The sequence below is a fragment of the Xiphophorus hellerii genome, chromosome 4, assembly GCF_003331165.1.
Source record: "Xiphophorus hellerii strain 12219 chromosome 4, Xiphophorus_hellerii-4.1, whole genome shotgun sequence".
NCBI classification, from domain to species: domain Eukaryota; kingdom Metazoa; phylum Chordata; class Actinopteri; order Cyprinodontiformes; family Poeciliidae; genus Xiphophorus; species Xiphophorus hellerii.
In genome coordinates this window covers 31,250,045-31,371,940 of record NC_045675.1, presented here as the reverse complement: position 1 = coordinate 31,371,940, position 121,896 = coordinate 31,250,045, and the positions used below count along the sequence as shown (strand labels likewise).

The following is a 121,896-nucleotide window of genomic DNA, read 5'->3' as shown; positions in this document are numbered from 1 at the left end:
CGCCTGAAACGTTCGCTGGAGGTAGGGACCATCACCCCACTAGGGACCAGGGTGTTAGAAAATGGATGGATGGAATAAATAAATAGGAATAAAGAAGCTAATTACTTATTTATTTCCCTATTTATTTGTTTAATTTTGGCTGAAATGGCTCTCCATAGAAATGTGTCTCCACAGTGTTGTACAGACAAGAATAAAACCATTTGCACATGGAATTAAAAAGCAAAGAGAAGCAGAGGATTTCCACAGAAAGAACTGTTCTTGGATCTGTACTTAATATATCTGGGACATAATGTCATATTTTGGTTTCCTCTTTGTCACCCATTCAAATGTTTCTGGGGGTTTCTGTGTTTTTCCCTCAAACAACTTCCTACAGAAGTGTTAATTCCGCCTACCTTCTGCTCTGCTCTGCTTCCTGCCGTCACATTGGTTGCTCTCTGGTATCATTTCACATAAAACTGTAACAATATCTCAGCGACATGCAGAGGTAAGGCTATGATGTTTCTTAATGTTCAGCTATAAGGACGCTTTTGGGTGTATTGATGCAGAAATCTGACCTTATCTGTGCTTGTTGTTCATTAATCTGCACAGGAAATGTCTGTGGTGATGCAGAGGCTTTAATTTGAAGTGTGACAACTCGCAGTTATTTCTGTTGGAAGGCCGTGAAACTATTTTGAGATGATTCTCTTACTTTTAGCAGAGAAACTCAAAAGCATTTTGAATTGTAAGTTTAGGAGATCTAGCTGGTGGTGTTTAGTAAATTGATGGAGCTTATTGAAAACAGAGAAATCAATCAGGTTTACACTTGGCTGAGAGGGGTGTGTGTGTGTGTGTGTGTGTTTTGTTTGTTAAATTAAACCTCGACTTGCTGATATTTAATCAGAAATCATTTCCAAAATCTCTATTTTTACCACCTTGGTCATTGATTCTGCTACGTATTTTAATGCAAACAGTGACATCATAACACTGAAAAGGTTTTTTCAATAAGTACAACAAACCACCACAGCAGCGTGGTGTTACATTTCATCTCTCTGTAAATCTGTAACATGTTTGGTCATTTGAATGAACTCTTGGCGTCAATATCACAGCAGGTGTATCTCCTGATTGGTTGAGGTGTCTTGTTTTAGCAGCAGCAGATGAACAGATCTCACAGCAGGAAAAAAAACAGATTTCTTGTGAACAACGCCTTTCCAGTACGGTCAATTCCCAGCAATCAACAGCTGATCACACACTGTTTGTTTTTCTCAGGGCCGGAAACTAAATTGCACTCTTGTTTTTCTGTGATTTTAAAGTTTTGACTAATACTTTGGCATATAACAGAAATTCTGTGGCACAAAAATTTAATTCACAAACCAGAAATTAAATATGATTTTACAGTGATAAAACATGAGCTTTGTTCAGTGGAATAGTCCTTTACTACCCTGACAATCCAGAAGTTGACTTTAGCGTTGAGGAATAGTGGCACATACTCATAAAACCCAACTTGAGGTTTGTACTAAAACACCCAGAATGTTATTTAAAAAACAAAAAAGAAACAGACAAATCTAAGAATTTGAACTTCTGAAAGCACAGAATCCTAAAATTGGAAACATGTAGGAATCCTGACTGCTACTTACCAACAGGACAGATAAAGTCTGCATGTCTTCTTTGTTGGTTTACGTTTCTTTTTTGATCTTTTGGATTCAGTTTTTAGTTCAATCTCTAAGGAGAAATTTAAGGAGGAATTTTGGGAGTGAAACTCAACACATATGGAATTTTTGTTCAAGGTTTTCTGTTTCTCTGTATTTCGGACAGAACCTGCTCAGTGTCCAGCACACACACCTCTTGATTTGTCAATGTCAGATTTATTCATGTAGCACTTTAAAAACAAATGTAAAACTGCACCAAAGTCCTGTACAAAAACACCAATAAAAACTGAGTATCAAAATAAATGCCAAAGAATAAAAATGAGTTTTGAGAAGCAATTTAAAATGATCCAGGCTGTGGGCAGATCTAATTTGGAAAGGAAGATTGTTCCATAGAAGAGGAGCAACAACAGAAAAAGCCCGATCTCCTTTCCTCCTAAGTCAGGTCAGAGGAACTGTCAGTAAAAGCTGATTATTTGATCGTAGGGTTCTGGACACAGACTGAAATTTTAAAAGGTCCCAAAGAGAAGGGGGAGCTAATCCATTTAAAACTTTCTAAGTTAATAAAAGAATCTTAAAATCTATTCGATAAAAGACGGGCAGCCAGTGTAAAGAGGCCAGTATGGGCCTTATATGGTCACGCTTCCTGGTTCCTGTAAGAAGTCGTGCTGCTGCGTTCTGGATGATTTGAAGTCGCTGCATCTGTGATTTATCCAGGCCTCTATCTAATGAATTGCAATAATCCAAACGAGATGTAATGAAGGCAAAGATAAGTCCTTCAAAGTCCTTAAAACAAAAACAAGATTTAACTTTTGCTAAAATCCGCAGGTGATAAAAACTTGATCTAACCACAGAGCTAACTTGTTTATCTAGCTTTAAACAGCTATCAAAAGTAAAACCAAGATTCCTAGCAGAGGGCTGACCAAACCGAGCTAAAGAACAAAGAATCACATCTGGATTTGTAGTGTGAAGACTCTGACCAAATAATATAACTTGAGTTTTACTTTGATTGAGGTGAAGAAAGTTTTGTTCCATCCGAGATTTGACTTCAGCTAAACTATCAATAGCTGAAGAGATTCATTTTATAGTTTAAGGGGCATATAAAACTGGACGTCATCCGCAAAGCAATGAAGGGAAACGTTAAATTTATGGCCACTCTAACCACAGCATGTTTAAGAATTGATGGGACACAACCTGACTGCAATGAGGCATTTATCACCATTAAGATAAATGTCTTTTTTCAGACAAGTAGGAAGACAAGCCACAGGACAATCTGATGGCCGCAGATGCTTAATAACTGAGGTCAGTTCATCTAAAGAAACTGGCTGAAAATGCTCCAGAATAGCTGTGCATTGTGGCATTTCTTGGGAATCTAAATCTACCAGGGTATTCGAGCCTCTAAGAGCTACAATGTTTTCTGTGAAAAACTTAGAGAAAGCCTGCTACGAAACGAAGACACCATCCAAGTCGAGGAGAGCCGGCGAAGAAATGCCAAATACGTAGGCTTTAATCCTCACCGCCAGTCCTCCACGTTTACCACGTCTTCCACGGAAACGCCTTTCTGGGATCAGATGTGGACTCAGCAGCTCAGTAGGGATGTCAGTGAGGGACTGGAAGCCTCGGTTTCTCGGACCCAGACCATATACAACATGTAGACCTACCAGAGTTTTAATGTCCAGAAGTGCTTGACGGTCGTAAACAATTAAGGCACTAGAGCCTAAATGTACAAATAGAGCAAAAAGAGCAAAAATAAAGTAGAGAGAGTGAGTCGGACAGCGTGCCGAATACACTGGCGCCATCTTCAACTTGAATCTTTTTTCTTTATTTATTTTTTTAAACCAGATTTAAACCAGAACATCTGTGTTTTTGACAGAAGGACTTTCTGGCTCGTCCTGCTGGTGGGATTTTATACCATGGATAGTGAGACTCAAGTAAACTGTAATCACACTGATTGTTGGGGTTACTGCGCCAACTTTACACATCGATCAGGTAAAGTTGCTTCATTTGCAACATCGAATTGTTCCAAATGATTACTTTGACTGGGCCACTTGTTATCTGTGGCTATTTATGTCCACACTTTATTTCATGCATCTTACAATTATCAACTTTACAGTTGCGAAAACTGAATGCTGCATGAGAAGGTACAGCCAAGGGATAACGAACTGGAACATTTTCAAGTAAGTATTTTCATTCTTTATCATGAACAGAGTCAGTGGGTGTGTGTGGATCAGACAGTGTATTTCTGTGCTGTCTATCTTTATATCCTCTCTTCCTTTTCAACCAGGGCAACTCAAACACTCGAAAGTATTCTGGAGGAAACGGAGGTGAACCAGATCACAAATATTTCTGTTCCGTATTTAGTGGCCCTCTTACAGAAGCCGCCTAACGACTCCAGGAGTATTGAGATATACGCCAACAGCACTCAGGTGAACATGTCTGTGTGTCTGTTCTTAACGGACAGATTCACGGACAGCGGCATGGACGCGGACTGCTGGCGTACTGAGCCTTCAGTGTTTCTCTTGTTGTTGTTTCTGCTTCTGGTTGCAGGCGACATCAGACGTAGACGTGTCCAACAGAGCGGTGAGAGTTCAGCTGCCGGCAGAGCTGCATGCTGGACTGAACAGTAACATTGTGTTCTGCATGATCCAGATGCCAGACAATGTGAGACTTTTATGTCACTGACAAAGCATGCATAAATGCATTTTTGCATTTATGGTGTTTTTGCCAAAAAATTGGATGTTGCTAAAATTGCAACATTTGCAACATCTGCATGTTATAGATGTTCCCCTGCTTCAACACGCTCCATTCAGATGATTGCAATTCAGCAAAACCCTGTAAATCAGCCATCAGTTGAAATCATGTGTGCTGAGGCAGGGGATTGCCTAAAACATGCAGGGCAGTGTGCCTCGAGGACCACGGTTGAAAAAACATTGAACTAACCAAACCCTTTAAAAAATTGTTCCCCCCTTCACCTGTGGGGGCGCTGCACCAAAAACCACTGAAGGAAACGACACAAAAACCTCTAAAGACGCTGAGCGCAACTTCCTTCTTCCAAAAATGTAAACGAAAACAGAACAGCACGAGATTTTAGCGGTTGTAGGATTTCTCTTTTGTTTTTGGTAAAACACCACGAGCCATTTCTCCTGCTAGCCTAGCATGTTTGCTTTGGCTGAATTTACCCAGAATGCCATGCGCTGTAGTCCACTTACTGCTTATTTAGCACTCTTCGGTTTGCTTGGCTTTCACATAATGCATCACCAGAGTTCACTTCAACTAAAGCAGGACCTAGGTTTGCAGCATTTAACATCATACATTAGCGCAAATATTGTAAAAATGTCTTTCATTTCTAAATTGGCACCAAAAGAATCTTAGATTCTGCTTGCGAAAAACCACTAAAGCAATCACACAGTCCTGGAAGAACAGCTATTTATTGATGTTTTAACAGTTTAATTAGTTTTATCAATATATTTTGGCACAACCGGCTCTTTAGGAACATTCATGTTTTTGATACGTCCCCAAAATGAAAACTGTGAAAATGAATGTGACACCCCTGCTCTACATGATCCATCTTTCTAAAAATGTTATTCAAGAAAACTTGTTTTATTAAACCGGACAAGAACCTGCAGCAAAGCTGGTGACCAGCTGATGCATGTATGTCGGGCACTGAGTGATTTTGTATAAAGCAAACAAATATGGAGAACAAAAAACAACAATTGTTTCTTAATGTGAGATTTTTTTCAACTTCAAATTGTTGCTTCTCAAGATGGCGAATGTATCTTTACTGCATTTTTAATAGTGGTTAAAGATTTGGTGAAACTGAGGAATATTTCTGTTCATGCACCCTCTCAAGAAAAAAAAACTGAGCTCAGGCTGAATTTTCTTTCTTTCTTTTTTTAGCTTAGATAAATATAAAGTAGGACTGCACACAGTGGTGTAGGGCTCTGGTTTGACGTTCAGGAAGTCGGTGTGCATTTGCTTGGGGGAAGGGAGACGTGTCAGTTTCCTTCGAATTATATCCTCCACTAAGTTTTCACATCATAATAATCTGTTGCTACAGACAGAATCTATCTCTGGTAACCAGAATTCTGACCAAAACCCAACAATTACAAATTTCACCTGCAAATGATGCAAAATGACACACTGTAAATGACCATTTAACGTACATCATTATTTTTGACGATAACAATTTAAAAACCAAAGTTTATTTTACTTTGCAGATTTCCCTGCCAGGCTTGCCGAACCTGTCCGACAACAGGCTCGTCGGAGTCAGCGTCGGCAGGACTGTCGCCGGACTCAAGCCACGCGTCAACATCACTATGAGCATTGCATCAAGCATAAACGTAACTGATTTTATTCCCCTGCCCTTATCATAAAGCTGCAGGTTATGTGGCAAGATGTTGCAGGAAGGAAGATAATGATGCCATCTAAAGCAGAAATAATGTTGTTTCAGGAAAGCCTGAAACCCCAGTGTGTGTTCTTAAACATGACATCTGGTGGTGAGTAGCCAGCAGTCATCGTCGGGTTCAGCTCTGATGTCGTCAGTGTGACAGGTTTCTCTCTCTCAGATGTTAGCACACGGGGCTGTGAAGTGGTGGAATATAACCAGACGTACGTCACCTGTTCCTGTGACCATCTCACATACTTTGGCGTGCTCCTGGTAGGAAATGCTTTTTGTGTTTTTAATTTCATGAACACAGGTTGTGCAGACCACAAAAGGTCCAGTTGAAACATCGCACCATCACCTCACCGCTTTGCCTTAACAAAGGCGTCGTTTGACAGAGGTTCAACAGAGAGGAGGCCGGAGCTGGACTCCTCTCACTGAGATAGTAACAATGACCTTATGACCCTTTGCCATGAAATCCTTAACAAGACTTGGCGCTATAAGTTGTACAGCTCCACAATCAGAGTTGAATTTTTCACTCATTTCAGACATATATTCTTAGATATTTTACATGTTGCTGGTTTCTGAACCTGGTGACTGTATGATGTTTTCTTATTCTTGTGTTTTCATGATGTAAAGCTCTTTGAGCTGCCTTGTTGCTGAAATGGGCAACACAAATAAAATAGATTGATTGATTGTATATCATTGAGAGTACAGATATTTACTTATTCATCTTCAACAAGCCATTCTGTCTGAAAGATATGAACTATTGAGTGGAGTTAAGATCTTTTATATAAATAAAGAATTGCACATACTCCAATATACCAGTAGGGAGAGCTATTTTGCATCAACCGAAGAGATGGTCTCAGTAAATGATCAACATAAAGATAACGGTACCCATGATTCCTTGCACAGACGTCTGATTCATGCTGCTGTTTGTTAAAAATGCATTTCAATTTAATTATGCAAACCCAGATGATTTTATCTGTATGAATGCAGAATGGCGGTTCATCATTATTTCTTATATAGTGTTTGTATGATGAAACAAAAAAAAAAAAAAAAATGCGAAGATGGGTTGAAATGATTCAGAACTAAAACCAGAGGAGTTTAGATTTTATCAATGTAAAGCTTATATTTTCGACTTTAATAGAGTATTTATGTTTTTTTTTTAAATTGTTTTTTGGTTTCTCCGTTGTAATGTTTTCATAAATACTATGTAATTTAAATGAAGACCTCCTTATACCAGACAAAGGTAGCAAAGCAAATTGTCACTGGGATGTTAGAAACTCAGACTATAAAAAATAATGAAATAAGATCCTGTATTTTAATGCCAATAATCGTTGTGACCAATTTGTAAAGTTTATGTCAGCTAAAAATGCTAAAGTGCACCTACCATACATAAAATGATCAACAGCAAAATGACAGAGTTTGTTTTTACCCACAGGTGTCTGCAGACCTCTCACAAAAAGACGCTGAGATCTTGTTCTACATCACCTACATCGGCTGTGGTATCTCTCTGTTTGCTCTGGTCGTCACTGTTGTTCTCTTCATCACAAAAAGGTAATGTGTTCTTTAAACAGCCTGCAGTCTTTTTGTCAGTTATTGTTTTATGAATACCTGCTGGGTGAGGTGTGGCATTATTAGTGTTGTCAGTCGATTCATTTGTTCTCTGTAGACGGCAAAGACCCTCAATTTAGCAATTATTTGTGTCCTGATTTTTGTACTACTCAGTATGGCGATGAAATCTGTTCAGCTGTTCTTGTCTTCTGTGTCTGACAGGAAACTCAGAGCAGACGATTCCAAGAAGATCCACATCAGCCTGGCAGTCGCTCTGATCCTCCTCAACGTTCACTTCCTCTCCAGCCAGGCGGCGGCAGCGTCGTCCTCCACTGAGCTTTGTCTCTATGTGGCTCTTCTTCTTCACTACTCCCTGCTGGCCTCTTTCACCTGGATGGCCTTGGAGGGCTTCCACCTCTACCTCCTCCTGGTCAAAGTCTTCAACGTCTATGTGAGGCGATACCTGCTGAAACTCAGCGTGGTGGGATGGGGTGAGTGGCGTCGGCTGAGTCTGGAAGTTAATGTCTGCAGCCTTAAGCTAAGGTACCAGTTGTTGTGTTTCAGGTCTTCCAGCGGTCATTGTGTCAGTGGTGGCGATCATAAACAAAGACATATATGGTCGTACATCTGTGGACTCGTCCAATAGGACTGAAATGTAAGAAAACACATGCTAACTGTTTTGCAGCTACTTTTTGTTGTGTTTGCACGTTTCAACACGATCAGTGAGTAAAACCACGGGGTAAACATGAGGCTACCCAAACTCTACTTGATATTTTCCTTAAACTGATGAACTTGGGTCGTCTTTTTGTTACACTTTCAGTCTCCTCAATAGATGTGATTACAGTCTGCATTTTTATTTTGTATATGAAATAACTTTAAAAAAAACTTTCTTTGCTCCCTTTGTGTGTAGCTGCTATATAACCGATGACAATGTGAAGATGGTGACCACGGTGGGAGTGTTTGTCTTGGTGTTCATCTTTAATGTGATCATGCTTGGAGTGGTAATCAAATGGTTCATGGGGGTGTACATTCGCAAACAGGTAATTGTCACGTAGCTACTTTGCATATACAACCAACAGATTGCTTTACAGGTGTTGCCAGTGAAAGTTGTCATCCAACTGTCATCAACATGTGACTTTGTCCGATGAAGTATGACGTAAATAATTATGTTCCCTGAGTATAAAGGTATGGTAAGCTCAAGGTTCTGCCAAAACTCTTATTTTGAAGTTGTTGAGTTGCCCTGTCCTGCTGACAGAGGCAACATTCAATAAGCCTACGGCCTAGATCATACACAGCCACATATCTGAGAAAGCAAATACATTTTTATGCGCGTTGGCCTTGGTAAAAACTGAATTTATAGATGGAGATGATCAAGGCGGTGAAATGTGATACAGGTTCGACCACACATCATGGATCCAAAGCATTTTCCATCCTCACTGCCAAGTCTGAACAATCACAGCATGTTGACATGTAAATGTGTTTTGAAGGGAAATCCAGAGAGTTGGGTAAATTTGGTTCGTATTCAGCGTTGTATTTGTGATAAACAGAAAACTGCTACCAAAAGACGTACGGCATTGTGGTGGAGCAGGCTGTCTGGTAAATAAACTTCTTGAACAGTTTTAGTCTTAAATCTTCTGTCTGTAGCTGCTGTTTTGTAATCAGAAAGGCGAATCTTAATAACAAATATCCAGAGGAGCTGTGAAATATAAATGTGACCAATCATCTAGGTGGATTTGGAACGGTGGCCTGTTATTGGTTCCTGATTTAAACCAGATTATCCGACTCAGAGACCCAAGATGATTCCCTCAGTACCAATCTAGCACAAAGTTACAGGTTGTTATGTTAAGGTCTCTTCTATTTTTTGCATTGTCTTTAAACTGCTGTGTTTTTTTTTCTCTCTCTCTCTCCCTGTTCCCGTTTGGTGAATCAGCGCAGTCAGAGTGAACGAAATGCAACCAAGAATAAAATTTGCACGTTGCTGGTTCTCATGGTTCTGCTTGGCCTGACCTGGGGTCTGATCTTCTTCTCACTGGGCCAAGTGAACACTCCTGTCCTCTACATCTTCTGCATTGTGAACTGTCTTCAAGGTCAGCATCTGTCTTCAAGCGATCAGGTGAAACCTGATCGCTTTACTGCTGGGACGCTCCAGCAAATACATCTCAGTTTGAATTAGGGGTGTACACATAAGTTAAGGTAACAGGTCATCTTTTTGGGGGGGTCAGAAGTCACAGTGGGCATAATGTAAAACCACATCCAAATACTTGGTTGCTTATTTCTACTTTTTTTTTCTTGAAATTGCCCTTCCAGAAGCAGGAAGTTAACACCAATGCTGGTTCTTGGGGTGATAAGTGTTCCAAAGTGAACAAACACGTTCTGTGACCTTCTACCGTTTATGGAAACATTCATGAGCTTTACTGTACTTCTACTGCTCCATAGTTCATTTTTACGTGTTAATTCTGACACAATTGGCTGGTTTCTTAGTGACCTTTGCATGAGCCTGACCTCCTGCTCACTGTGGACAATCTGAGCTTATTTTTTCTCTCCTTTGTGTTTTTCTAGGTTTCTTCATCTTCTTTTACTTTGTGTTGACTCTGAAAAACACCAAAGACTCAGCTACCATGCCAAGCACTGACATACAGAGTCACTGCCCCAAAACCTGAACCCAGAGGAGGAATTTATGTTTGGGGGATTTTCACCCTAATGCTACTTCAGATCTTGTTCTTAAAGCGACACTGTCATGTAAAATTGACTTGTTTTTTTTTTTTTTTTTTAGCTTTAGATCATGTTATAATGTTATTTTTTCATCAAAAACGTACATAGAGTGTTTCTTTCATGCATGTTTGAGAAATAATTTAATCTCCATGGCAACCATTCAGCTGTGCAAAACACTTGGAGGGACCTATCCTCAGAGCTGCAGTTTCCAAGCTTCCGCCTCAAAGAGCATCCCTCCTCTGCAACTCCTCCATCAGCTCCTTCAGACTAGCCAGCAGCAATTAGCCAACACCTGGTGGATCTGCACATCTGCTGAGATCATTATAATAACCCTGGTAAAAACGTTGTTAAACGGTTAATAGAGGACCAAGTGTTGTAATGACTTCTTGAAGATAGAATGTTGGAAAGAGCAGGACTTTGTTAAAGAGACAGGAGCCCAATTTCAAGGTGTCAAATTACAAAGTCAAATTTCTTTGAAGTCATATTAGACATGTACAGCATTTTCATAACAACTGAAGGTAACATACTTATTTAATTTTGCTATAAAATGGTTAAATGGCTAGAAAACACAAAATACTGCCCCTTTAATGTAACATATTGCACAATAGAAAGCAATCCTTCTCCTAACGGATATTACATTTTCTTTTTAGGCTTGTGGTAAGTCCTGCCATGGATTTCTCCCTTTGAAAAGAGAAACCTATTATTTCCAAAGGAAAACTTCATATGCCATTCCACCCAGTACAGGTTGTAGTGTTTATCTCATGCAAATCCCACATAAACACTCTTCATTGTAACAGAATAACAGACCAAGTGAAAAGCTGGAAGTTTTATGATCAATATGAGGAACAAACATCTACAGTATTGCAATACAGGTGTTATAATGTAATGTAATATGTTAAATATTTGTTGTAAAACTGCATCAAAAAAGATGATTGTGTGGTAAAGAAATATTTCTTTTTGGAAAAGGCAACGAGTTTAAAGTTTTACATAAAAGCCTGTCTATAGCTCATTTCATACTTGCATACTGTAGACAAATATCCCATTAGTTATTCTTTTTTTATGGTGGCATAGAATTATTAGTATTTTAGGTTTTTGTATATATCTGATGTAGTTGTAGTCTTTACAAGATTTATACATTATCTCTTAATAGGCTGTTACATTTTAGACTTTAGTGGTAGAAAACTGCTTTAAGCATAAAGACGTAACACAGACCACAGGTGTGTAAAAATATTGTTTACACTTTTAAATAAAGTATTACTAGTTCTGCAGCAGGTCTTTGGATTTTGGTGTGTGAAGTGGAACAAATCTGATAAACAGTTTAATACCTGTGAGAGAGGATGAGGGTTAATTACTGAACTAACTCACATTATGAGCTAAAAGCTTTCATGTGAAGATTTCTCAATTCCTCCACAGACAGAATCAGAGCAGCACTCTGAACCTCTGAACCAGTCAGAATATGTTTGCTGTCACCCCAAACAATATTTAGTTTTTTCTAATATATCACACAGAGAAAAGCAGTGGAGGTCCATTTTTCAGTCAGATTTTTTACCATACTTATTTACTTATTTACTTATACATACTTATTAACATTCAAAAATGTAATAGTTTTGAGCTAAATATTCAGTTTGCAAACTAAATATTTAGTACCCAACTAAACATAAGTCTGAGCTAAATATTTAGTTTATAAACTATTTAGTTCCAAATTAAACATTTCATTTCCAAACTAAACATTTCATTTTCAAACTAAATAATTATTTTCCAAATTAAATATTTTGCTCTGAGCCGATTAGTTAGCCTGCTAAGTGAGTATTCCACAAGCAAGTCAAATATTTAGCTTACTTGCGAACTAAACATTTAGGTTGCTCGCTAAATATTTAAAGCTAAAGATTATTACTATTAGTCAATCACACTATACATTTTGTTTTTTTGAATCCAGTGTAAAACCTGGGGTGTTTTCATTGTTGTTTAAGAATCTGAATCTTCCCCACGTCTACATTAACTCATCGTGTTTTCAGCGATGGCCTTGTTCTGCTAACTGGTGCACCTGCAGTCAGTGGGACCGAAAAAACCCTTCAGATTCAAACCTGGTCATTTTCACATCATGTCATCATGTTGGATCATGTTCCTGTTGATATTAGCACAGAGCTGCACTGCGAACGTTACTCATTCATGGAGCTGAGGTGGCGCCGTAAAGATTATTTGCATGAAACAGAGAAGCACAGCAGCATCTTCGAGCGCCTTGTCGGAACGTTTGGTCTTGCGTCGGCCTCCTCTTCCCTTCATTCTGTTAACTTTAGAGGACAAAGCAGTTCTGGCATCTGAAGGATGAGGTAAGTCTTTGTTTTTATTCTGTTGGATTTCTATAAATACATATAACATCGTAAAAGTAAAAAGATATTTGAACCTACATTGTGTCAAATAAAGCATTAAGTCATGTTGCCAGTTTCTAGCATTTTGCTCTGCAATGTTTGATCTACTTTATCTTACAACCAACTCAAAAATGTTTCAGACATTTATTCAATAAGATTTTCTTTTCTCGGAGCTGCAGCAATCAAACCTTTTAATTGTTAGCCAGTTTTTGTATGTTTTCACTAGTATTTACTATTTATTTTTGTCGATGACCTCCTTGACGTGACCCTAATCTTTTCAGATCAGAACTTTGGCTAGGCCACTTTGAGATGTTGGCTTTACTTCTAGTCCGAAAAAAGATGCAATAAAAAAAGCAAGTTTCAAATGTATGACAGTGTATGAAACGAAAACCCCTCATATCACACATGCATGTACCAACAGTGGAGAGGGAAAAAAAAACCTTTAACAGGAAGAAACCTCCAGCAGAACCAGAACCATGTGCCACGACAGACTGGAGGTTCATATGAAGACAAGAACACACACTGGTTTTTATTGGCCAGGCCTTGTATGTAGAGAGAGAGATCTACTGTATATAGTAAGAATTTTACATAAATGTGTTAAGTGAAGGAAAATGTTCCTTTACCTTTCTTGTGTGTATTTTTATTCCATACACACAGAGCAAAAACCATAATTCCAGTTCTGGTTTTACTGCTGCTCCACCAGTCGAGGGCTGATCAAGGTATGAGTGCCAGATTTTTATTTTTGTTTTCATTACTTGTTTAGAAAAAAAGGATCTGAGAACTCAGTTTCTCTAGAAGTGCAACATCAGTAACAGGGTAAAAATAGAGTAATTTTTATTGTTCTTTATACAATAAATGAGTTTTTTTTTGCCTTCTGTCCTCAGTGTGTGTCAACATCTCTGAGTATAATCTGAATGTCACGGTGCCTTATGGCCACATGACTGAGAAGAGGACTGGTGAAGGTGCTGAATGTGAGAACGATGAAGAAGAATGTTTCTTTCAATGCGTACCAACCAATGAGACGTGGTTCCATGGATCATCTGGCTGCTTAAACTGTTCAGTGACAAATGGAAGTTATAACATCACTGTGTATAACATCCATGGAAGTAAGCAGGAGAATCTTTCTTGGGAAATGTGTTATGTTTTTCCAGTTTAACCCGGAGTTAAGAGGTGGTTCATAATGTGTGCACAGCGCCTGTGTAAAAGACTCTGTTTACACCTGCATGCTAATTTGTATCAGTCTTGGTAAATAATTGATTTATATTGAAACTTTTACTTTTACCCTTCTATGCGATTTCACCAACCCACACTGTGTAAAATGCATATAATTTTTCATGGTGTTTTCTGTTTGATCTGTCTTTCCTGTCAGACATCTCGGACACCGTCTGCTACCACGCTCACTGCAGGGAAGACTCCATCCTGCCACTAATTCACAGATTGAAAGAAATTGACGACGCCCAGAAGGAACTGGGGGAACTCCTGTACATAAGGGATTCATGTCCGAGTCTCTTCAGAACCAGTTATAATATTAAGAAGGTGTATGTAATGTAAGTGCCAGTCTTTTGTTTTATTTTTCTTTTCTTTTTTTTTTTTGGTAAGCAGAGTAGCCACTATAACATTGCCATTAAGACACTGACTTTCTTGTAGGCTCTTAAATTGACTGTGTGTACTGAACAGTGCCTTGCAAATGCATTTTTCCCCTTTATGACATTTTATCACACGAGAGCCACTAACGTGAAGTATTTTATTGTGATTTTATGAAACTGAACGACACAAAGTCACACGTAATTGGCAAAGAGAAAATGATTTGTGGTTTCTTTTTATGACAGTTTAGGCCAAACTGATTCATATTTTGCTGATAGGTAGGGGTGTGGAGAATACATATAAATAAATGTACACGATCAAAAACATAAACAGAAAGAGTGCCTTCTGCTCTCTCATCTCACACCTGCAACCCGTTAGTGAATCAGCCCAGGTCCTCTGTTCCAGCATTCACTCTCCCATTACTTATACCCCTCTTCTCCTCTCACTCCTCTCTAGTTCCTCACGTTTGATCCCTTTACGTCCCTGTTTCTCTCTACTGGCAGTTTGTTCCTGGTTTCTGTTTTTTGTCCTACTCTGGCTCCCTGAGCTCCATGTCATTTTTCTATATTTTAGCTTGTCATTTTAATTAAAACTTCACATCTGCTCACCGTCTCTGCCTTGCTTCATGCCTCGTCATGTCAGTTCAATATTGTGATTAGTGAAAGAAATCCAAAAGTACTCCAATTGGCCATATACAATGTAAGAGACATCGAACATGTGGAGCAAGGTGATCTGGTCAGACGAGACAAAAGCTGAACTTTTTTTTTTATGTGTTAAAAAACTGACACTACACATTACCCTGAACACACCATTCCCTACTGTGAAACATGGTAGTGGCAGCATCATTTCATGGGGATTTAAATCAAGCTTTATTCCAGTGGTGAAATAGCCCAGCCAAAGCCCAGACCACATTCTAAAGTAAAATCTGTCCTAACACTTTAAAAATGTTCATAAAAATGTTCATAAAGATTTTTGACTTTGAGCTCTAATACAAAGAAGATCGGACATCTGTCTCTATGCACTACGCCATGTTATTCTGTCAGGTAAATCCCCAAAAACCTATACCTGACAGAGGGGTGCATGCAAGGCACTGTATTCAATCATTGCTTGTTTCTATAAAGCAGACACGTTTTGTTTTGTCCCTTCTATAGACTGGAGAAGCAAATAATTCATGAAATTATGAATATGACTGAGTTTGAGGGTGGCAGCTCCAAGACCTACAACCTGAAGTACTTGTCTGTGAATGTTTCCAAAATCAGTGACACAGTCCTCAACGTTTCAGAAGACATGATCCCAATGAAAGCTCCTCAGGTACAACATTTGTAAAGATGGTGAGGTATGAAAGGTGTAGTCATGGTGTAATCTGCAGAGGAAGTACATTATTGTACTTCTCCATACCTCCGAACACTTTGAGAAATACTGTAAGCATACAGTACCTCTCCAAGTATCAACAAGCCTGTTTTCTGTTTTTGTTTTTTTTGTAGCAAATTTACTCATGATTCTATTTAATGAAAGTCATAAGGAAAGTCACCCTGGCTGAATGAAATGCTTGAGAGTTTTGTATTAGTGATCCTGATCGATTTTCCCTGAGGCATCTCAAACAATATGAATAGATTAGACAAATATTCCTGGTCCATTCAACCGTGTTAAGTTACAAGTGTCATAGGCTAAGCCTTAGGGTTCAGACATAATGCTGAACCCTAAGGCTTAGGGTTAGCATTAGGGTGCATTTACACCAGCCCTGTTTAGTCCACTTTAATTGAACTCTTGTTCATTTGCTTAGAAGGTTCGCTTGGTTTGCTTGGGGAGATGTGAATGCGTAATCAAACTCTGATGCAGACCAAGAATCAAAGTCTAAAACCTTAGGTGTTAGTTCGGTTCAAGGGATTTCTGGTGCGATCCAAATCCTGAATGTGAATGCCAATAGGATTGGAGGCCCCTCCAAAAGCAGGAAGTGAACTATGGCGCATGGCAACATAAATGTGTGAGTCTAGCACTAGAGGGAGGAATGGCTTGTGGTCTTTTGCCAAAGACAAAAGATAAATCCTACAACTACTAAAATCTGAGGCCACTCCATTTTTGTTTACATTTTGTGAAGAAGGAAGTTGTGCTCAGTGTCTTCTTCACAAGGTTTCATATTGTTTCTTTCAGTGGTTCTTGGTGCAGCACCTCCACCAAGAACCACTGGTGCAGCGAGGGTTTGAACAGGTTCATCAAAGGGCTTCATGGTTTGACATGGTGCAGTGTGAAAGTGAACCACATCATCTGAAAATGTAACCTGTTGCACTTTTGATACCCCGATCTAACCACATCTACCAGACTGCAAGTTATGAAAACAGCCGTAGTTGTGGTATACAGAAGGTTCTCCGGTCGCCTGCTGGAGTTTTATTGCACAACAGATAACAAAGTAAACACAGCAAACTTACTTTATGGCTTGGAGTGTCTATGATTTGCATGTTTTCCATTGCTCTGTTGCTTATATCTGACATCATGGTTGCTATGTTGTAGTACAATGGCACCATAGTCCTAAGTTTATATCCTCAATTCTATTATCCTTCAGAAGACCGCTTATAGTTCAGTAAGTTAAATGCTGAGTGTTGAAGCAGGGAAATATAAAGATCCCTTCATGGGCCTGGAACACTGGAAACATGGATGACTCCCCTGGTTCTGTTTGCCTTCTTTCCGCTCAGTTCACCTTCCCACAATGCATTAGAGCTTCTGTGAGGTCCAAACTCTTTCCACATGACACAGCTAAGACATACATTTTTGTTTCTTTTTGATAGTCTCTGTGCTTAAAGACTTCAGACCTTCTGAGATGCAGTGACTTGAGAAGTGGGAGAAGCTCTGAGCCTACACTTCAATCCAACATTCACAATTTTGATCAGAAGTAGTTTTTCTTAAACTAGCCTATCGCCTGTGATACTTTCACCTTTTACCATCCTAAAAGTCTTCAGAAAAAAATCCAGGTAGTCAGCCTATCAACCTAATCACTGCCAGTATCTTCAGAGTAAAGACACATTCAGGGCTTTTTAGGTTTTCTGTGAAGAAACATTTTGTCGTGTTGGGTGGTTAGACAGCTGGGAGTAGGAGACAGAAAATAGTCACATCTTTTCCCAAGCAGATTACCAAGATAAAATCAAGGAGAAAGGAAAAGAAAATTATTTTTACTTAGAAAAACAATAGCTCAGAGAGCTTCAGCAAATACAGCAAAACCTACAAACCGGATGGCATATGGATGAAAAGAAAATACCACTTAATGAGAATGAGCAGGATGTGGCTGCAGTGGTTTAGATAGTTGTATCCATCTGGTGTTGCTACAAGCTTGATGTTTTCAAGTAGAGTCAGACAAACAATTTCTATTTATTGCTTTCATAGAGACAGAAGTACAAGTACGTTCAACACTTCTGCACAGCAACGAGGCATTCCTGGGGTGCCAGGAGCGCCTGGTATTTGTGGGTTATGTAGGAATATGAGTCCACTGCAAAATACCTTAAGATGGAGAGGAATATGCTGTTTCCTTCCCTGAGTCAAACGTTTAAGCCGGTTCTACTTCCAGCAAAACAGGTAGAACTCATTTGTCCGTGATGTCGACCAGGTTTAAGCCTCAGAGAAACTGTGTTCAGGATCTTTATTATTCAATATTCTTCCCATCCCAACCTGCATTTATCTCTGGTATTACAATCATTTTGGGTTCTGATGATTCTGATTTCCATTTATTTAATGTATTTCTTCCAAATACATATTTTAAACCTCCAACTTGTCTTTTGGATTGAATTGAATTTGTATTCAGAGGTTCCACTGTTCCACTACCATCAGATGTTTCCTCTACCCTTTATTTCCACAACATAGAAAAAGTACATGATAAATAAAAGTCACCTGCAGCTTATTGGGCTGAAATGAATCGCGCAACATTTATATCTTGAGGTGAGATCAAGTTTAGATGATCCTCTGTGTATGTTGCCTCTATGTGGCACGTCCTGCCAGCAACAAGGAGAGATGAAGGTGAGGAAGAGGAATGGAAGAAATGAAAGTTTATCTGCAGGTGTTGGATCTCTGAGGTCAGAAGAGGAAGAGGTTGAGAAACATTGACAATCCAATGTTTTCTTTTATACAGAGGTTAAACTAAGGTTATGTTTATTTATTTTTATACTATGAGGTGAATATTATGAAATATTATGGTGTAATGGAACAGGAAGTTGTACTTTTGCTACTTCCCTTTCGTTTCTGCCTGCTTGTCTACCATAAAAATACATTTTAATGAGAAAGGTTGTTTTTTTTTTAAATCAGCTGCTTTTAGTTTATAAAAAATGTTAAATATGTTTGGGTATCCACTTTAAAGTGACATTATTTTGTGGTTTTATTATTACCAGCTATGGCCCAACAACGACTTGTCTGTCCCTGAGGTTTGGATCCCAGTGAACGCACTGAAACACATCCCACAAGAGGAGCGAGTTATCGGCCTGGTCAGCTACATGGACCCCAGCCAGTTCCAGGTGCGACCCGAACCGTCTGATTTGTATTGAACACCTTCTTCGAACAGTTTCCCGCGATAAATAAACGGTGTGTGCAGAGTGTCACGTGTTCTCCTGTTTTGTCTCCCGACTCAGTTTGACAATGAGGATTTCCGCTCCATGGTTCTCAGGATAGAGATGTTAGGCGAGTCTCGCCTTCAGAATCTCAAGCCGCCAATCCAAATGATTTTCAGGGTTGTGAAACCAGAAGGGGTAAGACGCTTGGCTCACATTCACCGAGTCAAGAAAATGTGAGAGAAGGTGACTCTGAGTTGTTTGTGTTTTCACAGAATGTCTCCCAGTTACTGTGTCTCTACTTTGATGAAGACTACGGTAAGCGTGTAAAAGGTTTGACCAACTTTTGACAAGCTGGTGTTCCAGATACATTCTAACAGCCACAACAGCTACTGGTTAATTAACAAAAGAATAATCTTTAGTAATAACCACTTACAGTCGGTGGAAAACAGGAGTATCTAAAAAAAAAAAACTTAAGCTAAAACAGAGAGAAAACAATCTGTTTAGACCCTGAGCTTCTTTATTCAACTGCAAAAATGTTGAATCTTACCAAGTATTTCTGGTTTAGTTTCTAGTCAAAATATCTTAGCACACATTAACTAAGACAGAACTAACTTACAAGTAACTTTTCAGCAAGACATTTATGTCAATAATTCCTTAATAGTGGTGAAAAACTACTAATTTCATTGGCAGATTATTTCACTTATAAAATGGGAAAATGTCTTTTTATACGTAAAATAATCTATCAATGTTTTCATCACTATTAAGGAATTATTGACTTAAAACAAGCTCATATGTCTTACTGAAAAGTTACTTGGAAGTTAATTTGTCTAATTTCAAGTATTCTAAGAAATTTACACAGGAAAGAAGATATGAATTACTTGGTAAGATTTTATGTTGTTTTTTTTGTCAGTGTACTGAATGCCATTCTTGTTGGACAGCATATATATAATCCACACTGGCAGCCAACACCAGCTGGGTTCTGGTGCTGCTGCCACCAGAACAGCTAACATTTGATTCTAAGGTGGGGCTTGTTTCTGGAACGGTGGGGTCAGAGACTTTGATCCATTCATTTCATTTCATTAATCTCAGACATTTTAATGTATTAAAGCAATTTTTTTTTTAGAGTTGCTGAAGTTAAGTATACTAGAGCATGTCTTACTTTTCAAACACAACGTTTGAAAAGCAACTTAAAATATCTTGATTACAAATGTGCCGTGTTCTCCACCAGTAACTCTGGTTACTGGTGGAGAACCAGTAACCAGGTTCTCCACCAGTAACTCAAAAACACTGAATGTTGTTTCAAGGTTTTGCCTGGAAAGAAGATGGATGTGAAACTGAAATCGACCGAGATCAAGTTACCTGCAATTGCAGCCATGCAACACCCTTTGCCGTCCTTCTGGTAACAAGAAATAAAACTATAAGAAATTAGAATAAAAGAGTATATTGATTTCATTAATGAGATGAGAGAAATGATGGTGATTTGCACTTTTAACTTGTTTTCAAGAGTTTCTGAAAGTGAACCAGTAAGATTCAGAATCTCTGCTGGTATTTTCACCTTTTTTATTTATTTATTTATTTATTTTTTTACTATTTTGTAGATAAGAACACCAATAGATGGAGTCCATTGGAAAATACTGTCTTACATCAGTTACATAGGCTGTGGAATTTCTCTTTTCTTCGGCGCTTCGTCTCTCGTTGTATATGTGTTTAACAGGTAAGCATCCATCTTTCAAGAAACAGCAGAATCTTACAAAATACTGAACATGTTTTTAACATGTTATATATAGTTCAATAAAACTAATTAAGTTTTCCTTACTACAACACATGTGGTGATAAATTAAAAGTCTAAAGCAACCCATTGCTGCTAATTAGACCGAATAGTCTGGCTGCAGAAATATCCATTATCATCCAAAAGTGATGATGACATCCAACTACAGGGTAAAACAGCCAGTAATTAAAAAAGAAACCCATGTGAAACAAAAAATAACAAAAATACAAATTTAAAAGCACCAGACTACAGAGTTGGATTTCCAATCAGCTACTTCTAAATGTACATGAAGAAACATTTAAAGTTTAATGTTCCATGTTAGGCCAAAGTCATGGTGGCAGGATGCAGAACCAGGGCAGCTTGCAGTTATCACATCAAATATGAACTTTTCTGTACAACTATGAAGAGTTAAATGTTCCGAAGCACCAATGAAAACCTGGATAAAAATGAGATATTCAACATGACAAAGCAAAAAAAAAAAATACTAAAAAAAACAAGAGATCCAACAATCCATCCTATAGCCTGCAAGTGAAGGGCGTTCAGAGCAGCAAGACGCCCAGGTGAATTTACACCAGGACAGTTCACCCTGAGGACAGACCCAAGGATGTTTTAAGAAGTCCCCAAATGTCACCATGGCAACTACTGTGGGCTGCTTCTGATGGGAAAGTACGCAGCTGTGCAGTCAGAAAGACACGGTCGATGGAGTTGAGCAAAGAAATTAGTTGAACTAATGGAGGCAACACTTTCGATGATGAGGTCATGGGTTCATTTCCTCCTGCTAGAAACTCATTCTAAAGTGCTGCTAAGTGTCTTTATTTTCTGGAGAAAAAGGAAGTAGCTCTAATTGGACCTTGATATGTGAACATTTTGAAATACAGAACCAAATGTTTATTGGTTTTCTCGTCAGTCTCATCAAATTCTCGCCCTTTTTTTAGTTTTTCCATCTCCTCTGCCTTTGTTTTCCAGCTCAGAGTTACATTTAGCAGAAATCCACTTCAGTCTACTGACTGAAGAGCAGGATTTGTTTGTTTGTTTTTTTTCACTTGCACTGTAACTTCATTTTGACCAAGTAGTAAACTGGGACAGCCTGTGGAAATCATGAACCCAGAAGTGAAATCCTGGTTTTTGTTCACTGCTTGTGCAGCAGTTTCATTTGAAACCGTCTGTCCACATCTTGTTTAATTCATCCTTGCAACATCTAAACACTGTGAAAGTCACTCTGCTTTCAACATCTGGTATAAAACAGAAAGTGATCTGGCTTTCACAGAAACTCATTCAAATGTATAGAAACCAGTTTAGCAGAAAACTGTTGCAACCTAAAGAGACGTTTAAATCACTGACACTCATCTTTTTTGCTTTGCTTTTTATTTATGTGTTTTTTAGTCTGATGTATTGTGTTTTATTCTGATCATATTTATTGGGACATTGTAGTCAATGGCAAAGACTTAGTTAAACCAGTGAAGGGGTTTTTACTATGAATATTTCCTCAACATCTGGCCTTGTTAATCAGATCAGAGTTTTTTCAAAGAAACTGTAATCTGTTACAAGTTACAGGAACTTATTGAGGACAGAGAGAAAAGATAGAAATGGCCTTTTTGTCCCACAAACAGGAAATTCAAAAAATGATCTTCCTTCTCATCTGTCTAATTGTCGTCAAATCTATCAACCGTGATTGTTTGGCGACCGTGAAATGGAAAAGTTTCTGACAAGAAAAAGGACAAAAGGAGCCGTCCGTCAGCCCATAAGAACTGTGGAGATGAAATTAAATTTGACATATGATTGATAATAATATTTATAATGTTTTCTTTTAATCAAAAGAAGATATCCTTTTTCTGGTAGAAAATATTGTCAGGTATGATATAATGATCAGATTGATGAATTCATAATATATTATCTACATAACTCATTGGCAACTAAAATCAGAAGGTATGAGGCAGCACGACTGCTGAACAAATGTAATAATTAGTGAACAGTGAATAAAAGTGAGAAATAAAAGTCTGTTCATTATATTAACATTGTTTATGGATTTGCAAAGTGGATCAGAAGCTAATAGTTTTTGGGGCCGCGGCTCGGAAAAGCTTGTTAACTCTGGATCACGTTACAGATGTGATTTGGGTTTGTAGAAGTTTGACAAATCCCAGCTGTACTCCAAGTAAAGTTCAGTAAATTCTGTGTTTTATTAAAAAGCTGAAAAAAATCTCTCGTTTATAACCGCTCGTCGCATCCTCATGGATCTGGTCTTTCATCCTTCAGGAGCCACAAAATGGACACTTCCATGTCCATCCACGTGTCTCTGAGCGGCGCCTTGTTTCTCCTTAACTCCACCTTCCTGCTGACTGAGTGGGGGCCCACGGTGGAGCCGGACTGGGTCTGTGAGTTTATAGCTGCGCTCATGCATTACTCGCTGCTCTGCTGTCTCACCTGGATGGCCATCGAGGCCCTGCACCTCTACCTGCTGCTGATAAAGGTGTACAACACCTACTACAAATGCTACCTGCTCAAACTGTCTCTCGTCGGATGGGGTGAGTGTTATGACTGAGTTACGGTTTGATGCAGGGCGAGAAAAAAAAGCTTCAGGTTTTCAGGAAGGCAAATCAAAATTTGGTTTACTTGGAAGAATATCTTCCTTTTTTTGACACTGAAAAAAATCACAGACAACACCATTTTTTTTCTCCCTGTACTTTAGCTTGAGTATGAGCACCAAAACAATAGAGCTGAAAAAAAAAAGAAGTTTGGGATTAACTTTAGAACATCTCAAAAAGTGATATTATTCAAAGTTTAATACTGAGTTCATGTGAGCCCTGAGTTTATGTTAACGCCACTGAATGCCTAATTTTCTGTTTTCTAGGGATTCCTGCGATAATTGTGTCAATATCTTTGTCTGTGAAGAACGTTAAACAGTTTTACGGAGTTACAGAGTTGACCATGTCAGACACCAATCAAACCAACAGCATGTAAGTACAATATAACTTTACTTTCATTTTACGCTTTTTCTTTATTTTTCGCTCTCAAACTCGGAACATTTATGTTTAGCTGTGATTATTTGTGACTATGCAACATTTTGACGACACTTTAATTGGCTGTAGGTGAATAGGGATCCTAATTTAATGTATAAAGCAGCACTAAATGTAATATAACGGCTGACGTTTTTCCCATTAATATATCTGGCGTGGTAAAAAAACTCCATAAGATGTACATTTTTAACAGATTGATTGTCAGCCTGCCTGATGATAATGTCAACATTATCCCAGTGGCTTCCTTGATCTTTCTTATAACAACAAAGTAGTTTCTGGGAAGTGAATGTGCTTCTAAAAAATCCCAAATGGCAACGTATCACTTCAACATTTGGTGAAGTGATACAATGTGAGTGCAAAACGTTCCGTCTTCTTCCTGTTACATTCAGAGACCCGCTGCTGTTAACTGCCTGTTATTATCCGTCCGTCTCACAGCTGCTGGATCACGGATGACACCTACTTCTACTCGCTGAACCTTGTGTATTTCACCCTGATATTCATCTTTAACTCTGGCATTCTGATGGCAGTGGCCTCAAGCATCTGCAAGATGAAGAAAAAGTTAAAGACTAACTCAAAGCTTCAAGCTAGCGCCAGCAGAAAGTCAAAGGGAGTCCCACAGAGGTTCAGCGCGTCCTGCCAGAGCGGCCTGACTCTGCTGGGCCTCACCTGCCTGATGGGGACCACCTGGGGTCTGGCCTTCCTGGGTTCTGGTTATGTCAACTACGCAGTGCTCTATCTTTTTTGCATCCTCAATTCCCTACAAGGTAACAACTATCCGTTGCGTTTATCAGAGTGTTATTGTGCTGGTTAGCAGGGCTGGTTCTTGGTTTAGGCCTTTCGGCGGTCGCCTAGGTCACCAACAGTAAGCGTGGGGGATGGTAGAGGAGAAAAAGCTAATCAAACAATAAAGAAAATGGTGTAAAACATCAACTGCTTAGTGTCTAACAAAAAGTTCATGAAATATAAACATCAGTGACGCCTCTGTGCTCTTGTTTCACTCAATAGGTCTCCTTCTGCTCTCAAAGAAAATCTGCTGAAAACTAAATGTCCCTGCGGCTGTGTCACAGTCAGTTGACAAATAAAGAGATATTTAAATGAATCTACTTTTAGCTTTACCATTCAGAGTCTGTTAACTATATTTTACAGATTCTACCTGACGGTCTAACTCATCGGCATTAGCATGCCGGTTCTCTGAAGTTAATGTTAATGGTGGGAGTCCATTCCTTTTTTTAATCAAGTTAAGGAATTCATTTCTTTGCAATTAATTACATTTTATTCAAAAACTATATATTGAACAAATAAGCAGCAGTTTCAAGTTTTCTGCTAAATTGCTGAACAAATAGATTCATGAGCTCAACTACAAAGATATTTATTGTTTTTAATCTATTTGGGTTATTTAACCATCAGACTGGTGCAAAGTTCTATTCTACCCATTGAGATTTTAAGTGTTTCAGGATCAGAACTTCTTTAGAGATATGAACTGTGAACGCTAACGTTAGCATTGGGGGCGTGGGTGCTGCTGCTACATGTTTAGCATTGAGATGCTATCTCAGGCTAGACTAGCTTAGCTCTTAGGTTAGCTCCTTTTAGCACAACTTGAACACAACAATCATCTTTTCCAGCATCCAGTCAGATCGTTTAATGAAACAAAACGAATCCGCAGTTGGAAGCGGTTTAGTAAATTGTTTAGGAAATTGTCACATTCTGTTTTCTGACTGTTCAAAAGCGAAAGCTGGAATAGGATCATAGTTTATTCTGTTGTTGGGGGAAATCATAATCTTGCGTAGGGAAGAGAATTGGCTGAGATCATCTCTTCTTGTTTGAGAACAGTTCAAATTCAGACTTACCAATTTTCGCTTTCCTCTTTGTGAAGGTTTCTTTATTTTTGTGTGGATCTGTCTGTCGGCCAAGAAGCAGCGGAGGAAAGAAATGGAGCAGAAAGTGTCTTTGATCACTGCGGTGCATTCAGACACAAAAATGGACTAGATCTCTTCTGCCTCTGCATGGATCCCAGTAGATCCTCTTACAGAAATGCATCTGCATGTATGGGGAAAAAAAACTGCAAAAAGCCTTAAAACTAATTCCTTTTTTATCGCAATTGCATATTTTTTACACAGCCTCACAGTTAGAAGCACTTCTATAAGTTCCTACAAAATAAATGTTAGCCATTTAATACTTAATGTTTCCCTGAGGTATACAGAGGCCCAATTCTTTCAGTCACTGTTCATAAGTGGGAAACACAGGAAACGTCTAAAGCAAGAACTCGGGCGCCAGAAGTTGCCCATGTCTACAGAAGGAGAAATAATTCAAAAGTTTAAAACAACTCAGAGCGTCACAGACGTGGCTGGAAGTGAACGGCACCACACACAGACAGCAGGAAGGTAAGAAAAGTGGAAAAAGAAAATTAAAATCTCTCTATCAATGAAGTTCTTCCTGGTTTTCAGTGAGTTCAGCGATAAAAGGCACAATTATATTCACACATTTTTAACGTGTAATGCTGAGAAGTGTATAAGTATTTATATTACATTACATTTTGCCACAAACACCAGCGCATTCATCTTTCTTATTTTCAAATACACACAAACACACAACTCTTCAGTGCGGTGTGTGTACTCAGCTTTCAAGAATCAGGAAACCTTGTTAAACTGCTTTTCATTGCAATTTCTGCTGCAACTCTTTTCACACACTGTATATACCAGCTTTGCACATTTTTACCCACCGTTCCTTGCAAAGAGCTGTAGTTTAGTCCGACTGGGCGGAGTGTATCTGTGAATGTGCATCTGAAAATGCATGCCACATTTTCAGATTTTGAGTTGTAAAACATTTTCATAAAACTTGTAATATCTTTGTTCCTCTTTACATTACTTTGTGTTGGTCTGTTCCATAAAATCTCAATAAAATGTGTGGAAGTTTGTGTATTTTCTATGACACGATTATGGAAAAGTTTTTATGGGTAATAATACTTAGACAAGGCACTGCACATTTAGAATCCACACATCATATTAGATTGAAAAATGTAAAAAAAAAAAAAAATTTAAATTGGGATCCTGTTGATTAGTTATGTGTGTGGGGGTGTTCCTATACTATTTAACTAAGTCTTTCCCATTGACTACAATGTCCCAATAAATATGATCAGAAAAAAACGCAATACATCAGACTAAAAACCACACAAATAAAAAGCAAAGCAAAAAAGATGAGTGTCAGTGATTTAAACGTCTCTTTAGGTTGCAACAGTTTTCTGCTAAACTGTTTTCTATCAATTTTAATGAGTTTCTGTGAAAGCCAGATCACTTTCTGTTTTATACCAGATGTTGAAAGCAGAGTGACTTTCACAGTGTTTAGATGTTGCAAGGATGAATTAAACAAGATGTGGACAGACGGTTTCAAATGAAACTGCTGCACAAGCAGTGAACAAAAACCAGGATTTCACTTCTGGGTTCATGATTTCCACAGGCTGTCCCAGTTTACTGCTTGGTCAAAATGAAGTTACAATGCAAGTGAAAAAAAACAAACAAACAAATCCTGCTCTTCAGTCAGTAGACTGAAGTGGATTTCTGCTAAATGTAACTCTGAGCTGGAAAACAAAGGCAGAGGAGATGGAAAAACTAAAAAAAAGGCGAGAATCTGATGAGACTGACGAGAAAACCAATAAACATTTGGTTCTGTATTTCAACATGTTCACATATCAAGGTCCAATTAGAGCCACTTTCTTTTTCTCCAGAAAATAAAGACACTTAGCAGCACTTTAGAATGAGTTTCTAGGAGGAGGAAATGAACCCATGACCTCATTACTGAAAGTGTTGCCTCCATTAGTTCAACTAATTTCTTTGCTCAACTCCATCGACCGTGTCTTTCTGACTGCACAGCCGCGTACTTTCCCCATCAAAAGCAGCCCACAGTGCGTGTGTGTGTGTGTGTGTGTGTGGGTGATCCTGTAATGTGATTATTATTAATGAAGCTCCTGTCTTGTTTTGCATTTAGTTTCCATGTTGTGTTTAAAATAAAGGAAAGTTTTGTCTTGTGTGTCACAGACTAACAGACATTTGCATGTCGTTCTGCGTGTGTCTGGTTTTTCTCCAGAAACTTCCACTTCCTCCTTCAAACCAAAACCTATCCATGCACAGCTGACTGATGATTGTGAAACGCTGCATGGTTCGGTGTGAGTGTGACGGTAAATGATCATGGGTTTGTCTTGTGCCCTCTAGCCGTCCGTCATAAACAGTCTCCATAGAGACCAACCCTCATAGTCAGGGTGGTGAATCTTGCAAAGTTGCGTTTTAAAATGCAACTTTTAAAAAATGTGCTTCATTTTGCCTCACAGATGAAGAGCCCCGCCCCCCGAATGGCAGGAAAATTGTTCTTGAATGTCTTTTAAATCCAATAGTTTCTTTGTGGAAGCAAACGTCTGAGTTAAGGTTTTCATAATCTTGACTCTTACATCTGAAACGCTGTCTTGCTGTTTGTGACTGCCGGCTGAGACTTTGTGTAGGCTTGTGGTGCAATGCTCTGCAAAGTTATCTACTGATTCTTATCCAACTCACAGCGACTGACCACCTGTACTCTCTCCTGAGAAATATGATCAAACAGTAAATTGTTGAGCAGAAACAGTAAAGACAAAGTGAGTCTTTAACAATTCAGTTGTTTACCAGTTTTCTTTGAGTTGCAGCAAGCATGAAGTAATTCCTCATTTCCATGTAAAATTGTTAGACGTCCAAGCAGGCAACACAATAACAGACTATGACGATTACAGAATATGTTACGGGTGACGATGTTTTCTTAGAAACCACAGGATGCCTTACTGAAGAATTCCAAGTTACAGCCAACTTCAACAACGATAATGAAATCCCTTTTGAAATTTTATGTAGCAAAGAAACTGATATCTAACTTGTAAAGTTTGTGGTAAATATGTATTCATCTTTAAACAACTAGAGTCTTAAAACCCACAGAGCTTCACAAGAACATCTTTAAATAGTCATGATGTTTCTTTAGACAGAGTTCACTGTCTGGGCTCCAACCTTCATTTGTGAAGGGTTAAAAAAAAAAAGCGATCCGAAACAGCATATGTTAAAAATGAATCATTTTTACATTTTTTCATATTTTCTCTCTTCCAGACAAATTCCAAACTAAAGGTAGAATCATTTTTATCATCACTTGTTGTTTTGTTACATCACAAAAACCTGATAGTTCAGCAGCTGAGTGTAACCTTTGGTAACCTCAGTTACACTTTAATATTGGCTATTAAAGTGTATGACTCAATATATTTTTTAACTTCAAGTGTTTTCGCTCCCTGTTTACACAAGCAAAACCACTAAATTTAAACTCCGTTATCCGTCCCGCGTCTCAGTTTTGCTTCTTCTCTCAGCATTTCTTCACCAGCATGACTTGGTTCTTGCTTCTGGCAACATTTGCATAACCTTTGGCTTTTTTTCCCCTTTTTCTTTTCCTATAAATAAACTAAGCTTGGGGATTTCATGAGAATTAAAATTGTATCATTTCTCTGAAAATTAATTTGATCAATCTCAGAACTCCTTGGCAAAACTTTATGTTAATAAAAAGAATTACGAATAGTTCTCCTTCTTCTAACTACATTATTAGTTTACTCAAAGAACATGACTATTACGAATCACTTCCTCCTCTCCGCCACCTCTCTCTCTCTCAGCATGTGATCAAACCAGATGTGAAACTCTCTGTTTGCTGCAACAAGCAACCTTCAACCACCAGAGCAACGCGGCGCCTCGGTCTGTGATCAATATCTGTTTGAGAAAGTCCAACATGAAGTGGATTACTCTTTATCTCCTAACACTTTGCTTCCCTACAACCACAGCAGGTGAGTATTCTGGGGTTTTGTAGTTTGAACATCAATTCAGTTGTTAATGTATTCATCCAGGCTGTATTCAAATTGCTAGTCAGGTTTTTCTCGTACTTCTGGCTTATTCAGTTGTCATTTTTGTTTGCCATGAACAGTTCTGACTTCTTCATGTTCTGTGTCCATTTTACAGGCTGTAATCCTCTGGATGTTATTAAAAAGTGCCAAGACGAAGAACCTGAAAGGTGGACCAGGTAAATGATGCTGCTGATGCCTTGCTTATGGGGTTGATTTTAAGCTCCTGTTCTTGCTTCCTAACAGTTTCCTCCTTTTGTCTTTAGTAAATTAAATGGGGGATGTTACATATTTTCCATTTCATAGCCTAATCAAGTAACTATGTTACCTTTAGTTATAAAATGTTGTACACATCAAACATAACTTAAAAACAAAATTACTTGGCAATTTGATGCCTTGAAATTGGGCTCTGTCTCTTTAAAAAGTAGTATTATGTATTTTCCAGCCACATAGAATAATGTTATAGCACAGTCAAGTAACCATGCTACCTTCAGTTGTTATAAAATGCTTAATACATCAAATATGACTTAAAAGAAATTTTTATTTGTAATTTAGCGCCTTGAATCTGGGCTTCTGTCTCTTTAAGAAAATCCAGCTCTTTCCAACACTCCGCCTTCAGGAAGTCATCACATAGCTCCACTATTTTTTACCATTGTTTCACTGAGAAGTAGCTCTTATACTGAGCTCAGCAGATGTGCAGTTCCACCGGGTGTTTGCTAATTGTTGCTACGGCTAGTCTGATGGAGCTGTTTGGGGGAGGGGCTGAGTTTTAGGTAAAGAGGCTGTGTGTTGTATGAGCAGGTGTTCAGGCAACCCCAAATGGTTTGAACATGCATGAAATAATTAAGGTATATATTTTTGATTAGGGAAATAACATTATAACATGATGTAGAGCTCAAAAAAGTCACATTTGCAAAACATCCCCCGTATTCCTTCAATATTGTTGTAAATATGTGCCTTTTTTGAAACGTCTCCTGGTAGGTGCTATGACGATAATATTACGGAGTGCAGACCACTGCGTCGAGCCTCTGGGTTTGTAAATGTCGACCTGAACCCATCAGTCCAGGTGAGGTGATCTGAGGTGAAACTTTTTATCTGGGAAGCACCAACACAAGAACTGATTGGTGTTTTTTGTTTGTTTTGTTTTTTTTAAGAAAGTGACACATTGTAAGCATTTATTTCAGTTCATTTTGATGATTAGGGCTTACAACTAAAAAAAAAACCCCAGTGTTTCAGATAACTCAAACCAATAAAAAAGTTATTTTTATTGGCTTTTATTGGTTGGTTTGATTATTGGTTTTACTGGTGGCCAACCTCAGAGTATGTGATTGTACCATACAGTTTATACACCTACTATAGGTTGAGTTCCAAGCATCGCATGGAAGTAATCAACCTCTGGTTCTGCTGAGGTGTTAAGGAAGCCCATGTTGTTTTCAACTCATCTTCATTATTGGGTCCAGAGTCTCATCGTCCTCTTGACAGAACCCCTTACACCAGACATGTCCAAAGTCCGGCCCGGGGGCCAAATGCGGCCCGTGGTCAATTTTCATCTGGCCCGCAGCCTCCGTCATAGAATCAATAACGCCTGGCCCGCGTGTAATACATTGGGCAGCAGCGCTGTTACTTGCGTGTTCTAAGTGCTGACATCTAGAGGCTCAAATAGGAACAGCAAATTAGTATGTGAGGCCCCCCAATTTTCTAAAATGGCGGCAATTAGCAAAAGGAGGAAAGTTGACTGTGAGGGCCGACTGTTCAAGGATGGGTGGAAATTGGACTATTTCTTCATTGAAATACGTAACAACTGTGTCTGCCTCATTTGTAAAGAGACAGTGGCTGTTTTTAAAGAGTTCAATGTGAAGCGACATTATCAAACAAAACATGCTGAGGCATATGACAAGATCACAGGTAATGAACGCAGCGAGAAACTGAAACACCTTGAAGCTAGCTTAATCTCACAGCAGCAATATTTTACAAAAGCTCGAGAGTCAAACGAGAATGCTACAAAGGCTAGTTACGAGGTAGCAGCGCTGATCGCAAAGCATTGCAAACCTTTCACCGAGGGTGAATTTATCAAAGACTATGTGATGACAATGGTAAAAAATATCTGTCCTGAGAAGCAGCAAGAGTTTGCCAAAGTCTGCCTGGCACGTAACACTGTGGCGCGCAGGATTGAAGAAGTGTCATCGGATATCAAAAGACAATTGGGAATCAGAGGAAAGGAGTTTGACTTTTTTTCACTAGCTTGCGACGAAAGCACAGACGCCTCTGACACTGCTCAGTTACTTATTTTTTTGAGAGGAGTGGACAACGAAATGAATATTACTGAAGAACTACTTGACCTACAGAGCCTGAAAAACCAAACAAGAGGAACAGATTTATTCTCTTCTGTTTGCGCTGCCGTGGATAACATGAAACTCCCGTGGAATAAAATTTCTGGGATAATTACCGATGGCGCGCCATCGATGACTGGCAAACAAAGCGGATTAGCAACACTAATAAGTAACAAAGTAAGTGAAGAAGGAGGGAAAGCTGTAAAACTCCATTGCATCATTCATCAGCAAGTTCTGTGTGCTAAACATCTCCAATACGAACATGTTATGGGACCGGTGATAAAGTCAATTAATTATATCCGCTCCAGAGCGCTATGCCACCAGTTCCAACAGTTTCTCAGCGAGATTCATGCGGAATATGGAGATGTTGTCTATCACAATGACGTGAGATGGCTCAGTCGGGGTTCTGCACTGTCACGCTTCTACTCACTTAGGCAAGAAATCGGTGAGTTTTTGGCTGAAAAAGGACAACCTATGGGAGAACTAAGTGACCCTATTTGGCTGGCTGATTTGGGGTTTCCAGTTGACATTACAAAGCATCTTAATGTCCTCAACACCAGTCTCCAAGGACCAGATGCAGTCATAAGCCAACTATATTCACATGTCAAAGCCTTTGGAATCAAGCTGTAACTGTTTGAAAGACACCTGTCGTCGACCCAGCCCAGCACTGCGCACTTTCCAGCGCTGCAAGAAATCATGGCCAGATTCCCACAGAGCGATGTCGCAGTGCAAACAAGGAGGTACGCGTCAGATATTTCATCTCTGGCTGAAGAGTTTAAACAACGCTTTCGGGACTTTGCAGCAATCGAGAAGGAGATCACTCTTTTTTCCTCACCTTTCTCCGTGGACACAGATGATGTTCCAGACTATTTGCAGTTGGAGGTCATTGAGCTGCAGTGTGACGCAGAGATCCGCGGTCAGCACCAGCAGCTTACTCTCGCCAACTTTTACCGACAGCTGAATAAGGACAGGTTTCCAGAGATTCGAGCATTTGGTAAGAAAATGCTAAGCTTGTTTGGGTCGACGTATTTGTGTGAGAAGACATTCTCGGTTATGAAATTAAATAAGAGCCATGTGAGGACACGGCTATCGGACTCTCACTTACAAGACATCTTGCGCATCAATACTACTGCCATTGAGCCAGACCTGGCCTTTGTCCTGCAATCCAGATCTCAGTTTCACCCATCACACTAATGCGGACAAGTCATCATTTTTCATTGACCTAAGTCTGAAAAACCGAAGTCTGGGGGGTTATGTTTATTGTTTATTATTCTGGAGTGAAAGCATGTAGGGTTGGACTGTAAGGTACGCACTAGCTACACCGCTAGTGCGCACATCATCACCGCGCGTCCTGTCCCCGGGTCGCCAAGCGAGAGAGAGGTGTGCCAATCAACATTTATAGTTACTGTCATATTTTAAATGAGCCCTGCACTTGTTGATATGACAATTTCTCTGTTATTGTGTTTAAAAATTCTGTAAATATTAAACTCCCATTTTGAGATTTTTTTTTTTATGTTTCAAATGTAATTTGCACCCAAGAGTACAATTACTTCTCTTCAACTGTTACAAAAAAGTTAAAGTGTTAAAAAAGTGAAGTTAAATGAATATTTAATTTCAATTTTCAATGTCAATTGAATTTTGATATGTATGTTTCAAATGAACCAAAACATATGCTTAAGATGGCTGAAATTAAAATAAAAAAGCAAATGTGAAACACACAACAGCTCGCTGAAATGTATTTAAATTAATTGCTGTTATATGTAAAGAACGTCCGCCAAGGTTGGCCCCCCTATATTTTTAACACACCAAATCTGGCCCCCTTTGCAAAAAGTTTGGACACCCCTGTCTTACAGTCTCCATGGGGCTCTGGTAAGGCCAGCATTCTGGTCACCATAATGGTTCTTTGGTACAGTTGGTAGTCCTGCTGAAAAATGAAATCAGTATCTCCATTCACCTTGTCAGCACAGAGAAGCAAGGAATGCTCTAAAATTTCCTGGCAGACGACTTTGAACTTGATCAGAGTCAGCGGACCACCACCATCAGACGACGAAGACGCCACACCCCTATTTGTGACAGTCATCCCATATTTCCTCATAGAAAACTTTACTTTCACATGAAAAGAGGAGTTTGGACCACCGAGCAACAGTCCAGTTCTTTGTTCTTCTCATCAGTGTGTCAAGAAAACTGGCATAAGGGTATGAGATCTTTCCAGGCACACGCAGAAAAAGATGCATAATGGCTTGGAAGAAATAAAGTAATCCTGTAGTTTGATTAAAAGTTAATTAAGTTGAATAAGTCTGAATAACATGAATATAAGTAATCACTCAATAACTTTCTGCAAAGCATCTCTGATTAATGATCTGTAATGATTTAAATATGTAATGATTATGTTAATAATTAACAACAAGGAAAAGATGTGATGTAGTGTCAATGAATATGAAGTTATAATCATCTGAAATCAATTTAACAAGAGGTTGAATGTGTTTACTGAGTTTTAATAGATAAAGTGAGTTATAGAATATAGAAGAGACGAATGTGCAGTACAGCTCTGAGAACAGGAAATGTCGCAAGCAGTTCTGAACAGATGGCCAAGGAGCACAGGAAGAAAGGAGAAGTACGGGAAATTCCACTGTGGTCAGCAAGCAGGTTGAGAAATGGGGGGGACTTTTTCATGAGAGACAGCGGCCGTGAAGAAAGTCACGTAGGCCAAACCTCCCCATACACATACATGGTGGAGAGAGGCATAAAAAGGGGCTGAAAAGAGGAACCAGCTGTTCCCAGTCCGCGGCGCAGAAGAAGAGACAACACCTGCAATAACATGCAAAGGCAGATAGAAATACGGACCGCACTTCAGAACTACGGGGGAGCTCAGACTTCACACCGCTAAGAAAGGACTGGGTCCCGTCGCCCCATCTCTAGTTCTTTATTTGACGGACGGTCTCGTCTCAACTCAGCACTTTTAAACTCTGCAGCAGGACTTGGAGGAAGGACAAAGGTCCCACAAGGAGGAAGAACTGGGTCTTGCAAAAAGGATTCAGACCCGTTCTGCTTTGTTTCCTTTCTAAGGAGGATTTTTTCCACACAAGGCAAAGACCTCAACCAAGGATGCAAGAAATTCCTGTTGCCAAAAGATCCACCATCGTCTGGGTATGAGTTGAATCTGCTCATTGAAATTCCATTTCAGAACTTGCGACTTAACTCTTAGGGAAAGGAGACAGAGTGGTATGATTGTGCATGTAAATTGTATTACACTGTTTTTGATCTATATACGATTGATAATTGATTTGTATGTCGCATATCCCTGCTTAAGCTTGCTTAATAAATTTATACTACAAAATTCTAATGAGGTTGGTGGACGTTGGAATTAATAGAGTCATTTAATCTTTGTCCAGTTCTTTTAATCAAGGTAAAACTAATGTACATGATTCCAGTAAAAAGGAGGCTTCATAATTTCCTTTGGTGAGAGTAAATAATGACCCTGGGACTTACATCTAAGTCACTAAACATAATCTAGCCGATTCCAAGTGCAAGTTATGATTTAGAAAGTGGGCTACCGTTAACAGAAGTGGTTATTGGAATTATGCAGCTGCGAGGGCTACTCAGCTGATTGTTTCTTAACTGTAAAGGGTCATAACTTCTGGATTGGAGGTAGTTAGAGCTAGACGAATCACTTTCGCCACCAGTTTAAATAGATTATCTCTTATAGAGTACTCTTAGGCTCCTCCATGGGCTGCCACCTTATCGTGGTGGAGGGGTTTGAGTGTCCCAATGATCCTAGGAGCTATGCTGTCTGGGGCTTCATGCCCCTGGTAGGGTCACCCAAGGCAGACAGGTCCTAGGTGAGGGACCAGACAAAGAGCAGCCCAAAGACCCCAATGATGAAGGAAAACTTTGGACTTGGTGTTCCCTCGCCCGGACGCGGGTCACCGGGGCCCCACTCTGGAGCCAGGCCTGGAGGGGGGGCACGATGGCGAGCGTCTGGTGGCCGGGCTTTTACCCATGGAGCCCGGCCGGGCTCAGCCCGAAGAGGAAACATGGGCCCCCCCTCCCATGGGCCCACCACCCGTGGGAGGGGCCAAAGGGGTCGGGTGCAGTGTGGGATGGGTGGCAGCAGAGGGAGGGGACCCTGGCGGTCCGATCCTCGGTTGCAGAAACTGGCTCTTGGGACGTGGAATGTCACCTCTCTGGTGGGGAAGGAGCCGGAGCTAGTGCGTGAGGTCGAGAGGTTCCGGCTAGAAATAGTCGGTCTCACCTCGACGCACGGCTCTGGTTCTGGAACCAGTCTCCTTGAGAGGGGCTGGACATACTTCCACTCTGGAGTTGCCCAAGGTGAGAGGCGTCGGGCAGGAGTGGGCATACTTGTTGCTCCCCATCTCGGCGCCTGTACGTTGGGGTTTACCCCGGTGAACGAGAGGGTAGCATCCCTCCGCCTACGGGTGGGGGGACGGGTTCTGACTGTCGTTTGTGCTTACGGGCCGAACGACAGTTCAGATTACCCACCCTTTTTGGAGTCCTTAGAGGGGGTACTGGAGAGTGCTCCTCCTGGGGACTCCCTTGTTCTGCTGGGGGACTTCAACGCTCACGTGGGCAATGACAGTGAGACCTGGAGGGGCGTGGTTGGGAGGAACGGCCCGCCCGACCTGAACTCGAGCGGTGTTCTGTTGCTGGACTTCTGTGCTCGCCATGGATTGTCCATAACGAACACCATGTTCAAGCACAAGGGTGTCCATATGTGCACTTGGCACCAGGACACCCTAGGCCGCAGTTCGATGATCGACTTTGTCACCGTTTCATCGGATCTGCGGCCGTATGTCTTGGACACTCGGGTGAAGAGAGGTGCGGAGCTGTCCACTGACCACTACCTGGTGGTGAGTTGGCTCCGGTGGTGGGGGCGAAAGCCGGTCAGACCTGGCAGGCCCAAACGTGTTGTGAGGGTCTGCTGGGAACGTCTGGCGGAATCCCCTGTGAGACGGAGCTTTAACTCCCATCTCCGGCAAAACTTCGAACACGTCCCGGGGGAGGTGGGGGACATGGAGTCTGAGTGGACCGTGTTCCGTGCCTCCATTGTCGAGGCGGCCGATCGGAGCTGTGGCCGCAAGGTTGTCGGTGCCTGTCGCGGCGGCAACCCTCGAACCCGCTGGTGGACACCTTCGGTGAGGGATGCCGTCAGGCTGAAGAAGGAGTCCTATCGGGCCTTTTTGGCCTGTGGGACTCCGGAAGCAGCTGATGGGTACCGGCGGGCGAAGCGGCATGCGGCTCGGGCGGTTGCTGAGGCAAAAACCCGGGCGTGGGAGGAGTTTGGAGAGGCCATGGAGAAAGACTTCCGTACGGCTTCGAGGCGATTCTGGTCCACCATCCGGCGTCTCAGGGGGGGGAAGCGGTGCAGCACCAACACTGTTTATAGTGGGGATGGTGTGCTGCTGACCTCTACTCGGGACGTTGTGGGCCGGTGGGCAGAGTACTTCGAAGACCTCCTCAATCCCACCAACATGCCTTCCACTGAGGAAGCGGAGCCTGGGGACTCTGGGTTGGGCTCTCCAATCTCTGGGGACGAGGTCGCCGAGGTGGTTAAAAAGCTCCTCGGTGGCAGGGCCCCAGGGGTGGATGAGATCCGCCCGGAGTTCCTTAAGGCTCTGGATGTTGTAGGGTTGTGTTGGTTGACGCGACTCTGCAATGTCGCATGGACATCGGGGGCAGTTCCCCTGGATTGGCAGACTGGGGTGGTGGTCCCCCTGTTCAAAAAGGGGGACCGGAGGGTGTGCTCCAATTATAGAGGGGTCACACTCTTAAGCCTCCCTGGCAAGGTCTATTCAGGGGTCCTGGAGAGGAGGGTCCGTCGGATAGTCGAACCTCGGATTCAGGAAGAGCAGTGTGGTTTTCGTCCTGGTCGTGGAACGCTGGACCAGCTCTACACCCTCGGCAGGGTCCTGGAGGGTGCATGGGAGTTCGCCCAACCAGTCTACATGTGTTTTGTGGACCTGGAGAAGGCGTTCGACCGTGTCCCTCGGGGAGCCCTGTGGGGGGTTCTCCGGGAGTATGGGGTACCGGGCCCTTTGATACGGGCTGTCAGGTCCCTGTATGACCGGTGTCAGAGTCTGGTCCGCATTGCCGGCAGTAAGTCGGGCTCGTTTCCGGTGAGAGTTGGACTCCGCCAGGGCTGCCCTTTGTCACCGATTCTGTTCATCACTTTCATGGACAGAATTTCTAGGCGCAGCCAAGGTGTTGAGGGGATCCGATTTGGTGGCCTTAGGATCTCATCTCTGCTTTTTGCAGACGATGTGGTCCTTTTGGCTTCATCAGATCGTGATCTGCAGCTCTCGCTGGAGCGGTTCGCAGCCGAGTGTGACGCGGCCGGGATGAGGATCAGTGCCTCCAAATCCGAGGCCATGGTCTTGAGCCGGAAAAGGGTAGAGTGCCTTCTCCGGGTCAGGGGGGGTGTCCTGCCCCAAGTGGAGGAGTTTAAGTATCTCGGGATCTTGTTCACGAATGGGGGAAGAAGGGAGCGGGAGATCGACAGGCGGATTGGCGCAGCGTCTGCTGTCAAGCGGGCGCTGTACCGGTCCGTCGTGGTGAAGAGAGAGCTGAGCCAAAAAGCGAAGCTCTCGATTTACCGGTCGATCTACGTTCCCACCCTCATCTATGGTCATGAGCTTTGGGTCATGACCGAAAGAACGAGATCGCGGATACAAGCGGCCGAAATGGGTTTTCTCCGTAGGGTGGCTGGGCTCTCCCTTAGAGATAGGGTGAGAAGCTCAGTCATCCGGGAGGGACTCAGAGTAGAGCCGCTGCTCCTTCACATCGAGAGGAGCCAGTTGAGGTGGCTCGGGCATCTGGTCAGGATGCCTCCTAGACGCCTCCCTGGTGAGGTGTTCCGGGCACGTCCCACCGGGAGGAGGCCCCGGGGAAGACCCAGGACACGCTGGAGGGACTATGTCTCTCGGCTGGCCTGGGAACGCCTCGGGATTCCCCCGGAGGAGCTAGAAGAAGTGGCTGGGGAGAGGGAAGTCTGGGCCTCCCTTCTGAAGCTGCTACCCCCGCGACCCGACCTCGGATAAGCGGAAGAAGATGGATGGATGGATGGATGGATGAGTACTCTTAGGGTAATACCCAGGACTCAGAGATTTTCCGGACCTGTTAGACGGAGAACTGGTCAGTAGGCAGCCCTGGGGAGTAGTGAGGAGTGGGCGGGGCTGACTATTGCAGGATAACCTACATGGCGCCCCACGTTGGGCGCCACTTGTTGTTGCGCAACACCCCCCCCCCTCCTTTCTGTCTCTACTGTCTCACTCTCTACTTCCTCTTCTGAGAGGGGAGATGTGCTACCAGCTCTCCTTCTAACGGGTTAATTGAATTTCCTAAATCTGCCGGGATTTACCCTGTCCAGGACTGAAGTAAACTCTGTTTAAGCTGGTTTCGAGAAACGATTCGCCTGGTTTTCTGACGGCCTACATCCAGGTGTCCCACCCTTCTTCCCCCTGTGAATTAGCCAGACTGAGCAGCCTACAGCCAACTAGTTTCACAGAGCACACCTGTTAACGGTCGCTCGTTCTCTATTTTACAACTTGCATTTGTTATTGAACCAGGTAGGTTTTAGTGACTCGGGCGAGTCCCAAGGATGACGTTTTAAATTTGGGCTACCAGCAACCTAAAAACATTTTAAACTTTTTCCTCTCCAGAATCAAACATCATAGCTATTTTACAACCATCAAAGAACTTTAAGGTGACTCATTAACTGAATGTCCACAACATCTTTTAGATTTTCTTTATGCTAAATATTTTATTAATAAGGCATTTTTGCAAGGGTCAGTACAGCTTAATTCAGTAGCAGAAATAATCAAATAAGTAAAATCAATCATCTAGCCTGTCTTTCCCTACTGCTGATACTAAGAACTAAAAAAAAGGGAACCTTTGAGAGAGACGGACGGAGTTTGGCGTTTCGAACCCCAGACCTGGCTTGATGATGAAGAAGGTGCTGCAGCAGGAGGAAGATGTTGATCGGCGAAGGCAGGAATCTCTGTAGGTCTGATGAGCTTCTTCTCCGCATGGATGGTGAGGTCACACAGGACTTGGTGCTGGCAGGAAAAAAGGCACCAGTTCTTCTTCTTTGTCTTTGCCTTTGTCTTTATCTTCATCTTTGTCTTTGGGGTCTGAACCCAGCCGATGAGAGAAGTGCGATTTGAAGCCACAGGTTGTGGGCCTGACGGGTTGGTCTCCATGAGAAGGACAGTCTTCGGCTCTGTGGCCCCGGCTCTTCTTCAGCTGCAGAGTTCTTTGTCCATCTCTTGGCTCGAAGCTGCCCGGAGGATCCAACGAAAGGTTCCTCTTTTGCACCCACCTTATATAGGGTTTATCCACCCTTTTGGTGCGTTTTCATTGGCTGTCTGCTTAGACAGATGACCTCACATCCATCACTGTCCTTCAGACATTATGTCCTGAAGTCTGTGCTAATGTCTCAGAGTTGCTCAACCTCCTATGTCCATTGCCTGCACAACCTTTTACCTAAATAAGGCGGTGATCATCTCTGCTCTCCTGTTAGTTCCCCTTTTTCCCTTCCTTTCACCTTTCACCTACTATCTACCTACAACATATTAGTGATGTTTAATTGCAGTTACACCTTTTACACCATTTCAAGTTCAATGTCAAAATCACATTTATTTTCTTTAGCTTCTCTGATTTAGCATTCATTTATAATTTTATAACCATAACTTATATCACATTTATTTTCTTCAGCTTCTCTGATTTATCATTCATTTATGATTTTATAACCATAACTTATTAATTATACTTATTATAATCCTAATGTGAGTTATTACAGATGTTTTTCTGAAAAGAAACCAAGAATAATACATGATTCTAATTATTTAATACTAAAATTACAGTTACTTGTTTTTCTTGTAAGTGTTCCCACAAATGTTCGTGTAAATATTATTACAAGTAAACCAATATTAATATAAGTATTTTACTTTGAATCTTATCAAATTACTCAAAATGTTTTAGATTTCATTCTTTAAAACTTTCATGTTTTAAAATAAGTAATAGTCTCAGCTATTTTTATAAATCTGCAGGCTGGAAACTTTCTTCCTCTTTTTCCAGGAAACCTGCTTTTCCTGTTTAATGACTCTCTCTGACTGACTATGATTTCTTATGATTAGATAGAAAAAAGTAGAATTAAAGCAAAGTTTGCTTTCGACAAAAACAACACACACAACCAGATTTATTTTATTGACACTTAAGTCTACTGCTGGGCCTAGATGTCACTTGAGTGATTCCTTTTAAAGATAACTTTATTTATTATTACTGTTAAACTTAAATCTCCAGCATGGGGAAGTGGGATGAGCTCGGATTTTCTTGACAAGTGGTATAAATGTTGTCTCTAGCCCAGGTGTTTAACAAACTGAATGTTGTAGCAAATGTCTTGGATAAATCAGTGTGTGAGGTGACTTCTAAACTCCTGACTCCAGCATCACTCGATGTTTTGTGAGTCTTTGCCAAACTCCTGTTTCCTTCTTTCTTTGTGAACCTTTTTTTCTTTTCCATTAACATGGAAGGAGACAGAGCTTGTTCAGCTGTGGCCTTTTGTCTTTGTGGTTGGTGTCAGTGACCGTCTACTCAAAGTGTCCAGTCCGAGGTCTTCCTCATGATTATGAAGGCCACAACATTTCTGCAAATGTCTGACGTTCTGAGAAACTGAACGATGGGTTTCCATGAGATGTAAGTCATAATCATCAACATGAACAGAATATGCATGAAAAAAAAAACATACAGCTGAAACCAGAATTTTACATACACCAAATAAAAAGACACGTACTAGTATATCTAAATAAAATTAAAATGTTGTGTAAAAGTGCAATATTCCATGCCAGTTACCTCAAAAATTCAACTCACATATTATATAAAATAATCACACGCAGTGATGTATTCAATGTCTTTTTTACTTGTGATTTTGATAATTATTCAGATTAAGATTAACTTTATCTTGGTAAATAAACATTGCAAAAAAGAAAAAAACAAAACAAAATTCTGCTTTACAAACCACTAATTTACCAAAAAAGGAATACCTTTGGCTCACAACCCTAAAATCCAGACAGACAGACAGACAGACAGCCTTCACAAGGAAGGGAAGTCACAAAAGGTTATTGCTGAAGAAGTTGATTATTCAGAGTTTTTTAGCCAAAAATACTAACAGAAAATTGAGTGGAACAAAAAAGCATGGTATAAAAAAAACTACACCAACAACAGGGAGGGCCGCAGCCTTGAGAGAATTGTCAAGTGAAATTCAGAAGAGCCATCGCACAGACAAATACTAAACATGGACTGAAAATGTCCCATTCATTGCGTCAAGCCTCAATGAATGGGCTTGACACGTTCAGCTCCTTTCCTCTTCAACCTGGGCTGAGGAGAAAAGGAGCTGGACAGTTGAGCAACGGGTCAGAGTTCTGTTGTCAGATGAAAGTAAATTCTGCATTTCATTTGGTCTCAGAGACTGGAGGAAACCTGAAGAGGCAGAGAATCCATGTTACCATGTCATTTCTGGTTTTGAGTCCACAGTCAGTGCAGTCATGTACCAGGAAGTGTTCGAGCTTTTCATGCTTCCTTCTGCTGATAATCCGGATGGAGATGCTGATTTTATCTTCCGGCAGGACTTGGCTCCTGCCCACACTGCCAAATGTACCTAAAGTTGGTTCAGTAACCATGGTGTTTCTGTTCTTCATTGGTCAGCAAACTCCCCTGACCTTTGACCCTATAGAAAATCTATTGGCAGAAGGGGAATAGGAGACACTAAACCCAACAAGGCAGATGACCTGAAAGCCTCATACCAACCTGCAGAAAGCCACAGGCTGATCGCCTCTATGCCAAGGCACATTGATGCAGTAATTCATGCAACCAAGTAATGAGAGCATAGAAACACATTTTTTATTTTAAATAAATAAAAGCTTGAAATATGTTACTCTGTGTACACGATTTCTATAAAATGACCTTTTCACTGCAGTAGAGACCAGACATTTACATACACTAAAAAAAAGCCATGTAGACATTTTCGTCTCTCTGTCTGAAGTTAACTCAAGTCACTCCTTGATTCTTTTGTTTTAGGTCAGTTAGAAAGCAAAATTATTTCCATGTCCTAAAAACCCCTATGAGAATTATGTCAGGGAATTATTTTTTAACTTCTTTTAAAAAAAAAAACTATTCATTCATTTCCTCAGTATTTGTTAACATTGCCTTTAAGCTGTTTGCAGTGGCGGTTTCTGATATGGACGACATTGGGCAACCGCCCAGGGCGGCATTTTGCGGGAAGCGGCATGAGCGTTAAGGCCCAAAGTGATAAGGAGAAGTATTTTTGCAAAGCATGCTCACTTGTTTAACGTTAATTGTTCAAGTTAAGGTTTGCAGATCAATTTGTTTTTTCTCTGAGTGAAAATAAAACCAAGATATAAGTGCTGAAGTCCTTAAACATTACAATTTAGTAAATTGTTAATATTGAATATAGTCTTGCCCTGCGACAGACTGGCGACCTGTCCAGGGTGTACCCCGCCTCCCGCCTGGAACGTAGCTGGAGATGGGCACCAGCAACCCTCCCGACCCCATTAGGGACAAAGGGTGAACAGAAAATGGATGGATGGATGGATGGATGGATGAATATAGTCTGAGTCTACTGTAATTTACACTGTCTACAGAGTAGTCTAATCTCTTATATAGTCAATGTTTGATATTAAAGCTCTTTTGGAGAGAATGTAGTAAAAGATACGACAGATTTGGATGTTATGAATATGTTTATTTGAAGACACTGGAATGCATGAACATTTTAAAGAATTCATTTTTCAGTTATTAGAGGCTGAAGTATAGGAAATGGAGCTCAAGGAAATGTGTGTATAAAATAACCTTAAAATAAAGAGACGCAAGTTGGACACAGACACAGATCACCATCACACCAACACCCCCAACCGCCAGCAATGGAGGCGGGGGGGTGACAGAACAGGTGGTTCGCTCAGGGCACCAAACAGGCTAGGACCGCCTCTGGCTATATAATTTTGGTAATTCTGACTGACCTAAAACAAGAGTGTTAGCATTGGACAGAGTTCACAGACAAAAATGTGTATCTTTTTATTCTTTGTAAATCATTTGGTTTCAACTGTATAACCGTGTTGACTCTTTAAAATATAGTTTCTCTCGTTGAATTGAATTAATAAACTAAATTAATCTTTTGACATTTACAGGATTAATGTGTGTCCTGTGTTTATGTTTATAAACTGTGTTCACAGTTTAATTGAACTAGGACATAGTAAATCATTAGATTATATTCACAGGACATGTTGTGAAACATAACTGGTTTTAACTGAGTAAAATCCTTCTGGTTTTAAGGCTGAGTTAGGCCCCACATCCAATCACGAAGTCCGAATCCCATCGTCAGCTCTTCAGAGAATCAGAAGAACGCCATCGGAGGAAACCGTCCAGGTGGTTGCCTCGGTGATCAACAGCACATTATTTCAGGTGTGATTCTCTGAACAAACAAGCGTAACGCCCTTTATTCATTTAGCTGGACTTCCAGCTTAAGCTAGCGTGTCATTGTGAATGTATCAGATGATTCTTCCCTTCGGGCTCATTTGCATTAATTTCCATTATGAATTTTTTTATAGTACACAATGGAGACAGTAGAGGATGTGTTTCTAGAAGAACACTAGTTTTAAAAGAGAGGCCAATTCTGTCTCCTCATTGCAGCGAACTCCTCGGAGCAGAGGAAGAAGCATAATTCCCCAGCCGACTGTCAGAGTAGAGGGAACTGTTTTAAGAGGGCTGGTCCTGTTTGTGAAAGCTGGAAGCCAGCCAGTCAGCAATCTTATTGAGCCCATCCAGTTAATCTTCAAACACACTGAGAAGGTAACTAAATAAATACAATGATAAACACTTAAAAAACAAGAATTTTCCTTCATTTTGATTCCCTTCCTATGTTTCAGGAGAACAATGGAACATGTGTGTTTTGGAAGGAGGATGAAACAGGTGCAATATGGATGAAAACACTTTAACTATTCTTAAATGAAAGCATCAAGTCAGGATTTACATGTTTTGTTTTTCTGCTTTCATTAGAGTGGAGCAGTGAAGGCTGTTCTACCACTAAAACCGAAGATGAATTTATCTGCAGCTGCAACCATCTGAGCTTTTTTGCTGTGCTTGTGGTAAATCGTGTTTTTCTGCCCCATAATCTAGTCCATCCATTCATTTTCTAACACTCTTGTCTCTAGTGGGGTTGGGAGGGGTGCTGGTGCCCATCTCTAGCTATCGTTCCGAGCGAGAGGCGGGGTCACCCACTAGGTCGCCACAGGTTGCCAGTCTGTCGCAGGGCAACACACACTCACTCCTAGGGAGAATTTAGAGAGACCAATTAACCTAACAGTCATGTTTTTGGACTGTGGAAACCCACACATGCACAGGGAGAACATGCAAACTCCGTGCAGAAAGACCCCAGGTCGGGAATTCAACCCAGGACCTTTTTGCTGCAAGGCAACAGCTCTACCAACTGCGCCACTGTGCAGCCTCTAGTCCATAATCTAGTCCATGTAGCATTTTGTCATGTTAACCTAAAACTTAAATATTTTGGGGGAATTCTTTCACACCAGGCCAAAACACAAAATAGTGCATAATTGTTGTGTGGCAGGAATATTACAGATGGTTTTCAAATTGTTAACAAACACATATTTGGAAAAATCCCTTTGCATTTACATTCTGCCCCAAATCTATGAGAAACATTTGCTGCAGTTCCTACGCTAGTTACACACACTGATCAGATTTGGCTGTGAATAGCTTAGCATCTCAGAGGTGAAAGACATAAACAGCAAACAAAATGTCTCCTGATGATTGATATAAAATGCATTTCAGTTAAACCTTATTTTTCCCCTGTATAGAATCCAGATTTGAAGGTGGATGAGGATCATGTTAAGGCTCTCAGCTACATCACCTACGTTGGATCGGCGCTCTCTGCCTTCTTTGCTTTCATCAGCCTGTTCGTCTATGTTGGTCTGCAGTAAGTTTTCACTTTAACTTGAACCTTTTTTTATTAATGGGATTGACAGTTTGTATTTTAAGGCTGTCCATTTTTTTGACTTGATGGGATAAAAAAAACTAAATCTTGGCCTAATCTGTCTTTACTCATTAACTTTTAAACTAATAATAATGAAATATTCAGTTGCATTTCATTTTCAATGGGATTCTTTATTCAACAAACTGAACAGAGAATCCAAATCAAGCGGATGAAGACATGTAGATTCTTTTCCACAGTGACAACCAGCTGTGGCCCCAGTAACTGCATATGAACAATGAAATTAAAGGATTAAATTATGAATGATTCCCCTGCTGTGACCTGAACACACACCAACCTAAATTTTGTACCTGCTTATGCGTAATCAAGCGTATAAATGTTTTGATGTTGATCTGAAGCTGAAGTCCTGCTCTGCTGCAGCACTGAAGACTAGAATTACTAGCACCACTTTAGATAAAGTTTTCAAATCAGAGAATAATTTCTCCAACAGAAGCGATCAGAAGACAAAAATATTCTGAACAAGGAGTTTTAGTTATTCTGAAATCCCTCACTTCAGCAGAACCTCCTGCACCAGACAAAGTCATGTCTACAAATCTTCAAAGGTCAGCTCGCGGATAGCGAGATGCATTTAGTTAAGTGTCCAGGTCAGAGAAGATACTCAGAAAAAATTTTTTATTATTGATTTATTTAGTCACCTACACAATGTAAACTGTACGTAAAGTTGAAAATGTTGACGCATCTGCACCAAGTGGTCAGGTATGTAATAAAATGACAGATGACCTTCAGGTTTTTTCTGTCAGCATTAAAAAGAACAAGGATGGAGAATATTCCATTAACACAACCCCTGCTTCATATATATTTACAAAGAAACACCTTATTACCCTCCTTATATTTAATATTTAAAGTGTCTAAATTGAGAGTAATGTGGAACCGAGGTCAAACTCTTTGTGTTGCACAAACTGGGTAATAATAAGGCTGACTCTGAGAATTGTGAACAAGTGGTTTTTCATGGGTAGAAGTGTCACATACCACAACCGTTTATGCACAAGTATAAATGTCATGAAGTCCCTCTGTCATCATAGTGTTCTGTTATGAATTCTGTGACCCAGATAGGATAGGATAGGATGGAACAGGGAAGGGTTGTGGTGTGTGTCAGGTCTAAATACCTATTAGAGACAATTTAAACAAATACAGGAAAGACAAGAGAGTTAGATTCTGTTATACTCGCGAGGAGAGCAGACAGAGAGATGTTTCCAGTTACAAATCTCCAACTACTCTGGAAACACATCTGTCTGTTCCTCTCTTTTATTGATCTTTAGGAAACCCTGCCACACGGGGCGCTGCAACTCTAAAAGGGTGGAGTCAAAGCATTCATCACATGGTTGCAGCGCTAAATAACATTCACTTCTAGACACATGTTATCTATACTCTAAATCTTTCTTTCTCCAGGCACGGTGTTGAATAAGGCACGTTGCATAGCTCCAAAGCAACGGCTTTGTATCACAGAAAAGCACAGAGCAGAGTTTATTGTCAGACATGTAAAACTCTGCTGGGAGCAATTAACACCTCTGTCTTGTAGGAAGTCCTGCAAGGCAACAGCTGCTGAGAGTAGCTGTCACCTCTATTTCCCAGGGAAGTCTCAGGATAGAATCAAAGTTATTTAACACACAGAAACATTATCCAAAATGTAACTACAAAGCTACATGATACAACAAATATTTGATAATTACTAATACAATTTACCTAACAGTGTGAGTGTTCAACTCAACCACAAAACAAGCAAGGTGTAGAGACTGGTTGAAGATGATAGCGTTGGCACCCAGAGAGACACATATCCTGTGCTGAAAAAAGCTGCAAGGCCACATTGCAAAATAGAAGCCATTACTCAAAAAATATATAAAAAAATACTCAGACAGGCAGATTACAGTTTGCAAATACTCTGACTGAACTTTCCGAAGTGTGGAATCACAAAAACATTCTGTGGAAATATTGAAGCAAGGTCTCAGAAACTCAAAGTCTAGGCACATATGAGTTTTTTAAATGGACAGTGTCCCTGAACACACCACCAAATTAGTTACAAAGATTCTGAAGGACATATTCGCACTTGTTGTGTCCTTGGGGAAGACACTTCATCTGCTTTTCTGCTGCTGTTGGTCATTTAGTCTCTTGTGGTGCCAACGGAACATTATTCTGTAATAGGGCAGCTATTGCACACTTATTAGTGTGAACACTGTTTCCCACTAAGAAGTTTCCTGTGTGACACAGAGCATGCGAATGTGGTTGCGTTTGTGGTTTTCCTTTGCACTTCCATGCCTGGTGGATGTCTGTATTGAGTTCGCCTGAAGTAAGCATTGACCTCTGCAGAGTGAAATGCACCTGAGTATGTGGGGGCATTTAACCAGGTATTTCACAAATGGTATGGAGAGCGTGGGGGGAAAAGCCATGGTTTGAAGAAATGGTATGTTTGGGATTTGCTACAAACCATTTCGGGGACTTAGCAAACACATGGAGGACGATGCTCTGGTCAAATGAACTTTTAGTATTACCCATCAGTGGCTGAAAAATACTATGATAGTAACTAAAGACAAATCTAAGAAAACCTGCTTCTTCTTTATCTCTAAAGATTTTTGGGGAAAATAAATTATAAATAATCAGTTCTACACCTTCCAATATCAGAAAAAAAGCTTCTGCTGAACTATCTGAAAAAGCACACGCATTTGATCAGGTATGTGATCTTTATACAATTTTATGTTGTTCAGATCAATGTAAGCTAGCGAAATCGTTTGACTAGCAGCAATGGATGAGAAACCACATGTCTTACGATATGTTCTTTCAGCTTAGAAAAACAAACACTAAGCACAGATTGTAACACCCATTGCAACATCTGTTGTGTAGAGGCAGTTATTAATGTATTATATGAGAAGTTTGTCACACACAATGATGAGGTTCTGACCGAGTTTTTCTCATATCTTTATGGAGTCTTTGAATCATAAGAGGGATCTCACACTTGAAGAAAGACACAGTAGACCTAACGTGACACCGTTACAGGATTTGACTGATAGAAGAGTTAGGCAGTGTAAAAATCAAGAAAATATGCTTTACTTTAAACTGTCTAATATTTTTGGACCTTACCTGTCAGTGGGTCATTCTCACACCACTGAAATAATTTACACTCTGTTCTCAAAACCTATTTCTCACAGGAAGATGAGTCATATTGAACAGTTTCCTTTCACAATTTCCTTGGTAAATAATAATCATCTTATTTGGAACTGAGCAACAAATGTCAACATCACATCAGTTTAACAAGTCAAAGTAACATTCACACAAACCTGATGTTTTGAGATTGCTTTAGTCTTGGCACTTGTTGAATTACCTGTTAGCCTCAGCCTCCAGGTCCATAAAGACTTGGACTAACTAAAGGCACCAAGAGAAAAATCTACTGTAGATAAACTAATAATAGTTCAAAAGAAAATTACTACAGAACTCTAGAACTATTTCTTTAAATCACCACAGAAGCAGCCACCTACAGCTGGAACAAAACAAAAACTCCTCAAATGACTCTGGTCTCATTTTTTGTTTAGTTTGAGTGGCAACAGAAATATGGCAGGAGTTCAGAGAAATTGAGGGAGTCATGGAGACTCACAAGAATATTCACAACATCTTTGGGTCCAAAACAGTGGAATACATGGAAAATAAGTAATCAGTTCTGACCCAGTCAATTGCTGCAGGTTACTGTGGTGTTTGGTTCAGAAAACTCTTCAGAGGATGTTCTAAATAAAACTTTAAAGGTTTACTGCCTGAATTGTGCGATTGATCAACTCCAATCATTTGATTTGTTGCATTGCACAGCAAGACTTCAAGGTGAACTGTAGTCGTGTAGGAAATGTCAGAGTCAGCAAATATTTTGCATCTGCATTATAAAACTAACAACACATCTCTGGGTGCACAGATAAAGCCTCCATGTATGGAGGCCTCAGTCACAGCCATCACAGGCTGCATGTCTTACCCCTTTATCATAACCCACTTTTCTATTTAGTCATTAGCAAATAAAGGCCACTAGAGCCAAAAATATCCTTTAAAATTAAAAAGCAAACAATTCATTTCTGTCTTGTCTCCTTTAGTCGACGACGTTCGGAAAAGGCCCTCAGCATCCACATGCAGCTAACAACGGCGTTGTTGTGCCTCCACCTCGGCTTCCTGAGTGGCAGTTTCTGGTCTTTTCTGCCAGATGAGAACAAGTACAGCTGGGTTTGTGGAGGTCTGGGCCTCTTCCTGCACTGGTCTCTGCTGGCCACCCTCACCTGGGTGGCTGTGGAAGGATTCCACCTTTACCTTCTCCTCATCCGAGTCTTTAACATCTACGTCAGAAGATACCTGCTCAAACTCTGCCTGGTGGGATGGGGTGAGTTTGGGACTCTGGTTGGGAGCAAGAAGCTAATTGCTCCAAACAATTAACAAATTTGTGTAGTCACTGTTTGCATAAATCTCTAAACAGTGACTATTGTTACGTCCCACTACCCTCACCCTGGCTCGTTCTTATTTTTTTATACCGATTACGGGAGAGAAGGGGCTGCAACAATAAGTGCGATAATGATTTACACAAAAAGGAAGAAAGTAAAGAGAAACAAAACTGGGCACCTGACAGAACACACACTGTGGCGGGGGCTTACCTTATATGTCCAATCAGTAGATCATATTCCTTGACTAGCTGGCATCCATTGAGAAGGGCGATTTGCAGTTTATTCATTCCCTCATTCTGTCATGAAGCGGTGTGGTGTTGGTGGTGAGGCAGGCGCAGCGGACCCAGGTCAGATGAAAATGATGATTTGTTTAATTATAAATAAGTCCAGCAACAAGAAGCAGGCACAAGGAAACACTGACGAAACATAGACGCTAACATTGACGAGGACCCGACGAGGAACAAGGAACACAGGTGGAGTTAAATACACGGGAGGGTAATCACAGAGACGAGACACACCTGGGAACAATCAAGGGGAGGACAGGACAACGAAGAGACTAAGGACACAGAAAACTCTAAATAAACACAGAAAAACACAGATCCTGACAGTACCCCCCCCTCAAGGGCGGCTACCAGACGCCCAAAAAACAAAAACACAACAAGGGTGGGCGGAGGGGCGCTGGACGGGGGGCCAGAGTCCAGAAAAACAAAAAACTACCCACCATCGTGGGCGGAAACACAAGAAGGGCCAAGAGTCCATAAACAAACAAAAAACTACCCACAGGGTGGGCGGAGGCAAAGGAGGCAGGAACCACGGAGGTGGTCCGGCGGTCGTCCGCGGCGGCGGGAACCACGGAGGCGGTCCGGCGGCCGTCCGCGGCGCTGGAGGCGGGAACCACGGAGGCCGTCCGGCGGCCGTCCGCGGCGCTGGAGGTGGCGATGAGTCCCGGGGGCCGCCCACAGACGGCGACGACGAGCCCCCCGAGGCAGGGTCTCTGGTGGAGCACAGGGGGTCTCGGTCGGAACGCTGGGGGTCTCGGTCTCGGGTGGAACGCAGGGAGTCTCGGTCTCGGGTGGAACGCAGGGGGTCTCGGTCTCGGGTGGAACGCAGGGGGTCTCGGTCTCGGGTGGAACGCAGGGGGTCTCGGTCTCGGGTGGAACGCAGGGGGTCTCGGTCTCGGGTGGAACGCAGGGGGTCTCGGTCTCGGGTGGAACGCAGGGGGTCTCGGTCTCGGGTGGAACGCAGGAGGTCAGGGTCTCAGGAGGAACGCAGGAGGTCAGGGTCTCAGGAGGAACGCAGGAGGTCAGGGTCTCAGGAGGAACGCAGGAGGTCAGGGTCTCAGGAGGAACGCTGGAGGTCAGGGTCTCAGGAGGAACGCAGGAGGTCAGGGTCTCAGGAGGAACGCAGGAGGTCAGGGTCTCAGGAGGAACGCAGGGGGTCTCGGAAGGAACACAGGGAGTCTCGGTAGGAACACAGGGAGTCTCAGGTGCGCCGGCTGGAACGCCGGCTGATTCGGCCTCGGGTGCGCCGGCTGGAACGCCGGCTGATTCGGCCTCGGGTGCGCCGGCTGGAACGCCGGCTGACTCGGCCTCGGGTGCGCCGGAGCGAAGCCTTGGAACCGGCCGCGTAGGCGAGCCGCAGCGAAGCCTTGGAACCGGCCGCGGGGGCGAGCCGCAGCGAAGCCTTGGAACCGGCCGCGGAGGCGAGCCGCAGCGAAGCCTTGGAACCGGCCGCGGAGGCGAGCCGCAGCGAAGCCTTGGAACCGGCCGCGGGGGCGAGCCGCAGCGAAGCCTTGGAACCGGCCGCGGGGGCGAGCCGCAGCGAAGCCTTGGAACCGGCCGCGGGGGCGAGCCGCAGCGAAGCCTTGGAACCGGCCGCGGGGGCGAGCCGCAGCGAAGCCTTGGAACCGGCTGCGGGGGTGACAGCTCCGGAAGGCGACGAGGGGCCGGGTCCACCGGCGGCTCACGTCGCTGTCTCCGGGCTGACCGTGGAGGTGGCGGCTCCGGAAAGCGACGAGGGGCCGGGTCTGCCGGCGGCTCACGTCGCTGTCTCCGGGCTGACCGTGGAGGTGGCGGCTCCGGAAAGCGACGAGGGGCCGGGTCTGCCGGCGGCTCACGTCGCTGTCTCCGGGCTGACCGTGGAGGTGGCGGCTCCGGAAAGCGACGAGGGGCCGGGTCTGCCGGCGGCTCACGTCGCTGTCTCCGGGCAGACAGCGGAGGAAGTGGCTCCGGAAAGCGACGAGGGGCCGGATCTGCCGGCGGCTCACGTCGCTGACCTCCCGGACGGAGGAATCGACGGGGGCCGTATCCGGGGGGTGCCAACACCAATCTCGTCCCCCGGAAAAGCTCCCGCTGTAGGTCGGCGAGAGCTTCCGCCAATGCCCTCTCCTCCCCGCTGGATCTCCGCCTCGGTCCGGTTTGCCTCTTAGGAGGGAACATTTTTAATCCAGCTGGATCCATATTAAGCTGCCTCACCGATCGGTTTGGTCGGGTCCTTCTGTCATGAAGCGGTGTGGTGTTGGTGGTGAGGCAGGCGCAGCGGACCCAGGTCAGATGAAAATGATGATTTGTTTAATTATAAATAAGTCCAGCAACAAGAAGCAGGCACAAGGAAACACTGACGAAACATAGACGCTAACATTGACGAGGACCCGACGAGGAACAAGGAACACAGGTGGAGTTAAATACACGGGAGGGTAATCACAGAGACGAGACACACCTGGGAACAATCAAGGGGAGGACAGGACAACGAAGAGACTAAGGACACAGAAAACTCTAAATAAACACAGAAAAACACAGATCCTGACACATTCATCAGCCGCTCCGTTTAATAGTTTTTTTTCTTTATCTTTAAATATATAGTTTTTTCTCTTTTCCTAAAAACCGCACCTCTGGTGATTTCGTCGGTGGTTGATCTTGGCAGGCGTGTAACTCCCCGGTGCTAAAATTCTTTAGCGTCCAGCCGGTTTTCCCAAAACAAATCCAAACAAACAAAAACAAACTTCATCCTGGTCAAAACTTCCGACGCTCCCCTCTGGGTGGATCCATCCTGAGGTGAAGGTACTCCTTTTCCATCCAGAGCCTTCCCGCACCGTATTTTTAATCAATTTTTCTTAGCCTAAAACTCCGCTGCTGCGGCAGCTTCTTACACGCCACCATCACTCATCCCCCTCAGGTACGCCACCAGCCCAGCTAAAACACCTTGGCTGGCTGTGCCCCGCTACCCCCAGTGAACCATCAAAGTGCCAACAATAAAAACAAAAATAAACAATCAGGAGGCGGAAGCAAAGTGTGAGCATGTAACACTATGTTAGGTTTTGTTTTTGATCTTGATTCTAATGATATAGCTGCGGTTTGTCCTTCCTCTTGCTTTCTCCTCAGGTTTTCCTACCCTTGTTGTGGCAATTTGTGGGCCTTTACGTGTCTATGGCAGATACACTCTGAAATCGAGGGATTCCAACGACCAAACATCAGAAATGTAAGACATTTCCATGAGTTCACATGTGCAACCGAGTCAGTCAATGAAACTCCCAAACAACAAAAGTCTCTGTTTTGTTACTTCTTGATGAACAGATGCTGGATGAACAGTGACATCCCACAGACAAAGTTGGTCACGTACATCACTGTGGCTTTTCTTTGCCTGGTGGTTCTGTATAATACCTGCATGCTGTTGCTGGTGGTGTTTAAAATGCGGGAGTTACGACGTGGCAGAGGAGAACGTGAGTCCAGCGACTGGAAGAAGATGAGCAAGGAGAAAGAGTCCAGGTTATGGAAGGACGGCGCCACAGTTCTCGGCCTCAGCTGTGTACTGGGGTTACCATGGGGACTAGCCATCCTCACCTATGTTAACTTACCTGGAATCTACTTGTTCACCATCTTTAACTCTCTGCAAGGTCAGTCAGTATATGCGACGCTAAATGTTGGTATCCACTGACAGGTTGATTCACCTGAATGATTTACTGGTTCTTTTGTCTGTTCAGGTCTATTTATCTTCCTGTGGTCAGTGGCTTTATCATGCAAGTCTCGATCAGAAAACAACTCTTCAGTCCGAGATCCTTCCACCCAGAAAATGATGACAACCAGCTTCAATAACTGAATCACTGATTTTTGCTGTATGAACAAACAGTACCTATATTAGGTGTTGACTGACTAGTGGATTCCTTTTATATGCATTATAATATTGCATACAATGACTCTTTTTGCTAATGTTATTCTTTTCTATAAGATTTCTTTAAAAAGACAGTGCTCCAGAAATATGATGTTCTTTGCATGTATTTATTGTTCAGTTTTTATGTTTATTAAATATATCAGGAAATAAAACCTGATATTCACCTGATTGGATGGACATCTGTGTCCATCCAAAGTTTTTCAGTTTAACTAATAGATGGTTTTACCCAACCAAACTGTTGGACAGCTGGGGTTTGGCTTCTGGGTGGGTGTTTGTTCAGTTCCTACAGCCATCCACCAGAGGGAGCCAGGAGGTCGCTGCTTCACGGAGAACCTGCTGAGCTAATTACATGCACCTGCAAATTCTCTACTGAATCAGCCAGAGCTGAAAAGGAGCCAAATTGCCAGTCCTCTGATGCCTGAGTCTTAGCTTTACATCTGGGCCTCTCAGTGTTTGGTCTTTTTATGTTCCCTGAGCTTTTTGGATTTTTTTGTGACTTAATCTATGATCTCCTATAAAGGCGTTCTATGCAGCGCTCTGGATTCTAGTGATGGTGAGATGAAGCTTCCTGAAGCCCTGAGGCATTCCATCCAATTGTTGGACTCATGATCTGGTGCATCACGGTGCTTCACTTGATCTGCTGCGACATCAAGTGGACAATATATGTAAAATAGGCAAAGTGAAAACAACTTGAAGCCTTACAATAATAAACAAGTAAATGATGTTTATTTTTCTGATACATAAATTCTGATTATAGTCTTAATCTGTTCAGATGAAACAATGGCTGGATGATAAAAGAAAACTGGAAACAAATGGGGGAGATAGTTGTGATTGACTTGTTACTCTTACCAAACTATGTCACTAGGGACAAATTTACATTATTTACTTATAAATAAAAAATTCAACTTTGCTTGGATTTATGTGATTTCTCTGTTATGAGATGATTCTGTCCGCTACAGAAAATACTCATGCTGACAGAGCAAGGATGAAGCAAGAAACACCTGGCTGGCTTATAGAAGTTGGGCTAAAACAGGGGTGCCCAAAGTGGGTCCTGCAGGGCCGGCATCCTGCATGTTTTAGTCTCTCCCTGGTTTAACGCGCCTGGGTCAAATGATGGCTCATTAGAAGGCCTAAGAAGAACGCTGACTTGCTGAAAAGGTTGTTACTACCAGCAGGGAGAGAATTAAAACGTGCAGGATGCCGGCCCTCAAGTACCAACTTTTTGCACCCCTCGGCTAAAACATTTAGTCACTTTCCAAATATTCCAGTGACTGTTTTCTGTCTCACCTTGGCATCCAAAAATGACTTGGCTGAACTTGGCCGACCTGGTTAGTGCCTTTCTGCAGAGCTCAATAATGCATCAGCACAGGTGAGGATTTTTATCATTAAAGTTCATTTGGACACGACACATACTTTTAAAAAATTTGAAATTAGAACACAGGATCCACTGTGTTGGTTTTTTGACTTTATAGGTGATGGTTTAATATTGCTGTGGGAAACTATTTCCTGTGTGAAACAAAATGTTGCCAGACAAGGGAAAATTCCAATAATTTGTAATATTTTGTGACGCGTCTTTTTTCCCATCAGAAAAATTGCACAATCAATAAAATCTTAAAACAAGGAAATGTGACGAGTGAAACATCAGTGTTTTCCCTTTTATTTCGATCCGCAAGCAAACTGACGATGAATCAGTTCCTGGATCAGTCACGTGGTACGGCCCACTTCCGTGACTTCAAACGTCACAAGCTGCTCCATCATTACATGCCTCGATACACGCTTCATAAAAATCCTCCTGGATTACTCGACCCACGCTCTGAAGCCTCAGCACTTCTCATCACTACTGAATTTGTCTCCCTGTGCTGCCCTGGTTTCTCCTTGTGTTCTAAAGACAATTAGTTTATAGAACTCTGATGTTCTCTGGTTCAAATGTTATGAACGTCTTGTTCCTCTTCCAACAAGTCTGTGCTGAGTAACCTGCCTGCCCTCCAACGGTATTACCATACAGCAGCCTCCACCAGACAGCTCCACAGATCTCTGGCTCCCAGCTTTACACAACTCTGGATCAACACCCACACAAGAACTCAAACTCTGGAACCCAATCACTCCCTACCCTTCTCCGGCAGACTATTGTTCTTCGTCTCCATCAGTTTGGGCTCCATTCCACATTATTCATCAGTGACTCTGCTACTTACCCCCATCACCAGACTCCCGGACGAAGATACACATTCATTATTCATAGTTCAATAAACTTTATTAACCTTTTCTTAGTTAATCTAAAGAATGTTCTGCACGTGGGCCAAATGCATAGTAAAAACCAATTTACGGACTAGTTATTTAAAATAAAATGATGCAATTTTTAAAAAAAATTGAAGCAATGAAGATGGAGCTGTTATCTTCTCCGTTGCCCATATGGACATCTGGAATTTCTCCAGGAGGGAAAAGGCAAAGTCAGATCAAATGAAGTGTATTTGTACAGCACATTTCAGCAACAAGGTAGTTCAAAATGCTTTACACCGCAAAAACAAAGAACAGTAACAAGTTACAAAACAGTAAACATAAAATTGTGTTAAATGGCATCAAAATCAAACAAATATAAATAAAATGCATTGAAAGGTTATTAATCAAAGGCAACTCTAAACAGGTGGCTTTTAGCCTTGATTTAAAGGAGCTCAGTGTTTTTGCTGGGAAGCTGGGGTTTGAGTTCTGTGTGGGTCTTGTGCAGCTCTCACAGTCATCCACCAGAGGGAGTAACGAGGTTACTGTTCACCCGAGGTGGACCTGAGGAGTCGCTACACACACCTGCAAATCTTCTGCCTCATCAGCAATAGCTTAAGCAGCCTGCAGGGCCCGAGTCTTCTTAGCTTTACATGGTACATTTTGCTAGACATTGTCAAACATTGAGATGTTTCTTGTCAAACACACTGTTTTGAAGCCAAAAGCCTCCGAAATATATGGGGACACATCGAAAATCAACTCATTTAAAGTTAGTTACACAAATACAAAGACGCTAACATAAATGTACCTTAACATAACTGGACTGGTTAAGGTCGCTATTAAGCTAACTTTCCATCAACAGCTCCATAAATCTTTGATAAACATTACATTACCAAGACGCATGCAAACATACCTTGATCTTGTCTCTTTTTTTCTATTCTTCCTCTCCTCTCTGTCCCTGAAGGATAAGTCCTCGTTTGTTGTCTTGTTTACTTCTCCTCCACCGGTGTTTCGGACGCGCGCGCTGCACATTGCAGGGCAGCTCGTGTTACCGGTGAAGCGTGACCTACCCCGGCCACCAGGCGGACCCCAAGAGCAAGTTGTTGTTTTTTTTCTTTTTGCCCATATAAAGAATGATTTCTATATGATCAAAAATATATTATTGCAAAATAAAATTTAACTACTTTATATTAAATGGGGTGTTTTGTTAATATAATCACATAGAAATCATTACTAAAAACAAAGAAAACGACAGAAATATATCAGTTCCACTTAGGGGGCTCGTTGCCCCAGAGCCCTAAGCAGACGAGACCATCAAAAAGTGTTCTGAACACCAGGACCGCTCTCAAGTACTACAACACAGGATGTTGGTGACAAACTTCTCATTCAGTGTAATAAAAACTCTGCCTCTACACAGCAGATGTTGCAATGGGTCTCTGTGGTTAGAGGTTGTTTTTTTTTTAAGTTGAAAGAACAAGGCATGAGACACATTTGGATTTTTATTTATAGCTGCTTATCAAACTATTTACTTTGCTGATCACAAGCACATTATATAAAGATCACTTATCGGTTCAAATGCATCTGCTTCTTCAGGTGTTTCAGAAGAAGCTTTTTTTTCCAAGAGTGGAAGATGTAGAACGGATTATTTATGATTCATTTTCCCCCTGAGAACCTTAGAGAGAAATAAAGCTGCATGTTCTACAACAGCAGTCTTCATCCAGTCAGGCTCTGCAGGGTCCTGCTAATGACCTCATTATTTGACTCAGGTGTGTTGAAGCAGAGACGCATCTAAAAGCTACAGGAAACCGGACCTCCTGGTCTGGATTTGAAGATCAGTGTTCTGGTGTAATGGCTGATGTACAAACAAGCAGAAACGAACATAACTTGATACTTCCTGAAGGGGAGGTGAAGGGTGTATACACACACACACATATATATATATATAGTATTTTGTCTGCAAAAAGTGGGAAGGAAAGTGGAGAGGATCATTGGGACTCCACTCCCCCCTACCCAGAACATTGCACACAGACGCTGCTTAGCCAGAGTAAACCAGATCCTCTCTGATTCCACCCGTCCTCTCCAGTGGCCAAAGCGATGTGTCTTTGTGCAACAACAATAAAATAAGTCTAATCTGTAACTGCAGCAAAAGTTCCTATAAAATATTGATACAAGAGGTTGGAATGAAAATACATGGAGCCCTTTTGAGAGGTTCATTAAAAACCATGTATTACATCCGTTCATGATAACGCAGCACAGTGTGTTGCTCTGTTATATAAAACCCTTGGTTACTGCTAAAATTGAGTGTGGATATTTTTAGAAAACTGTTTTTTACTGGTGACAGAGAAACATAACTTACCACAAGCACAGGAAAAGGCCGAGGCGATGGCAGCTGCAGATAAATTCATCTTCAGTTTTAGTGGTAGAACAGCCTTCACTGCTCCACTCTAATGAAAGCAGAAAAACAAAACCTGACTTGATGCTTTCATTAAATAGTAGTAAAGTTGCCTGCATCCATGTTGCACCTGTTTCATCCTCCTTCCAAAACACACATGTTCCACTGTTCTCCTGAAACATAGGAAAGGAATCATTATTATTGTGGTAAAAGATTAACTGGATCGGCTCATTCAGACTGCTGATTGGCTGGTTTCCAGCTTTCACAAACAGGACCTGGTCTCCTAAAACTCTGACAATCACAGGGCCGTGCAGAGACCTTTGGAGGGGAAGGGTCTTAAAGTTAAAAAGGGGCACATTGATCTTAAAACACTGAACAATTCAATCCGTCTCTGTCGTTGTGTCCTTGGACAAGACACTTCACCCCCTTCCCTGCTGCTGGTGGTGGTGCTTCTGTCAGTGGTGGTGGTGCCCCAGCGCAGCTGTGGCTACTATCTAGTAGATTACCACCATCAGTGAGTGATGAGTGTAGAATGCTTTGGAGTCCTCTGGACTAGATAAAACACTTTACAAGAAAATGTCATAATTTGGACAGAAACATAAAGAGAGAACCATAAATAATATATTTAGAGGGTTTATCAGCAAAAAAAATCTTTAATTTAGAAATGTGTTACTTTTAACTATATTACTTATCCACTTAATCACTTCCTCCTCTCTGCCACCTCTCTCTCAGCATGCGATCAAACCAGAAGTAAAGCAACCCTCAACCACCAGAGCAACGTGGCGCCTCAGTCGGTGATCAGTATCTGTTTGAGAAAGTCCAACATGAAGTGGATTACTCTTTATCTCCTGACACTTTGCTTCCCTACAACCAGAGCTGGTGAGTATTCTGGGGTTTTGTAGTTTGAACATCACTTTAGTTGTTAATGTATCCATGCAGGCTTAGTGCTGCTCATTGTTGTTATCTTCTGTCTGAATGTGTGATATTCAAATGATTAGTCAGGTTTTTCTCGTACCTCTGGTTATTTCTGTTGTCATTTTTGTTTGATATGAACTGTTCTGACTTTTTCATATTCTGTGTCCATTTTACAGGCTGTAACTCTCAAGTTATCATTGAGTGTATAAGACAGGTTAATGTAACGGGGATTGAGTAAGTAATCGTTCCGATGTCATGCTTATGGTTGAAGTTAAACTTCTGTTCTTACTCATTAATGGCTTCTTCCTTTTTCCATTAATAAATTGTAATTGTTGCAAGTTTTTTTTTTCCCTTTAAACTTGGTTTGCATTCAAATCAGCTTTTGGACACAGCTATGTTGGCCAAAGAGGAGTACACAGTTCCTCCATTATGTTTTTGCTCTTGTGTTTGCTTACTGTGAAATTTGTGCTGAACCTGTTCTTGTGCTGCACCTCTATTTAAATGACTGATGTGAAACATTTCCTGATAGGTGCTATGAAAATGACAATTCAGCCTGCAGACCAAGGAGTCAATTCCATGACACTGTTAAGGTCAATGTGATCGCATCAGTCCAGGTGAGGTGATCAGAGGTTAAAACTTTATCTGTAACGCAAAAACACATGAGAAATTGTTGCTTTTCATGAAGTGAGACATTTCAAGCATTTGTTTCTGTGAATGCTTGAAAATTATGGCTTACAGATAAACCCAAAATTAATTTTTCAGATAATCAAAAATGAAAAATAGCTCTTAACACAGAGGTGGTGTCCAAACTCTCTCTCTCTCTCTCTCTCTCTCTCTCTCTCTCTCTCTCTCTCTCTCTCTATATATATATATATATATATATATATATATATATATATATATATGTATATACAGTATATATACAGTACAGACCAAAAGTTTGGACACACCTTCTCATTGAATTCAATTAGAAAGTGTGTCCAAACTTTAGCTCTGTACTGTATATATATATATATATATATATATATATATATATATATATTACAAAACTGTAATATATTGTACAACATATGCATCTAGGTCCATGCCATGGTGTGGCATGGAAGTGATCAACTTCTGGTTCTGCTGAGGTGTTAAGGAAGCCCATGTTGCTTTCAACTCGTCTTCACTGTTGGGGTCCAGAGTCTCATCGTCTTCTTGACAGAACCCCATAGACTCCATGGGGCTCTGGTAAGGCCAGTATTCTGGTCACCATAATGGTTCTTTGGTACATTTGGTAGTGTGAAGAGGTGATCAACCCTGCTGAAAAATGAAATCAGCATCTCCTTAAACCTTGTCAGCACAGAGAAGCAAGGAATGCTCTGAAGCTTCCTGCCAGATGAGTCTGGACTCGGTGAAAAGCGATGAACATGTTTTGTATAGACCCATCCTAACCTGACCTCTTCAAGGAAACATAACACATCACCTTCAACTACTGACTCCAACATCAGTCTATGAGTTGTGAGCCTGTAAAACTCAGGAATGGTGTTTTCTTCCATCCTCTGAAGGTTATGATGTTGAGCACCTTTTTTATTTCCCATCAACCTCCAATTAACATCAGTCTGAATCTTCTTCAGCTGTGACCTTTTCTCCTTTCAGCGAGTGTCAGAAACCGTCTACTGAAGCTGTCCTGTAAACATAATGACATTTCTCTAAAATTCTGATTTTCTGAGAAACTGAATGGGCGATTTCAATGAGGTGTAAGCCATAATCATTAGAATGAAAAAAATATATTCAGCTGAAACCAGATATCAAATATAAAGACACATACAGCAGTTTTTTACTCTCATTGTGTGAAATTAAATCAGACCAAACTTCTCTGGTTTTAGATCACCAAGATTATTTCTATTTAGTAATTGCCTCAACACTGAGAGGGAAAATATGTCTGAGGTTTATTTATTCAAATTCAGAAGCTGACGTCCTTTGCACTGCATGACTTGAATCGAACATTTTGGGTTTTCTTCTACAATCTTTTCACTATAGCTTGCTGGAGTCCTGGTGTTTATGTTTATAAACTGTGTTCAAAGTTTGATGAAATGTTCATAAATGTTTTTAGGACGTAGTAAACCAGTAGACCGTATTTACAGGGCATGTTCTGAAACAAAACTGATTTTCTCTGAATAAAATCCTAATTAATGTCCTGCTATTAAGGTGGAAATACGCCCCACGTCCAATCACGAGGTCCGAATCCCATTATCAGCTCTTCGGAAACGGAAAAGAATACAGTCGAAGGAAACCGTCCAGGTGGTTGCCTCGGTGATCAACATCACAGTATTTCAGGTGTGATTCTCTGATCAGGCAAGCGTAACCTCCTTTACACATTTAGCTGGACTTCTAGCTGAAGTTGGTTGCCACTGTGAACACACCAGGTGGTTCTTTCCTTCAGGCTCATTTGCATTCATTTCCATTATGATTTTTATTTTTATTTTTTGTTTTATAGTACAAAATGGAGGCTTTAGAGCAGGGGTGTCGAACTCATTTTCGTTTTGGGCCAAATCAAGATCATGACTGCTCTTGAAGGGCCGCTTGTGCTAGAAGGTATTGATAAAACCCATCCACAAACTGTTAAAATATCAATGAATTCTTAATAGAAAATATTATTGAATGTCTTTCATTCCCTCCTGGATTTTGAGATTCTTTTTGTGATATTCTGCAAAAAAAAAATCAAAGTCTTTGTGGTACTAATTTGGAAATATTTGCGATGTTTACGCTTATTTATGATGGTAAATGCGACTTTTTATTACTCACTGCCTAGATTGTGGACTATATTCTGACATCAATTAAGGCTGAGGCAGGTGTTTTGTACAATTAAGAAAGTTTTTGAGAAAAAACTGCAATAAACTTCCAATTGTTGGCGCAATTTGTTAATTGTTTGTGTATTTCCATAATAAGAAACTGGAGGGACTGATTGGAGCAGGAGCAAACAGATAGAAACTGATAGACACTTAATGTTTAGTCTAGAATCTAGAGGGCCACATAAAAAGTTATGGCGGGCTGGATTTGGCCCACAGGCCTTGAGTTTGACACCTGTGCTGTAGAGTCTATCCTTCTAGAGGAATACTAGTTTTAAAAGAGAGGATAATTCTGTCTCCTCATCGCATCAAACTCCTCAGAACATCTCCGGTACGCAGCCGACTGTAGAGGGAACTGTTTTAGGAGGACAGGTCCTGTGTGTGAAGGTTGGAAACCAGCGAATCATCAATCTTACTGAGCCGGTCCAGTTAATCTTCTACCACAATAAAATGGTAATTGAATAAATACAATGATAAACACTTAAAAACAAGAATTTTCCTTCATTTTGATTCCCTTCCTATGTTTCAGGAGAACAATGGAACATGTGTGTTTTGGAAGGAGGATGAAACAGGTGCAATATGGATGAAAACACTTTTAACTATTCTTAAATGAAAGCATCAAGTCAGGATTTACATGTTTTGTTTTTCTGCTTTCATTAGAGTGGAGCAGTGAAGGCTGTTCTACCACTAAAACCGAAGATGAATTTATCTGCAGCTGCAACCATCTGAGATTTTTCGCTGTGCTTGTGGTAAATCGTGTTTTTCTGTCACCAAGAATCAACAGTTTTACATTTCCATATAGTGACTTCTAAAAGTATTGGCATATTGTCACTTTCACCTAAAACTTAATTATTGTTGGAAGATTTTCCGAAACAGGCCAAAACACAAAATAGTGCATAATTGTTGCGTGGCAGGAATATCACAGATGGTTTTCAAATTGTTAACAAACACATATTTGGAAAAATCCCTTTGCATTTACATTCTGCCCCAAATCTATGAGAAACATTTGCTGCAGTTCCTACGCTAGTTACACACACTGATCAGATTTGGCTGTGAATAGCTTAGCATCTCAGAGGTGAAAGACATAAACAGCAAACAAAATGTCTCCTGATGATTGATATAAAATGCATTTCAGTTAAACCTTATTTTTCCCCTGTATAGAATCCAGATTTGAAGGTGGATGAGGATCATGTTAAGGCTCTCAGCTACATCACCTACGTTGGATCGGCGCTCTCTGCCTTCTTTGCTTTCATCAGCCTCTTCATCTATGTTGGTCTGCAGTAAGTTTTTACTTTAACTTGAACCTTTTTTTTTATTAATGGGATTATCATAGTTTGTATTTTAAGGCTGTCCATTTTTTTGACTTGATGGGATAAAAAAAACTAAATCTTGTCCTAATCTGTCTTTACTCATTAACTTTTAAACTAATAATAATGAAATATTCAGTTGCATTTCATTTTCAATGGGATTCTTTATTCAACAAACTGAACAGAGAATCCAAATCAAGCAGATGAAGACATGTAGATTCTTTTCCACAGTGACAACCAGCTGTGGCCCCAGTAACTGCATATGAACAATGAAATTAAAGGATTAAATTATGAATGATTCCCCTGCTGTGACCTGAACACACACCAACCTAAATTTTGTACCTGCTTATGCGTAATCAAGCGTATAAATGTTTTGATGTTGATCTGAAGCTGAAGTCCTGCTCTGCTGCAGCACTGAAGACTAGAATTACTAGCACCACTTTAGATAAAGTTTTCAAATCAGAGAATAATTTCTCCAACAGAAGCGATCAGAAGACAAAAAGATTCTGAACAAGGAGTTTTAGTTATTCTGAAATCCCTCACTTCAGCAGAACCTCCTGCACCAGACAAAGTCATGTCTACAAATCTTCAAAGGTCAGCTCGCGGATAGCGAGATGCATTTAGTTAAGTGTCCAGGTCAGAGAAGATACTCAGAAAATTTTTTTTATTATTGATTTATTTAGTCACCTACACAATGTAAACTGTACGTAAAGTTGAAAATGTTGACGCATCTGCACCAAGTGGTCAGGTATGTAATAAAATGACAGATGACCTTCAGGTTTTTTCTGTCAGCATTAAAAAGAACAAGGATGGAGAATATTCCATTAACACAACCCCTGCTTCATATATATTTACAAAGAAACACCTTATTACCCTTCTAATATTTAATATTTAAAATGTCTAAATTGAGAGTAATGTGGAACCAAAGTCAAACTCTTTGTGTTGCACAAACTGGGTAATAATAAGGCTGACTCTGAGAATTTTGAACAAGTGGTTTTTCATGGGTAGAAGTGTCACATACCACAACCGTTTATGCACAAGTATAAATGTCATGAAGTCCCTCTGTCATCATAGTGTTCTGTGACCCAGATAGGATAGGATAGGATGGAACAGGGAAGGGTTGTGGTGTGAGTGTTCAACTCAACCACAAAACAAGCAAGGTGTAGAGACTGGTTGAAGATGATAGCGTTGGCACCCAGAGAGACACATATCCTGTGCTGAAAAAAGCTGCAAGGCCACATTGCAAAATAGAAGCCATTACTCAAAAAATATATAAAAAAATACTCAGACAGGCAGATTACAGTTTGCAAATACTCTGACTGAACTTTCCGAAGTGTGGAATCACAAAAACATTCTGTGGAAATATTGAAGCAAGGTCTCAGAAACTCAAAGTCTAGGCACATATGAGTTTTTTAAATGGACAGTGTCCCTGAACACACCACCAAATTAGTTACAAAGATTCTGAAGGACATATTCACACTTGTTGTGTCCTTGGGGAAGACACTTCATCTGCTTTTCTGCTGCTGTTGGTCATTTAGTCTCTTGTGGTGCCAACGGAACATTATTCTGTAATAGGGCAGCTATTGCACACTTATTAGTGTGAACACTGTTTCCCACTAAGAAGTTTCCTGTGTGACAGAGCATGCGAATGTGGTTGAGTTTGTGGTTTTCCTTTGCACTTCCATGCCTGGTGGATGTCTGTATTGAGTTTGCCTGAAGTAAGCATTGACCTCTGCAGAGTGAAATGCACCTGAGTATGTGGGGGCATTTAACCAGGTATTTCACAAATGGTATGGAGAGCGTGGGGGGGAAAAGCCATGGTTTGAAGAAATGGTATGTTTGGGATTTGCTACAAACCATTTCGGGGACTTAGCAAACACATGGAGGACGATGCTCTGGTCAAATGAACTTTTAGTATTACCCATCAGTGGCTGAAAAATACTATGATAGTAACTAAAGACAAATCTAAGAAAACCTGCTTCTTCTTTATCTCTAAAGATTTTTGGGGAAAATAAATTATAAATAATCAGTTCTACACCTTCCAATATCAGAAAAAAAGCTTCTGCTGAACTATCTGAAAAAGCACACGCATTTGATCAGGTATGTGATCTTTATACAATTTTATGTTGTTCAGATCAATGTAAGCTAGCGAAATCGTTTGACTAGCAGCAATGGATGAGAAACCACATGTCTTACGATATGTTCTTTCAGCTTAGAAAAACAAACACTAAGCACAGATTGTAACACCCATTGCAACATCTGTTGTGTAGAGGCAGTTATTAATGTATTATATGAGAAGTTTGTCACACACAATGATGAGGTTCTGACTGAGTTTTTCTCATATCTTTATGGAGTCTTTGAATCATAAGAGGGATCTCACACTTGAAGAAAGACACAGTAGACCTAACGTGACACCGTTACAGGATTTGACTGATAGAAGAGTTAGGCAGTGTAAAAATCAAGAAAATATGCTTTACTTTAAACTGTTTAATATTTTTGGACCTTACCTGTCAGTGGGTCATTCTCACACCACTGAAATAATTTACACTCTGTTCTCAAAACCTATTTCTCACAGGAAGATGAGTCATAGTGAACAGTTTCATTTCACAATCATCTTATTTGGAACTGAGCAACAAATGTCAACATCACATCAGTTTAACAAGTCAAAGTAACATTCACACAAACCTGATGTTTTGAGATTGCTTTAGTCTTGGCACTTGTTGAATTACCTGTTAGCTTCAGCCTCCAGGTCCATAAAGACTTGGACTAACTAAAGGCACCAAGAGAAAAATCTACTGTAGATAAATTAATAATAGTTCAAAAGAAAATTACTAAAGAACTCTAGAACTATTTCTTTAAATCACCACAGAAGCAGCCACCTACAGCTGGAACAAAACAAAAACTCCTCAAATGACTCTGGTCTCATTTTTTGTTTAGTTTGAGTGGCAACAGAAATATGGCAGGAGTTCAGAGAAATTGAGGGAGTCATGGAGACTCACAAGAATATTCACAACATCTTTGGGTCCAAAACAGTGGAATACATGGAAAATAAGTAATCAGTTCTGACCCAGTCAATTGCTGCAGGTTACTGTGGTGTTTGGTTCAGAAAACTCTTCAAAGGATGTTCTAAATAAAACTTTAAAGGTTTACTGCCTGAATCGTGCGATTGACCAACTCCAATCATTTGATTTGTTGCATTGCACAGCAAGACATCAAGGTGAACTGTAGTCGTGTAGGAAATGTCAGAGTCAGCAAATATTTTGCATCTGCATTATAAAACTAACAACACATCTCTGGGTGCACAGATAAAGCCTCCATGTATGGAGGCCTCAGTCACAGCCATCACAGGCTGCATGTCTTACCCCTTTATCACAACCCACTTTTCTATTTAGTCATTAGCAAATAAAGGCCACTAGAGCCAAAAATATCCTTTAAAATTAAAAAGCAAACAATTCATTTCTGTCTTGTCTCCTTTAGTCGACGACGTTCGGAAAAGGCCCTCAGCATCCACATGCAGCTAACAACGGCGTTGTTGTGCCTCCACCTCGGCTTCCTGAGTGGCAGTTTCTGGTCTTTTCTGCCAGATGAGAACAAGTACAGCTGGGTTTGTGGAGGTCTGGGCCTCTTCCTGCACTGGTCTCTGCTGGCCACCCTCACCTGGGTGGCTGTGGAAGGATTCCACCTTTACCTTCTCCTCATCCGAGTCTTTAACATCTACGTCAGAAGATACCTGCTCAAACTCTGCCTGGTGGGATGGGGTGAGTTTGGGACTCTGGTTGGGAGCAAGAAGCTAATTGCTCCAAACAATTAACAAATTTGTGTAGTCACTGTTTGCATAAATCTCTAAACAGTGACTATTGTTACGTCCCACTACCCTCACCCTGGCTCGTTCTTATTTTTTTATACCGATTACGGGAGAGAAGGGGCTGCAACAATAAGTGCGATAATGATTTACACAAAAAGGAAGAAAGTAAAGAGAAACAAAACTGGGCACCTGACAGAACACACACTGTGGCGGGGGCTTACCTTATATGTCCAATCAGTAGATCATATTCCTTGACTAGCTGGCATCCATTGAGAAGGGCGATTTGCAGTTTATTCATTCCCTCATTCTGTCATGAAGCGGTGTGGTGTTGGTGGTGAGGCAGGCGCAGCGGACCCAGGTCAGATGAAAATGATGATTTGTTTAATTATAAATAAGTCCAGCAACAAGAAGCAGGCACAAGGAAACACTGACGAAACATAGACGCTAACATTGACGAGGACCCGACGAGGAACAAGGAACACAGGTGGAGTTAAATACACGGGAGGGTAATCACAGAGACGAGACACACCTGGGAACAATCAAGGGGAGGACAGGACAACGAAGAGACTAAGGACACAGAAAACTCTAAATAAACACAGAAAAACACAGATCCTGACAGTACCCCCCCCTCAAGGGCGGCTACCAGACGCCCAAAAAACAAAAACACAACAAGGGTGGGCGGAGGGGCGCTGGACGGGGGGCCAGAGTCCAGAAAAACAAAAAACTACCCACCATCGTGGGCGGAAACACAAGAAGGGCCAAGAGTCCATAAACAAACAAAAAACTACCCACAGGGTGGGCGGAGGCAAAGGAGGCAGGAACCACGGAGGTGGTCCGGCGGTCGTCCGCGGCGGCGGGAACCACGGAGGCGGTCCGGCGGCCGTCCGCGGCGCTGGAGGCGGGAACCACGGAGGCCGTCCGGCGGCCGTCCGCGGCGCTGGAGGTGGCGATGAGTCCCGGGGGCCGCCCACAGACGGCGACGACGAGCCCCCCGAGGCAGGGTCTCTGGTGGAGCACAGGGGGTCTCGGTCGGAACGCTGGGGGTCTCGGTCTCGGGTGGAACGCAGGGAGTCTCGGTCTCGGGTGGAACGCAGGGGGTCTCGGTCTCGGGTGGAACGCAGGGGGTCTCGGTCTCGGGTGGAACGCAGGGGGTCTCGGTCTCGGGTGGAACGCAGGGGGTCTCGGTCTCGGGTGGAACGCAGGGGGTCTCGGTCTCGGGTGGAACGCAGGGGGTCTCGGTCTCGGGTGGAACGCAGGAGGTCAGGGTCTCAGGAGGAACGCAGGAGGTCAGGGTCTCAGGAGGAACGCAGGAGGTCAGGGTCTCAGGAGGAACGCAGGAGGTCAGGGTCTCAGGAGGAACGCTGGAGGTCAGGGTCTCAGGAGGAACGCAGGAGGTCAGGGTCTCAGGAGGAACGCAGGAGGTCAGGGTCTCAGGAGGAACGCAGGGGGTCTCGGAAGGAACACAGGGAGTCTCGGTAGGAACACAGGGAGTCTCAGGTGCGCCGGCTGGAACGCCGGCTGATTCGGCCTCGGGTGCGCCGGCTGGAACGCCGGCTGATTCGGCCTCGGGTGCGCCGGCTGGAACGCCGGCTGACTCGGCCTCGGGTGCGCCGGAGCGAAGCCTTGGAACCGGCCGCGTAGGCGAGCCGCAGCGAAGCCTTGGAACCGGCCGCGGGGGCGAGCCGCAGCGAAGCCTTGGAACCGGCCGCGGAGGCGAGCCGCAGCGAAGCCTTGGAACCGGCCGCGGAGGCGAGCCGCAGCGAAGCCTTGGAACCGGCCGCGGGGGCGAGCCGCAGCGAAGCCTTGGAACCGGCCGCGGGGGCGAGCCGCAGCGAAGCCTTGGAACCGGCCGCGGGGGCGAGCCGCAGCGAAGCCTTGGAACCGGCCGCGGGGGCGAGCCGCAGCGAAGCCTTGGAACCGGCTGCGGGGGTGACAGCTCCGGAAGGCGACGAGGGGCCGGGTCCACCGGCGGCTCACGTCGCTGTCTCCGGGCTGACCGTGGAGGTGGCGGCTCCGGAAAGCGACGAGGGGCCGGGTCTGCCGGCGGCTCACGTCGCTGTCTCCGGGCTGACCGTGGAGGTGGCGGCTCCGGAAAGCGACGAGGGGCCGGGTCTGCCGGCGGCTCACGTCGCTGTCTCCGGGCTGACCGTGGAGGTGGCGGCTCCGGAAAGCGACGAGGGGCCGGGTCTGCCGGCGGCTCACGTCGCTGTCTCCGGGCAGACAGCGGAGGAAGTGGCTCCGGAAAGCGACGAGGGGCCGGATCTGCCGGCGGCTCACGTCGCTGACCTCCCGGACGGAGGAATCGACGGGGGCCGTATCCGGGGGGTGCCAACACCAATCTCGTCCCCCGGAAAAGCTCCCGCTGTAGGTCGGCGAGAGCTTCCGCCAATGCCCTCTCCTCCCCGCTGGATCTCCGCCTCGGTCCGGTTTGCCTCTTAGGAGGGAACATTTTTAATCCAGCTGGATCCATATTAAGCTGCCTCACCGATCGGTTTGGTCGGGTCCTTCTGTCATGAAGCGGTGTGGTGTTGGTGGTGAGGCAGGCGCAGCGGACCCAGGTCAGATGAAAATGATGATTTGTTTAATTATAAATAAGTCCAGCAACAAGAAGCAGGCACAAGGAAACACTGACGAAACATAGACGCTAACATTGACGAGGACCCGACGAGGAACAAGGAACACAGGTGGAGTTAAATACACGGGAGGGTAATCACAGAGACGAGACACACCTGGGAACAATCAAGGGGAGGACAGGACAACGAAGAGACTAAGGACACAGAAAACTCTAAATAAACACAGAAAAACACAGATCCTGACACATTCATCAGCCGCTCCGTTTAATAGTTTTTTTTCTTTATCTTTAAATATATAGTTTTTTCTCTTTTCCTAAAAACCGCACCTCTGGTGATTTCGTCGGTGGTTGATCTTGGCAGGCGTGTAACTCCCCGGTGCTAAAATTCTTTAGCGTCCAGCCGGTTTTCCCAAAACAAATCCAAACAAACAAAAACAAACTTCATCCTGGTCAAAACTTCCGACGCTCCCCTCTGGGTGGATCCATCCTGAGGTGAAGGTACTCCTTTTCCATCCAGAGCCTTCCCGCACCGTATTTTTAATCAATTTTTCTTAGCCTAAAACTCCGCTGCTGCGGCAGCTTCTTACACGCCACCATCACTCATCCCCCTCAGGTACGCCACCAGCCCAGCTAAAACACCTTGGCTGGCTGTGCCCCGCTACCCCCAGTGAACCGTCAAAGTGCCAACAATAAAAACAAAAATAAACAATCAGGAGGCGGAAGCAAAGTGTGAGCATGTAACACTATGTTAGGTTTTGTTTTTGATCTTGATTCTAATGATATAGCTGCGGTTTGTCCTTCCTCTTGCTTTCTCCTCAGGTTTTCCTACCCTTGTTGTGGCAATTTGTGGGCCTTTACGTGTCTATGGCAGATACACTCTGAAATCGAGGGATTCCAACGACCAAACATCAGAAATGTAAGACATTTCCATGAGTTCACATGTGCAACCGAGTCAGTCAATGAAACTCCCAAACAACAAAAGTCTCTGTTTTGTTACTTCTTGATGAACAGATGCTGGATGAACAGTGACATCCCACAGACAAAGTTGGTCACGTACATCACTGTGGCTTTTCTTTGCCTGGTGGTTCTGTATAATACCTGCATGCTGTTGCTGGTGGTGTTTAAAATGCGGGAGTTACGACGTGGCAGAGGAGAACGTGAGTCCAGCGACTGGAAGAAGATGAGCAAGGAGAAAGAGTCCAGGTTATGGAAGGACGGCGCCACAGTTCTCGGCCTCAGCTGTGTACTGGGGTTACCATGGGGACTAGCCATCCTCACCTATGTTAACTTACCTGGAATCTACTTGTTCACCATCTTTAACTCTCTGCAAGGTCAGTCAGTATATGCGACGCTAAATGTTGGTATCCACTGACAGGTTGATTCACCTGAATGATTTACTGGTTCTTTTGTCTGTTCAGGTCTATTTATCTTCCTGTGGTCAGTGGCTTTATCATGCAAGTCTCGATCAGAAAACAACTCTTCAGTCCGAGATCCTTCCACCCAGAAAATGATGACAACCAGCTTCAATAACTGAATCACTGATTTTTGCTGTATGAACAAACAGTACCTATATTAGGTGTTGACTGACTAGTGGATTCCTTTTATATGCATTATAATATTGCATACAATGACTCTTTTTGCTAATGTTATTCTTTTCTATAAGATTTCTTTAAAAAGACAGTGCTCCAGAAATATGATGTTCTTTGCATGTATTTATTGTTCAGTTTTTATGTTTATTAAATATATCAGGAAATAAAACCTGATATTCACCTGATTGGATGGACATCTGTGTCCATCCAAAGTTTTTCAGTTTAACTAATAGATGGTTTTACCCAACCAAACTGTTGGACAGCTGGGGTTTGGCTTCTGGGTGGGTGTTTGTTCAGTTCCTACAGCCATCCACCAGAGGGAGCCAGGAGGTCGCTGCTTCACGGAGAACCTGCTGAGCTAATTACATGCACCTGCAAATTCTCTACTGAATCAGCCAGAGCTGAAAAGGAGCCAAATTGCCAGTCCTCTGATGCCTGAGTCTTAGCTTTACATCTGGGCCTCTCAGTGTTTGGTCTTTTTATGTTCCCTGAGCTTTTTGGATTTTTTTGTGACTTAATCTATGATCTCCTATAAAGGCGTTCTATGCAGCGCTCTGGATTCTAGTGATGGTGAGATGAAGCTTCCTGAAGCCCTGAGGCATTCCATCCAATTGTTGGACTCATGATCTGGTGCATCACGGTGCTTCACTTGATCTGCTGCGACATCAAGTGGACAATATATGTAAAATAGGCAAAGTGAAAACAACTTGAAGCCTTACAATAATAAACAAGTAAATGATGTTTATTTTTCTGATACATAAATTCTGATTATAGTCTTAATCTGTTCAGATGAAACAATGGCTGGATGATAAAAGAAAACTGGAAACAAATGGGGGAGATAGTTGTGATTGACTTGTTACTCTTACCAAACTATGTCACTAGGGACAAATTTACATTATTTACTTATAAATAAAAAATTCAACTTTGCTTGGATTTATGTGATTTCTCTGTTATGAGATGATTCTGTCCGCTACAGAAAATACTCATGCTGACAGAGCAAGGATGAAGCAAGAAACACCTGGCTGGCTTATAGAAGTTGGGCTAAAACAGGGGTGCCCAAAGTGGGTCCTGCAGGGCCGGCATCCTGCATGTTTTAGTCTCTCCCTGGTTTAACGCGCCTGGGTCAAATGATGGCTCATTAGAAGGCCTAAGAAGAACGCTGACATACTGAAAAGGTTGTTACTACCAGCAGGGAGAGAATTAAAACGTGCAGGATGCCGGCCCTCAAGTACCAACTTTTTGAACCCCTCGGCTAAAACATTTAGTCACTTTCCAAATATTCCAGTGACTGTTTTCTGTCTCACCTTGGCATCCAAAAATGGCTTGGCTGAGCTTGGCCGACCTGGTTAGTGCCTTTCTGCAGAGCTCAATAATGCATCAGCACAGGTGAGGATTTTTATCATTAAAGTTCATTTGGACACGACACTTATACTTTTAAAAAATTTGAAATTAGAACACAGGATCCACTGTGTTGGTTTTTTGACTTTATAGGTGATGGTTTAATATTGCTGTGGGAAACTATTTGCTGTGTGAAACAAAATGTTGCCAGACAAGGGAAAATTCCAATAATTTGTAATATTTTGTGACGCGTCTTTTTTCCCATCAGAAAAATTGCACAATCAATAAAATCTTAAAACAAGGAAATGTGACGAGTGAAACATCAGTGTTTTCCCTTTTATTTCGATCCGCAAGCAAACTGACGAATCAGTTCCTGGATCAGTCACGTGGTACGGCCCACTTCTGTGACTTCAAACGTCACATGCTGCTCCATCATTACATGCCTCGATACACGCTTCATAAAAATCCTCCTGGATTACTCGACCCACGCTCTGAAGCCTCAGCACTTCTCATCACTACTGAATTTGTCTCCCTGTGCTGCCCTGGTTTCTCCTCGTGTTCTAAAGACAATTAGTATATAGAACTCGGATGTTCTCTGGTTCAAATGTTATGAACGTCTTGTTCCTCTTCCAACAAGTCTGTGCTGAGTAACCTGCCTGCCCTCCAACGGTATTACCATACAGCAGCCTCCACCAGACAGCTCCACAGATCTCTGGCTCCCAGCTTTACACAACTCTGGATCAACACCCACACAAGAACTCAAACTCTGGAACCCAATCACTCCCTACCCTTCTCCGGCAGACTATTGTTCTTCGTCTCCATCAGATTGGGCTCCATTCCACATTATTCATCAGTGACTCTGCTACTTACCCCCATCACCAGACACCCGGACGAGGATACACATTCATTATTCATAGTTCAATAAACTTTATTAACCTTTTCTTAGTTAATCTAAAGAATGTTCTGCACGTGGGCCAAATGCATAGTAAAAACCAATTTACGGACCAGTTATTTAAAATAAAATGATGCACTTTTTAAAAAAAAATTGAAGCAACAAAGATGGAGCTGTTATCTTCTCCGTTGCCCATATGGACATCTGGAATTTCTCCAGGAGGGAAAAGGCAAAGTCAGATCAAATGAAGTGTATTTGTACAGCACATTTCAGCAACAAGGTAGTTCAAAATGCTTTACACCGCAAAAACAAAGAACAGTAACAAGTTACAAAACAGTAAACATAAAATTTTGTTAAATGGCATCAAAATCAAACAAATATAAATAAAATGCATTGAAAGGTTATTAATCAAAGGCAACTCTAAACAGGTGGCTTTTAGCCTTGATTTAAAGGAGCTCAGTGTTTTTGCTGGGAAGCTGGGGCTTGAGTTCTGTGTGGGTCTTGTGCAGCTCTCACAGTCAACCACCAGAGGGAGTAACGAGGTTACTGTTCACCCGAGGTGGACCTGAGGAGTCGCTACACACACCTGCAAATCTTCTGCCTCATCAGCAATAGCCTAAGCAGCCTGCAGGGCCCGAGTCTTCTTAGCTTTACATGGTATATTTTGCTAGACATTGTCAAACATTGAGATGTTTCTTGTCAAACACACTGTTTTGAAGCCAAAAGCCTCCGAAATATATGGGGACACATCGAAAATCAACTCATTTAAAGTTAGTTACACAAATACAAAGACGCTAACATAAATGTACCTTAACATAACTGGACTGGTTAAGGTCGCTATTAAGCTAACTTTCCATCAACAGCTCCATAAATCTTTGATAAACATTACATTACCAAGACGCATGCAAACATACCTTGATCTTGTCTCTTTTTTTCTATTCTTCCTCTCCTCTCTGTCCCTGAAGGATAAGTCCTCTTTTGTTGTCTTGTTTACTTCTCCTCCACCGGTGTTTCGGACGCGCGCGCTGCACATTGCAGGGCAGCTCGTGTTACCGGTGAAGCGTGACCTACCCCGGCCACCAGGCGGACCCCAAGAGCAAGTTGTTGTTTTTTTTCTTTTTGCCCATATAAAGAATGATTTCTATATGATCAAAAATATATTATTGCAAAATAAAATTTAACTACTTTATAATTAAATTGGGTGTTTTGTTAATATAATCACATAGAAATAATTACTAAAAACAAAGAAAACAACAGAAATATATCAGTTCCACTTAGGGGGCTCATTGCCCCAGAGCCCTAAGCAGACGAGACCATCAAAAAGTGTTCTGAACACCAGGACCGCTCTCAAGTACTACAACACAGGATGTTGGTGACAAACTTCTCATTCAGTGTAATAAAAACTCTGCCTCTACACAGCAGATGTTGCAATGGGTCTCTGTGGTTAGAGGTTGTTTTTTTTTTAAGTTGAAAGAACAAGGCATGAGACACATTTGGATTTTTATTTATAGCTGCTTATCAAACTATTTACTTTGCTGATCACAAGCACATTATATAAAGATCACTTATCGGTTCAAATGCATCTGCTTCTTCAGGTGTTTCAGAAGAAGCTTTTTTTTCCAAGAGTGGAAGATGTAGAACGGATTATTTATGATTCATTTTTCCCCTGAGAACCTTAGAGAGAAATAAAGCTGCATGTTCTACAACAGCAGTCTTCATCCAGTCAGGCTCTGCAGGGTCCTGCTAATGACCTCATTATTTGACTCAGGTGTGTTGAAGCAGAGACGCATCTAAAAGCTACAGGAAACCGGACCTCCTGGTCTGGATTTGAAGATCAGTGTTCTGGTGTAATGGCTGATGTACAAACAAGCAGAAACGAACATAACTTGATACTTCCTGAAGGGGAGGTGAAGGGTGTATACACATACTGTATATATATATATATATGGTATTTTGTCTGCAAAAAGTGGGAAGGAAAGTGGAGAGGATCATTGGGACTCCACTCCCCCCTACCCAGAACATTGCACACAGACGCTGCTTAGCCAGAGTAAACCAGATCCTCTCTGATTCCACCCGTCCTCTCCAGTGGCCAAAGCGATGTGTCTTTGTGCAACAACAATAAAATAAGTCTAATCTGTAACTGCAGCAAAAGTTCCTACAAAATATTGATACAAGAGGTTGGAATGAAAATACATGGAGCCCTTTTGAGAGGTTCATTAAAAACCATGTATTACATCCGTTCATGATAACGCAGCACAGTGTGTTGCTCTGTTATATAAAACCCTTGGTTACTGCTAAAATTGAGTGTGGATATTTTTAGAAAACTGTTTTTTACTGGTGACAGAGAAACATAACTTACCACAAGCACAGGAAAAGGCCGAGGCGATGGCAGCTGCAGATAAATTCATCTTCAGTTTTAGTGGTAGAACAGCCTTCACTGCTCCACTCTAATGAAAGCAGAAAAACAAAACCTGACTTGATGCTTTCATTAAATAGTAGTAAAGTTGTCTGCATCCATATCACACCTGTTTCATCCTCCTTCCAAAACACACATGTTCCCCTGTTCTCCTGAAACATAGGAAAGGAATCATTATTATTGTGGTAAAAGATTAACTGGATCGGCTCATTCAGACTGCTGACTGGCTGGTTTCCAGCTTTCACAAACAGGACCTGGTCTCCTAAAACTCTGACAATCACAGGGCCGTGCAGAGACCTTTGGAGGGGAAGGGTCTTAAAGTTAAAAAGGGGCACATTGATCTTAAAACACTGAACAATTCAATCCGTCTCTGTCGTTGTGTCCTTGGACAAGACACTTCACCCCCTTCCCTGCTGCTGGTGGTGGTGCTTCTGTCAGTGGTGGTCTTTAATTTAGAAATGTGTTACTTTTAACTATATTACTTATCCACTTAATCACTTCCTCCTCTCTGCCACCTCGCTCTCAGCATGCGATCAAACCAGAAGTAAAGCAACCCTCAACCACCAGAGCAACGTGGCGCCTCAGTCGGTGATCAGTATCTGTTTGAGAAAGTCCAACATGAAGTGGATTACTCTTTATCTCCTGACACTTTGCTTCCCTACAACCAGAGCTGGTGAGTATTCTGGGGTTTTGTAGTTTGAACATCACTTTAGTTGTTAATGTATCCATGCAGGCTTAGTGCTGCTCATTGTTGTTATCTTCTGTCTGAATGTGTGATATTCAAATGGTTAGTCAGGTTTATATATAAACCTGACTAACCAGGTACCTTTGGTTATTTCTGTTGTCATTTTTGTTTGATATGAACTGTTCTGACTTTTTCATATTCTGTGTCCATTTTACAGGCTGTAACTCTCAAGTTATCATTGAGTGTATAAGACAGGTTAATGTAACGGGGATTGAGTAAGTAATCGTTCCGATGTCATGCTTATGGTTGAAGTTAAACTTCTGTTCTTACTCATTAATGGCTTCTTCCTTTTTCCATTAATAAATTGTAATTGTTGCAAGTTTTTTTTTCCTTTAAACTTGGTTTGCATTCAAATCAGCTTTTGGACACAGCTATGTTGGCCAAAGAGGAGTACACAGTTCCTCCATTATGTTTTTGCTCTTGTGTTTGCTTACTGTGAAATTTGTGCTGAACCTGTTCTTGTGCTGCACCTCTATTTAAATGACTGATGTGAAACATTTCCTGATAGGTGCTATGAAAATGACAATTCAACCTGCAGACCAAGGAGTCAATTCCATGACACTGTTAAGGTCAATGTGATCGCATCAGTCCAGGTGAGGTGATCAGAGGTTAAAACTTTATCTGTAACGCAAAAACACATGAGAAATTGTTGCTTTTCATGAAGTGAGACATTTCAAGCATTTGTTTCTGTGAATGCTTGAAAATTAGGGCTTACAGATAAACCCAAAATTAATTTTTCAGATAATCAAAAATGAAAAATAGCTCTTAACACAGAGGTGGTGTCCAAACTCTCTCTATATATATACAGTATATATACAGTATATATATATACAGTATATATATGTACTGTATATATATACAGTATATATATATATATATATATATATATATATATATATATATATATATATATATATATATATATATATATATATGTATATACAGTATATATACAGTACAGACCAAAAGTTTGGACACACCTTCTCATTGAATTCAATTAGAAAGTGTGTCCAAACTTTAGCTCTGTACTGTGTATATATATATATATATATATATATATATATTACAAAACTGTAATATATTGTACAACATATGCATCTAGGTCCATGCCATGGTGTGGCATGGAAGTGATCAACTTCTGGTTCTGCTGAGGTGTTAAGGAAGCCCATGTTGCTTTCAACTCGTCTTCACTGTTGGGGTCCAGAGTCTCATCGTCCTCTTGACAGAACCCCATAGACTCCATGGGGCTCTGGTAAGGCCAGCATTCTGGTCACCATAATGGTTCTTTGGTACATTTGGTAGTGTGAAGAGGTGATCAACCCTGCTGAAAAATGAAATCAGCATCTCCTTAAACCTTGTCAGCACAGAGAAGCAAGGAATGCTCTGAAGCTTCCTGCCAGATGAGTCTGGACTCGGTGAAAAGCGATGAACATGTTTTGTATAGACCCATCCTAACCTGACCTCTTCAAGGAAACATAACACATCACCTTCAACTACTGACTCCAACATCAGTCTATGAGTTGTGAGCCTGTAAAACTCAGGAATGGTGTTTTCTTCCATCCTCTGAAGGTTATGATGTTGAGCACCTTTTTTATTTCCCATCAACCTCCAATTAACATCAGTCTGAATCTTCTTCAGCTGTGACCTTTTCTCCTTTCAGCGAGTGTCAGAAACCGTCTACTGAAGCTGTCCTGTAAACATAATGACATTTCTCTAAAATTCTGATTTTCTGAGAAACTGAATGGGCGATTTCAATGAGGTGTAAGCCATAATCATTAGAATGAAAAAAATATATTCAGCTGAAACCAGATATCAAATATAAAGACACATACAGCAGTTTTTTACTCTCATTGTGTGAAATTAAATCAGACCAAACTTCTCTGGTTTTAGATCACCAAGATTATTTCTATTTAGTAATTGCCTCAACACTGAGAGGGAAAATATGTCTGAGGTTTATTTATTCAAATTCAGAAGCTGACGTCCTTTGCACTGCATGACTTGAATCGAACATTTTGGGTTTTCTTCTACAATCTTTTCACTATAGCTTGCTGGAGTCCTGGTGTTTATGTTTATAAACTGTGTTCAAAGTTTGATGAAATGTTCATAAATGTTTTTAGGACGTAGTAAACCAGTAGACCGTATTTACAGGGCATGTTCTGAAACAAAACTGATTTTCTCTGAATAAAATCCTAATTAATGTCCTGCTATTAAGGTGGAAATACGCCCCACGTCCAATCACGAGGTCCGAATCCCATTATCAGCTCTTCGGAAACGGAAAAGAATACAGTCGAAGGAAACCGTCCAGGTGGTTGCCTCGGTGATCAACATCACAGTATTTCAGGTGTGATTCTCTGATCAGGCAAGCGTAACATCCTTTACACATTTAGCTGGACTTCTAGCTGAAGTTGGTTGCCACTGTGAACACACCAGGTGGTTCTTTCCTTCAGGCTCATTTGCATTCATTTCCATTATGATTTTTATTTTTATTTTTTGTTTTATAGTACAAAATGGAGGCTTTAGAGCAGGGGTGTCGAACTCATTTTCGTTTTGGGCCAAATCAAGATCATGACTGCTCTTGAAGGGCCGCTTGTGCTAGAAGGTATTGATAAAACCCATCCACAAACTGTTAAAATATCAATGAATTCTTAATAGAAAATATTATTGAACGTCTTTCATTCCCTCCTGGATTTTGAGATTCTTTTTGTGATATTCTGCAAAAAAAAAATCAAAGTCTTTGTGGTACTAATTTGGAAATATTTGCGATGTTTACGCTTATTTATGATGGTAAATGCGACTTTTTATTACTCACTGCCTAGATTGTGGACTATATTCTGACATCAATTAAGGCTGAGGCAGGTGTTTTGTACAATTAAGAAAGTTTTTGAGAAAAAACTGCAATAAACTTCCAATTGTTGGCGCAATTTGTTAATTTTTTGTGTATTTCCATAATAAGAAACTGGAGGGACTGATTGGAGCAGGAGCAAACAGATAGAAACTGATAGACACTTAATGTTTAGTCTAGAATCTAGAGGGCCACATAAAAAGTTATGGCGGGCTGGATTTGGCCCACAGGCCTTGAGTTTGACACCTGTGCTGTAGAGTCTATCCTTCTAGAGGAATACTAGTTTTAAAAGAGAGGATAATTCTGTCTCCTCATCGCATCAAACTCCTCAGAACATCTCCGGTACGCAGCCGACTGTAGAGGGAACTGTTTTAGGAGGACAGGTCCTGTGTGTGAACGTTGGAAACCAGCGAATCATCAATCTTACTGAGCCGGTCCAGTTAATCTTCTACCACAATAAAATGGTAATTGAATAAATACAATGATAAACACTTAAAAACAAGAATTTTCCTTCATTTTGATTCCCTTCCTATGTTTCAGGAGAACAATGGAACATGTGTGTTTTGGAAGGAGGATGAAACAGGTGCAATATGGATGAAAACACTTTAACTATTCTTAAATGAAAGCATCAAGTCAGGATTTACATGTTTTGTTTTTCTGCTTTCATTAGAGTGGAGCAGTGAAGGCTGTTCTACCACTAAAACCGAAGATGAATTTATCTGCAGCTGCGACCATCTGAGCTTTTTCGCTGTGCTTGTGGTAAATCGTGTTTTTCTGTCACCAAGAATCAACAGTTTTACATTTCCATATAGTGACTTCTAAAAGTATTGGCATATTGTCACTTTCACCTAAAACTTAATTATTGTTGGAAGATTTTCCGAAACAGGCCAAAACACAAAATAGTGCATAATTGTTGCGTGGCAGGAATATCACAGATGGTTTTCAAATTGTTAACAAACACATATTTGGAAAAATCCCTTTGCATTTACATTCTGCCCCAAATTTATGAGAAACATTTGCTGCAGTTCCTACGCTAGTTACACACACTGATCAGATTTGGCTGTGAATAGCTTAGCATCTCAGAGGTGAAAGACATAAACAGCAAACAAAATGTCTCCTAATGATTGATATAAAATGCATTTCAGTTAAACCTTATTTTTCCCCTGTATAGAATCCAGATTTGAAGGTGGATGAGGATCATGTTAAGGCTCTCAGCTACATCACCTACGTTGGATCGGCGCTCTCTGCCTTCTTTGCTTTCATCAGCCTGTTCGTCTATGTTGGTCTGCAGTAAGTTTTCACTTTAACTTGAACCTTTTTTTTTATTAATGGGATTGACAGTTTGTATTTTAAGGCTGTCCATTTTTTTGACTTGATGGGATAAAAAAAACTAAATCTTGTCCTAATCTGTCTTTACTCATTAACTTTTAAACTAATAATAATGAAATATTCAGTTGCATTTCATTTTCAATGGGATTCTTTATTCAACAAACTGAACAGAGAATCCAAATCAAGCAGATGAAGACATGTAGATTTTTTTCCACAGTGACAACCAGCTGTGGCCCCAGTAACTGCATATGAACAATGAAATTAAAGGATTAAATTATGAATGATTCCCCTGCTGTGACCTGAACACACACCAACCTAAATTTTGTACCTGCTTATGCGTAATCAAGCGTATAAATGTTTTGATGTTGATCTGAAGCTGAAGTCCTGCTCTGCTGCAGCACTGAAGACTAGAATTACGAGCGCCACTTTAGATAAAGTTTTAAAATCAGAGAATAATTTCTCCAACAGAAGAGATCAGAAGACAAAAATATTCTGAACAAGGAGTTTTAGTTATTCTGAAATCCCTCACTTCAGCAGAACCTCCTGGACCAGACAAAGTCATGTCTAAAAATCTTGAAAGGTCAGCTCGCGGATAGCGAGATGGATTTAGTTCAAGTCAGAGAAGATACTCGGATTAGATGCTTTTTTATTATTATTGATTTATTTAGTCACCTACACAGTGTGTTCTGTACGTAAAGTTGAAAATGTTTACGCATCTGCTGCACCAAGTGGTCAGGTGTGTAAATTCTGATCTGGCAAAATGACAGATGGACTTCAGATTTTTTTCTGTCAGCATTACAGAGAACAAAGACGGAGAGTATTCAAATAAGGCAATCCCTGCTTCATATTTACAAAAGAAACTTAATTTTCCTTCTTATGTGTAATATTTAAAATGTCTGAATTGAGAGTAATGTGGAACCAAAGTCAAACTCTTTGTGTTGCACAAACTGGGTAATAATAAGGCTGACTCTGAGAATTGTGAACAAGTGGTTTTTCATGGGTCGAAGTGTCACATACCACAACCATTTATGCACAAGTATAAATGTCATGAAGTCCCTCTGTCATCATAGTGTTCTGTTATGAATCCTGTGCCCGGGCTATAAAAGGGTTATGGTGCAAGTGTGCAAACCAACCACCAAACCAAAACAAGCAAGGTGTAGAAACTGGCTGGTACCCAATGCCATCATATCCTGTGACGTATATCCTGTGCTGAAAGAAGCTGCAATGCCACACATCAAGAAAGAAGCCAGTACTAAAAAAAAATCAATAAAAATAACACAAAAAGCCAGAATCTTGTGTCAGTCAGAGTTTGCAAATACTCTGACTGAACTTCCCCAAAATGTGGCATCACAAAAACATTCTGTGGAAATATTGAAACATTGAAAGCAGCCATCTCAATATGCGGTTCGGTTTTACCCCAGGTAGTGAGCTTCTCCATTATACTGTCTGTTCCTCACTATGGAGGGTGGGCTGTGAGTGCTGAGCAGGTTTGGTCAACTCTCCACTGATGTTTGCAGTGATACTCAGCAATGGAGAACGTCCAGGTTCTGGTTCTGATAGGCTGAAACCCAGATGTTTAGGCCCACGCAGTGAACAGTTGCGAAAGCCTATTGTAATCGCAGGATTTCTTATTATTTTTCCCACAAAGTATGCAGCCTTTTGGAGGCTTTAACATATGCAAAAACTCACCAAACTTCACCCAAAATTGGCCCCAAAGTAAAATTTTTAGTTTCTAGTGTCAAGTCCTCAAGGGCCAGTGTCCTGCAACTTTTAGATGTGCCTCTGCTGCACCACACCTGAACAGAATAATTAGATCATTAAGACTCTGGAGAACTGATCTACACAAAGAGGAGGTAATTAAGACATTTCATTCCAGTGTTTTGTACCTGTGGCACATCTAAAAACTGCAGGACAGCGGCCCTTGAGGACTGGAGTTTGACACCTGTGATCTAGTGGAATCGCAAGTGGGCGTGGCTAAACTGCTCTACAGCGCCCCCTAAAGTGAGATGGGACAAACAGTAGATAGTAGAGATCTGAAATTTGGTATGTAGGTAGATCTCCCAAAATTAAGAAAAAAGTCTCTTGGAGGTACCCCCTAAAATGTACAGGGAGGCAGCCATTTTTGATGAGGGCAAATTTTGGCCATTTTTCACTTTTACTCACCTCAGACTTTAACAAACTCCAGGGGATTTCAAGCTATCGACTTATGTTTAGGTCAGGGTGAAATTAAGGGGTGGGACTTTGAAAGTTATCAAAAAATCTGAGTTTTCATATATGTTCAGTGGGCGTGGCCAAGCGGCAAACTTGGTATTCTCGCCAAAGCAAACAAAACGCTATAACTTTCACATGAAAAGGTCAATTGGCACCAAACATAGCATGACTGATTCAGGCTGGATGCCTGACAATCCTGTGTCATCACAGTATGACGTCATCTAAGCTCCACCCCTCAGAACAGGAAGAGACTTTTTTTCTTAAATAGCTCCAGCTCTGACCCCCTTGCCCTGATCAAGAAAATGTTGTGTACAAAAACAGATAACTAGTTGGTCTCACGTGCTTTAAAGCTCAAAGAGTTTTCGGTGGGGCGTGGCAGTGGCAGCCCTGCAAAGTCACAGGTGACACTGTTAACGTACGTTTTGCTCTAAATTCCACATACCTAAGACGACCTGCACCACACTCACCTTGATCAATCCTTAGGCATTGTAAAATTCAAGAAAATATACTTAAATGTAAACTGACTAATAATTCTAGACCTTACCTGTCAGTGGGTCATTCTCACACCACTGAAATAATTTACACTCTGTTCTCAAAACCTATTTCTCACAGGAAGATGAGTCATATTGAACAGTTTCTTTTCACAATTTCCTTGGTAAATAAAAATCATCTTATTTGGAACTGAGCACCAAATGTCAACATCACACCAGTTTAACAAGTCAAAGTAACATTCACACAAACCTGATGTTTTGAGATTGCTTTAGCCCTGGCATTTGTTGAATTAGCTGATAGCTTAAGCTAATTCAACAGATAGCTTAAGCTTATTCAACTAAGCCTTTAGTTAGTGTAAAACCATGAGGATTTACACTAACTAAAGGCACCATGAGAAAAATAAACTAAAAATTAATAAACTACTGTGGATAAACTAATAATCTTTGAAAAGAAAATTACTAAAGAACTCTAGAACTATTTCTTTAAATCACCACAGAAGCAGCCACCTACAGCTGGAACAAAACAAAAACTCCTCAAATGACTCTGGTCTCATTTTTTGTTTAGTTTGAGTGGCAACAGAAATATGGCAGGAGTTCAGAGAAACTGAGGGAGTCATGGAGACTCACAAGAATATTCACAACATCTTTGGGTCCAAAACAGTGGAATACATGGAAAATAAGTAATCAGTTCTGACCCAGCCAATTGCTTCAGGTTACTGTGGTGTTTGGTTCAGAAAACTCTTCAGAGGATGTTCTAAATAAAACTTTAAAGGTTTACTGCCTGAATCGTGTGATTGATCAACTCCAATCATTTGATTTGTTGCATTGCACAGCAAGACATCAAGGTGAACTGTAGTCGTGTAGGAAATGTCAGAGTCAGCAAATATTTTGCATCTGCATTATAAAACTAACAACACATCTCTGGGTGCACAGATAAAGCCTCCATGTATGGAGGCCTCAGTCACAGCCATCACAGGCTGCATGTCTTACCCCTTTATCACAACCCACTTTTCTATTTAGTCATTAGCAAATAAAGGCCACTAGAGCCAAAAATATCCTTCAAAATTAAAAAGCAAACAATTCATTTCTGTCTTGTCTCCTTTAGTCGACGACGTTCGGAAAAGGCCCTCAGCATCCACATGCAGCTAACAGGGGCGTTGTTGTGCCTCCACCTCGGCTTCCTGAGTGGCAGTTTCTGGTCTTTTCTGCCAGATGAGAACAAGTACAGCTGGGTTTGTGGAGGTCTGGGCCTCTTCCTGCACTGGTCTCTGCTGGCCACCCTCACCTGGGTGGCTGTGGAAGGATTCCACCTTTACCTTCTCCTCATCCGAGTCTTTAACATCTACGTCAGAAGATACCTGCTCAAACTCTGCCTGGTGGGATGGGGTGAGTTTGGGACTCTGGTTGGGAGCAAGAAGCTAATTGCTCCAAACAATTGATTGATTTTTGCTGCATAAACAAACAGTGGCTAGATTAAGTTTTGTTTTTGACCTTGATTCTAATGATATAGCTGCGGTTTGTCCTTCCTCTTGCTTTCTCCTCAGGTTTTCCTACCCTTGTTGTGGCAATTTGTGGGCCTTTACGTGTCTATGGCAGATACACTCTGAAATGGAGGGATTCCAACAACCAAACATCAGAAATGTAAGACATTTCCATGAGTTCACATGTGCAACCGAGTCAGTCAATGAAACTCCCAAACGACAAAAGTCTCTGTTTTGTTACTTCTTGAACAGATGCTGGATGAACAGTGACATCCCACAGACAAAGTTGGTCACGTACATCACTGTGGCTTTTCTTTGCCTGGTGGTTCTGTATAATACCTGCATGCTGTTGCTGGTGGTGTTTAAAATGCGGGAGTTACGACGTGGCAGAGGAGAACGTGAGTCCAGCGACTGGAAGAAGATGAGCAAGGAGAAAGAGTCCAGGTTATGGAAGGACGGCGTCACAGTTCTCGGCCTCAGCTGCGTACTGGGGTTACCATGGGGACTAGCCATCCTCACCTATGTTAACTTACCTGGAATCTACTTGTTCACCATCTTTAACTCTCTGCAAGGTCAGTCAGTATATGCGACGCTAAATGTTGGTGTCTACTGACAGGTTGATTCACCTGAATGATTTACTGGTTCTTTTGTCTGTTCAGGTCTATTTATCTTCCTGTGGTCAGTGGCTTTATCATGCAAGTCTCGATCAGAAAACAACTCTTCAGTCCGAGATCCTTCCACCCAGAAAATGATGACAACCAGCTCCAATAACTGAATCACTGATTTTTGCTGTATAAACAAAAAAGTGCCTATATTAGGTGTTGACTGACTAGTGGATTCCTTTTATATGCATTATAATATTGCATACAATGACTCTTTTTGCTAATGTTAGACTTTTCTATACGATTTGTTTAAAAAGAAACACTGGAAAGTCACAAAAGACCACTGGTCTCACTACTCACTCAAACAGAACACAAAATGACATAATATAATAATACCCTATGCCCCCCTACATAGAAAATCCTTAGTCGTAAAACTGCTTTTGTTTGTGTTAGTTCCTGGGGTCTCCTAATCTTATCAACACCAGCCCTCTTGCTTTTGTTTTGTGTTAATAAAAGGCAAGCTCTACTGCAGAGTTTCAGAACACATGGTGAACTGTTCAGAGGAGCAGTTCGCTGTGTCTTCTCCTTCTGCAGAAGCTTGGCTGAAAGCTCATAAACGTCGTCTGTGGTTCTTTCTTTGTATTTAGGTAAAAAAAAAAAAACCTATCATTTTGGTGCCGTAACCCGGATCTCAGCATACCCGTTCGCTGACGACGCGCTGAACCGTGCACGGCCAGAGTCAACAGGACTTGGAAACAAAGTCCCGGGAAGTAACTTCTTTGCTGGGCCAGCCCCTAGGTCTGACTTTGTTTGTCAGCAGCGGATTGAAGAGATTCGACCGGATAAGACGAACCGACAGAAACGTGAGTTGAAACTATCTAAAGTTTCTTTCTTTAGACAGAAAGACACTTTGGATAGTGGGTGTTTTTTCTCTTTTTTCGCCTTTAAGTAAAGAAAGATAGTGGTGTTTTTACTCTTTTTTTTCTCACCTAAAGAAAGAAAGTAACTATCCAAGGGAAGAGCGGGTATAGTCCCCTTCCTTTTGTGGATGAGGTCCCCATAAGGACGAACCTTGAGCCGGCAGAGTATGTTTTGAATTTGTGTGAGTGTGTCCCGTCCTGGATGAGATCCACATTTTTGTAGGAATGCGAATATGAAGTGTCACTGGTGCTGAATTCCCTGAAAGTACAACTTATTGTCCTCAGAATCAGAATCCTAGGTGGGGAACCGGACCAAAACATAGTTTTGGCTTCCTGCTCTCCAGTGGACAATAGGTGCTCGTGTGGGGCACTTTCCGCGACGAAGCACAAAATACCTATCACACAGAACAAGTGTCCTTTGTGGTCAGGTATGTGCACAACATTGCAGATTAAGGAGCGATTTATCCAGGTGTGCAACATTCAATCCACAAGCAGAGAAGCCCTTGAAAATCTGGCTCTGGACGTACTTAAGGAAAACGACCTAAAAATGGATAACATCAGCGGCCAGGGATACGATGGAGCAGCAAACATGAGAGGGCACTACAAGAGACTTCAGGCAAGAATTCCCAGGCACAATCCCAAGGCTTTGTATGTCCACTGTCAGGCACACTGTCTTAATTTGGTGTTAGTTGAAAGTGCCAAGTCAAATATATGTTTTGTCACATTTTTCAACTTGGTTGAAAAACTTTACACATTCATTGGAAACTCATCAAAAAGACATGCTGCATTTGTTGACGTTCAGAAAGGAATGCAACCACATCAGCGCCCAGTTGAACTGCAAAAGTTGTCTGACACTCGATGGGCCTGCCGAGAAAGTGCCCTGAAGTCTCTCAGGAAAGTTCTTCCAGCTGTTATGAAACTCTTAGAGAATGTGACTCAGCAAAACCCCCCTGATTAATCAGCAGGTGACTCAGCAATCCTTTTGAAGAACATCAATTTTAAATTCTTCTTATGTCTGGAAATTATTTGCCCCATCTTCCAAGTAACTGCAGTTGTACCAGATGTGTTACAGCAGAAAGATATGGACCTGGCTGCAGCCTACAAAACTGTTGAAGGGGTTCTACAGACACTGGAGTGTTGCAGATCAGAAGAAGAATTTGAGGAAATGTATAGGAAAGCCACAGAAAAGAGGCTGCATCTGTGGGGCTCAAACCCCCTGAAGAAGTCAGTGGACACAGAAGGAAGAGGAGAGTGCCAGCATAGTTTTCCGCAGTTGGTACAGGTGCTTCTGATGACCATGTCTTCTGTACCTTGAAGGAGTCCCACCGTGCACAGGTATATTATGTTTTTGTTGACTCCATTACACAAGAGCTTCAGAAACGTTTTAAGGGAGGAGGTAATGCTCCCTGGAAAATATTAAATGCCCTCCACTGCCTTCCTGTCCCAGAAAACTATTAGACATACTTATTAAGTACATCTAATAAGATGTAATAGACGTACTTATTACGTCTAAAACGTGATAAGTACGTCTTAGACGTAAGACGTACTTATCTTACATCTAAGTATCACTCTATAACGTGATAGCACTCAAAATATTTATAATGCGCTTCAATACAAATCAAACCAAAATTAATACTGTTCCATCTGAGGACAGTCGGGAATAAAACCCACTTACGTTTTTCAGTTGAATGTGTTTGGCTCATTTGTCTACACTGGGCCACACATATATACAAGCATGAACACCAACACAGGCTTAAAGATAAACAAGTGTATAACACCCCCAGCCCCAAATGAAGGATTGTGGCTTTACTGATGAACAGTGAGGTTTATTGGAAGTAAACCCTGAAGTAAACACACACACACAAAAAGCACAGTGTAAGCTACAAAAACACACTCTTACAACCAGAATGTTTCAACTAAAAATAATGTTCACCTCTAAAAATATCAACTCTAATTCAAAACTATGCCCTAGTGTTTATATACAACAAATTCGCAATTTCAATCGATTAAAAAATTAAATAAATTAAATAAATAATCCTTATTTACAAAAGAAACACACCTTGTGCTTCTATCAAGGGGGCCGTTAATAACAAGACACATTTTAACACGTTGTTGTAACTTGTCTTCTGTTCCTTTCTGTCGTTGAGCTGCCATTCTACAACATATATAGAGCAAAATAAAAATAAAATAACATCAAATCAAAAACCGGAAGTCATATGTTATACAAAATAAAATGAGATCAAGGAAAAAAGCACTATAGATGTCTAAATGACAAATGGCCACAGTTTAACCTGAGTTCCTCAAACACGTTTTGATGAGGAAAACAGTGTTGAGCAGATTTAATGGGAAACCAGGTGATTGTGTTTTGCACATTGTTAAGCCTATTTAAATTACAGCCACATTGGCTGAAGCTGGTCTAAATTGTTGGGAAAAGTTGCATTTGTCTTAATATGAATGAATTTATTTGGAAATGTTTTGATGGTTTGAAACATCTCCTTTACTAGAAGGTGTGAATCACTTCAGAGCTTTTCCTGGTTGCCATAGCAATAGCAACTAATGTTACACTTCTGACTGATGATGTCACTAGGATCACTATTGTGTCATAGATCCTATGACATCAGCTCTGAAACCTCTTGAATAGTTTACTTGTGTTCTAAAGTCAGACCTGCAGAAGCCAGCGAATTTATAGTGAGTTGTAATCTTTTCATCGTGAGACAGAAACGAAAGATGGATTCCAGACGATTACTGAAGAAGACAAAGAAGACCGGACCAAGGAAAGATTTGAACCGACTACAAAAACAGGATGAACCTTTAGATACCTTCCTGTCAAATGCACCTAAATTTACTCAAGATGTGGAAGTAATTGCTCGGGATTCAGAACTTCGACATGCACAGGAGGAGGAGGAGAGATATCAAGCTATTATTCGGAAATCACAGAAGAAGAGACCGAGCACAAGAAAACGAACTGCTTACGAAAGGGAGATGGTTAGTGAAGGCAATGATTCGGAATATATACATCAAGAGAGGGAGAAAAAAGTTCCTGGAAAGGATCAATTTGAAGACAGACGTAAGACGATGGCCTATGTAAATCTGGAGGAGATAAAGAGAAGAGAAGCTGCCAAAGACGCCTTAGAGGAGGAAAAGTATCATAAAGAAATGGCCAAGAGGGAGTTTGCCCAAACATTACTTGACAAACAGGAGAAGGAAAAGAAAATTGAAATGCAAAAGTCTTTGACTGCAGCATGGGATGGTCAAGTTGAATATAAACAGCAGAAGATGGGAATGGATAAGGTTAGAAAGCAAGGGTCTTATTCCTTGACCAAATCAGAAAGGTTACATCGAATGGAGGATTGTAAGAAGAATGTTTACGATAATCTGGACAATATAAAGAAAAAAGAAGCTGCCAGCTACATTGCTTTAGAGGAAAAGCGATGCAAAGAGAGGGCTAAGCAGCAGCTAGGGCAACAGATACGAGAGGAACAGGAGAGGAAAAAGAAAGTCGATTTGAAAAAGTCTCTGGCTGACACATGGGATGCTCAGATTCAAGGTAAACAACAGAAGAAGAAGGAAAAGGCTGAAATTGAAAGGCAACAAATGGCTGCCATAATGGAGTCAGACCGACGGCATCAAATTGAGGAAATTGAGATGAGGAGACGGAAGAAAGAGACATACAGGAAATGTATGGAAATGGAAATGTACGGGACTGAAAGACAAGCGGTGCTTCCTGGATATAGAGCTGAGGAAGTTGGAGCCAGGAGAGAAAAGAAGGAGGCTCAGCAGATCTTGAAGACACAGGACAATGTTAGTGAACAAAGAAGAGCTGTTCCATATAAATCGGTCGTTCATGATCATGACATTGACTGCGACGTTCCTGTTAAGGACAGAATTCGTGAGATACGTAAAAAAATAGTGTACGACCAAATGTCATTAAAAAAGAAGGAAGAAGATACCAAAAGGACTTTAATGGAAGATAAGTTAATGAAAGATATTAAACATCGGGAAGCTGCAGAGATAAAGCGTGAAAAACTGGAGAAAGAGAAAAAAGCTGCAGCTACCAAGTCTATGACTGATTCATGGGATTCTCAGATACAGCGCAAACAGCTGGAGAAAAAGAAACTTTGTGACTTTGAAAGGAAAGACATGCTTTCCTTAATCGAATTGGATAGAGTGTGTGGAGGTGAAAATAATAAAAGAATCCAGCTTGATATAAAACAGCCGATTTATCATGAAGTTTGGACGACTCTGCCAGCAGCAGAACCAGGGAGAAGAAGCTCCAAGTCCTGTGTGGAAACTGCCGACAAACATGATGCAAAACCTAGCAGTGCTTACAGACCTTTACTGAGTCGACAGAAAGTTAGCAGTACCAAACCTGTCAAACTTCCCTCTCTGAACTCCGACTCAGCGCTCCTCCCTGAGAATTGCCAACACAAAAATGTAAAACTCCCATCCATTCCCAGGCCCAAATGAAGAATTTGTTTCTCAGTTGGCCAAGGAATGTGATGGGATTCCCCTGGAGGATCTGAACCAAGTGGCTGAGGAGAGGGAAGTCTGGGCCTCCATACTTAGGCTGCTGCCCCCACGACCTGGATGGATGGATGGATGGATGGACGGCTGGATGGATGGCTCTTCAAACCAGTCTTTCCTTTTCTCTTCTGCCTGTCTGTGAAAACAGCAGCTTTCACTTATCGTTTACATAACATGTTTGTAAGATTGTCTGTTAGCTACGTCAGACATATGAGGCCTTAGCTTTGAAGGTAGCATACAGGGTATTAGTAAGTTTAAGTCATTGTAAGTCATTTGAACAAAAGGTTTTCTCTGGGTGCTCCAGTTTCCCTACAAAAATAGATAGATAGATAGATAGATAGATAGATAGATAGATAGATAGATAGATAGATAGATAGATAGATAGATAGATAGATAGATAGATAGATAGATAGATAGATAGATAGATAGATAGATAGATAGATAGATAGATAGATAGATAGATAGATAGATAGATAGATAGATAGATAGATAGATAGATAGATAGATATTGTCTGTAATTTTCTTTATTAGTAAAATTAAGTAATCCTACTTAATCAAATACAAGTTTTCTCTGGGTGCTCCAGTTTCTCTAAAAACACAAGTGACAGACAGACATTGTAATTTGCTCTCTTAATAAAATCAACTAATCTTGCTTTAAACTAAAGTTTTCTCCGGGTGCTCCGGTTTCTCTACAAACACAAATGACAGACATACAGACAGACAGATAGATATTGTCTGTAATTTTGTCTATTAGTTAAATAATTCTACTTTAAACATAAATTCTTTGCAGGTCTCAACAAACAGGATGGATGGATGGAGAGATTTAGAGCAACTTTGCATTAAAAGTGTCATTATTATGACACTTTTAATGTCAGAATAATGACATTAAAAGACAGAACAGAACTGTATTGAATTGAATATATATATATATATGTGTGTGTGTGTGTGTGTAATGATGACATTAAAAGTGTCATTATTATGACACTTTTAATGTCATAATTAAAAGTGAGGCCTTTTAATTATGACAATTAAAATTAAAAGGCCTCACACAACTTATAAGTTATATATATATATATATATATATATATATATATATATATATATATATATATATATATATATATAAGGTCATTACATGACAAAAGGTCATTAAGTTGAGACTTTTCCACAGGAGACAAGTGTTCCTCAGTCAGATCAAATGGCACTTGGAGCTGTTGATTGAATTGACTTGAGTTGGTGGTTATGCGAGTTTGGTCCATGTCTACGCGACATATAAGGTTTGGCTGAAATGGAGTACAGTCCAGAACAACATCCTCTTTAAAGACAGGGGAAAACTGGCCTAGTTCCATCCCAGGTTGTAACCTAACAGGTCCATTGGTTGGCTTCAGAAGACAAACAATAGCAAAACCATTTTTAGCTGTGGATAGAGTACCTGCCACAGAAATGCCATCCAAGTCTAACTGGTAAGGCTCAAGGCAGCCATCATAGATATCAGGAGTGTCCACAGTCACCGTCGGGGGGCTTAATGACATTTCACAGTTGACTTCACAATGTGGTGGAACCATCATACATTCTGTTAAACAGTTCAAGGGAGCCAACTGGGGTTTCTGATTAGAGGAATATCTGCTCCATATAAATTGCAGATTCCCCAACCAAAATCCAGAACTGCATTATGGAGTTGTAGAAAGTCCATGCCAAGGAGAGTGCCTTCACTGACATTCCTCATCACCTGCACATCATGGTGTAAGGTATGTGAGCCCATCTTAAGAGTCACTTCAATGGTGCCTAACATGTCTAAACTGTGGCTCGTCACTGCTTTTGATAAGACAAAGTTTTTTTTCAAGCTAGTGCAGGAATAGTCATTCTGTTTTTTTTATTTATAAATTAAATGTGGGAGCCTGAATCCAACATAATGTGTGTGTCAGACCCCTCTAAGATCCCATTAATATATGAGGTAAGAGGTGTTTCACTTACTGCTGCCATCATAGTGCTAGGTTCTGGAGATAAGACAGAGGTAGTGATTTTTGGCAGATCCACTGTCTTTGCCACCAATCTTTGCTCTTTGGCCCAGTATGTCAAGCCGGTTATTATAAATTTAGGGGTCAAGATGGATGCTGGTCTTAAGCTGGAAACACACATTAGAGCCGTGGTAAAATCCAGCTTTTTCCACTTAAGGCAGCTAGCCAAAGTAAAACCTATTCTTTCCAGACAGCACCTCGAAACAGTGATCCATGCATTTGTGACCACACTGCTGGATTACTGTAATGCACTTTATACATGAGTCAATGAATTATACATTTCCCAGCTTCAGAGGGTGCAAAATGCTGCTTCACATCTTTTAACAGGTACACGAAAATTTGACCATATTTCCCCTATTTTAGCTTCCTTACACTGGTTACCAGTACATTTTAGGATTCATTTTAAAATCCTTCTAGTTGTATTTAAAGCTCTTAATGGCCTTGCCCCTCCCTATCTGCCGGTCCCTCCGGTCAGCTGATCAGCTGCTTCTAAAGGTACCAAAGACAAAGTGTAAGCTCAGAGGGGACAGAGCTTTTTCTGTGGCAGCTCCCAAGCTATGGAATAATCTTCCTTTGGGCATAAGACAGGCCTCTTCACTCGCTGTTTTTAAGTCCCTTCTCAAGACCCATCTTTTTTCTTTGGCTTTTGGCACAATCTGAGAGGTTTCACTATGTTCTATTGTATATTAATATGTATTTTTTATTCAATCTTTTCTATTTTATAATTGCATTGTATTTTATGGTTGTGTATAGCACTTTGGTCCTGTCTGTCATGTTGGCTAATTTCTTTACCCACATGCAGAACGACCACAGGAGAGACTGAAATCAGTAAAATGATTTTTATTGCAAACAGTGAGATGTGAAATGGGTTCTGGAACGGGCTCACGGCGGTGTCTGGTTCACTGCGGAGCGATAGAGGAGGTGGTGAGGGCAGTCGGAGAGCGGAACTGCAAAGATAATAATAAACGCTCTTACTTGTTGAAGAAGCTTTGTCCGTCCGGGAGGGGTGATTTCACAGGTTCGGGGGCTTAGGTCACTTAGCGTGGGTCCTTACAGAAATCCAGCTCCTAAAGAGATGGTAGAGGAGCGACTCGAACCCAGGCGTGGATTCAGCGGTGGAGGCAGACAGGTAAGTCCAACCCAGAAACACATAATGACAACATTGGAAAAACGAATAATTACTTGACAAAAACCAACTCACTTACCACTGAAAAGGGAATCCTAAACCTCTCCACTACTTTCCACCTAAAAGATGATCATATTAAACTTTTAACAAAAGGTCTTACTTTCGTCCCAACCACCACCAGGATCCCAAATGTCAGGGAACTTCTCAATCTTCAAATAAAACGGTACCATCGTAAACTTAAACTAGCTTATTTTTTCCAAAAATGATAACACGAAAACACTTCCTTTTCTACCTCCTTCCCAATGGGAACCACCAATGGAGAAAATACATCCCCTCATTAAGGAACTCATGGCACAAGATAAGAGAACTACCAGAAAGACCCCCATAGAGCTGGAAATAAATAATCTTTCACAAGGGCAAGAGAATGCTATAAAGGAAATCCAAAATCTTCACTCCATAATTATAAAGCCAGCAAACAAAGGCTCTACTATAGTTAGTATGGACAAAGTAGATTACGCCTGGGAAGCCATGAGGCAATTGGAAGATGAGAATTATTACAAATCCTTGGACGGTCCCATATACCCGACACAAATGAAAATTGGTCACTTATTAAAACAACTTCACAAAGGAAAATATATTAATCGGAAACAACTCATCTTTCTGATGGTCTCCAATCCACCCAGATCTATAGATATTTTTATCTACTCCCAAAAATACACAAAGACCCAACAGAATGGGCAAAACCAGCACAAATTCCAAACGGTAGACCCATAATATCTGACTGTTATAGCGAATCTTATGGCTCAGCACTATTACTGGACTATTATTTGAACCCCCTGTCCAAAAAACATCCCAGTTATATTAGAGACACATTTGACTTCCTACAAAAAATAACTGCACACAACATCACTGAACAAAGCCTCCTGTTTACCATGGACGTGGAAAGTCTATACACTAATATCGAAACAGAGAAAGGGTTAGAGGCCATCCGAGAATGTTTCCAAGATAACCCGGATTCCACCCGCCCGGATGACATCCTATTGGAGTTATTGAAGACTAATCTGGAAGGAATGATTTCATATTCGATGATAATTGGTATTTACAAACTAAAGGGACGGCCATGGGGAAAGGATTCTCACCATCATACGCCAATATTTATATGGTAAAGTGGGAAAGAGAGGCATTCCAAAAAACCCGAAAAAAAACGGAGGCTTATTATAGGTATCTGGATGATATCTGGGGAGTTTGGAACAATAGTCGAGAGGATTTGGACATATTCATACACACGCCGAACAATCACCACCCATCCATAAAAATTGATCTAACTATTGATCTAACACAAGTAACATTCTTGGACACCATTATTTTCAAAGGGGAAAACTTCCAAAAACTAGGAAAATTAGACAGTTAAATGTACTTTAAACCAACAGATACGCACCATCTCTTACACATAAATAGTTTCCATCCCAAACACACCTTGAGGGGATTCTTAAATCACAACTCATCAGATTTAAAAGGATTTGCTCCAACATTGCAGAAGGAGATGAAGCCACACACACACTGTTCCAGGCCCTTAAGAGCCGAGGATACACCAGATCCTTATTAAACAAAGTTAGGAGAGAAATTTTCCACCCAGTTAACACCAACACAAACAAAGACATGGACACAAAGACACAGATAATTCCACTCATAGGTCCATACTCGCACTTCACACTTAAAAACCACATAATAATCAGACACAACTTCAAACAACTCCAAAAAGAATTACCAATCAGCCAAAACTAGAGGATCCTCTCGGCTTGTCAAAAGAACCCGAATCTTCAAGACCTCTTGCTCACAAACACAAACACGTACAAACACACCATAAAAAAAACCATACATTCGGAGCACGTCCACTAACAAACATTGGCCCATCTCTCCAGGAATCACGAACAAACATGAAAACTTGATTTACGTGATCTGGTGCAAGAAATGCACCAGATCTATATGGGCTGTAACCGGTCGTGGTTGTCGCTGGATACTCCAAAGAATGAAAACCTCTGAAATTTTACCTGATCCTTAATTTTCCTAATAATTAAGAAAACATTTTTAACACTGTGCATCACTGGAATATATTGGTAAATAACATATATGTATATATATGTAACCGGGTGGATTATTAGTTTAAATAGTGTTTACATAAAATGGTTGTAAGTTCCCACATAAGGTGGGTCTTTGAATGCATCATGCCCAGTTTCCCCGCCTCCACTTTCTAGTGATGTGTTGGTCGCGAACGATCCGGCTCTAAGAGCCGGCTCTTTGAAGTGAACGATTGGAACTGGTTCCACAATGGGAGCCGTTTTAGGATCCTATTTGGGAGCCGGGTTTTTTTCTACAGTATATCGCTGTCTCTCCACCTCCCTGTCGTTGTGCTTGTGCTCTGCAAGTGCCAGAGCCGATAGTTTTTCCCCACATCGTTTTTTTTTTGTCCTGCGGTGCCTCGCTGTCTCTCCCCCTCTTCTCCCTCTCCTTGCGCGTTTTGCTCTTCTGCCGGTGCTAGAGCGGAGAGTTTTTTTCCCTCGGTCGGTCCACTGCCCTCATGTCAAACGTGTGCTCCACATCTGATCAATCACACATTGTTTCAATTAATAATGTGGCGGGAAAACACTGAAAAAAAAGTTTATCTCCACTTTTTTTGTGGAAACGGCAGGCAGTTGGCCAAGCTGTATAGCGTTCGTCTGCAGGTGTTTATGTACACTCACTCAGCGGTCAAGAAGCACAGAAAGAAGGGGAGTCAGTGTGAGAACTGAATAGGTGAAAATAAATGAGTGACAGAAAATGGAGCAAGATTTGGACTCATTTTAATGCTACATCAAGCTCCAGGGCAGAGTGCAGACTGTGCAAAGTCAGCATTTCCTATCGTGCAGGCTCGACAAACAACCTGCACAGCCACATGCGGACATCACACGCATCGGTATTGCTATAGCATTGTTATGCGGCATTTTTACTCATCATAAGTGCTTAATAATGTCAATAATGAAACAAAATATTATAAAATTAGGTTTAAGCTATTAATTAATTAATAATGTCAAAAATATATATGGGGAGCCGAAAGAGCCGGCTCTCCACAGTAAGAAGAGCCATTAGAGCCGCATCTCGAAAAGGAGCCGAAAATCCCATCACTACTACTTTCATGTCGCAGCGGTGTTGGGCTTGTTAGCGTATATAGGCACCAGGTGTGCCAGCCAAAGACAGGAGTCGGGTCCATTGTGGCAGCAGTTGGATCTGTTGGCTGGCGCTGTGCTCCTTGAGCTGCTACACCAGGGTTTGCACATTTGTGGTAAATGGATTTTTGTCGTCACCTTTGTCTGGTTCTGGGTAATGTTGGGTTGCTTTTTATAACGTTGACACTGACCTTTCTAACTGCTTTTTAGGATTCATTTTAGTGGCTGTAAGCATTTGAAAGTAGCTGTTGGATGGCCGATTAAGGTACTAATCTTTCATATATATATTTTAAGCACTGTATTTTTATTGTAAAGGCCACTCACAGCCGTTTTAATTGTAAATATTGTAATTTTTGTGAATATTGTAAATACTGTTCTTTTCCTGTAGTTTTCTGTATAATTATTGTTATATTTTTTTATAAATATTTGTCAGATTGCACCTACTCAAGTAGCAATATTCTGATCGACCAGCAGAGGGCGGGAGCGCATGTAAGCAAAATCAGCTGTTCTGCTGCCTCCTCCCTCCCAGCTACAGATGACGTTGCATCCAGCATCTTACAGGCCAATCAGAGCCCACTGACTGTAAATAATTTTTAAGTTCGAAATTTGAAACTTTTGTCTCTATATAGTTATTTTTTTAATTGTATTTGTCAGTTGGAACAGCAAACTGCCTGACGAAGGTTTATTCTGACCGAAACGTTGCATTTTGTTTGCTGTTCTTTGTTTAATTTGTTCGTTATTAAAGTGCCAGATGGCAAAAAAGAAGTCGGTTTTTTTCTCTGTTTTATTCAGTTTTCTTTTACAGTCAGTTTAATTTGAAAGGTTTCATAGTTTTGTTTTTTTTTGGAACTTCCTCCTGTTCTGTTTTCTACTTTCCGGGGGGTTTTAGACTTGGAGGGAGATTTTAGCATCTGCTGAGTTGCAATCAGTTCGTACAAGGGATTTGTGATGCATGAAAAGTCTTGAATATAAGATCTGTAATAAGACATAAAGCCCAGAATCTGTTTCACCTCCCCCACTGTGCTGGGTTGTTTTTCTCCAAGCACCAGAACAGGGGCGATCTCTGTTGGATCCATGCTATGCTATGCTATCTTTTGACACCATCCTATCTATATACCTGACCTTTGGTTTAAAAAGTTCACACTTCTTAGCAGTAAGTGTTGTCCTCATTTTCTGTATACACCCTGTGTCCTCCGGGTCAAAATGACCCGTCTTCACTAAACCCCCAATATAAGCAGCTTAATTGAATTTTAAACACCAAATTTCATCTTATATATTGTAATTCACCACAAAATGTGAATACTTGAGTTTTCCCACTCCACTTGAATTTCTATAGCTTAAGAAAAGAAAAAAATTTGCAAAATGGAGCTTCGAATGCATTTTTATTCATCTCAATAACTCATTTTCTTTTACTTTTCTCCAGTGAACAATTTAAGAGAATGTACAATACAAAAATATGAAAAATAACATAACCCATTCAACTAATTAGCACATGTAGGGCAGTATGCAAGTGCACAGCCTTTGCAGATATATTTCTTACACCTGCAGCACACAGTATGCGTTTTACAGTCCTTCTTTTGAGGGCAGAACTGACATCTCTTCCTCTTACTTGCCCTAGCTGGGGAAGTGGCTGTGGTAGATGGATCCTCAGGTTGATCAGGAGCTGCTGCACTCTGAATAGCTTTCACAACTGCTGCTGAGGCTTCTGTGCGGGGGACATGCTTCCTTCTTTCAATGAGTGGAGTTACAAGTGCCTTTCCTAGCTGCTCCAGGAACACCCTCCGCTTGTGCTTACGAGACATCCAGGCTGGGTTGATCTCTCTCCAAATCACAAAGGCATTGTAGGAGGACACATCAATGATGTTGTGGAAGATGACCAGGGGCCAGCGGGCAGTCATTCTTCTGCAGCTATATGTTCTAATCACCTTATCTAGGTTGTCCACACCTCCTTTGTTGCGGTTGTATTCCAGGATGATGATTGGCTTCCTGTCCTCACGATCACTAATGTCGCCATCTTTGTGCAGTGTGCTCAGAAGAACTACATTCTTGTTTTTCTTTGGGAGGTAGGAAACTAGAGTGGTGATGGATGTGAAGGCAAATTTTGAGGAGAAGACCTCTCTCTCATTTGACGCAAGCAGTGCAGGTGGGAGCTCAGGCTTGTTCTTTCGAACTGTACCAACCATGGTGATCTTCCTCTTCAGGAGCTGCTGTCCGAGTTCATAAGAGGTGAAGAAATTGTCACATGTCACATTGTGACCCCTTAGTCCCTCTGTCACATGTGTGATGAGTCCCTTCCTCTACTCCCTCTTCACCTACGACTGCAGACCTGTCCATGGCTCTAACGCCATCATCAAGTTCGCAGACGACACCACGGTGATCGGCCTCATCAGAGATAATGACGAGGCCGCTTACAGGGAGGAGGTAGACCGTCTGGCTGAGTGGTGCGACAAAAACAACCTGCAGTTGAACACCGAGAAGACCAAGGAGCTTATCGTGGACTTCAGGAGGAACGCTGACCCACATCCACCCATCCACATTAAGGGGACAGTGGTGGAGCGTGTGGACACCTTTAAGTTTCTGGGAGTCCACATCTCCGAGGACCTGACTTGGACGACCAGCTGCTCCAAACTCATTAAGAAGGCGCATCAGCGCCTCTTCTTCATGAGGACCCTGAGGAAGAACCACCTGTCCTCAGAGATCCTCACGAACTTCTACCGCTGCACCATTGAGAACATCCTCACCAACTGTATTACAACTTGGTACGGGAGCTGCTCTGTCTCCGACCGGCAGGCGCTGCAGAGGTTGGTGAAAACTGCCCAGTATATCGCCGGGGCACCGCTCCCTGCCATCAAGGACATCTACAGGAAGCGGTGTTTGAAAAGGGCCGGGAAAATCACAAAGGACTCCACTCACCCAGCACACACACTCTTTTCCCTCCTGCCCCCTGGGAGGCGTTACAGAAGCCTACGGACCAGAACCACCAGGCACCGGAACAGCTTCTTTCCCACGGCTGTCTGTCACGCTTTTGAACGCCTCCTGACATAAAACATAAACTATAAGGACTGTACTCCCCTATCCTCTCATACAACAATAACACATGGACTATCCTCACACACACACACATCACGGACTGTTTTCTTCACACACACATACAACCTGTAAATTTTATCTGCCATTATTTATCTATAATCCATTCCCTAACATTCTTGTATAATCTGTATATTCTGTATAATTTGTGCATATAGCTCCCATATTTATATTTATACACAATATCTACAGTATATCTCTTACTATAAGCCCCTATAGTCCATACATACATAGTCTTGTACATCTGTGAATAAATATTTATATCTCGTAGAGCACTTCTGGATAGATGCAAACTACATATCATTGCTTGTACTTGTGACAGTGCAATGACAATAAAGTTGAATTCTATTCTATTAGGTGATACGTATCATTAAAGCGTAATAGCATCTTGTTAAAACGTGATACGTATCTTGTTAAAACGTGATAGCTATTTAGTTAAAACGTGGTACGCATCTTGTTAAAACGTGATAGCTATTTAGTTAAAATGTGATACGTATCTTGTTACGTGATACGTATAAAAGCGCGTGTTGACGTCACAGAATCACAGAGTTTAATTCCATACAAAGCAACGCATGAATCAATCAACAAAGCTGCAGAGGAACAGAGATATGCATTCTTTACCTTATAGAAACAAAGACAGACAAGACAAAGACAGACAAAAATAAAACAAAGACGAACAAAAAGCAAAGACGCGTCTTTGGAGAGAGCCGATGGAAAAAAGCAAAATAGTGGCCGCTCTCTGAATTTTTTGTGCTGACACGAAATCTTATAGTAAGGGGGTGTTTTTTCACTCAGAGAAACTTGGAACTCCCCCTAATTTACGGCAAAGATCAAAGGGCCATCTGGTCTCTGGCAAAACAAAAGAGCCACCGCTGCGCCCTGACCCCCCGTGGTCCCACGGTCATTCTGGGTACAGAACAACCTGAGATAAATCTCACAGATACCTGGGAAATCTAAAGTCTCTCTCTCCCAAGCTCAATTTATTGCCCTGCAGGAAAATGCTAATTTTATGGCCTCCTGTGCTGTGGGTGCTTGCCCATCTGGCTTAATTTTGAATGCTTAACACAACCCTGTTCAAACTAAGAGTGTTGACTATACCTTTTACACATGCCATAAGATTAACTGTATTAAGCACTAAAAATAATCATTTTTCCTCAACAGTATCTTGTTAAAACGCGATACATATGTTGTTAAAATGTGACACGTATCTTGTTAAAACGTGACAGCTATTTAGTTAAAACATGATACGTATCTTGTTAAAACGTGATAGCTATTTAGTTAAAACATGATACGTATTGTTAAGAAAAAATGATTAATTTTAGTGCTTAATACAGTTTTCTGTTGAGCATTTGGGAATTCAGCTGAATAAGCAGGCATCAGACAAGCAGGGCCCTTTTCCTCCCCCGCTGACACACAGAGCAATGAAAGTAACATTCCGATGGCAGAAGAGACTTTTTGGCGCCCGTATCAGACAGCGATGAGCACTAAGTGGTCCGCCCTTCTACTGAGACGAAAACCAGACGGCCTTCAATCTTTGCCGTAAATCAGGGAGGTTCTTAAGTTTCTCTGAGTCCCTACGGAGTTTCTAATTGGTCAAAGAACGGAATGCCTTGACTGCATATATTAAATTCAAGAAACACCTACTCAGTATAAAAATTCCAGGTCAGCGCTAAAATACAGAGAGCGGCCGCTATTTTTTGCCTTTTTTTCTTTGTCTTTGTTTCGTGTTTGTCTGTCTTCCCCGTGTCTGTCTTTATTTTTATGAGAAAAATGCATATCTCTGTTCCTCTGCAGCTTTGTTGTCAATTGCTTTGTATGAGATTAAACTCTGTGATCTGTGACGTCAACACGCTTTGTTGTTGTTTCGTTTTAGCAGCACGCCGCCACTCGTCGAGGATCCCGGGAAAGAGGAAAGAGCCAAACGTTTTGTCCAAAGCTAGCATTAAATTATCCTCTTTTTTAAATAGTATCTTGTTAAAACGTGATACGTATCTTGTTAAAACGTGATAGCTATTTAGTTAAAACATGATACGTATCTTGTTATATACAGGTCGTCATGCATAATTCCTGTGGCCCATTGTTACGGCCCTTGGCCTCTTAAGGATGTGCAGGCTCTTTTCTTTCTTATGCAGGTTCAGCTGTGAGAGCACATCTTCTGATTGGCTGCCTGGAAGCTGCCAGAGCTACACCTCATTGTACCAGCAGAGGATTACAAGCCAATCAGATGTTGATGAGCCTCACCTGTTCACTATAAAAGGCCTTGAAATCGTTCCTCCTGTGGGGCAGCTAGTAGAAAAAAGTTTTGTTCAGCTGTTCCCCACCTTTTGTATTTTGCTACTGCTTTGGGCAATTTTGGAACTTTTTGTTGTTTGGTCTGCTAAAGCAGTTTGACTTTGTTTGCTTTTTCAAGCTAGAAGCTTGTGCTAGGCAGGTTTGGTGCTCCTTTCGTGTCTTTTGGGTTATTTGAGTTTACTTTGGCTTGACTTGTTTGGACACTTTGTAATTTCATTTTCACATAATATTCTTTAGTTTGTTAGTTCTCCTTGTTTTTTTTTTTTCTTCTCTCCTGTATTATTTGGGTTGAATATTATTGTGTCTCGGTACTGCGAAAACTCCTTTTTTTGTAATAAATCACCTTTAAATATTATCCCTTTTTCTCTGGTCATTTTTATATTACCCCCTCCCCCAACCGGCATCTGGGAGAGACAGATGTTTCAGTGGGCATGGCTTTTTAGGACCCCTTTTCCGAACCAGGAAATAATGCGATAAGCTTAAAGAACTACAAATCTTTGCAAAAATACTATCTGATTCCATAAGACAACCATTAAGATCTCGGGAATAAGTTATTAGAAAGACTTTTATTGGTCTAATATGCTATGTTACCTTTTTTAAAATTAATTTGGAAAACTACCAAAATATGTAAATTACGCAGAACGTGTTGTTTCAGAGGTTGAAACTCGTTAAAGGAGGATCGAAATAGATCTTGAGATGCCATAAACATCTTGTTTGAGATCTTAACAAGATGTTTCGTCCCTGGTCTGAGCCTGCGCGAGCGAGGCTGCACGTTTGTTGCTCACTGGTCTGTGCTGTGTGAATGCGATAAGTGAATGTGATAAGTTAGCCTAAATCTGCTAATGCCAATCAGCATTAATAGATTTGTGTATTCACGGGATGAACTATTGGTGCTTACGAACAATGCCGTGACTGGTCTTCGCCATCCTATTCCACTGGAGCTAAGGCGGAAGTACCGGGGCTGCAGAGCCGGCTATAAACATAAGGCTAGGCTAAAGGCTAAATCAAGGACTCGGCAGCGTTTAAAGCCACCAATTCCCTCAGTTGTGATGGGGAATGTGAATGCCTTATCTAATAAGATGGACGAACTGACAGCGCTGGTTGGGAACCAACAGTGCTACAGGGAAAGCAGTCTGCTTATTTTTTTGGAGTCGTGGTTAACTAGCCACATATCGGACGCCAATGTGGATCTGCCTGGTTTTACCACTGTGAGAGCGGACCGGGACCCTAACGCCAGCGGGAAAAGTAAGGGCGGAGGCCTAATTCTGTACGCTAACAAAGAATGGTGCCATCCAAATCACTTGACAGTTAAAATTGTATTATGCAGCGCTAACTTGGAGCTATTAGCAGTTAGCATCAGACCCTATTGCATATCACGTGAGTTTTCACACGTCATAGTTGTGTGTGTCTACGTCCCGCCAAGAGCAAACGCAGATGCAGCGTGATTCTATTTGTAACGTTACTACAACACTGCAAACTCAGCATCCAGAGTGATGCTTTTATCATTATCTCTGGTGATTTTAACCACATTAATCTGGAAAGTACCCTCACTAATTTTCACCAGGTTGTAGACTGCCCCACAAGGAGAGATAGAACAATTGATCTGTTGTATACAAACATTAAGGATGCCTACTCAGTTACTCCTCTTCCTCCTCTTGGTAAATCGGACCATAATCTTGTACACCTGCAGCCTACATACACTCCTCTTGTGAAGAGACAAGAAGTCACAATGGTGCAAGTCAGGAAGTGGTCCGCTGAAGCAGAGGACGCTCTCAAAGACTGTCTTGCGATCACAGACTGGAGTGTTGTAGTGGGGTCTCATGGGGAGGACATAGAGGGGGCTGTGGAGTGTATGACAGACTATTTGAATTTTTGTGTTGACATAGTTGCCCCTGTCAAAACAGTAAAATGTTTTTCTAACAACAAACCCTGGGTCACCAGTGAAGTAAAAGCTATTCTGAACAGGAAAAAGAGAACGTTCAGGAGGAACAACAACCGTGAAGAGATGAGGAGGATACAAAGGGAACTTAAACTCTGCCTGAAGGAGGCTAAAGAGACATACAGGAGGAAGCTGGAAAAATACTTGAGTGATAACAACATGCGGAAGGTTTGGAACAGTATGAAGACAATAACAGGCTGTAGTAGTAAGAGTGGCAGCGCAGTGGATGGGGACCCTGAGAGAGCCAATGAACTTAACTCCTTTTTCAATCGGTTCAGTTCCCCTCATGCCACCTCCTCCCTCCTGAAATCCTCCTCCAGTCCTCCTATCCACCATCCTTCCACGTCTATCTCTCCTCCTTCTGCCTCTGTTTCCTTCTCACCTTCTCCACTCGCTCCTACCACTCATCCTCCTTCCATCACTGCTGACCAGGTGCGGACGGAGCTGAGACGACTCCATCCTAGGAAGGCTGCAGGACCAGATCGGGTGTGTCCGAGGGTTCTAAAGGTCTGTGCTGCGGAATTGGGAGAACCTCTACAGCAGGTCTTTAACCTGAGTCTGCGACTGGGTGTGGTTCCCACACTATGGAAAACATCCTGCATAGTCCCTGTTCCAAAAAAGGGTCGCCCAAGTGAGCCAAATGACTACAGGCCAGTTGCTCTGACGTCCCATGTCATGAAAACATTAGAGCTACTGGTCTTGAACATGGTGCAACCCCAGGTGCAGAACGTATGGGACCCTCTTCAGTTCGCCTACCGAGAGAGGGTGAGTGTTGAGGATGCTGTTCTCTTCCTGCTTAATCGTTCCCTCTCCTACCTGGATGGAGGGGGCTGCTTTGTGAGGATCCTTTTTTTCGACTTCTCTAGCGCCTTCAATACTATCCAGCCCCTTCTTCTACAGGAGAAATTGAACATCTTGGCTGTAGACCCCCACCTGGTGTGCTGGATAACAGATTACTTGACCAACAGACCACAGTTTGTCAGGATGGCGAGCTGTAGGTCCACCACTCTGACCAGCAACACAGGTGCTCCACAGGGCACGGTTTTTTCGCCCCTCCTCTTCACCCTCTACACTTCCGACTTTAAGTATAACTCAGTTACTTGACTTCCGTAGGGTGCCCCCCTCTCCTCAGCCTATTACCATCGATGGTATAGAGGTGGAGGTGGTCAGCACATACAAATACTTGGGCCTACAACTAGACAATAAGCTGTACTGGTTCTCCAATACAGATATTGTGTACAAGAAAGCACAGAGCAGAATGTACTTTTTGAGGAGATTGGCCTCCTTCAATGTGTGCTCTAAGCTCCTGTACATGTTTTATAAGTCCATTGTGTCTACTGTTATATTCTATGCAACTGTTTGTTGGGGGGGGGCAATGCGAGGAAGAAAGACATACAGAGACTGAACCGCCTCATCTGCAGAGCTGGCTCCGTGGTCGGTGTGAGCCTGGAGTCTGTGGAGACGGTGGTGGAACAGAGGACACTGTCTAAACTCAGTCTAATTTTGGAGAACACCAGCCATCCTCTGTACACTGTTTTCTCCAACCAGAGGAGCTCCTTCAGTGACCGGTTCCTCTCACTGGGTTGTTCAACCGAGAGGATTAAAAACTCCTTTGTCCCACGGGCCATTAGGCTTTACAATGCTGCTATTTGTGGGGGGGAGGAAGGAGGGAGACGGGGTAACTAGTATTTTAACATATTTAAGCACTTTTACTAGACTTCTTTTAGTGGGAATGTATTTATTTATTATATTCTTGTATCTTTTATGGATGTCTCCAGATGTACGATTTCAATGTTGTGTGGATGTGAATTAATGTGTGAGCAACAGATAACCTTAATTTCCCTATGGGATTAATAAAGTTTAACCTAACCTAAACGGATCTCAAAGCAAAGAATAATCACTGAAAGCCGACGTAAATGTTGAAGAGCCATGGGATTTAAAATAAAATGTTTAAAAAGCTCATCTGACTTATGATGTTTTTCACATCTCCCTCATATTGTATATTTCAAATGGATATCCACAGAAACAATGGCAAAATCTTTTTAAACACTGTTTCTGTAACGTGTTATAGTTTATTTCTTAGTTCGTTTACAGAAGACATGGCTTCCGCAGATCTACTGTATGTAGCAGTGTCATTTCTTCATTATTGCTATTTTTTCTCGCAATTTAACTAAACGTCTTTATTCTTTTCGCTAAGTGACCCTAATACTCAACCATAAGAAACAACGCTGAAAAAACAATTGTCTTATATACATCAGGAATGGGTTAAAATCTTCCCTCAAACTGGGATTCTGAAAGTGTCAACAGTTAATCCAGGTTTGCTTCTTAAAGCACGGAGTGTCCATTAGATGAGAATTAGCGACAGGCAGGATTAGTTGAGTTTTATCTGCCGTTATGGTTTACTGGTCAAAACAGCGCTGTTGGAACTCAGCAACGGCTGGTTCGAATTCTGTTAACGCTGTCGTGTATTTCACTTTTTGGACTAGTTTATTTTATTGTCTAAATAAAATTCACTTGCTGCCAACGTTTTGCCAAGCAAACTTTACCTGTAAGGATATTGTCAAATTGCCAAGCTGCACAGCAGTCTGCAGCCCAGAGATGTCTTAAGGTGGAAACGAAATAATGTTGGCTTCCATTAAATGAGCAAGGAATTGGTTTGCATGATATCAGAACTGTTTACATTTATTGATAAGTTTGCAGAACATGTCAATATAAGATGTAAAATAAGTGTCATTACTCTAACATGCTGAGTAATAGAACAAGTTCTCACTGTATAGTATAGTCTCTTTTTGGAGGACACCATTTTGGCCAGGTGTTCTGCCTTGCTTTTCTTTCCTCTGCATATATAATGCGGTTCCCCATCTAAAATGTCTAGACATGTTTGTAAGATAAAGATAATATAAAATTACATAGCAAGATGATGCATTCATATTTGCAGCCTTAAAGTTACGCAGTTACCATTCAGGACAAAAGTAGACGCTCTCCGTTTGAGCACAAGCTTCTGCTTGTCTGTTGCCCCTTTGGGGTATCTGTTGTGGACTTTATAGTCTAAGAGTTCCTTCACCTTTCTGGGATCCATAGATAATTTCACCCGACTTGTGATCTAGAAAATGCTCTTGCACCAACATGTACACATTTGTTTAACTTCTCCTTTCTTGCAATCCCAACAAGGTGGTACAATTTACATCTTTGTATACAGCCTAGTCCAGGGATGGGCAAACCTTTTGACTTGCAGGCAAGATTGGGTTCTAAAACTTGACAGAGGGGCCGGGTCAAGAGCATTTGGACATGCAACGTAATTTATTAAACATGGGGATTGAAATGTATGAAAAACAGACACAATTGAAGATGCAAATTTAAAGAAATCAACATTTAGTGGAAAAAGATCAATAGAATCACTTTCAACATTCAGAACATATTACCCAACAAAAGAAAGGGGTCTTTAAATTGAGAGCGATGTGCGACATGTTAATTAAGCTACTGTACCGCTGCTGTGCGTAAATGCGCAAGTTGCTATTTTTTTCATAACAGTAGAGAAAGTCACATCTCAGTGGGAGCAGTGTTGTTGTCCATTTTTTGCCAGTGCATCAAAGTCTGGAGTTAGTTTCGTTGTGGCAATTCTTAGAATAGATCTGAGGTGTTGGTCAGTTAACCAGAATCTGTGATGGGCTTTATTGATGTTCATGACGCTGAAAGTCTGTAGCGGGGAAACTCCATACATTTGCGCTTTGGCATGTTGTTGGCGTACTGACAGCCACGCTATCTACCTTTTGATTAAAAACAGGGCTGTCCGCACTGACTCGGCTCAGGGATTACGTGACACGCAGCGCCGTGCGCAGTGCCCTAGTGCCTGTAAATTTAATGGTCCAATGAAGGAAATTTAAAAAAACAGGACATTTTGGAAATGTCACAAGAAATCTGTGACTTTAGCCGAAGAGCTTTCGCCCCTGGCTGCTTTCGCGTGCTTTGCTGAATTCACGTGCACTTGCAGGTCGTTGGCACCTTTATTTGCCACAGACACATAAGTGCCTGCCTTACACGTCGCTCAAACACTCCGCCTCATAGGGATCACGACCTTGACGAAAGCAAAGGAATCTTTTCTTTAATTCCTCCGTAAACGTACACTTTCGTTTAGGCATTTTTGCTGTAGAATCGGCGGACACACATGTGCTATCGCCTGTCACACTTAAGGTTTAGCTAGTCTAGCGCCCGGTGTACAAGTCAACTCAGCTATCTTTACTTTTCCCACACACACTCGCACACATAATGCAACGTGATTGGATTTGGGGAGAAGGGCGTGACTAATTTGCCATACAAAGAAACCTGGAATGGAGTAGTGGAACGGAGTGGCAATGTAATCACAATGCACTGTAAGCTATGTAATGTGTTTTGAGGCAGTTGACCAAAATCCCGGACGATTTTTAAATTTCCCCCGGACATCTTTTTAGGTCTGAAAAGTAGGACATGTCCGGGAAAAAGAGGACGTCTGGTCACCCTAATGTAAACATTAGTTTGCAACTTTGCTTCACTTACTATCCTGGGTTTGTTTGTGTTAGCATTATGTTGCAGTTTCCATCTGTTTATATGTTTAGGTTAAAGCTACTACGTCTGGACTATTGGTTGAACTTGTTTTTTTTGTTTCAAAGTATATTCATGGTATTTGTTTTCCTTTTTACTCACCATTGTTTGTCCCTTGTAGATTTGCAGTATGGGAGGGGCCGGCTCAGTATTTCCTGCTTAAATGGCTGAATGATGTCATTGATTACCTTGCTGGGTTAAGCCAATTAGAGGGTTTTCTTTGGAGTACTGCTTTGTTTGTTTTCTTTAAAGTAACTTTTTGAGTTATCTTGCATTACATGGTTTATTTTGCAGACCTTTTCATTATGTAGATGAGTTTGTAAATTAGATTAATAATTTTATTCTTGTTTCTCTGTTTAGACTTTGCTTTTTATTTTTTACCTGTTTAATTGTGACTTGGTCCACTCAAATGCAAGATTTGTTGCCAATTGGCTATAAAAACAGTGAGTTCTTGGAAGCTCGGAGGAAAGAAGAGAGTTTTCAGAGTCAAATGTAACAAATAAAAGTCATCAGAAGAATCTGGAACTCGTGGCTGATACTGTTTTTGTGTTCACCTTGCTGATCCTTGACCACACTACTTTACAGTGCTTTGTAAATAAAGTACTGGTACTGGTAGAACTATTGTCAATACTTACACTGTAGTATGACTTGGAATATGTATGTATTCCAGGTTTATATTTATTTATGTTTCACATTTCAAATACTTCTAGTATAAGTTCATTACTGGCAGTAAATAAGCTGCTTCTCATTTCTCTTGGTCACTTGTTGGGAATGATCACATCGGGACAAGTACATTTACGAACAAATTTATAATCTGAACTGTATATTTTATTCTAGCAGCAGAACATGCACATTTAGAATACAACAAAAGCACCTCAGAAAGAGACAGGCATGACGATATGATATGACGAAGGTAGAATCTGACACAAACAGTAATCCATAGATTCTCTTAACAAGATGCATGCAAGAGTAGTACGTCTTGGATTACACTTTGATTTACAGCTACATTCAGGAGTTAACCCAATGGCAGGAAAAGCTGCAGAAAGAAGTCTATTTTGCCTAACACCAAGTGGAAGGACTCTCCATTGTGAAAACGTTTATTTTGTTCTTATTTTTATTTAAGTTTCTTACTAACCGAAGAGATTGTCCACTTTCACTTCACATTATTGTTATTGATGCATGCCAGCAGTTTGTTTCTGCTATGTTTAGATGTGAGATGTGTCACAAATCAATCTGGTCCTGTGAACAACACTATTCTTTGTCCAAGATTTTTTTTGAATGCTTTTCTGGGGATATCTGTACTTTGTCACTTCATTGGAGCCTGTGAAGACAGAATATATTTGTCAGATGTGATGTTTCATTTAGTTTTTTCAAACTGTTTTGTCACATTAGCAGTATTTTTGATCAGGCATCCACACGGGCACCTAAGTTTTAGAAACATCTGCTCTGCGCATAGATTTCAACCAGTTAATTTAGTCACCAGTTAATCTACAACACCGGTTGTAAACAAGCCAGCAGCAAAGTGGCTGTTTGGTTGGGACAAACCACAGGTGTAAAACGGGGGAGGTGGACCGTTCCACTGCTTGTAGTGACTTGTAGATGTTTTTGTGTCAACACATTATGCACAGTCAGTAATAATATTTATAGACAAGTGTTACGACTGGAGTCGTTAAATGTTATTATGTAAATGAGTGTGCAGGTACTTGTTTTTGATTGGTGCCTGGAGGACGACGGGGACGTCCGATTGGTGGCTTCCCGGATGTGAGGAGTATAAAAGCGGCTGACGTGGACTTCCTGAAGGATCCCTCCTCTGCTCATCTCAACCGGCCACACTGTTTGTTTTGTTTGTTAAACTTCTTGGTTTGGAGTTTGTAGGAGTGAGCTGCCATTTATGTTGCCTTAGTTCTTTCCTGTTTTTTTAGTTAGGGAGGTAAGTTTTGTCATTTGGTTTATTTATTTTCGGTTAGGTAAGTTGATTATTATTTAGATAGTTCCTTTTGTTTGTTGTTTTGGCACTAGCTCATTCTGAAGTTATATGCTCCATTTTTGTTATATTTAAATCAATCATATATTCACTGTAAAATGTTTAACTTTGTATGTGTTGGCTGTTTGGGATGGGACGAGGAGGGACCTTTCATGTTATGATCTAGACGGGTCGTAACAGTGATGTTTTTAATTGTTCTCAGCTGTTGAATTTCTGCTGCCTTTTTCCTTGCCTCGCAACCTCCATACGCTACATTATGCTGACCACCACAGTTACAGCATTTCACTTGTACATCCACTCCACATTCATCATATCGATGATCTTCTCCACATTTGGCACATCTTTGCTTCCCTTTACACACTGCTGCAATATGACCATACCTTTGGCATTTAAAACAGCGCAAAGGGGGAGGGACATATGGTCTCACAGGAAAACTCATGAATCCAATTTTAACCTTATCAGGAAGGACTTCTCCTTGAAACTCCAAAAGAATCGATAGACTCTCCATTTTCTCTCCATTCACATGCTTCAACAATCTTTTCAATCTCCGAACTTCTCCCCCCTGTATATTCTTTTTGAGTCTTTCTAAATCCTCCTCCAGCGGAATACCAGTGATAACACCACGTGATACTCTATTTTCTCCAACAATTACTTTCTCACCAACTACTTTTTTGCAAATGTTGTCAATCTTCAAGCATTTATTCTTTTGGTCTTCAGATTTGCATTTTATCAACATGTTTCCATCTCGTAATGTTTTAACAAACTCTACCTCTCCTATTTTCTTTTTTATTTCTCTTGAAACTTGTATCGGACTTAAATTAATATTCATATCTTCCTTCCTAAATTTAAGAATTACCTTAAATTCTTCGTTTGTTACTTTCTTAATAACCGCTCTATTTTCCTCATCTGAGCTGCACTCTTCCAAAGTTCGCTTACTATTCTGGCTACCAATTACTCTATCCTCTTTCAAAACTTTCTCTTTACCTCTACCTCTTCCTCTTCCTATCGGAGTCCAATCGTCAAAATCCATATCATCATCCTCACCACCTCCATCTGCCTTAGTTGTCATCCTAATCCAGTCACAAACCAGTTTATGCCCGGAATCCGCCTTCTCCGACGCTGCACCCCGTTCAACGTCAACCGGAAGCACAACGCTAGTTCTCCACCTGGGACAAACTCCTTACATTTGACCTGCTTAATGATAAAACATAAATAAATAAAACTTGAATAAAGATGATTTTCATGACGATTATTCACTTATTTTGAAGCCGTGTTTTCTGTTTTTGTCAGTTTAATTTGGTTTAAACTGGCACATTTTCAATGTTTTATTCAAAATGCAAAATCCCAAGAAAGACAAAAGAAAGTTCAAATGTTGCTCTGATGTCACAGCTGGAAGATTTTCAGTGAAAATCAACTTTTTACTTCTTGATTTTTAACATGTTTCACTGTAAAAAATGGGGAAATATACATTTCTGACAATAGTTTCTTTGAAGTGGAGGAGAAAGCTGCAGAAAGTCTTTTTAACAGATTTATGTGAATATGAAGCTCTAAAATGCATCACTAAGCCTAAAGAGTTTCATCTTCAGATCCAGCTTTTTGGAAAACCTTTAAATGAACCTTTTGCTTTTAGTTATTGGTTCTGCTTCACGGCATCTTTATGGGCTGAAAAACACAAAGAGACTCGTTTATCCTGCAGGTTTTAGAGTTTAGATTGAATTAAAGCACAACAATATTCAAATAAAAAGATGGAAAAAGACCGAAAATCATCAGTTATTCTCTTAAAATGAAACATATTTAATCATTAATGAAACTTAATTTGTAGGAATTTTATGCAGCAAATCAGACAAAATATTAAATATTTAGTTAATTATTGAGAAATGTTCATTTGTTTTTTATTTATGATTACATACAAACATGAAAAAGTGAATATTCCACATATTTACTGGTTCAGAGAGGAAATGAAAACCTCCCATTTTTCTGCTTTGTTCTCTTTTTTTACTTCATGCGTCTTTTATTCTTCTAGAGATGAAAATCATAACTTTATCAACATAAAATAAGTTTATATATTCATGATCTGGCAGCTGAAGGATGACAAAACAAAGTTCACCAGAGTTTTAACTGCAGATCTGTAAATAATAGATTTACAACGAGACATTTTGACCAATTTCTAGAATAAAATGGAAAAAAAGAAATCTGAAAAATTATAGAAAACAAAATCCATATTTGAAAGATTTTAAAGCTATAGATTGTTTAAATAGATTTTAAATCTACTGCATTAAAAATAGATTTTTATATGATCTATTAAAAATATAAATGATTATATTTTTATCTTATTTGTTGTTTTCCGTGTTCATTTTATTTCCAGATTTTTAGAAACACCTGCAGGAAAACTCTGGATTACTTTCAGTATTTTACTCAGTTTGATCTGCAGGAGTTTCTCTTGTTTTGATTCATTTTTGATTTGGCAGTTTAACCAAAGGTTTGTGCAACTTTAAATTTAAGTAAAAAAAAGAAATTTATGTTGAAATTTGAATCTGAAATTTAAACACTTAAAAAGTGTCAGAAAGTAAAAACACGACTTTTGTTCATAAAATAGAAACCAGGTTTTTCTGTTTCAAATCAAACTGATAAATATTTTGTGTTTTTGCTTCTTCAAACTAGAAGTTGTTCTGTTTTATCCACCAACTATCATAATAAGAGCAGCTGGGCTGTCAGGACTCCTCTGGTTCTTTGTTCTGGCCCATCAGAACCACAGTCTGTTTAGAGCTAAATAATCTGGGCCTGGTTCTGGTTCTGAAGCCTCTCACTCATGCAGATCCTTCGCTCTATCATCCGACCCCCAGCAGTCAATACCTTCACACGAATATGCAACCAGAGTCGATCAGCAACGATCCGACTCCACTGGTCCTCTGAACGCCAGGGACCAAAATCAGAACCAGCAGTAAACCAGTTTATTCCCACAAACTGGGAATAAACCAGGAATAACAAGCAATAAACCAGAGAAATAATCCAGGAATAAACTGTAAACTAAAGCAGTGGACACTGTCAGATTTTTCACAGATAGCAAAATCGTCCTTGGTTACATACACAACAACACAAAGAGATTCTATACCTATGTAGCCAATCGAGTGATCCGAATCAGGAAGACCACACATCCGACACAGTGGTTTTACATATCCACTTGTGACAATCCAGCAGACACAGCCACTAGACCGGTCCCAGCTTCCACATTAGCTTCCACAAACTGGTTTAGTGGTCCTTCCTTTTTGACACTACATGATATTGAGACATCACACTGTGATAGTTTTACACTCATTGACCCTGAAACAGATACAGAGATCAGGCCTGATGTGAAAACCTTTGTTACCAAAACCTCAGTAATGCAGCTGGAACCAGCTCGTTTTGAAAGATTCTCTCATTGGATGAGATTGTGTGGCACTATTGCATCACTAAAGCGTGTGGCAGCATCATTCAAGAAAACAGACACAGAAAGTAAAGGCTGGAAGTGTTTCAGTGACAGTAACACTGCAGGAGAAATATCCAAAGCAGAAAAGTTTATCATTCACACAGTACAAAGTGAAACATTCAAAGAGGAGCTCAGGTGCATAAAAACAAATCAACCACTTCCAAAACAGAGTTGTCTACAAAAGTTGAACCCTGTCATTGATGAAGAAGGACTTCTCAGAATAGGAGGACGCTTGGCACCTGCTAACCTAACAAACGGGGAGAAACATCCTGTCATTATTCCAAGGTCTCATCACATATCTATGCTTCTTATCAGATACCATCATGAGAAAGTAGCGCATCAGGGGCGTCATATAACAGAAGGAGCACTCAGAGGAGCTGGATTTTGGATTACTGGCAGAAAAAGGCTGAGGACAAATGCAAACTCAAAAGATGGCAGATTTACCCATTGACAGACTGTCAACCATGCCACCATTCACTAGTGTGGGACTGGATGTCTTTGGGCCCTGGACAGTCTCCACACGTCGCACCAGAGGAGGAAGTGCAGACAGCAAGCGCTGGGCTGTACTTTTCACCTGCATGTCCACAAGAGCCGTGCACATTGAGCTCATTGAATCAATGTCAACATCGAGCTATATTAATGCACTAAGAAGATTCTTCTGCATCCGTGGACCTGCTCAAATACTCCGTTCTGACAGAGGGACAAATTTTATCGGAGCATGCAATGAACTGCAAAACGATCAGACAGACACAGAGCTGAATTCTTACCTGCTGGAGAAAGGATGCACATGGCTGTTCAACTCTCCCCACTCCTCGCATATGGGTGGATCGTGGGAGCGACTCATCGGAGTTGCAAGGCGCATCCTGGACGGTATTCTTTTGAAAGCCGGACACATCCAACTCACACATGAAGTGTTAAGTACATTCATGGCAGAAGTAATGGCAATAATGAATGCAAGACCACTTGTACCAATTTCAACAGATCCGGACTAACCAAACCTCCTCACTCCTGCAATGCTCCTCACCCAAAAGACAAATGCGCTATCTGCACCAGCAGGAAGCTTTGCACCACCAGACCTCTACTCAAGGCAATGGAAGCAAGTACAGTGTCTGGCGGACTCTTTTTGGAAACAGTGGAAAAGTGAATACTTATCAACTTTGCAGAAACGGAGAAAATGGACTGATGATAAACCGAACATTAAAGTTGGTGACTTTGTGTTATTGAAAGATGCTCTCGCTCACAGAAACAACTGGTCCATGGGAAAAGATGTGAGAACATTTGAAAGTAAGGACACTAGGGTTCGAAAAGGAGAAGTACAAACTGTAAAAGACGGAAACGAAAAAGTGTTTTTGAGACCCGTTACTGATATGGTTTTGCTTTTATCGGATGAAAATTAAAATGTTATAAGTGTAAACAATTCAAAATGTTTATTGGAAAAGGTTATTTGTAGTGGCACAATTGTATTGTACCAGGCGGGGAGTGTGCTGCCTTTTGTAAGTTAAGCTGGACCAGCAAGGTTGAAAACCGCACTAGAACGCCCCCTGGTGGATATTTTGTTATGTTTTGGTGACGCTAAAAAAAAGAATATAGATCCAAGATGGTGGAACGCGTCACCGAACAGTTCATGATTTAAGCTGATTATTATCCTTATACGTTGTGTTTCAGACAAGATTTGTTCGTAAGTATTGGTTAATTGTGAAAGCAATAATTGTCTCCTTGTTTTATGTAACTGGTGTAAATAATTGTACGCTGGAGTCATTTAGGAAAAAGTTCTTATTTTTAGCTAGCAGCAAGAATGGCTAATTTGCTATGTTCGTTGGCTAACATAGTCTTGTATGTTTCAGTTTACGATGGTCAAAGTGATGGCAGTGGTCAGAGGCCACTCTTCAATAAACAAGTAGAAAAGAAACAAGTTTGGTTATTGGAGCGTCGTTGTCTGGCTGTCTAGCTGCTGAAAACCCGAAATCTCAGGGCAAGGACAGCACACCTTCAGTCATATATCCAGTTACCCTTGCAGGGTCATGGGGGGCTTCTGTCTGTCTGCAGTGGTCATTGGGCCAGAGACCCTGGTCACCAGTCCAACAACACAGAGACACACAGGACAAACAACCATGCACCCACACACACACATACAAACCAAAGGGCAATTTAGGTTAACCAATTATTCTAACCAATTATTCTCCATTGTATTAGACTGTGAGAGTCTGGAGAGAGAGAGAGAGGGAGAGTACCCAGAGAGAACTCAATCATGCATGAGCAGAACATGCAAACTCCATCAGAACGTCCCCAAGCCAGGATTTTACTCCAAATTAGAACATGTTCTCTGATGAAACTTGTTTGTCACAATGAAGAGTCTTTTGAAAATAACACCCTTTAGGCATGTATTAAACATAGTTTTCATTAAGCCTACATTTTTGAGTTCAAATTATTTTTTTTGTTGGTCTGATGTCTAATCTTTGTTGTCGGGTTTCATTAGCTCTAGGAGGAAAATCATCATAATTAACAGAAATGAAGGCTTGAAGATATTATATGTATAATTTAATCACCATAATGTGTTTCACTAGTGAATTGAGTTACTGAAGAAAAGCAATTTTAAATGTCATATTCAATAAACTTTTAAAATGTATTGACTCTATAGACATGTTAGTCTACCTCCATCTAATTAAGGATCTGCTTATCAATTCCTATACTTCTAGCTTTAAAATCCATCATGAAAAATTATAAATCAAGTCAAAACAACTCATTTTGATTTGTTTATACCAGTATAGCAGCTGGCAGTCATTCCAAGATCATCCTAACTATACTGGAGGAATGCTCCTTTTTTAAATAAATGCTTGAAAAATTTTGTTTGGTGCTATACTTTTTGTTTATTTCATTCAAATATCTGGCAGATGAAAAAAAGAGCATTGTCCAAAATCTTCCTGTCTTTAATTCACTTTATTTTTAGCTTCCAGCTCTAGGCGCAGCAGGGGAATAATTGTTCCTCTCTTGATTTCCTCCTGCTCTGAGCTGACACACTGATGTGTTCTCAGTGGGATTCCTCACCAGATTTTACAGGCTGGGGATAAAGATGCACACACAGTGCAGCACCGTCAGTTCAACTGTTCATAAATCATTTCAAACTCTCGAAACGAGCCCCCCTCATTAAAACGTATTTCAACTTGACTGCCTCCGAGGTTTGGGTTTGACACAGAAGGAAGCACGTAAGCGCTTTATTGTTTGCTGCCGTTCTTTTGTCACTTTATGCTCATTATGTTGTCGCTGCTGGGTGAATGCCGCACTCTTGCAGACAATAACTTGTGCAGCTGTGAAAAATATTGCTCACGCGCTCGCTGTCACCCAGTGTTGTTGCGGAGTATTGTGGTGGTAGGAGGAAGGCCACAGGATCCATGGAGCTCGAGTTGAGGAAAAAATAAAACAATATCTTTAAAAATCAAGCTGGAAAATAAAATTCTACTGATTAGAAGAAAGTTTTAATCAACACAAATTAATTAATTACGGGTCTGAAAGTCGAAGAAGCTGCTTCTAAAAAAGGCCAGAATGAGTCCAGATGACGGATCCGACCCACAAATAAGGATTTGTTTTCATTTTATGAAGATTCAGACCTGAAGAGTCTTTTAAACTGGAGGAAAACGGATAAAAACCTGAGAATCTGGCAGTGAGAACAGAAACATGCAGGTTCAGATCTGATGGTAAAGAATCGGGAACATCTCTGGGTTTAAACATGAGGTCAAGCCGAGGCCTCAAAGGTCACGGCGGCTCGGACAGCTGCTGCAGGTTGCACCTTCAGAACCTGCGGTTTGCTGCGTTTCTGTCTGTTTTTGTGTTTGTAAAAATGTTAGAGGGGCAGCAGGCAGAGAGCTGCGGCCCAACATGAAGACAAAGATCCATATTAACAAAAATCCCGAGATGACAGATGATTAATCGGCGCGGCAGGCTCTGCCGGGCCACCGGACCCCCGGCTGACACCCAGAGCCGCTCCACACAAAACCACAAACCCCCCAGAACCCCGGCGGCCCGCAGGAGCGTGGGCGAAGGGTGGACGAGGGCGCCGTCCCCACGGAGACGCGGCGCGCTGGCGCACAGAGAGCGGAAAATAAAGATGAGCTGCGGCAAAATCTGACAGGAACAGGAGAGGAGATCCAGTTTGTTTGCTGCAGAGCAACCGGAGTGTGTGGGAGGGTTTACACGTCATATCGGGTGTGTTTTCTGACTCCATTCACTGCACTCTGTGTGTGTGTGTGTGTGTGTGTGTGTGTGTGTGCTGCTACCAAACCCCCATCTGCCACGGGGTGGGCGGCTCACCACACATCGACGATGCACGGCAACATTTTTGGATCTGTGGGCGTCGAAAGGCTGCAGAGTCTCCTGCTCTCAGATTCAGCACAAACAGATCAGACCGAACTGGATTCGCAGTTTCACCAGTTAAAATCTGAAAAGTGCGGCAGGCTGACGTGGACAGACTCCTTACATTTGACCTGCTTAATGATAAAACAAGGAAACAATAAAAGTCCTCCAGTCAGATGAGATCAGAACTTTCTGACCAACATGCAGAACATCAGCAGTGAAACACGGCGGTGGCAGCATCATGCTGTGGAAACCTAAAAGATTTTTATGCTGCTGAGAAAAGAGCCGAGCCGAACCAGAAGGCTGTTAATTCAACGCTTGAAAGTGTGACGCCAATACAGACCAAACAGCTTCCTTCACTTCCTCCGCCGCCATTGCTAAACCTACAGGCTGACGACCAATCGAAAGCAGCACAGAAAATCAACGTCATCGTTCATAACTCAGTCTGTTCACTGATTGGCCCAGAAGAAATCAAAATCAAAGATCTTTGATGTATTTAGTATTCAAAAATTACCTAAGATGGCAAAAATGTTAAGCCAAGTTAAAATGTTGGCATTTTAAAAACTAAAATGAAAAGAAATCAAACTTACAAAATGAAATCAGGCGAAAGAAAAATTTGCAAAAATCTTTTTTTTTTTCCCCCCCAATACAAGTGCAGATTTATGTCTTTTGATCTTTTGGTTGAAACAAACGTCATTCAGTGAATTTACTGCAATCTAAAAAATAACATTAAACACAGACTTTAAATTGTTTAAATGAGTCAAGTTTTATTACAAATTAAAATTACAAAATAACTTGACTAAAAAACAAACAGAAATGTTTCTTTGACACAAATATTTTTACACGTGAAATATTACGTGTAAATATTTCACGTAATAGGTTCACGTAAACTGAACCTATTACGTAAACTGAACCTATTACGTAAACTGAACCTATTACGTAAACTGAACCTATTACGTAAACTGAACCTATTACGTAAACTGAACCTATTACGTAAACTGAACCTGCCGCATTTACATGCGGCAGGTTCAGTTCTCCTTAGCGCAGCGGCGACTTTATGGAGGGCCCTGGCCTTTGCTGGCCGCCATTTTTGACCTGATGGGGTATGTCTTTCTGCTGGCCGCCATTTTTGACCTGATGGGGTACTTCTTCCTGCTGTCTTTCTTCTGTTGCGATAGGATCAGAGCAGAACGTTAGGCGGCGGCCCAGTTTCCCCCCGCAGCCCAGTTTCCCCGAACTCACCTTCTCGTCGACGAAGGGCGGCTCGGCGGCCAGATTCTTGCAGCAGGAGCTGAGATCGTTCTCCAGGGAGTCCTGCAGACAAACCTGGTCAGAACCGAGACACGCTCACAGAACCAGCTCAGAGTCAGGGAGCTCAGATGGGCAACCTTGCTCTGCCTGTCCTCCTCCTCCGCCTCCTTCTGCCTCATCCTTGGCAGCTTGCTGCGCTTGACGCTCCTCTTCAGAACCCTTCCATAAACAAACCCCCGGCGCCGAGGAGTCACACCTGAAGGCAGCAGAACCGGGTCAGCATCCAAGAAAACATTTACCTGAAACTCAGCAGATGATGATGTCATCAGCAGATGATGACATCATCATCATCATCAAGTGTCAATTTTAAAAATAAGAGTTCTACTTTATCTCTTTTTAATAAGTAAAAAAAAAAAGGAAACAAAATAATAAATCACTTGTGAATATTATGTTTAGTAAGAAAATCAAAAAATTATTCATGAACATTTAAATGAGATTAAAAACTTAAAAATAAAACAAAAAAATTATTAAAAGCAAATGATTCATAAAAAATTAAATAATTTTACTGATGAATAATTTGATCAATAAAAAAAATGTTTCAATAATAAAAACAAAAAAACCATTAAAAATAAAAATCATTAAAAAGTTATAATACTAAATAAAGAAATCAATAAGTGCTTAAAATAAAAATAGTAAATAAAGATCCATAATAATAATAATAATAATGCTGTTGTTCTGTTTTGGTAGCCCAGAACCCAGACCGGTTCTGGTCCGTTCTTCCTC

The 121,896-nt window shown here is 41.3% G+C and overlaps 6 protein-coding genes across 6 annotated transcripts in view; 5 read left to right on the top strand and 1 right to left on the bottom strand.

Annotated features, from left to right (window-relative positions):
• The first annotated feature begins 376 nt into the window (after positions 1-376).
• On the top strand, positions 377-11,540 carry LOC116718465 (adhesion G-protein coupled receptor G2-like). Its single transcript, XM_032560445.1, has 14 exons — positions 377-484; positions 3,496-3,611; positions 3,736-3,799; positions 3,907-4,048; positions 4,170-4,283; positions 5,840-5,962; positions 6,073-6,118; positions 6,188-6,279; positions 7,448-7,563; positions 7,783-8,051; positions 8,125-8,215; positions 8,471-8,600; positions 9,491-9,647; positions 10,120-11,540. Exons 1-14 carry the CDS (start codon positions 477-479, stop codon positions 10,218-10,220), a joined length of 1,569 nt encoding a protein of 522 aa, XP_032416336.1. The 5' UTR covers positions 377-476; the 3' UTR covers positions 10,221-11,540.
• A 618-nt stretch (positions 11,541-12,158) lies between these two features.
• Positions 12,159-26,523, top strand: LOC116718205 (adhesion G-protein coupled receptor G2-like). The gene is made up of 14 exons (XM_032559920.1): positions 12,159-12,602; positions 13,299-13,360; positions 13,526-13,747; positions 14,011-14,188; positions 15,377-15,536; positions 18,596-18,718; positions 18,833-18,949; positions 19,027-19,069; positions 20,059-20,153; positions 20,353-20,468; positions 22,776-23,044; positions 23,371-23,476; positions 23,972-24,300; positions 25,410-26,523. Exons 1-14 carry the CDS (start codon positions 12,598-12,600, stop codon positions 25,520-25,522), a joined length of 1,938 nt encoding a protein of 645 aa, XP_032415811.1. The 5' UTR covers positions 12,159-12,597; the 3' UTR covers positions 25,523-26,523.
• Positions 26,524-29,213: 2,690 nt separating this feature from the next.
• On the top strand, positions 29,214-55,316 carry adgrg3 (adhesion G protein-coupled receptor G3). The gene is made up of 12 exons (XM_032561443.1): positions 29,214-29,363; positions 29,536-29,596; positions 30,399-30,483; positions 44,108-44,236; positions 44,465-44,623; positions 44,701-44,743; positions 44,831-44,919; positions 45,646-45,764; positions 49,901-50,181; positions 53,620-53,716; positions 53,812-54,131; positions 54,219-55,316. Exons 1-12 carry the CDS (start codon positions 29,309-29,311, stop codon positions 54,332-54,334), a joined length of 1,554 nt encoding a protein of 517 aa, XP_032417334.1. The 5' UTR covers positions 29,214-29,308; the 3' UTR covers positions 54,335-55,316.
• Positions 55,317-59,758: 4,442 nt separating this feature from the next.
• Positions 59,759-72,958, top strand: LOC116718989 (adhesion G protein-coupled receptor G3-like). Its single transcript, XM_032561308.1, has 12 exons — positions 59,759-59,891; positions 60,104-60,161; positions 60,457-60,541; positions 62,118-62,246; positions 63,080-63,211; positions 63,288-63,330; positions 63,419-63,507; positions 63,920-64,038; positions 67,543-67,823; positions 71,262-71,358; positions 71,454-71,773; positions 71,861-72,958. The coding sequence occupies exons 1-12, from the start codon at positions 59,837-59,839 to the stop codon at positions 71,974-71,976; spliced, it is 1,524 nt and encodes a 507-aa protein (XP_032417199.1). The 5' UTR covers positions 59,759-59,836; the 3' UTR covers positions 71,977-72,958.
• A 4,259-nt stretch (positions 72,959-77,217) lies between these two features.
• LOC116718990 (adhesion G protein-coupled receptor G3-like) lies at positions 77,218-86,991 on the top strand. Its single transcript, XM_032561309.1, has 12 exons — positions 77,218-77,350; positions 77,580-77,637; positions 77,931-78,015; positions 79,635-79,763; positions 80,597-80,728; positions 80,805-80,847; positions 80,935-81,023; positions 81,436-81,554; positions 85,401-85,681; positions 85,840-85,936; positions 86,029-86,348; positions 86,436-86,991. Exons 1-12 carry the CDS (start codon positions 77,296-77,298, stop codon positions 86,549-86,551), a joined length of 1,524 nt encoding a protein of 507 aa, XP_032417200.1. The 5' UTR covers positions 77,218-77,295; the 3' UTR covers positions 86,552-86,991.
• Positions 86,992-120,873: 33,882 nt separating this feature from the next.
• LOC116718695 (kinesin-like protein KIF11) overlaps positions 120,874-121,896 on the bottom strand; it is a 13,239-nt gene continuing 12,216 nt past the window's right edge. The window contains exons 24-27 of the mRNA XM_032560888.1: positions 121,251-121,369; positions 121,105-121,176; positions 120,997-121,028; positions 120,874-120,957 (exon numbers count right to left, since the gene is read on the bottom strand). Coding sequence (XP_032416779.1) covers positions 120,918-120,957; positions 120,997-121,028; positions 121,105-121,176; positions 121,251-121,369 — 263 coding nt within the window. The 3' untranslated portion in view covers positions 120,874-120,917. The remainder of the gene's footprint in view (positions 120,958-120,996; positions 121,029-121,104; positions 121,177-121,250; positions 121,370-121,896) is intronic.

Coding starts and splice junctions, on each gene's coding strand:
- LOC116718465 (XM_032560445.1), top strand. Junction 8,052..8,124: donor ACTCAGCGTGGTGGGATGGG/GTGAGTGGCGTC, acceptor GTTGTGTTTCAG/GTCTTCCAGCGGTCATTGTG. Junction 8,216..8,470: donor TCGTCCAATAGGACTGAAAT/GTAAGAAAACAC, acceptor CTTTGTGTGTAG/CTGCTATATAACCGATGACA.
- LOC116718205 (XM_032559920.1), top strand. Junction 15,537..18,595: donor TCCCAATGAAAGCTCCTCAG/GTACAACATTTG, acceptor TATTATTACCAG/CTATGGCCCAACAACGACTT. Junction 24,301..25,409: donor CATCCTCAATTCCCTACAAG/GTAACAACTATC, acceptor CTCTTTGTGAAG/GTTTCTTTATTTTTGTGTGG.
- adgrg3 (XM_032561443.1), top strand. CDS start 29,309: ATGAAGTGGATTACTCTTTATCTCCTAACACTTTGCTTCCCTACAACC. Junction 30,484..44,107: donor ACCTGAACCCATCAGTCCAG/GTGAGGTGATCT, acceptor TCTGGTTTTAAG/GCTGAGTTAGGCCCCACATC. Junction 44,237..44,464: donor TCAACAGCACATTATTTCAG/GTGTGATTCTCT, acceptor TCCTCATTGCAG/CGAACTCCTCGGAGCAGAGG.
- LOC116718989 (XM_032561308.1), top strand. CDS start 59,837: ATGAAGTGGATTACTCTTTATCTCCTGACACTTTGCTTCCCTACAACC. Junction 71,359..71,453: donor AACGACCAAACATCAGAAAT/GTAAGACATTTC, acceptor CTTGATGAACAG/ATGCTGGATGAACAGTGACA. Junction 71,774..71,860: donor CATCTTTAACTCTCTGCAAG/GTCAGTCAGTAT, acceptor TTGTCTGTTCAG/GTCTATTTATCTTCCTGTGG.
- LOC116718990 (XM_032561309.1), top strand. CDS start 77,296: ATGAAGTGGATTACTCTTTATCTCCTGACACTTTGCTTCCCTACAACC. Junction 78,016..79,634: donor ATGTGATCGCATCAGTCCAG/GTGAGGTGATCA, acceptor CCTGCTATTAAG/GTGGAAATACGCCCCACGTC. Junction 80,848..80,934: donor TTGGAAGGAGGATGAAACAG/GTGCAATATGGA, acceptor TGCTTTCATTAG/AGTGGAGCAGTGAAGGCTGT.